Raw genomic sequence first — 125,474 nt, 5'->3', positions numbered from 1 at the left:
ATGACTGAATCGAGTAGTAGACCAGTATACAAGAACCAAGTCACTAAGTTTGAAATGAAAATAAACATGACAATAGCGAAGTCGGACCTTCGTTGAGAATTGAGATAGGTGAGATTCAGTCTCACTTGGATGACTGAATCTATCCAGGAAAAGAGTAGTAGACCAGTACATAAGAACCAAGTCACTAGGTTTTAAATGGACATAAACATGACAATAGGGAAGTCGGACCTTAGTTTGAGATGGGTGAGATTCAGTCTTTCACTTTGATAGCTGAATCTAACCAGGTTTAGTGAGATTCAGTCTTTCACTTGGATAGCTGAATCTAATCAGGTTTAGCAATGAACAGTATACCGGTATATTATGACCCAAGGCTTCTGTATTAAAAAATGAAAAGAAATTTGGCACGAGGGACTAAAGGTTTGCCAGAATTCATCCCTAATAACAGATATTTCATGAAAATTCAAGTCCAAAACTCAAAAACACAATGCTAATTTGCTAACTTAAATGACATTTGCCTGAGATCTGACTGTAGAAACTTTATCGCATAAAAAGGAACACCAAACACAAGAACTGAGTTTCAAAGAAATATATTACATTTATACCACAGTTACGTGTATTCAGCATTAGGGTAATCCAATGAAGAGTACCCAGTACTATTTTATCTTTTATCAATAATTTGGGGTACATAACAAAGACAATATACATAACTAAGTGAGACTAATTGTCATAAAGAATAACTGTACAACTGGAAGGGCTCACCAGAAACTATCATCAACTCCCACTGACGTAGATGGATATGATTGATCTTCTTCTTCCTCCATCTCCAGCTCTGGTTCAAATTCAGGCAGGTCGATATCAGCAAGATTCTTCAAGTCAACTACAGAGAGTTCATTCAGGCACTTCACCACCAAATCTGCAGCACCCAGCTCATACATGGGGTGTTTGCTCGCAACTGCTACACACTTCATACGAGCATCATGTGCAGCTTCTACTGTTGAATTGGAGTTTCCAAACACAATGCACCGTTCTGGTGTGAACTTGAGAAGCTGTGCAGCATATACAAACATTTCAGGGTCTGGTTTCCCCCTATAAACATCTTCTGCAGTTACAATCACATTGAAGAACCCTTCAAACTCAATGGTCCTGATTGCGACCTCAATTGTACCCCTAGAACGAGTAGAGACCAATGCCATTGGTATTTTGTAGTTCATCAGTACATTCACAAACTCTCGTGAACCTGATCTCAACCTATAGATTCCACCTTGCAAGCCTTGATATATCTCCTCCTTTCTTGAAGCCATCCTCCTCAACTGTGCTGGGTCTCTCGACCAACAGAGAACCTCTGATATTGCCTGTTCAATCTTCATGCCTTCTATTCTTCTTAAAATAAAAGTTGGGGGTGGAGACTTTCCTTCTTCTTGAGACAAAGCTAACCATGCTTGCTTCTCAAGATCAGGATTGTCTTCAACAATCACTCCTTCCCATTCAAAGATAGCGCCCAACCATCCACAACCCATTCTCTCCTGACGGAGTAAAGGGTTGTGCAGCGAAGGATCATCCACCTTATTCGGAGGCGGCCAAAGACCTGGTCTCTGCTGCGTACTAGTTTCAACAGAATTATTCAAATTCCTTAGTATTCTATTTCTATCTTCCTCCCTAGAGGAATAGGCTTCTTTCGTCAACTCCATTGCAAGAGCCTTAATCGGAGAAAACGAATACCTATTCATTCCCAACTTCTCACTTCTCCAGGGACACATTTTTGGAGATGAACAAATAACTCCTTTACCTACAAATTCCTTCACTGGAAATCCACAGAAATCAACTGTCCTTCTTCCGTTCGACCCATCCTTGTAAAAAGACGCCCCACACAAGGGACGATGTCCGAGAAGGGACGTAGTCGCAATTGAATCCATCATTTTTTTTTTTTTGTATATGTTCTAAACCCTTTAAAAAGTTCCTTGTCAAATTGAAAGACAGAATAAAAACTGTCCCCCCTAAATTGACCAAAGAAACCAAATTTTCTACCCAACTGAGACACAATCCACACAACCTACAAAAATTAGTTAAGGGAATCCATCTTTATCATAAAAACAACTTTATTGTTGCTTTAATAAACAATTCAATCCAATCCCTCTAAAAATCACAAAACTACACTTTTTATCCAACAAAGTTTATATATATGAACACAAACTTTTAATAACAATATAAAAAAAAAAATGATATTGAATATGTACACATACACGTTATCTGTGATATATAGGAAAAGAGATTAGAGAACCTGGACAAAAGAGAGGTCGAGGAGAAAAATCTAACGGTGGGGAAAGAAGGAACGTTGAATACGGAAATGAGAGAGGAAGACTCTAAAAAATAAGATGAGAAGAAAAAGTGGAGTTTGGCTCTCTTTTTTCTTTGCTTCTTCAACACACAAGTTTTTGTGGTAGTAGGCCGACTATTGCAACCTTATTACTGGGACTGTCGGTGGATTTTTTGCGGACGGAAACATGAGTGACCTAGTGACTTTTTTTTTTTTTTTCTTCGATAATTGTGGTTTTTGGATTCTAATTGTAAGTATGCAAACCATGGTACGTATGGAGGGGTTTTTTTTTTTTTTTTTTTCTAAAGTTTTGAAACTGTAGATCGATAATTAATATGGTTTTTTTGGATTTTAATTGTAATTACATAAAGGAGGCACATCTAATTTAATATAAAAAATAATTATGTTATTTAAATTACATTAGAGAATATTTTTCTAAATTGTTAATAAAAGAAAGGTTATTCTAAATTCAGAAAGAAAAATAGAGAATAATTATATAATTTAAATTACATTAGAGATTGGGTTAAACCCTTTACAATTTAATTTATATTGAGTTTTAAAATTGATTTTCAATTTGCTTACTCGATAGTGAATAGTGGGTTCCTCAAAACCCGACTATCAAGATTATATAATTAGAGATTTGTTTACTTTATATAACGATAAATTAATAAAAATTGAGTGGGTCAGCATTTTTTTTTAACTCTTCGTTGTTTAATTACAACAATATCAAGATTATATATGGATGAACTTAGACTAATGAAACAAGGTACATAAAATAATGAGTTCTGCTGCAATAGGATTTCTTTTATTATTTGAAAGACCCACCTTCTTGCAGAAGAAAAAAAAAAATAAGTAAATTATAAACGATTGAAGATGACGCAGCTAGTGCTTTATTTTGCGATTGGAAGGATATGATTGTTGCTTATGCAAGCGTTGTAGTTTTAGACTTTAGTTATTTGTGTGTGTGTGTGTATGTGTGACAGTGTGAGTGTGCGCTTGCTAAATAAGCACGAAGTGGATTAGTGAAGTCTGTCCCCTAACTCCTAGCTCATGTGAACATTTACTTTCAATATCATCTACACTATTAAATTTTACAGAATTACAGACAACATTTTTTGAGTAAGAAGATCAATGACAGAGCTGCACGGCCACTTAAGAGCAAAACCTGAGGTAAATGGACGATGCAATACTCGCACGCTTTCTTGACTTTAAAGCAAAATATAGAATAATATTGATTAATTTTGCAATGGATAGGGCTCTAGATGCTTGTTGTCATTATTGGTTATTTTCATTATAACAATTATTGTTATGCTTGTACTTTAGGAAACTATCTCCTTTGTTGTTGTAATCCATATATATTGGTTCGGGCTTCCTATCATGTGTGTTTTTCTAAAGAATGAAAGAAAAAGAAATCATATTCATATATGAGTGCTTAATTATTAATATATGAGAAATACTTCATCCAAATAATGTTCAACACTGTAGATCATACCGAGTAACATGGGAATCATTCATTTTCTGCATTTTATGTTGTACAACACTACAACGTACAAGTATGAATTTGTATCCAAGCTAGACATAAAGCTTGCAGTTTTGCTAGTTGTGAACAGGTTCCACATCTGATCAATGTGATTTGCGTGGCACTGTCGCAATTCTTCAAGAAGGACATCAGTAGTTACTTCTGATCTTACAATTCGGCCATAACTTTAATGTAAGGGCCAAACCTATGGGCCAATTGTCATCTGTTAGAATGTGAACATATTCATAGGTTTGAATGAAAACTCAACTTCTAATGAAGGGAAAAAGTTGGAATGAGCTTCTTAATGGCGGCTTACACAGTTTATCACTTATTTTGGAACGCACAGAACCAAATTGACACCGGCTAGTTGACAAGCAGTGAAATCATGAAATGTGCCGTAGTGCACACATGAATGTTGAAAATGGTGGATTGGGTCATCTGCTCTACATATCTTATCGATCTCTTGGTGTATTGATGTCTTGAGTGCATTGTCACCAAATATTAAAACGGGTGTACTTAGAAAAACTTAGTTTATGGTTTTAAAATTTAAAGTCCGCTTTTGGGAAAAAAAACCTAAAACAACTTCAAAATAAAAAAACTGTTTAAAACGGTAAAAAAGTTTAAAAAAGGTATAATACCTTAAAGAAATAGATGAGAAAACCAATAATAAAAAAATAGATCATACCGATAACATGGAGTTTGATTTTTTTTATAAGAGTGAAAAAAAATTTGGCAAGCTAGACATAAAACTTGCAAACCAAAGTGAACAGGTTCCTACATCTGATCAATTTTTTTAATATTGTTATATTCAAGAGGACATCAGTTTTTCTGATCTTACAACAATTTAATAAAGAAAAACCTGGCATATCATCTGTTAAAAACATAAGAATTGAGGCCTAATAAATTTTGGGAAGAGGCCTTAATTTTCATGAAGGAATTTGACACATGTTAGATTCTTAGTTTTATGAAATTTCCGTTGCACACATGGCTTTGGAATGATATAAATCTTAAATTAAGGCCTATTTTAAAGGTGAACTTTGGGATTTTCCAACAAACCATGTTTAAAAACAGTATTTGGAAAAACTTGGCCTGTTTTAAATGGAGCGTTTTGGGAAAAAAACGTAAAAACACGGCCTTTTTAAAATGTATAATACCTAAAAGAAACAGTAAAAACCAATAATAAAGAATACAATAGATAAGGAGTTTGATTTTTTTATAAGAGTGAAAAAAAAGAATATGCACTGAAAATAAAAATAATAATAATACAAATTAAAAAAAATTCAAATACATGAAAGTATTAAACTATCAATTACTCATTTAAATACTAAAAGTTTTAGATTCATTACCAAAACACAATCCTAAATAAACTACTAATTACCAACCATAATTACATAATCAAGTATTACAAATAAGTGAATAACTTTAAAATTTCCAAGTATTAATAGTCCAAAACAAAATAGAATGGTTTCAATAAGTCAATCTAATACCCACTCTTTAAAAAGGTAAACTCCAAAACCCATTTTTCTTCTCAAAAAAAAAAAAAAAAAAAAAAAAAAAAAAACGGGAGATTTTCAAAATCTCGGGTTTTAAACGTTTTTTAAGTTTAAAACATTTAAAATGCGATATTTTGAAAAACCGGATTTTAAACTGGAACAAGACGCCTTGCCAATTTAACGGATTTTAAATCGTGACAATGCTTGAGTGTTCTTGTTGGACCACTATCGCGTCGTTGTTGTGCATCTGGTGGGGCACTTTCCTGTAAAGATGCTAATCCGACACATGTTCCAGTAATGAGCTGAGACTTTTTTGGTGTTGGGTTGATCTTTGGATCTTTGGAGTTGGCGCGGTGGATCTCAATAGTTATGCAATTCAAGATTACATAGTTGCTGCCTTGGTTTTGTTTTTAATTGTGTTTAATTACTTTAATATTTCATGTGTATCTTGGTCTTGATATTTGTTTGTACAACCATTTGTTTGTACAACCATAATATTCTCTATCAACAAAAAACAAATGTTTATCGGAAAACAACAATGCTGAAACCGGCAAGTTTTTTTTGGTTTCTCAGTCCATGCAAGTAAATTATGTACGCATTAGAAGTTACAAAAAGGTCTAAGTCAGAAAATCCAACAAACCACAAAAAGGTCTAAGTCAGAAAATCCAACAAACCGCCCACCCTTTCCAGTGATAAGTCATAACTACACAACGCAGAGAAGAACACATGGCAATTGTTATAAAATAAATTTGATAGTAGATTAGTAGAGACGCTACAGTACAAACAATCTCATATGCAATTCCCGCCTTGACCCATAATCGCAGTGGTTAGAATCGTATTTGGTTAACTAGTATTACCCCCAATACACAGAAAAAACACGGGATCAACTCAATTTGACTTTTGTTTTGTGTGTATTTGGAGGAGACTGGACAAGCTCAACTCCATAGCAAAATGGGTAGCTGCTTAGGGCCCGCTGCCCAAGGACCCCCTAATTCAGCCCAATGCTTTTTTTTAAGCCTATTATTGTTTTTCAGACCCTTATTTAAGTGCTAGATAATGTACATTGGAAACTATGAAATAACGTTAGATAACCATTTGTTTTCCTCGCCTTTCTCCAGCGTTTTCCTCGCGTTCTCCAACCAAAAAACCTCCTCGCATCTATTGACATTCAAACTTTGCTTAAGGCCCCCGATTGTCTTGAGCCTCTCTTGGGAGGGGAGACCCTAATTTCCCATCTAGTAGTAGGAGGGAATTCTAATTAACTCATCTAGTGGGGGTAGGGCATGGGCAATGGGAGGGGCTAAATTGCTACCCCTAAACATTTAAAGTTTTTCGCTTATTAGGGTCGGGCCACCGCCCCCTAAAGTCCCTATATAATGGTCGGGTCGAAATGGTCATAAGTCTAAATTTCAAGTTCCTCGACCCTACCCTAAACCCTCTTTAATAGTTTAGGGCGGGGTCGGGTCAGCCTATATATTTTTTTTTTTATCGCGATCGGGTTTAAAACTCATTTATATTACAAAAAATTTCAAAGATTTGCAAACTCAAAGTCCCACCACTTTGAAATTTGAATAACAACTAATCTAGTAATAATTCTCGATAAGTCCAACAATTTAAAATGCATATCCACAATCTAATAAACCAAGTACATAGAGACTCATATTTATATTTCAAAATTACAGTTAAAATGCACAAGACACATTTTTGAATGAGCTTTTCAATCGACATAAACCGTTATTTCTTGACTCAAATCTCACCAAAATTACATTTAACATTGAAGAACACAAAGACAAATAAGAGTATGGAATGAGTTTTACCGACGTCAACCTATTTTTCATTAAAGCTAGTGCCAAAGTGCTCATTATTGTTCTTGGCTAATTAGGTTACACGAGGAGTTGTGAGGTGTACATGAGTTGTGAGATAGAAACAATTAGGTTTATAAGTTTTATGATATAAGACAAGTTATTAGAAGTACCATACGGTAAGTGATAAATTACAAAAGATGCTGTTATTTTAATTGAAAATATGTAACAAAGAGTTGGATAGTTTTAGTTGTGTATTTTATAGTGAAATTATAACTAGTGGCCCCGTTAGGGCTTAGTTAGTGGTCCGCCTATGTTTCAGAATCTTAGCCCGACCACCGCCTTAAAAGGCATTAAAGGCCGGGGTCGCCTCTAAACTCTGTGAGGGCTTTAGTTGTAAGCGGCTTTATAGGGCTTAGGGTCGGTCGGTCAGGGACGGGTTAGGGTCGTTAGGGCCAAATTCCCACCCCTAGTGGGGGGTGTAATACTAGTTAACCCAATCATATATGAAAGCAATGAAACTACTTGAGCCTCATAGCCTGTCACTGCCCGAATTTCTAAACAATTAAAAAAATGAATATTTGAAATATAAATATCTCAAACATCACTATATTCAATTGTCTAAAAACCCAGGCTATGACGGGGTGGATACTACATATGCCAAAATCGAAAACCCACATCATAAAAGAATCTTAACAACAAAAATAATCTCCAAAAATTCTCTTTATTACTTTATAAAAAAAAGTCTATCTTCCGTCCCAATAAAACATCAAACCACTTTAAGAATAACAGGTCTTCAACATCGTATTTTCATGTCATATGAAAAGAAAACTACATTATTACATACTTCCAAAAGATCGGACCTAATAAAATAAACTCCCTGGACCGCTTCCGTGATCAAATCCAAATCAAACGCCAAGTTATCGCCTTTCCACCTATGTTCCTAAGAACACACCTACGCTACGTTAAAACAAAGCAAAACATGGGTCAAAAAAATATCCAAACAATAACTTTATATTTTCCCATTATTGAATCATTCTCAGCTTGGAAGACAGGTAGTTCCGTCATTTCAACCGGCATAGTTTCTTCCCAAGCCAAACTTCCATTATATTAACTCATTCTAATAACTCGCTTTTAATATCTAAATCATTGAATTAAAACTTACCGATATCCATCACCAGATAAGTGGTAGGACAAGCCCCTCAAGACAAAAAATTTATTAAGTCCTACCCTCCTGCAAAAGAAAGTTAGAACTTCTATATAACATATGTAGATATTATATTAGGTATTCAAAATAAAACCCAAACACTCACATAATCAAATTAATACCACTAACCCGCAAGGCGAATACCTTAGTTCCTCTCTAGGGCAGTTCAAACAATCTGGTCATTCATGGCACATTCAATGAATACCCGGGTCATTCATGGCACATTTAATGAATACCCCTATATAACGTTAACGGGCCATTTATGACACATTCAATAAATGCCCACCTAACATATGACATCATCAGTCATAAAACTCAAATCCAAAATTGAGGCGTGGAGAGTTCTAAAATAGTGCGGTAAATTTGTTTACGCATTATTGAAATTTATTATATATATTCTTTTAGAGAACGGAGGAGTATCTTGATTCATGTATTTGGTTTACGCGTTATTAATTAGATTAATGTCTAAGTGTCATAACGTTGCATATCATAAAAACTGAAATATCACATAGTAGTTAATACACATACACACGTATATATAACGGTCTTAGCCTAAAGCCAAGCATGCTAATAGCCCTAGACCTATCCTAATAACCCAAATCATAATCCGAGTTAAAAGGTCAAATTGGGTCAACTGGTCAAAGTCAACCCTGGTCAAAGTCAAAATCGACCTGCCAAGGGTCAACAGCAGTCAACCAGCCCCAAACTCCTCTAACCCAAAAGCCCAAAGTCAAAGGCCCAAAGTCTAATTGGTTTCGACCCAAGCCAATGTGGTCTGACCCAAGAACAAAATAAAACTTGGCCCAACCCAAACTAATTGATTTCGGCCCAAAGAAAACTAATGTCTCAGCCCAACAACTAAACAAACTAAGGCCCAAAACAAAAATAGATCTCGGCCCAAGCCCTACTAAGGAATAGTGTCATCTTCCTCACCAACTTCTCCCAAGAGCCTCTCTCCACCACCACCAATGATTTCTCCTCCTCCAATTCCATCATATCGGTTTGACTCCTCCCAAAAAAACCTACATGCCGATATCACTCAATTGAAATTTCATCACTCTTCAAAAATGCGTTTTGACGCCATTACTGGACATTCAAGCCTCAACCCCACCCATTAACAGCCCTCACACACACACTACACTACCCCATCACTAACAATCCATTCCAGTACACAACCAAAACCCCAACAATAAGGTTTAAATAATCTAAGCTATCAAGATTTCTCACGGCGCCATTAACGCTCTTACGAGCTCCAAATTTCACCCAATCAATCAAATCAACAAATCCACAATCCATACAATATACCCAACACTTCATAACAATAGGAGTTTAAAAACCACCACAAAACAAAACGTTAAAAACAATGCAGCACAATTTCTGTGGGGCTGACGCCATTAACGCCTCTAAGCTTTGACAGAGCTTCGACAGTTTAAGTTCAGAGTTTCAAAACCACAAACAAAAAGAGTCTAAACGAAACACAAGCCGAAATCTTGCTGTGGGGCTTGCGCCGCCATTAACAACTTGTTTCAAGCTTCGACGCTTTAAGGCACAAGATCACAGCTTCAACAGCTTAAATATCAAATTTCAGAGTTTTCGGTTTTAACAACCCGACGATTTCAACCGAAAAGAAATCGACAAGAATAAGGATTTTATAAACTAAAAATCCATAAAATATCTACTCACCTTTAGCGGCCCGACTATCAACCAAATACCAGAAAAATCTTCCTTTTCTCATTGCCAAGAAATCCCGCTTTTTCAGATAAAACTCTCATTGTTTTTTTTTAAAACTCTACGAGAAAACTCCCCAAAAAACAAAGACAACACTTATCTATTACGCACGGGACTTTTATCCTTAACTGATAGTTATCATCTATCCATTTTATCTATTTTCATTATTATTATTATTTATTATTATTATTATTATTCTTAGAAAAATAAAAGAATAAAAACACGGGGTGTTATATAGCCTATTGAATGCTTATATTAGAATATGTCAATATTAGAATATATTAGAATATGTCATATATGTAAAGTCCCACGTTTCTATAAGTGTGGACATCCATATCTAGTAGTTTCTATTATCATATTTGAAGTTAGTATAAATATGTAACTATGGGTAGAGAACAAGAACAAGAAACTTTAACCCTATTATTCTAACCTCCTCTCTTATCAATTATGTTTCTTTTTGGTTTCTTTCCATATATTAATGTCACAACTCTCCTAGCATCACCACTAATATAGAATTTAACATGGTATCGGAGCGTCAGGTTCAAATCAAAGTTTAGTGGTATGCTAGGAGAGGAATCCCTCACCAAGAAAAAAATCAATCAATTCTTTTTTAGTTTTTCAATATAGTATTCAGCAAGTTTCAATCTTTCTCACAATAAGAAGTTCTTTTATCTCAATTTAAGTTTCAATCTTTCTCTAGATGAAGTTATTGTTCTCACATGTCTATTCACGGTACTATTTACTGATACTGTTCACGGTGCTGTTCATAGTTACTATTCACAGATATTGTTCACGGTGTTGTTCATAATGACTATTCACCGATACTGTTCACGGTACTGTTCATCGTCATGTTCAAGGCACTTTTCAAGATTCTGTTGGTGTTTAAAGTTTGTTTGAAGAATGCTAGGAGAGATCCGAAGTTTAATTTCTCAGTATTGGTTCTTAGTATTGTTTCGCTTCCGCAATATCTCTGTCTTAGTATTGATAAGAGGAGAACAACCTCTCTATATCTCGCAGTCCCTCGTGATTTTTTGCTCCTGGAAGTCGATTGGAAAAATTTCGACACAGTACTCGGAGCGTGCCCGCGCCCTTGTTTACTCTATTTCTGAGCACGCATGCCCTCTTGTTACTGAAAAAAATAAATAAAATCGACCACAAGACTCGAGAGCCCGCGCCTTTGTTTATTCTATTTCGAATTCTCGTTTTTTTAGCCTCCACACATCGTTCCTCCAAGATTTTTGAAGTATCAAGCCTTTGGAAGGTAGTTTACACTTTACACTCTTGTCTAGGATTGGAGGGGTAGTATTGGAGATAGAACATGATCAAGTTGTTTGTTTTAAGTATTATAGGGGCACACGACCTCTATCTCGCGAGGAATTATTCTTTCTATCTTCCTCTGTTTCCTGATCGTTTAGTTCGCAAGTCATCACAAGGGTCCTCTGCGACCAGTTCCAACCTCTACAAGACAAGTATTCTCGTTTTTTTACAAAGTCTGAAGTTGTTCCACGAACTGATGAATTTGAAGTTAGAATTTTTTTTGTGTATTGGAGTATGAAGTATTGTTCTTTGAAGTGGGCATTGGTTGATCTTTTGGTCGGATAACTTCGTCTTTGCTTTGTTATTTGGAGTGGGCATTAGTTGGTTATATAATTTCAAGTTTTTCATTTCGAATTGGTGGGGTGGTCAGTTTATTTATTAAGTTGGTATTTGGTCCTCTCTGTTTCAAGTTCAAGTTGGAATAGACAAGTTTTTGTATGTTTCAACGTAGCCTTGTGTATTCCAACTTGAGGGGGGGAATATGGAGATATGAAGACATTGAGTAGTATATGAGGAAAAGAGAACATGGAGACATGAGGAAGAGTACTCATGGCTCCATATTCCAACATGCCTTGGCGAACTCACTTCATGACAAGGGATATCCAAGGGTGTGCGCCTCCTTTGCATCTCAACAGTATGACATTCCCCACTATTCAGCACTCATGTTTCTAGGTAGCAGTCAAGCCTAAACTGCATGTATGTTTCAAGTAGTAGTCACTTAAAACGCATTATATATGTTCCTGTGTAGCATTTCTTAAACTGCACTCATCAAGATTCGTTTAGCAATCAAGTTATAATCGACTTATCGAGATTCGTAGATCAAGTTATAACCGCACGATGATTCGATCTTCGAGTACCCATAATAGTATTTTGTTGACATTAATTGATATTGATAGTAGCGACCAAGAAGAAGCACATCAAATCAATTAGGTTATTGTTTTCAATTTATATTATGACAGCCATTATAGCGAATGGAGTGAGTAGTAGCCAAGCAGCGCACCACTAAACCGGTGTTATGATTTAAGTCTATGATTATGGTACACCTTCAATATTCAGGTTAGGCCATTGCCTACACCGACAGTTTCACTTCTAGAACGTCTCAACAGCTGTTCGAGTTTTTCAGCTAAAGACAGTTCTATACAAAAGGGGGAGCAGTATTCTTGTATTTTATTTTTGCAATCCAAGTTGTAATTTGCATAGTTTGCATAATTACAATTTGAGGGGAGTATTAGAATATGTCAATATTAGAATATCTATATAATAAAGTAACTTAGTTTTTTTTATGTTATATCGAGAGGTCGGGGAGAAAACAGTTTTGGGAGATCCTACGGTAGACAAATCAGGGGCGTAAAAGTAAATTTATGTTTAAGGAAATTTTAATTTTCTTAAACTCTTACTAATCAATCAATCAAATCAGAAAGAATAACACGATCAGTCTCTCTCCACCAAGCACCTACCCAACAAAACTCTCTCTCTCTCTTTCTCTCTCTCTCAAATTTTAATATTACTTAGGCAAGAGTCACCCTCTCTTCCCAATTTTAATATTACTCTGAGAGTGCGAGTTTCTGTTAATGGAGGTCTTAATTCAAACTTATGTGGTTCAATGAACTTAGAAAGTGTAATTCCTTTATTTGTTACTATTTTTTTGTTTTTGTTTTTGTTATTCACTTTTGATCAATTTGGTGATAAATCTAATTAGATACCATGCGAACAAATAGATTCAAAGCAAATCTATTGTTAATGGACGGGAACAATAATGCAACTGTTGACAATATACCCTTTCACCATGGAAGTGATTTAGATAAGATAACTACTCATGATATGGTATGGGTTTGTACACATACATTTTACTTCGTGCAGAGTGGATTGTTCAGTTAACTATTACTCGAGGTATTAATTTAACATTTTAGTTTGGAATACCTTTAATCCTCAATGTTTTCTTTGATTACCACCTAACAGATGTAGACAACAAAAGTTCGAGGCGAAAATAATGCTTTCAAAGTTTGATTTTTTTGAGGAAGTTATTCAAAGATAAGTTCTCTGACCCTTTTACTTTATAGTTTTCATTTTTTTTTCTACAATTGAGGTGTAAAACACATTGAAGTAGTACCACAATTGAACTTATTAGAAGATCAATGTTTTCAAAATGGCATCCACGCTATGAAGAAAGTTGTGCATTCCCCATTAAACTATTAATCTCCAGGAAAATCGATTTTATCCGAGTGATCATTGGTTTATTTCTCAATACCATGACATGAACATCAATATCAAAATAGCAAAAAACACATTGAAACTAATTAGGAACACCACAAATATAATTTAATAGTATTACTTTTAAGTGGCATGTGTTTGTCGAAGTAATTAGACATGCTATCAATAATAGCATGAGTGAACGAGTCTATGTACACTCTGCTTTTGGATGAACAAATTGTTCTCAATGCATATACTCTGCCAAGATGATTTTCTAAGGCATATTCAGTTAATGGTATCACAATGACACTAACAAGTTCAATTTAAATGTCAAAGAAAACAAAAAAAGAGTAATTATGATGTAAAAATTAAATTTACATATATTCATTTAATTATGACCTAAATGGCGTAGCGGGTTAAATTATAATATTAGAATATGTCCTATATGTAAAGTCTCACGTTTCTATAAGTGTAGACATTTATATCTAGTAGTTTCTATTATCATGTTTTAGATTAGTATAAATATATAACTCTGGGTAGAGAACAAGAACAAGAAACTTTAACCCTATTATTCTAGCCTCCTCTCTTATCAATTTTGTTTCTTTTTTATTTCTCTCAATATATCAATGTCACAACTCTCCTAACATCACCACTAACATAAAATTTAACAGCTCAAAATGAAATTAACAATAACATTGCAGAGACAATAACTGACTGAAGTTCACCAAAGGTCCACTTTTTTTATGGGACTTATTTAGGTAGAGAAATATAAAGAGTGGACCACAGCCGAGAAGAGCCAGACCAGCAATCCATGAAAACCGAAACCGAAATCATTCCAAAACTAATGGAACCCACTTTCGCATACGCTTACGGCTTATCACATTCTATTGCAAGGGAGAGGGACAGCGAAGCAAAGCATTTTCACTTTTCTTCCAAGGACCAATTGGAGCCACATCATAGACTCGTAGAAATATCAGCTAACAGATTAAACTAGAAACTTTGTCAAGTGTGTCGATGAGACTTCAACAATATTCTCCTTCTTCCCTGAGAAAATACATAAACGTAACAATCTATTGTAGTACGTTTTACTACAAACTTAGAGCTTGTACGCATATGAAATTGGTCATATCCTTCATTTTTGTTTAAAAGCTAACTGGTACTGACTGATGGCATGTAAAAGGTTTTCCAAAATTCTCCAACAATAGCAATATCATTGCAACTTCGTATGGCAGTTAAGAATTATATACATAAGCTTCTTAGATCTGACAAATGACATAGTTGATCAGGAAAATGAGGAATCTATTAGGATTCTGTATCCAGTATGCGGTCGTACAGCCATGGCTTGGAAATGGTGAGCATATTCACCTGCAGTTATGTTTGGCCTTAGCTAGAGCCTACATCTTACTGGCACCTCATCAATACACATGGATCGGTGGGTTGTTCATAAATGCAACAGACAGACAAGTGTCGCTGTATCTTAAAAAAAATGTTGTTCAATACAAGTAGATCTTACATAATATATATCGTTGTTAGGGCAAAAACGAATCCAGTGGATCAGCAATGATAAGCAGCGTTCATGGGCTTCCTTTACCTCATTACAAACTCGAATAGTAACGTGGTGAAACTAGGAGTTTATGCCCAAAGTTCCGTTTTCTCTTGTCAGCTAAAATCATGTACTTGGAGTTTATGCCTGCAGTCCCCATTTACTCCCAGTCTAAGATCATCAGCTAAAATCATTTACTCAGTGCCCGTTTTCTTTCTGTATCAAATTGAACAAAAGAAAACAAATTATTGTAGGAGAGATTTTGAAGATATACAATGAAATGATTGCATGATTTCTGCAAGAAAATACACTATAGAGCAATTCATGCAATCGTTATGACTATGAGTGTATTTCTGTAAATCTGGGGATTTTAAGTGTGCACAGATAATTGTATTTTAAGGATTGTTGCAGCCAAGCTAGACAGAAGTTATGGAAGAAGGAAAAGGAAAAGCCTTACATTTTCATCAGGAACGACTCCTTCGTTACCCCATAATAGACTGCTTTACTGCCAGGAAACAAAACAAAATTCCAGCCGAAGTTTGATCCTCCAATGACGTATGACCCTTGAGGCTGGTCATCTTCCAACTTGTCAGAGTTATTTCCACTGAAAGGAAGATCAGGAGATCTATCAGCAGAGCGGTCAGGATGATGACGCTTCACCTGCTTTTCCTCGTGGTGCCTATCTACATGTTCTTGTCCATCCATGTTTTCACTTGACAATGACTGACCTTCAGGGGGTTTCTTAGACATCTCTATAGAGGCTGTTTCCATTGTCATCTGCTTGCAAATATCCATTACAAGCTTCATATCTGCAACAGCAAAAATGCATTACAGCTACCGCTGACATCCCAATTTTCTCATCAAATGGCACATAAAAAAGAAACTTAATAGCATCATATTAGTAAAAGTGTAGAACTGTGTAATACTCATGCATTACCTAATTTCTTTCCCAAGGCTACAAGAGTTTCCTTCGCATGTTGTGTAGAGTCTTCTTCTATCGGTCTTTTTTTTCTCCCCATTTTATGAGTTAAGATATTATAGTGCTGACGGGTTTTGAATTCAGGTCTCTGGATCCAACTCCCACAAACCTTACCACCAAAGCTAGTTGGTGCCTGTCTGTTTGAAGGAGTAAGAAACTTTATACATGGGTAACTATGAATTTTATCACTTACGTATACTGTGTTTCGGTGTCTGTTACTAGTAAATAGTTGGGTTTCCAAGAACTTCAGACACTTCTTTTAATTAAATTTATTAACTTAATCTTTATACGTTTCAGTTTTTTTTCAGTTTAACTTTATCTAGTCGAAAGCGCATTTTTGAGTCAGGAAGAGAGAACAAGATGAATATCAGAGTACCAAGTTAAATGGGCATCAGTGCATCACCATCATGTTACAGACTCACATATCCTTCTTCTTGGTGCAAAAATACACCTGGACCAGATATAAGAACTCTCCAGACATGCTCATTGCCAAAAATATCATTCGGGACGAATCAGTACACTGAGTCTTTACATGCCAAATCTCTGCTGAAATTTGATCCAGTTTGTAAAATCTGATTATCCATGTGCAAGCACCGCAGAGACACACCAGGTATACCACAAGGACCTTGCCATTCACACACTAAAGCTAGAGATTATATAAATATTAAATGTAACAGAGTTTACTCAACATCTTGTGATATTGCACAGATACATGCATCGGATACGGAGGAGAAAGAGCAAACTTTCGGGAATACAAGTATATAACCTTCAACATATCTGTGTTTAAGGGATGCACGGTTTTTAATTTTGACAATATGGTGTGTTCAGGTACATAGGACTCAACAGTTGTAAATATCTTAATGCTTCTTTAGCTGTCACCATTCAGTTTTTCATTTAGCTAGGAAAAGGAATGTGGATCTAAAAAGAAAAATGATGAGAACATATTACACAGAAATGCAAGTAGAGTATAACCCTGTAAGGCATGTTGAAGATCTTACTTTTACGAATTTCATGTGCCGCTTTACTATTCCGAAAATCAGTGGTCCGCAGAACCTTCAAGAGAATAATTTGTTTTAGCTAATCAGTAAAATGAGTCAAGACTCAAGAGGGAGAAAGTCAACCAAATATGCTCACACCAAGTAGAAAAACATTTCACAATCTAAACGTGAACGCCTCTACAGTAAAATTTGTAAACCATACTAACAGGCAGAACAAGTGCAAAAAAGAAGAGGTTTCTTAACCAAAAAAACTCAGTGGACTCTAAATCACAGCAAAACAGTGGCACCTCAGAAGAGTATTTTAATATTTTAGCGGAAACAACAAGAGAGAGAGAGAGAGAGAGAGAGAGAGAGTAGTGCAGATCTTCACTATACGAGCATTCACAATGCAGGGTTGGTAAACCCACTTCCACTAAAGTAGGACTTGGGAGACGTCATCAAATATCACCCTAAATGCACCTTATAGTTAGATTCACCTCCAAAAGACATTCATAATTGGTGGTTATAGTTCGGACGGCATCTAAGATGTGACTAAACCTTGATTTAACTCAGTATACATTTTAGATTATCTGGGAAAAAAAGAAAGAAAAGGAAATGATGGTTACTTCATCTCAGTTGGCACCTTAAATGCCGAGTGAAGCTTAAATTTACGTAGCTTGCCTGTAAGAGCCATCCAGATGGTTTTCACAAGGTGGTTCTACCCACCCCTAAACATACCTTTTCCACAACAGACCTCCCCAGCCGCCTTGCATTCGGATGATATTACTTCTCCTGCGAGGCAATTTCACAAACCCTTCTCCCCAGGTCTAGCTTGCATTGGAATACTCCAATAGATGCTTATGATTGTGGACTTGGCTGTAGCGGTGGCACATATGGTTGTGTCAATGTTGATGGTGTAGAATAAATGAAATGGCATTCACAAACTGGCACCACAAACATGGTTCACAACTGGTTAACATTGTCACCCACTCACCCATGACAGAGAGCTGGTGGAGATAAGCAATAGGGGATACTAAGAAGTCTACTACTCTAACATATGTTCCAAATTGGACTCATGAAAAGTCACATTGAACGGTCTATTACTCCATGGCATATTAGGTTTTCATCTAAAATACCAAAACCTCAATATGCATTGGTGACTAAATCTAAATTGACCTGCACCCCCTTGTCAAATTATCAACTGTAGACTCATAATACAACATTCTACTTAGCTATTAAAAAAGAACAATTCTACATATTTCCAAGTTATATGTTAAAATCTAAACTACCCTCATTTAAAGAAACAGAACACTAGTGTTCATTAACTACACTTTTGAAACAAGTACAAAATCCCAATTCCGTTTTTTGACCCAGTGAGAAATATAACAAAAAAGTGCCACTAAAAAACCAATCTTTTATCTCAGCAGCATAATTATACATACAGACAACAAACAAGACAGCCCAAGAACACCCAAAAGAGTCTAAACAAAGATGAAAACCACATCATTATACAAAAACAAAGATGCCCCATCAATTAAAAAGATAGATATTTCAAGAAAGAATACAAATTTTAAGTACCTCAATGAAATGGGGACGAAGGTCTTTGACAATGGCACGGAGTTTGAAGTAGCAGTTGTCATGAAGGGCGGCAGCGACGACATTATCAGCTTTTCTCTTGTTGTTGTTTTGAGGAAGAGGATGACGAGGTGGAAGAAGTGAAGAAGGAGGGGCTGGGGTTGGGGAGTTGGGAGGTTTTGGGTTGGATTTTGAGGTTTTGGAAGTTGTGGGGTTTTATTTGGTAAAGACTTGTTGGGTTCCTCCATTAGTCGGTTTTGGGCAACAAGTGACTTTAAGACTTCTACTTGATTTACCTGCCCGTACTCCATTTGGCCAAGTGCTTTTATAATGTACAGATGAACTATTCAAGTTGGTAAAATTTTTGGGTGATGACGAAAGAAGAGGTCATGGACTCGAGCCCCACCCTATCAAATAGTTTCTATTAAAATAAAATAAAAGTATTATACAATAATGTGATGACAGCTAGTTTTCACGAATATGTGTTTATGAAGATTAGTTTTGTCATTCAGAAGGGGCTATTGGAGTAATTTATAACGTCCTTGACCTCAAATTCATTTGTTTGATTTATTTTTCATATCAATAAATATATTGGACTAAAAAAATAATAAATACTAAAAAATGAGGCAAGTTTTAAATTTTGCTAAATTTGTCACCTTGTTAGAAATTAAACCGATTTGGAGAGAACACCACACTAACTTAACATGTAGATTGAATCAATAAAAGAGAGAGAGAGAGAATTCTTATTTCTTGAGGTAAAACTAAATGGGAGGAGGTTACCTTTATATACAACTAGGTAACCTCCGTTCTAAGATAAGGGATTAACAGGATAAACAGTAAGATAGAGGATGATCAGGATAAATATCAAGATAGAAGGTTATCAGGATAAATACCAAGATAGAGGATTATCCGGATAACACATATCAATGGTGGGCATCCATATAAGCCCATGGATTTCATAACACTCCCCCTTGGATGTCCACCATTCTTGTGGAAATTATGGTGGATGCATCTTTTGTAGCATTCTTCTGGATGCTCTATAATCATCCAATGACGTTGCCTCATTAAAACCTTGCTAAGGAAAACCCCAAAGTGAAGGGAAAAAGAGTACAACATTACTCATAATCATTGTGACTTGCTTTATACTGCCTCATTAAAACCTTTACTAGGAAAACCCAGTGGGATAAAACCTAGATAAGGGAAAAGAGTACAGTGCATATGTCCTGGGACACATTCTTCAAGATGCTCCCCTATTCTACTACTCCCCGATAAAGACAAGTCTTTATATGGTGTGGTGGTGAACTTCTAGCATGCCGATCCCATATACAAGCTTTTGAAATGTATGCTTCGGTAGTGATTTAGTGAAAAGATCGATTAAAGTTGTCACTTTGAACGAACTTGCTTTCGACCTTAATCTGCTTCTCCTTCCGATGAGTGTAAAAAGAATTTTGGCTGTGTTTTGTCTGTTTCCTTTTATAAATCCTTCTTGAATCAGGGTTATACAAAGCTCATTATCCTCATAAATAATGTTGGGAACACTTGTTATAGAAGGTAATTAACAAGAACTACTGAATATGCCCAATTAATAACCTTAGCCATACACATTCGACTAATTTCATGAAGAGCTAAAATTTCAGAGTGGTCGAGGAAGTTGCCACTAAAGTTTGTTTAGTCTTGATGCCAACAAATAACAACATTACCACTAAGAAATACATACTGTTTGGGAGTGACCCTTCGAGGGTCGGATAGATAACCAAAGACTGCATAGCCAACTAGATCATAGTCATTAGTGGAACCATAAGAATAAAATAGTTTCATACCAATTATTCTATAAAAATATCTCAATATGTGTTTGACATCATTCCAGTGTCTTTTAGTAGGCTCCTAACAAATATCTGAGAAAAGAAATGTCCGTCTAGTGCATTGTGCTAGATACATTAATGCACCAATTGCACTCAAGTATGGTACTTCAGGACCCAAAACTTATTCATTTTCTTCTTTGGGGCGATATGGGTCTTTCTCTATATTCAGTGACCGGACGACCATTGGGGTACTTAATGGATGTGCCTTATCCATATGAAAATATTTCAAAACATTCTCGGTGTAATTAGTCTAGTGGACTAATACACCACTAGAACTTCTCTCAATCTGCAAGCCGAGACAAAGTCTTGTTTCCCCAAGGTCTTTCATCTCAAATTCCTACTTTAGGTATTGAGCAGTTATCTTGAGCTCTTCCGGAGTTCCAATCAAATTTATGTCATTCACATAAGTGGCTAGTATTGCAAATCCATTTAAGGATTTCTTTATGAAGACACATGGGCAAATTTCATTGTTTGCATACCCTTCCTTAGACAAATATTCACTAAGACGATTGTACCACAATCTTCCGGATTGTTTCAAACCATACAATAAATGTCTTAGTTTAATTGAGTACGTACTCCTTGATTTTGCTTCAGGCAAACCAAATCCTTCAGGGATTTTCATGTAAATATATTTGTCTATGTCCCCATACAAGTAGTCAGTCACTACATTCATGAGTATGATTCTTCATAATCAATCCCGTGTTTACCAAAAACCTTGTGCCACAAGACGTGTCTTATATCGAGAAATTTCATTTTTCTCGTTTCGTTTTCGAACAAACACCCATTTGTAACCTACAGGGTTAACACCTTTTGGGGTTTGTACTATAGGTCCAAATACACCACGTTTATTGAAAGAGTTTAATTATGCTTGAATAGCAAATTCCAGATTGGCCAATCTTTCCTTTGTCGACAAAACACGTGGCTCATTTATTTTTCATCATTGTCCTTTGATGTTCCAATAGCTATACCATAGCTAAATATGTCATCTATGACAAGTGCTTTCCTATCCCACAATTCACCTGAACATGCATGGAATATTGAGATCGATCTCTTTATTTTCAGTGCACTGCCTCTTCAGGGGGCAACCATATATAGGCATTTCATTGAATTTTGGATATTTGCACATTTTCATTATTTGTTTATGGAGCTCCACCATTACAATTGTTTGGACAAGATGGTTCCTCGGTTCTCCTCTCACGAGAGCACTCTCTTTGGATCCTATAGGTCTACCACGCTTTTAGCGTCACAGATGGATTCATTTGCCGCCATGTTTGGACACCGTCCAAATGGAACATCAATTATGGCTGGCACATTCATGGTTACTTTTACCATATCATTAAATGCTTAGGCATTTTCTTTGCAACCGCTTGCAAATGTATCATTATCCTTATCTCTTAATGAGGACAGAGGGCGTGATCCAAGTTGCTTCAAACCTTAGAGCAACCATTGCTCTTCTCCCCCTAACGACGGGAATACTATCTCATTAAATTGACAATTATGTAATACAAACTGTCTAAGTGAGCTTTTGGCTTCCAACGTTAGATATGATACACAATGTCTTTCTCATTTATGGGTATAGTCGACCAGACATATATCCATAATACTTTTCTCCATTTATATATCCATACATTTCAACATAAAGCAAAATAAATTTGTAAAGATTGATACTAGTGCATTGTGATAGAATAAATTCAAAATAAGGAAATTCAAAATATTAACGACAATCCTAGCCTAGACTGTCCATGAATAAAACACAATATTAACGGTAAACGTTCCATGAATTGGTAATAAAAATATAATTAACTAAATAAATCATTCCAAAGATGAAAGTTTGCTCATCAAACTTTCCCATTGCATTTGGTAGTATGACCATCTTCTCGTGATCATACCTATCATTCGTGGGATTTCAAAGACCTCGGGTCTTCCTCTATTAGGTACTCATTCTTTAAGTCATGAATATGATGATGTAGGAATATGAGAATTGTGGCCTTTAACATATATGATTTTAGAACTTCAAGTTCTTGAAAACAAAATAGCTATAAAAATGAATTGGGCCTACATAAATGACCACTGTAATGGGCCAAAACTGGACCAATCCTTATGGGTTGGACCTGACCAAGTCGATATAGTCAACCAGACGATTTTAGAACTTCAGGTTTCTAAAAATTGAATCTTTGGAACTTCAGGTTTAAAAAAAAAAAAAAAAAAAAAAAAAAAGATTTTGAAACTGCAGGTTCCTAAAATTTCGACCTTAGAACTTCTGGTTCCTAAAAATTAAATCTTGGAACGTCAGGTTCCTAAAAATAATAGATCTTAGAACTTCAAGTTCCTAAAAAAAAAATAGATTTTAAAACTTCGGGTTCCTAACAATTTAATTCTTAGAACTTCAGGTTCTTAAAAAAAATAGATCTTGGAACTTCGGGTTCCTAATATATCGTAAAACTTTAGGGTCTGCATCATTGTTCAATAGTATACATAAAAAAAAAACAAAATGAAAAGAAAAGAAATTTCCTTAAATTAAAAATCTTAGCATGTAATTCTATGTTTTAATCCATCTCACAATATAAAACAAAGAATTGCATAGATTTGGTAAGGAATCTGATACCTATCCGATTGAAAAATCGGATTACCACGTTCTCTATCCAACGAAATTAGTCCATAAAGAACTGTAAAACTTTAATTAGCTCAGGACGAATTAGGCTTCACGACACATACCGTTGGAAACATCTCCGAGTCAGCTTTCTAATGCAAAAACGGTTCGCAAAATCCGGCGTTTGAGCAGAAAAATTATAGCCGTTTTCGTTGAGAGTGTCTCAATATTCCGAATTTCGAAACTAATGTCATAATCTGGGTTTTATTAACTTAAGGCCCTGAATCAATAAAACATTTGGGCTTTGACCTTTAAAAGTTATTAGGCCCGGCTAACAAAAGAGATGATGTCGTCGTCATCTTCTCCACTAGTACAAACAGACCATAACCTTTTAAAGGAATGATGGAAACTTAAATATTAAGGTGTGGGCACAATGATGTATGAACTTGGTATCATTAATATAAGTTTTGCCTCTATAACACCACTTCCACCACCAATTATTTTAACCAATATCTACTGTGCCTCACTTAATAACACAAGGGATACTTATAAGTGGGAGGCAAGCAATCAAAGAGCATAAGGCAATCATGCATAACAATATGGAAGAAACGGATTACTTATGGAGATGCCAGTTACATAGATTATCATATTTAAAAATGATAAAAACTAAATAAATTCAACTGCAGATGATTTATTTCAGATGTAATAGCTTCAACATTAACACAAGTAACTTTTATCATGCATAGTGTATTAGCAACGATATAAAAGTACTAAAGCACCACATGGACTGAGAATAGGCCGAGAACACTCAATGTCAGGAAGCAAATCATAACGCACCAACAACAAGAATTTCCTAAAAACTCACCTACTTTAATTAGTAATTACGATCTCATTAACCATCCAAAAAGTATGAGACAAATTCACTAAAATCATACAATTAATCAGATCTACAAATGATCAATGGGATCTTTTAGATGCATATATAAGACCCATTCCACCTTCCACAGATAAGTCATCGATCAGCTTATAGGGTAAAGCAAAAACATTTAATTAACCAACAATATTGAACCTGTTATGAAATAGATGGAACAGACATATACCAATACACATGAAACTTGAGACAGTGATACACAGTACACTAATATCTCTTAATAACATACCTTTAATCCAAAGCTAAAGACTATCGTGCTGATAACGTGTTAGAAATTAAACCGATTTGGAGAGAACACCGCACTAACTTAACATGTAGATTGAATCAATAAAAGAGAGAGAGAGAGAGAATTCTTATTTCTTGAGGTAAAACTAAATAGGAGGAGGTTACCTTTATATACAACTAGGTAACCTCCTTTCTAAGATAAGGGATTAACAGGATAAACAGTAAGATAGAGGATGATCAGGATAAATATCAAGATAGAAGGTTATCAGGATAAATACCAAGATAGAGGATTATCAGGATAACACATATTAATGGTGGGCATCCATATAAGCCCATGGATTTCATAACACACCTTATATAGTAATTTTCTATAATTTAAGCGAAGGATTTGAATTTTAAGTTACTAACAAACACCATACTTTGTGCCCTTTGTGTTATAATCATCCATTTTAATAAATTGTGCCTTCTATAACGTTTTAGCATTTCAAAATTGAATTTTTACATTAGAATAACGACTTGCTAAAATACTAATGTGGTACCTACTTGGCAAGGTATACTTAAAGCCCTAAGAGCAAGTCCAATGGGGAGCAACTATAATGGGCTGCTAAAAGGTGTTGTATAGGCCTTTTAGCAGCACCAGCTAAATTTGGCAGCCCAAATTTGAAAAACTAGTCCAGTGAGGACTTTTAGTAGTTGCTAAGTTTAGGATACGTGCGGCAGAGTTTTTGTCATCTGTACGCTAAATTGCAACGGACGGCATAAACTCTGTCGTTTGTCTAGTCCATACATCCCAACGGCTAGAAATGACTAGTTTTTTTTTGAAATTGCAAATTTATAACAACTACTTCACACAGCTCTCTCACCATTTACTCCCAATTTCATACTACTCCAACTACAATAATCATTACTCCAAGTACAACAATGGATCAAAATGAACATGCAACTACATCAAAAGGAAATAAATCTACAAGGTTCGCCAAATTTTCAATTTAAGAAGATGAGGTTCTTTGCAAAGCGTGGATATATGTTAATAAAGATTCAATTGTTGGTGCAGGATAACGAGTCACACACTATTGGGAGAGAATATTATAGAACTTTCGAGAGAAAGTTGGCGAAAACAACAAGAGAAGCAAAGATTCGGTGTCTACTCGATTTGGACACATCCAAAAAATTTGCAGCCGGTGGGTGGAGATTATCTCCTATTCAAGAGGACCGCAGGAAGTGGCACAACGATCTAAGATCGGTTGGTCGAGGCAAAAACAACATATATGTTGGCTCATAACATACACTTTCAATTTGAGCATTATTGGGTCCTCCTCAAGGATAGCCCAAAATGGAACGAATAATTGGAGAGCCAGTCCACAACTACATCGAGGAGACGAACCAACCAACGTCATTCTCGATGTAGATGATGAAGTCGTGTCTTCAACAACCATAACGCCGTTGGCAACTCTTGGTGGCGTTCTAATTAATCCATTTCCTATACAAGTTGGGGATATAAGTAGAGGTAGAAATAGAAGTGGAAATGCAAGTGGAAGTGGAACCAAGAAAAAACGACCACCGGGAACAAGGGGTGAAAAGAAATGATGAAGAAATAATTAGAGAATTACAAGATGATGGAGAAGCATTTGGCACAAATGACAAATGCCGCCCGATAGGGTGAAGATGATGGAACTCAAGAAGTGGAAAGAAAACAACAAGATATTAACACAATATATTTTTGCTCTTGAGCCGGAAGTTGCCGAATACTTCAAGATGATGAAAATAGAGATAATTTGCTAAAGAAGAGAGTGGAATGTTTGGAACTCCAAATGGTGCTTCTAGTGTTGGCGGTGTTTCTAGTAGGGGTGGTGCTTCTACTACTTAGATTAATTTCAATGTTGTTTTAGTTATTTCATTTCCATTGTTGTTGTTAGTTCATTTTTAATATTGTAATTTCAATTTTTAATTTGAATTGTCTTGAAACAACATAAAGTCAAACATAGATAATACTCAAACTACAAACATATAAATACTCATATTACATTCCTTGATCCGCACGAAATTGCCAAAGGTGATTGATGAGGTCAACTCTTAGTTGAACATTAGTTTCTTTGCTCTAAATGTGACAAAGTGTGTTGAGTTTTCTTGCAATTTCCTCATTTTGATTCCCGACAACATGCAATGTGACTGGTGGCTCCCAATCCATGTCAATTTGCTAATCTTCAATATCAATCTCTCGTTCATCATTGACAATCATATTATGTAAAATTATACATGTTTTCATTATCCAATTAATGTCATCTCTACTCCACATTCGCGTCGGCCTTTTGATTATCCCCAATCTAAATGGTCGCCAATACAAAATGGGTTACTATTTAACTTATAAGATTTATCCTAAATGGGTTACATTTGTACAAACAATCCTTCACCCAACAACTCAAATAAAGGCATTTTTGCTAAGATGTAAGAAGCGTGTGTTAAAGATGTGGAGCGTTCATTTGGTGTCTTACAAGGAGCATCACCACGCATAATATTGTCAAAGAGATGAGAACATTGAAGCACGTTGACGTCGTTGTTTGAACCCGCCATACTAAAAAAAGCGTGCCAAATCCACAAGTCTTGATTAGCAACGACTTCCAAAATGATTGTAGGTTTCTTCTTATGTCCTACATGTGTACCATGACATGTCGTAGAACACATTTTTCATTGCCAATGCATACAATCCAAACTTCCAAGCATACCCGGGAAGCCACGATTTTCACCTTGTGCAAGTAGACGTTGAATGTCTTATTCGTTTGGAGCCCTCAAATATTCTTCCTCGAAGACCGCCAACATGGCATCACAAAAATGCCTCAAATTTTTGAAAATGGTGTTCTTTGAGATTTGAACGTATTCATCCCACGCTTCCGCACCACAACCATATGTAAGCAAACGAATGCAAGCAACCGCCTTTTGCATACCCGTCAAACATGACTTTCCAATGTCATCAACCTTGTATGTGAAGTACTTGTCATTGTTGAAAACGACTTTCAAGATTCGAAGAAAGAGATGGCGGTGCATCCTAAATCTCCTACGGAAGATATCAAGGGGATATTTTGGGTATTACACAAAATAATCCATCATAATCCTATTGTGAGCGTCGATTCGATCACGATAAATGTACTTTCTATCGGGGACCGAGCCTTGATGATCATGAGTAGCTTCGTGCATGTCTTGCAACAACGAGAAAATAAGTACGAACATGTTCTCATCGTCATTTATCATGTTCTCATCTTTAAACGAGGAGCTTGATTCAACATAGCGAGAAGAATAAGTCATTTTGAATGTGAGAAGAAAAGTTGCAAAGTTGAGAATGAATGTGAGAAGAAAAGTTGCAAAATTAAGAATAGTAATGTAAAAAGTGTGAGTGAAGGCAAAGTTGAGAAATTTTAGTCTATAAAGTTGATATAATAAATGAGGTTGGTGGTTGAGGATTGATGCTTTTATGACAAGTAAATACATGTGAGTGAAAAATTGATTGAATTTGGCTAAATCTAAATCGGGTTGAGTGTCTGGAAGGTACGGGCGACATAATATTTGCCGTCTGTACATAAATAACCAACAGATGACAGAAACTATGACGTCCATCTCTCCGGAACTTATTATTGCAGCTGCTAGCAAATGTCTTAATTTTGACTGGGTTTTTTACTCTTTCCAAATTTAAGACCCTTTTAACAGTCCCATTGGAATGATATTTTTAGTGGTTGGGGTGCTATATTTGCCTTTAACAACCCATATAGTTTCCCATTGGACTTGCTCTTAAGTTGTTGTGGACCCTTCGGTTTATGTAAAGAGTAATTTGTGTAGATAGAACACGAAAATAAAATTACATGTAGGATAGATGGCAAACAATTTGATGGTGTGATTTATAGAGAAAGATGATGATATTCAACCTACCAGTTGAATATATCGCATATGTTGCTAACGGGCCCTTGTCATTTTGTTTCCAGGCAGCCGGTCTTATAGGCTATAGCCAGTTTGATAAAATGCATATGTTGCAATGGGCCCGCCTGTCATTTTAATTTTGCAGTCCTGCAGGCCTTATGGCCCAATTTGATAATTTGCATTAAGCCTATAATTGACTAGTCTGTTTGAATGCCCAAAGCTGAGTCTAATGGCTTAGACTGCTAAAACAACAAACCACAATAGCACAGTATATGTGGTTAGTGGGATAGTGTTGTTAGACCTAATGTTTTTTTTTTACCCGTGTGGCATAGGTGTGTAGCAAAAGCCCAAAAACAGTCACCCCATCTAGTCTCCACTCATACTGGTGTGTAGGAGAGAAAAAATTTCTTTTGTAACTGTATTCACATTGGCGTGTGGCTTTTTGTTTTTTCACGCCCTCCCCATTTTACCTTTTTTCACATCTCTCTCTCTTTTAACCACCACAGTGATAGATGTGTAGATTTATTTTGAAATTAAATCGAATTCTAGCCGCTACCACAGAGGTATTTTTTTTTTTTTTTATTTCAAATTTTTTTGGCAGCAAAGCATACACTATATCGTTTTGGCATGCACATAGCATATGCTATATCGTTAAAATTGGTTTTATACATTAGATCACAAATTTATACCGATATCCGTATTTTGCCGCACCATTAGTGATTTTATGCACCATTAGATCACATAAAAATTTATGTGATATCTGATGTTTACACGCACTCACGCCTGTGAAGCGCACAATTTATATATATTTTTCTTTTATATTCACACTTGAACAGTTTTTTTCCTTGTTAACAATGTGTAAATATCTTAGTCTTTTGAGGATGACACACGCTTTTCATCGTGGAAACAGGCCATTTGCCCACTACTGGCAATGCAATTCAATTCGCAGTGGAAATTTTATGGTGGCCTGTTTTGAGTCTTTGCCCGTTATCACGTTCCTAATACGGGCTAATAGCATACCCTCGCTTTTGACTAGATTATTTCTAATTGACTATATCATGTCCTCCCTAATGTGGCATTGGCTTAGAAGTTAGAACTAAGAATTTTTTGTTTCTTTACAACGATAGCTAAATCAACCCATTGAACCAACTAAATCTAAATGATGTCTGTGTTCAAATTTATAATGTTATTCCGCATGGAAGTTACATGTCCATAATTCGGTAATTCCCTAAACTAGTCTTCGTTTTAAAATAATATTGAACTGGTCACTGCTTTTCTTTACGCTCTCGTTTTAAAATAATATTGAAAATGCTTCCAATAGTGTATGTTATGTTTTTCCTTTGGTGCATATTTCTAGAACAACCGCATTTCAGGTCATTAAATTGTGTAAAACGCTTTAAGAATAAATGACGGAGAAAATTTCGTTTAATTTACTTTCTAATCCTATGATTCTATACCCTAATTCACATGTGTTTTTATCAGTTCATGAATCCCAATGAGAACTCTAATTGTATGAAAATAAGGCACACTTGGGGAAAAAAGTATGATCGTACCATAGTGGGAGTCAATGAAGTGATGAACAAGTTGATGGCTTGGAAGGTTTGTTTTCTAGAGTTCCTCTTATGCCAAAGAAGTACTTTTGTTTTGGGCTTAGCATGACAGAAATTAAAATTTAAAATAAGAAAATAGCTCACGTTTGGAACGCGTGGGCTTAGAGCCCGGTCTAAACTCTGAATTCCAAACAGAAATCGCGTCTTGTACCACGGTCCATGGTCAAGTGTTCATTAATTCTTTTAACATACCGTACCACTCCATGAACTCTTCACCAACCCCTCAACGCATTTTCCTTCCAAATTCCAATCAGTCTTTCTCAAGAAGGCTTGACGAGATAACCAAACCGATCTTTTTATTTTCTCGAAACGACTATTGTTTTATTGTTTCTTATGGGATCAATCAATAGTTCAATACTTACAATTTAAATTGTCATCACAAAAGGTTTTTCATAAAGGCAGCACCTAATTTATTAAGGGCTGCCCACACTCAAAACAAAACTAAACGTACTTTAAATTTCAAATAGGCACTATTTGAAAATTGAATAGGCACCACTTAAGATTAATAACTGTACATAAAAGAAATTATTTAATTTGGATATGTTTTGATTTTTATGTTATGTTGAATTGAATGTATAAGCATTTTCAAACGTTAATAAATTTATAATTTTAACCATCTTCCATAAAATCGAATGAATGGGTATCTTCAAATGTTTGATAAATTTTAGGGTTTTTTAGACATAACCCCCCTTATTTATAATTGGGAATTAGGTCTATATTTCTATTTTCTTCTAATAAAATAATAATAATAATAATCTAAAACTCCTATGATGAAATACCGAATATGCCCTCAATGACCTTAATACATGAATTAAAACTTTAAACACCCGTTGAGTGCGTTCATCGGTTCATGTTTGTTAAACAGTAGAATAGAAAAACTTGATTTTAAATAGCAAATTGCATACGAAATAAAAATCATTGAGGGCATATTCGGTATTTCTTTATGAGAGTTTTAGATTATTATTTAGATTTTTTATTGAAAGAAAATAAAAAACTTGTACTCAACGGTCAATGAGAGTCAAATATAGTTGACCGGCATCAAGCGTTAAAGTGGAGGGGGGAGGCATATCTAAAGAAAATTAGAGTGGGGATGGGGTCGGCTAAAGCCCTTTTTTATCAAAATGTTTTGTTTTGACTTCAACATTGATAAAGTGGCGAACATTTTTTTTTAATTTAATTCGTAACTTAATACGCGATTAATTTGTTTTCGTGTTGGGGTTGTTCCTCCAAATTTTGATGAATTCTATAATTTAATCATCTTTTGAAACAATAATAAATAAAATAAATCATTATTAGTAATAAATTTTATAAATCTTTCTTGTTTTGATTTTGAATATTGTTAAATTTTGTATAAAAAAATGTATTTTGACTTCAATTATATTAATAAAATTCTTCTTATTCAAAATTCTATGACTTGTTTGTTTTGTGTTTAGTATGTGGTGCCCTTAATAAAGTGAGTGGTGTATATATGACGACTCTAATCAATATATTTATGTTTTTCTTCTCCACTTCTAGGTATTACATTAATATTCTTTCGCATAATTTATCTTGATATTCCTAGAATTTAGTAATCTTGCATTGCCATGCCTAAAACTGTACATTTTGACTTTCTACCTTTAGAAATTTGAGTTGTCCTCTATAGGATAAGATAAAGTTCGACTTGTATTAAATCCAAATTCCTACAAAATCTCCATTTCCCTCTCCTCTCTTCTCAAGGGCCGGATCTATGAGTTGGCTGACTTGGGCTGCAGCCCCCTAACTTTGCTAAAAAACAATAAATATAGTGGTTAAAAAAAAAAAAAAGAAAATAGTAGTGAGAATTAGTACTAGTAGCCCCCTGGAAAATCCTGCATCCGCCCGTCTCTTCTGTTGGACTTAGCTAGACACTCCCGATATATACTCCAATTATTTTACTACGTATACTAGTATACAGTCGAAAATACAACCGAAAATGAATACAAGTATTCTTAAGAAAAACCGTACCGTGTTGTTCGATAATTTAGAACTCCGCTTAGCAGCTTTGCCATCGAGCAAGTGGTCTAGTTTTCCTCGCCACTTCTACAAAGAAATCAAACACACATTACAGTTTCTCCTAACCAAACGACAGTAGTGCATGCCCAACCTCCCTCGATCTAGGGATGGTCATTGAGCTACTCGTGTTGAGTACTAGCTAGGGTGCTCAAGTGTATCTTTCGAGTCGAGCTCAAATTTTGTTCGAGCTTTATTTCGTGCTCAAATTCGACTCATCGAGTATTCAAGTAGCTCAATGAGTCTATATTCCTATTTTTCTAGACTACAAATTTGAATTTGATTATAGGCTTTAGAGTTTGATTTGACTTGTATTATGTATATGCTCGACGTATGTACTTCAACTATAAACTAGAGATAATTGAGCACAAATAGACTCTAAATTTTAGTTCAAAACCAAAATAACTTGCTAAACTCATATAAATAAAATACTAAAATGCAACTACAATTCACTAATATCACAATAGCTACTATCAAATAACTATTTCAAGGTTTGCACATTATAAATACAATCAATATATACTGAATAATTATAATCCAACACAGTGAACACACTAACATAAATAATTATCTCAAATAAGTGTTAACATAACTATGTAACTGCGAGTAGCTTGCGAGCGTCTCGAGTTTTAAAATGTGCTCAAACTCGACTCATATTATTGAATGAGCGAGTTTGAGTTGAGCCGAACTCAAGTTACTCACGAACAGCTCGCCTTGAAAATACCGCCCTACCTGGATTAATAATGACATTAATTTGCTAATTATATTTTGAACAGATAAACCGACCAAATGAACAAGAAACGCATGAAAGAGTTGACAAAAGAAAACAGGGCCTACTAATTCAATAAAGTAAAAAGATCAACGGTCAACAGAAGCTGATCCACTCTGATTAGAACCAAATTCATTTATTTATTTTTAAATCTTGACCACTTTACAGTCAAAACCCAAGATTCTTTGTGCCTTTTGTTTGCCTTTAAATATACCCGACATGCATATCACTTCATCAAGAGAAAATATGGTATTTGTCCAGTTTTTCCAAATTTTCTTCCTAACCATGGGGGTCTTTTTTTTCTTCGTTCTATCGAGTTTTATCTCGTTATGGTGGTTTTCGCCAACTAGAGCTTGTCAAAAAATTAAAAGAAATGGATTTACAGGCCCTCCTCCAACATTTCCTCTAGGGAATATCAGTGACATGAAGAAGATTAGTAAAGTTGCAAATTCTCCATCTGAAAACATGATCATCACCCATGATATTCACTCAATTGTTTTTCCTTACTTTGAAAGGTGGCAAAAGTCATATGGTAAGTTGAGCTTAATTAGTATGTACAAAATTAACACCATTATATCATTTTTCAGGTTGTACGAAGGTAGTCTCAAGAGTTATCTATATTAATCATTTCAAGTGTCTAAATCAATCGTCCTTAATTCCTTAATCTGATGTTGTTAATGTGTCCTTCGGCACTAGAAGGGTCTTGCATGTTAAAAAACCATGGTTTTTGTGATCTCTTAGTTAGCATGGTGGTTTCATGTATAGGCCACTCAAATCATTGCCAAAGTTGCGTTATTGCATGCTTACTTCTCTGTTACATTCATACACTTGTACCGTTTGACTCTTTGTTTTGGTACCTTCATTGGAAAGTTTTTTTTGGGCGTTTTGTAGGAAAGGTGTTTATCTACTGGCTTGGGACAGAGCCGTTTCTATACATTGGAGAACCAGAATTTTTGAAGCAGATGGCTTCTGGAATCATGGGAAAGAGTTGGGGAAAGCCCAATGTTTTCAAACACGACAGAAATCCGATGTTTGGAAAGGGACTAGTGATGCTTGAGAATGAAGATTGGACTCATCATAGGCATGTCATCACTCCTGCTTTTGCTCCCGCCAACTTGAAGGTACATGTTTGAACTCTCTTTTGGTCTCTCTTTTTTTTCTTCTTATACTAGCTTACATACTGGCATACCAGTTAAATTTCATTTTCCCAGAAACGCATGTCTTCGCGGTCAGATAATCGATCGCTCAAATTAACTCAGTTGAATGTAGGGCTGGAAATGGCGACCCGAATCCGAACATATCCGAATCCATTTTAACGGATATGTTTCTATGTTTGTGACTAGAATCTGACCCGAATATCCGAAACCGAATCATTTTAACAAAATTTATATTTTGATGCCTAAAAATTAATTTATATTTTACACTTACATATGAAAATAATTAAAATAGTGTTTTTTTTTGTGTTTTTTAATGAATATGGACATCCAAAATACTATCCGAATCTGGATGGATCCAAATATGGTAAAGAGTTTTGAGTGAGAATCCAACCTGAACCCGCTTCATTTCCAGCCCTAGTTGAATGTTATGGATTATAAGATACATTTCTAGTCCGCTTCATTTCTAGTCCGAATCTTAATAAAATATAAGATGAGATGTTGCTATAAATTATATGAAAGATACATAAGCAGAAGTGCCTACACAAAATAAATTATATGAAAGATATACATAATAATCCCATGACATTAATATTAAAGCTCCCACAAAGTTATTTTTCGAGCTTCCTTAAAATTCCATGTTACCAACCTAAATATGGATTTAAGAAACCAACTTAAAATGGGAATCTAACTCTTATTAAAATAGAAATTCCTTCTTTCGATTTGAAAGGAAAATCCTATAACTTATAATTAAAACAAGAATATTTCTCCTATTAAAACAGGAATCACACATTTAAATTAAGTCAACTTTTATAATATAATCTCTCTCCCAATTAAAAACGGGTTTTTTAAAGAACAATTAAAACGATTTGTTAGGAAATTCAACTAAGACATACGATTTTTTTAAAATTCCACATCATCGCCTATTAAAACGGAAATTCTTTTCCCTATTGAAAAAGATAAGTCTAGCGATTCTAAACTTTTATGATATATCACATTTGTTGCAATGGGTTATAGTTAATTAAGGTAAATAATTAATCACTTCGTCTGTCATCTTCAAATACACTTTTGCCAAAATCATCAGTTCTCCTTTCGCAAGTGTTCTGCACAAAAAAAGTGAGAATTTGTATGGTCAAGGATCAAATAATGAGAGGAAAAAAAAGTTATTGTTTTTTCCTTGATGTACAATTAAGCTGGTTGGTATATGTTTTGTGGCACTTTATATAATTTACTTTTCATGTTCATCATATATTAGTTTATGTATAGTTTTAGTATGTGCTTTTGTTGTTTATTGATATCCCCTTTTGTTATTTCCTTATAGGCTATGATGAGCTTAATGGTGGAATCTACCAATAACATGCTAGACCAATGGAGTAGGCTAATTGCTTCCGGTGAACCAGAAATAGATATTGAAAAAGAAATCATTAGCACCGCGGCTGAGATTATAGCTAAGACAAGCTTTGGCATGGATAGCAAAAATGGAAGGGATGTGTTTGAGAAGTTGAGAGCCATGCAAGTCCTGCTCTTTCAATCCAACCGCTTGGTCGGGGTCCCTTTTAGCAAATTCATGTACCTCAAGAAAACCTTGGAGTCTAGGAGATTAGGAAAAGAGATAGATGAAATACTCTTATCTATAATAACCTCTCGACAGGCGTCCCTTACAAACGAACCTCAAAAAGACTTGTTGGGACTTTTGCTTGCAGAAAAAAATGCGGACAGCGATGTAGGGACGGCAAAGAAGCTTACAACTCATGAGCTTGTAGATGAGTGCAAGACGTTTTTCTTTGCTGGTCATGAGACCACAGCTTTAACAGTCATTTGGACTCTTCTACTTCTTGCTTTGTACCCAGAATGGCAAAGACAATTAAGGGAAGAGATCAAGGAAGTCACAGGAGATGGACCTTTGGACTACAACATGCTTGCTAGACTAAAAAAGGTAATTGTTATACACACTCATACACTACTACTAATTTCGTCAAAGCTTATTAACCTCCATATATATGTTTAATTTGCTTACACTTGGGACTGGACACAGATGGGATGGGTGATGAATGAGGTATTACGATTATACTCGCCAGCACCAAACGCCCAAAGGCAAGCAAAAGAGGATATTCGTGTTGGTGACAAGATCATCCCTTGTGGAACGAACATATGGATCGATGTGGTTGGAATGCACCATGATCCAGTGCTCTGGGGCGACAATGTATATGATTTTAAACCGGAGAGGTTCAAGGACAACTTGCATGGAGGGTGCAACCACAAAATGGGGTTTTTGCCATTTGGATTTGGAGGGAGAATGTGTGTGGGCAGGAACTTGTCCATGATGGAATACAAAACTGTACTAACCCTTATCCTAACTAAATTTTCCTTCTCCGTGTCACCAAACTATAATCATTCCCCTGTTATCATGCTTTCCCTAAGACCATCCCATGGAGTACCTCTCATAGTCCAACATACATAAAGAGCTAGAAGACTTTATGAACTTTATCTAGGTTTACCAGCATTTTTGAACATTTATTGATGCATATGCATCTGTGTATGTTGCAACACAATGTGATATGTAGAAAGGTAGCTTGATGTTAACTATATATTATTATTAAAAAATTAATGTAAGCCTTCGAACTAGGTCTTTTGATGTAACCGGTGTGGATATGTCTATATATTATTATTTTCATTTGTTGACAGATAACTGATAACATGTGGCTTATGGAAGTTGACACTTGATTAACCTTCAGGGGTAGGACAACTGGTCGGACTTGGGTTTGCTTCCCAATGGTCACTATTTCGATTCCCTCAAAGCCACGGGGAAGACCCGGTCGAATTTCTAACCAGGCCCGGGATTTATAGAATTTATTGCAACCCTTTCATATCTTTTGGGCTTCGGTCGATAAATAATCTTTTTCCTATTTTTTTCTTCTTTTAGGATAATTTCCTGCCTTTTGATTTTCATTCAATTCGCAAAATAGAATTAATGTCCCATGTTTTCCAAGTCCACAGTGCTAGTCTACAAAGAAACTTGAGTTCGCTCAAGTCTTAACAGAAGCAGTCATACTAATTTCTTTAATTAACAAAGATAATACAGCAAATGAGGATAATTAGGCGTCTATAGAGAAAGCTTAATTGATAATCAATAAGCTGAAAGCCTGAAACCATTCAAATAGCGCTTGTTTCGACCAAAACAGGCAGACATTATGTGGAGATATGTTGCAGGTATTGTAAAATGCTGATATAGCAACAGCACTAAACATATCATGCAAGGTCGCAAGGAGTAGGTTTCTAAGCCTCTCTTCTCACGAATTAGCAAATAGATCAAGAAAACACAGTGTTCAATGTCTTACCTAGTTCAAAATTTGCTTCGAAGTATGTTTTTTCGTTTGCGTACAGGATCCGGTTCTCGGCTTGGCCTGGCCTGGCCTATTGGTAAGTCAAAGCCCGGCCCATTGATACCTCTAAGCAGATCTTCTTTCACCTAAGGCACTTATTCTGAAGTCTATTGTTTTGGAAAAAGTGTTAAGTGGCTATAATGGACAAGTATGTACGCATTAAGATATTTTTTTTTCCTGAAATCTTAAAACCCGTCCTTCAATATCGATATTTAGCATGGTTTTTTTGAATTCTAATTGTAATTATGTTAGGGAGACATATCTAATTTAATATAAGGAATAATTATGTTATTTAAGTGATATTAGAGAATTTTTTTTTAAAAATTATTAATAAAAGAGAATTTATTCTAAATTCAGAAAAAAAATAGAAAATAATAATATAAAGGGGTTTCTAATTTTTGTGAGAGAGATATTTATAAATTGAGCAAATAGAAGATTTCAATTTACCAACTCAACTAGAGTGGATTCCTCAAAACCTGACTATCATATAGAGATTTGGCAATCCTTTCGTGTCGTGTTGCGACCAATTTTGGCGAAGTTGGCAAAATCTTCTTACCTCTCTCAAGCAAATTTTACCAGGCAAAAATCCAAAGGATTTGCCACATTTGAGATACCCACCAAAATATACAATGACCGACACCCACTATGCCACTATAGTTTTTCTACTATATATGATACTATTTGCCATGAAAAATATCTTTCAGCGGGTACTAGACTAGCTACGAGGCATGGAAAAAAAAAAAAAGGCTCTCTCTATGACTTTAGAGGTACAAATAATACGAGTCTAGGACAAGGTACCATTGTTGCACGCGGCAAAGTAGAAAACATATATCAGTTATAACGACCGTTACTTGCCATCTCTGATCTCGTTTAACGTTAAAATAAAATAGTAATAAAGATGTGAAAAAACAACAGTTAAGTTTTATTAATAAGTAGAACGAAGCTAATAACTCCAGTGAGTGTTAACAACGTTTCCCAAGACATGACTTTAGAAAGAAAACACAGTGACCATCTCTTTCTTTGTCTCTCTTCACCACCGTCTTCATTCATGTGACCTCACTCCATTCTCATACTCAATTCACCCTCCAAGAGTCAAAGGTCAGTCATGCTTTCTCTCTTTCACTCACTCACTCATTCATTGTGCGTGTGTGTCTGTGTTCTGGTCTGGGTTTTTGGGTTTGGATAATTTTGAGGAATAAAGAATGTTTTTTTATTAGGTGGCCTTTTGTTATTTTGCTTAAAAAGTTAGAATGTTGTGAGTCTTTTGTTTTTGGAAAGATCTGAAGAAATGGTGTTAGGGGTACTTGTTTTGTTTTGTTGTCTGGAAATGGGTTTTCTTTGAATGTAGTATATGGGAACATTTGTTTTTGCGTTTTTCTTAATGGGAATGCATTTTGTTTTTGGATATTTTAAGATTCATATCAGTAGAAATGAGCTTTTCTGAGGTTTGGGGTTTGTGCATTATGGACTAAAAATATCCCCTTTTCTTATTTCTCTAGGATTTTCTATGATCATGCAATTTGGGTATGTTTGGAAGGTTTGATGTGTGTTTCTTTTTGAATTTGAGGAGTATATGATTCAATTCTAGAAGTTAGTGCGTTAAGAAATCTGCATGACTGATTGGATAAGGTTTCCGAGATAGCAGTGCCTCTGTACTACTGTTTAGTTGAATGGTTCATTGTTATATATGTATTTGATGAAAATTGTTTAACTGTTAGATCTGTTGCAGAATGTTTAATATATATATATATATACAATGTAAGAGTGCTAGCCAAGTCTTTCAATCCTTAGCCGGTTCAATAATTTAAAACGCACAATTGTTGGTTATTTCTATGAGAAAATAGAAACAAAAATATATATATAGAAAAAGGGCCAACTCTTCTAATAATTGCGCTAGCCATTTCATTGTAGGAGTTGAATTTCATGTAAATCGTAATTTGTATGTTTTCAGTTTATACCGAGTTGTATATCTTTCGTTGTTTGCGCAGAATTTTGATTCCTCTATTATCAACTTTTGCAGCATTGTATACTTTGTCCATGGGTTTGGACACAGAGTCGGATTTTGATAAGTATTGCAAAGTAGTTCGAAATCCAACAATTGGTCACATTTCACGTCGCCATAGTTCCAAAGCTGAACTAAGGGTTGAAAATGGAAAACCCTCAACCAGGAACTACCATTTGAGAAATCTAGGTGATGACTTCACTGAAATCAGCTTTGGTAGATCTCGGAGTTCATCCTGTAAAAGCATGGCGCACATGTCTTCTGCAGTTGCAAGTAATGAAGCATTGAGAAGGGATTTGGTATACCAAGACTCAGAGGAAGTAAGGAAGATGAAGAAAATGGGATCCCTTGAGGAAAGAAGAAAGATAGAGTTGTCTCCTAGTAATGGCACCTCACTGTCATTCCGGATTTTCAATACATCTCTGTTAGACAAAACTTGCCCGCTTGTGGATAAGAGGAGATCAACACTGCTTTCTTTAAATGAAGATTCTCCATCTTCTGATGTTAGCAAGTGTCGTCATCCTACAGATTGCAATGATTTATCCTTCCGTTTTCCCTCCACTCAACCATCTAGTATGGCTAGAAGTATGTCATCCGATGGCTCATTCAACGTTAGTAAGGATTTGAAGGATAGAAAAGACTGCACTTCTGGGAAGTTCACATGTAATCAGACTATTAGTCCCCTAGATGATGGTAATGGCCTTTTGGAAAGCGACACATTCTACTCTTTGCACAAGTCATTATCCGAAAAAGTGGGAATGCAATATTCGCCTCGATGTGCAGAATCTGATAACTCAAAAGACAGCTCGAGAGTTCGATTCAGCCCATTCAGAAAAATGTGGGATCCAATCATGAAGTCAAAGTCTCTGCGAAGTTTACCAGTGTCAAGGGCAGAACTAGGTAAGTCAACAACAGTTGGATCGGAAAATGTGAAGCAGAGCAGGACACTTCGCAAATCTTTACTGAATGATTTCTCAAACACTGCTCATAAGATGGAATCTGATACTGAGTTTGTGAAGAAAGATCACCACAGCAAAGTCGTGACTTCTTCACCTGCTCACCTACACGGGCTTCTTAAATTGGAACTTAAGCATGGGGTACCATATTTTGAGTTCACATTCAAGGACCCAGAAGATGTTCTTTCTGCCAAGACGTGGAGAGCAAATAATGCATTCAACTGGGTATATACTTTTCATTCAATGAAGAGCCGAAGGACAAGCAATAGCTCTGGGTGGGGCACAAGGGAAAGACATAAAGAGTCTTCCATGATTGGCCAGATGCAAGTTTCGTGCTTTCTATTATCAGAAATAAAACATAGTGGAGCTTTTGATAATTCAATGGTGACGGAGTTTGTGTTATACGATATTATGCATGCACGAAGGACTCTGGGAGCACAGAATAGTTCTGATAGCTCGACTAAATCAGTTGAAGCAATCAAGGGTGCCACGGGTGAAAACTTGGTTGTGGAGGGCATTCCTTGTGAACAGAATGATTCATATGATGCAGTGAATGACCAACATCAAACGGGACATGCTTCTGCGACTGATAATTTTGATGTGTCGCCTCATTATCCTTGGGCTCCAGCAGATTTACATCCAAACCTTGAAATTGCAGCCATTGTAATTCAAGTCCCATTTGAGAAGAGAGAAAGTTTAAAAGACAAACAGGTGGATAAGCTGGGTGCGAAAGAGCAGAAAAATTTGTTTGACTTCTCTGCTTTTGATCACAGGAACAATGACAATCCCAGTGGGGTAAGTCGCGCAAACGTAAAAGTAGTAACACCAACTAGAGCACATGGATTGCCGAGCAAGAAATCTGGTGGTATCCCTTCACCAATACTTGAGCGTTGGAGGTCGGGTGGATGTTGTGACTGTGGGGGTTGGGATATGGCCTGCCCCCTTCATGTGTTTGACAATTGTGAAGAAAAGATGAAAGATCGGTACATGGGAAATCAACAACCTATAGAGCTCTTTTTCCAGGTATGCTTCTTGTTAGATGCTGAGGATATGCTTAATGTTTTCAAACTGCACATACATAGACAAACAGTGGACGCTTATCGCATCAAGTTTTCTGACCTATAAAAATGAAAGTTACATATTGTATCTAAATAAGTCTTTTTTTAGAGTCATAATTAGCGGTTATTTCTTGTTTTTGATATGTAAACAGGGAGCTAAAGATAAATTGGCAGCAGTAACTATCAAATCAACTGGCGAAGGGCAGTATTCAGTTGATTTTCATGCTCGGTTGTCCAAATTACAGGCGTTCTCCATTTGTGTTGCTATCTTGCATGGTTGCGAAGCTTCCACTGCAATTGAGCAAGAGAAGAACCCACAAACATTCCATTGCAATTCACTAAAGGTGTTGTTCGATGAGGAAGTGAAATTCTTGATTGGAGCAGCTGCAGATAAAGACAAAAGGTCTCCAATTGCTAGGGCCTAGATTGAAACATAACACTCGATAATGGTGGCTGACTCTGTTGGATAAATCCAGAGTGAGTCAAATACTTTTGTTGGTGCACAGACCTCCAACTAAAAACAGTTGTACGATGCCTGATGCCGCCCCCTCCCTGGCGGTCCCAGATGTTTCCTCGAATAAAGTAAATGGTGCATTGCCAAGTCAAGAGCTTCTGTTGCGGGTGGCAAGAGAATAAATGAGAGCTCGCAATGCAGTTTTTATAGATTAATTTTTTACTTGAAAGACGAAGCAAGACTTCTGATCATAGCACTTGCGCCGATGAAGAGAACAGACTAGCAAGGAAACTTATCAGTTTCGGTATAAAGATTCGTGTTGCTTCAGTTACACATATACAGTGAAATAGGATTATTAGTTGATAGTAGGTAGGGTCATAGGATTAACTGATTATGCTGGGGGCAAGAGAGCTGGACTATAGCCGTGAAGATTTCTGAGGTCTGTGATACAGCAGGACTGGCAGGAGTATCATCTTTTGGAAGCGTTAATTCCAGCATGTGAGATTCAATTCTTTGTACGACTTATTCAACCATAAAGTTTAGAATTAAAGCTATTTGTAAGTCTGTAACATATGTTCATTCTTTAATGCCCAGCGGAGTTCTTTTTTTAGTTGAGAGCAACGGTTCTTCCACGGTTTGGTTGATTCTGACTAGTGGTTATGAACAGAAAGCATTTAAAATGGGGAAGCGATCGGTTTACTCCCATGCATCTACACACTTTGTTACTCTCTTTACCAATCGTTGGATTACAAGATCCCATGGTCAAAAATTTACTGACTTGGCAAACTTATAAAACAGGAACAACTACCAAGTACCAACTATCAAGTAACAACTACCCTTGAGTACAAAAGTTTCAGAATGCCAAAGGACAATTCTCATGACTCCAAACTTTACTTCAATCCCATTAAATTTTATGAACTTTACAGAGTTTGGTACCATGCCCATACGATTCTGCATGATACCCCTTAATTGGTTTATTCACTTTATTGTAAGGAAGTTAGTCATTGTAGAGGAATTAAAAAGGGGGATTCGGGTTTCAGTTTTGCTACTTGAAAATTATTCAAGATGCAAGATTCACATTTATATATATCTTTTAAAAAAATGAAATTGAAAAAGAAAATATCAAAACCCCATCTGTGTATTGAGCTGACATCTATTATGAGTAACCATTCTTCAAAACAGATGAACTCTATAATAAGTTCCTTTAATTCAATTCCACTCTCTCACCATACCAAATTCTTAAAAACATTCCTTTAGTTGTTTTTGTTTACACAAGTACAATGTCAACTTCTGCTATTGATTATTCCCTCTTGTACTCTTGGATTGAACTAGTGATTGCGCTGATTATAAGTAGTTGTGTGGTTCTGTCAAAATTGAATATGAATCCTCTTTTCAAATTTGGTTAATCTCAAATGATGTGGATGCTACAGTCTTTTCATGTTTTCTTTTGTTATTTTTTGATAAACGAATAAACACTAGCAGACATGACAAATTTAGCAGTGATATAACTTGCCACGTAATATATCATTCAGATATATTGAAACATCAAGAAGTACCGACAGGTGAAAAAACCCAAGGTCAACCGGTCATCAAAACTGTTATGACCTAATTTTTCCTCTTTCTTATAGGGTCCTATTACTGACGGACCCCAATTTGTGTTGGGCAGACCCCGAGTTGGGCCGAGTTGGGCCGGGGTCTGCCCATTGTGTTGGGCGCAATTCATAAATCATACACCCCCCAACCAAATACCAATAAACCGGCAAACCGGCAACCCCACAAACCCACGCACACTCGATTTCCATTTCACGATTTCTGCTTCAAACCCTCGATTTCGCGCTCGACCAAAAACCCACAAACACTCAGAATCATCCCTTCTCTTCAAACACTAGAATAGCATCTCTTCAAACACTCGAATAGCATCCCTTCTCTTCAAACACTCGATTTCTAAAGGTAAGATCCTAAAAATGCGATTTTTGTTTGTTTGTTTGTTTGAATCTTTCTCGAATGTGTATACGTTATCTTGTACCTAATTGTTAGTTTCGTGGGATTTCATAATCAGATAATCCAGTTTGTCGATGGGAATAGTAGGGCCTTGATAAAGTTGTTCAATCACTTTGTGAATATATGTTCTCTGCAATGCTCTGTTCCTATGTTATTTTAACTTGAAATTATGAAATTGTGGTGTAACTTATGAAATTATGAGCGATGGTTGTAACTCATGAAATTATGGTGTCTAGCTAGAAATTGCTACGTCTGTTTTTTCGACTTCATTAAGTGATATGTAGTGGGGCTTGGGCTAGTCTTTATAGGTGGCTTTATGAAAGAGCAAAAGTGATTTCAAAACCGTTGTGGTTCTTTGTCATTTGCTATATATATATTAACATTTTTAATGCCCGGAAGAAATGGCTAGCTTATATTTGTTTGTTAGTTTAATCTTTTGTATTTTTAGTTTCTTCCATCATGTTAATGGAAAAAAGATTTTTGCATTTTTAATCTAATTAAAAGCGTTGCTATGGGTTTGTTTGATATTTGTTTGCTTTATAAACATTTAAGTGGGATTGAATTATTAATTGAAGATATTTTGTTTGTTTACTTGATTGGATTTATAAGAGATGAATGATTCAAAATAAATAAATCATTAAATCAAGCAATGAAGTTATGAACTTATTGTCTCTCCTGTTGATATCACTAGATTTTTATTTGAGGCCATATCGACTGAAGTACTGCTTGCTTTCCTTAGCACAGAGAAAGGAAAGAAACTGTTCTAAGTTGTTGGCATCTTTGAAACTATACTACTTATATAGCTCTGTTTCAGGTAACTGTTCTATCTTTCTATTTTTTTTTTTTTTATATATATAATGTTATGTTTGATTCAATTCTTTTGAATTCTAGACACCCATTTTGTACATGCAAATCATAGTAGGGGTGTGACGCTTAACTAAACTAATTAAGGTCCCGACTACCTACCGTCCTACCCTGGTATTGTCAAATGACTGGAATTTTACCAGGTCCCAGTCACTAACCTATTATGCCAATCAAACTTATGTTCAACATCATGTGAAACGAGGTTATGCCAATGATGGTTAGTGGTTCCTAAAGGATTGGAACCTTTTGTGAACATATAAAACTTAGAACCATCATTTACCAGGTCCAATCCTTTAGGAACCTATCATTGACGAATCAATCTTCGTTTCACGCTTGGTTTTCTTAAGTCGGAGCAACCTTTATTTTCACAGGTTTGTTTCTTCCATCTTCAACCAAACATTTCACACTCTCTAAACTTTTCACTAAAACTCCTTAAACACACATCTTAGGTAAATTCTCTCCCCCAATTTCGGTTCCAAACCATTTCTGATTGTAGTTGATAATTGTGATGTAGTACTTTTTTTTTATGTGTATTCTGCAAAAGATTTGAACTTTTGATGATTTATTAATGTTCACTGTAATGTGTATTGTATAAAATGGACTAGTTTATGGTTTAATTCAACCGTTTTACGTTATAGAATTCTTTGTGTTGTTAAATTGGAATAAGGAGAGTTAACTAGCTATCTCATTATATGGCATGGGTTATTTATGATGGAATATTGTAATGAATGTATTCAAGCATTCATTCGAAGAGGCTTACTATTTACGGCACTATATCTTTGGACAATACTATGTGAGTAATTGTAATGTATTACAATACAAACAAACGTCGTCTTGACACGAAGTGTAGTAGCATATGAGTCCACCTGAATTGGTGGATATTGAGTGAAACCTTATCCAACAAAATAGTTCTTGTAGTTACTTGTGTTACTAGCTAGCACGATAGATTATGTTTATTTAAGACTTCAAAGTTAGTAGGGGATGGGACCAAAATGCATGTGTTTACGTAAGTAGAACTCCTAGCATGGAAGAATAATTGACTAAAGTGGATAGTTAAGTGAGAAATGAATAGTTTTATTGAACCACAAGTATTTGTGCTGTTAATGGAATCAAACCTATTGTTTGTGTTCCTTGGTGGTTGATTTACTTTGTTGGTGTTCTGGTTAATAAATTGTTGAAGTGAATTGACATTGAAACTACTTTTTTTTAAAGTAAATAGATGAACTTTTGACAAAAACAAGAGTGAAGGCTAGTGAAATTGGGATTCTAGTAGTTAATAGCAGCCTATTTAAAGTAGGGGATGTAGACTTTGCCAAGAATCTCCTAAAAGTAGGTTCCCTTTGAATTTTTCTTTTTGTTTAAGAATTCCTCTTAATCGTGAAGCCATCATCATGCATGCATGCATGAGAGGGATATTGTTGTCACAATTGTGTTTCCATGCTTGGTGCCGGCTTACCGGCTATATGAAATTATGGAACAAATAAGTATAGTGCCTCCTATTTTTAACTCCTATTTATTTTGTAGCAATGCCTCGAACAAAGAATGTGAATGTGAAGAATGTAGCAAAAAGTGTTTTCACGGGTGCTAAGAAGTTGTTAGGTGGGGGGAGTAGTAGTTCGGGTCGCGAGGAGCCTGAGAAAAAGAGAGAAAGGGCAACAACTACCTCGGCATCAGTCCGTAGAGGGGATCGGAAAGCGGATGATCCCCATGTAGTAAGTGGTGTAGTAGAGTTAGGAAATCAAAAGAGAAGAAAGCAAACAGTTATGAGTGATGTAGATTTAGATGTAGATGTAGATTTAGATTTAGATTTAGATTTAGATGAAAATGAAGATGTAGATGTAGATGATGTAAATATGGATCGTGGGAAGAGTGTAGTTGTAGGTGATGATGAAGAAGATGATAGTGAAGAAGATGACGAAGAGGGTGTTGATGGCGGAGGATGAGGAGGGGGCCGGAGGATGAGGAGGAGGAGGAGGATGATGATGATGGCGAGAAGTCCCCCTGAAGTCCACATACACTGTACCTCCGGTGAATATTGTGAGAAAGTCCAACAATGACTTGGAGTTCGAGAGAGGTGTTTATGGAGGTGGCCCTCGTGTGTCACATCCGTATATGACTATCTGGTGCACGTGGCTCGCGATATTTGGGAGGGCAGGTAATATTATTATATATTGTCTATTAGTATTTAAATTTTGTATTCTGAAACCTTGTGCATACATTAATACTAAGTTTTTGTTGTTTTAAGGCGGGCGAGGTGTGTTGAAGTGTCATGGGCACCTGAACAAGTTGGTACAATGGGATATCGTCGGAGAGTGTTCGGGACCGTTTCTAATTTTCATGTGGAGCTTCAAAGGACCGGCTTATGTGCTCGGTCTTAGGTGTATATAAGCATTAGGATCCCGTGTTGGTCTCTGCGGTTGTGGAGAGGTGGCATCCGAGACCAACCGTTTTCATATGCCGCCGGGGGGTGAGATGACAATCACGTTGGGCGATGTTTCCCAACTCTTAGGAGTTCGATCGAGAGGCAAAGCGGTGGCCAGGGACACCGATTTGACTCGAAGCATAAAAAGACTCCTCCACCAAGGTCTTGGCATACCCATGGACAAGATAGATCTTGGAGATGAAATCCAATAAGTTCACTTCCAAAGTTAGGATGGATTTCTTGATGAAGCAGTTTCTTTGGGAAAGGTGACGGATGAAGATTTTGGGGATGAAAATGGGGTTGTTGTGAAGAAGGCGTCAACCTAAAAAGAGTTGCGATTTGCTGTGAGAGCTTATTTGTTGTTTTTCTTTGGATGTCTTGCCTTCACCGACATCGTCCGAACTATGCGGTTCCGTTTGTTATCCGAGGCCGCTTATGAAATTTGCGAGATCGAGACTACTGGCGTGGGGTGCGACCTTACTTGTCTGAGGGTCTTGGGGCCGCCACAAGTGCCAAGGTGAAGGGTGTTTCAGGCTATTTCACTCTCCTACAGGTATTAGTTTTTTTGTTTTTTTCTTTTCAATGTCAATTTTATATATCTATTACAATATTAACTGGGTGTCTATATTAATCTAGGCATGGATTTATGAGTACTTCCCGGTGTTCAGGCCATTCCCAAACGATGACTATCGGTTGAGCATGTCGCGTACTCATAAATACTCGTTTACCCGGTCTTTTATGCTAGCACAAATGTGCATTGAAGCATACCCGGCGATGATTGATAATATGACTTGTACCGATGTAAAGCATTTTTGTATATAAATAGTTTTATTTATTAATTGATATTATTAGTATGTGGTTAATGATTAATTTCCTCGATCATATGTTATTTGATAGGTTGAATGATATCCCTATCTTTGAAGTCCGAGCTATACGGCGGTAGATGAAATAGCATTTTTCGAGGATTTATATGTTTTCTTGATAATGTCGAAAGCGTTACAATGTTTTGAGGGTTGTCGTCGGTTAGGTCATATGCGGTTTGTACCTTGGATCCCCAAGACCAAAGACCTCGACGAACTAACTTTCCGGACGCTGTGCGATGTGAAATTTAATGTTGTGTCTTCCTATTGGAGTAAATGGCGTAATCACTTGATACAACTTGAACATCGAGGACCCATTCCATCTTATCCATGGGAGTGTGTTAGTAGATACATGAGTTGGTATGAACACAATAGCCATATTCGAATGATAAACCCGATCATCTTAATCTCTACTCCTACGAGTCTTCCATATCATAATCTGGTGAGTTAATACTTTACAACGTTAGTTTTTTTTGTTTTTTATTTTGTTTTGTTTTGTTTTGGTATTTTATAAATGTAAATGTATATACTAATGTAGTTTTTCGTTTTAATTTTGACAGCACCCCGTCGTTGATGAAATTTCTCGTTTGCTCAATCAAGGCCGCAATTGGGTGGGATCAAGGATTCAGACGATGCACGAACGAGTTCATGGAGGCATACAATTTGACCCGTGCAAGTTCATTGGCCGGACGATATCGTTAAGGAGCATTGGATTTAGCAATGTTGAGTTTGGTTAGTTTAGGGTTTAGTGTGTTGAGCATTGGCAGTCTTGTTGGAAGTCTTGTTGGAGTCTGGGGTGGAAATGTGTTATAGAGCTTGAGAGATTGAGTGTCTTTCTTGAGTCTGGAAATGTGTTATAGAGTCTAGGGTTTATTGTGTTGTTATCACGATTGACTAACCATTTTATGAAGTTTTAATTATGTTATTGTTATGTTTACTTATGCTTTTGTAACAAAGATGCTTATAGAGAAAAATCAAGTGATAACATTTTATTGTTCTTTGAAACTTCGAGAGATTTTTGTGGGATATGTGGAATACTTGTTGAATCTAAGTTTTGTAATCTAAGTTTCATATTATTTTGACTTAGCGAGGTTTTGTTAGTCCGTTTACAGAGATTACCAGATATGACATTTATTGTGTTGAGTCCTCCGTCTTTGTTATTGTCAAATTTTTGGAATATCTTCTTCACTTTCTCCACTCTCATTTCTCTTATGCCATGTATAAAACATTGATCAATTGCCAAAACACGAAACAACATGCAACATCTAAACTTGGAAAAAAAAAATGACTTGCTGTTTTTTTGCCTCTTGGACGGTGTGGCCACACCGTCCAAGAGGCAAAAAAACAGCAAGTCATTTTTTTTTTCCAAGTTTTAGTTTCAAACGACATGGCCACACCGTCCAAATGCCAAAAAAACAGCAAGTCATATTTTTCCAAGTTTTAGTTTCAAAACGGTGTGGCTACACCGTCCAAATGCCAAAAAGCGAGAATTTTTTTTGCCAAGTTCAAATCTCAAACTACATGGCCACACCGTTTGGACTTAGTCTCAAGCGGTGTGGCCAATATGTCGCTTTTAGACTAATTACAAAACGACATGGCCACACCGTCCAAATGCCAAAAACAGCAAGTCATATTTTTTTCAAGTTTTAGTTTCAACGACATGGCCACACCGTTTGAGACTAAGTCCAAACGGTGTGGCTACACCGTCCAAATGCCAAAAAAACAGAAATTTTTTTTTGCCAAAAGTCATTTTTTTGAAAATCAAACAAACATACATACATCCATACAATTAATTCGACAAAAAAATACCATCAAATTTAAGAAAATTGTATCAAAAACAAAATTACAATTCCAACCACATGAACATTAATTACATAGACTTATTCCTAGTCAACATCTATTATTGGTATTTCGGCCCCATCATTAGTGTGCTCGTCTTCCAATACTAAATTGGGAATGTTCAATGCCGTAAATTGCGCTTGTCTTGCTTGTAATGCAGTATCCCAACTATCTGCAATTAAGTGTTGAGCTCTACGCCATCTTCGCATCGGTTTTGGAACCGGACAATCATCAACAAGTTCAACATGGACAAAATGACATCCCTGTACGTAAGCGGTACCCAACACTTTCTTTACTCTCTCAGGATTTACTTGGGTTCTCAGTGGCAAAATAAGATGGCAGTACATACTTCCTAAATGTACGAGGACGACATTAAATCTCGAAGCAAATAGATATCCAGCAAAGGGCATGCTCATCCACTTACGAGGGGGTGCCCAACCGCATTCATGGGAAATTGTAGGTTTCACGTACCTAATATCAATCTTTGTGAGTGTACAATGTATGCGATTATAGGGGAGGTTGTCATTAAGTTCTTGTAACAACTCATTTCTCATCCACGACCACTCTTCCTGACTTCTTCCTAATGCAATGCACATTGCTCTATACCCGCAATTGCCATCACCCACAGGGTCATCCACTTTAACAATATATTTGAATTGTGCGGTTCTTTTGGAATGTCCAAAACCGTAATGTCTCGGCTCCCTCGGGATGCCAATGTCTAACTTTTGAGGTGATTTTTTTTAAGAGAGTTATTCCGTGGTGTGGTTGTTTTAGGTGGTAAAGGTGATTTTTGAGAAGAGTTATTCCGTGGTGTGGTTTTTTTTGTGGCAAAGGTGGTTTTGAGAGAGACTTCTCTGCAGGTGGGTTTGGAGTAGCTTGGAATTTATGAGAAGGCTTGGAATTTGGCGTACATTCCGATTGTTGCGGCGAGACCCACTCTTCATGCTCACGTTGGGAATGTTCAAAACCGGATGAATCTCGTTTTGAAGAGTTCTCATCCTCGGTTAAAGCTTTCTCTTGCAGCTACCCTTAGGCCGACCTTTGGTTTTAATCATGAGGTGGTTCTAGCCATGTAGTTTACGCACGGCAATCTCCATAAGTTTTCTAACCATAACCCTCTGCTTTTCTTGCGAAAGCCATTTCATACCTTTTTCATAAACATATCCATCGAAGGTCTACAATCGGGACCAACACCCACCGACACACTTGGAAAAATAGACAGAGTTTTCCAAAAGGGATCGATAGCACTCAAAGATATGGAACGTTCTTGCTTTTGAAGTTCAATGATTTCGTGAGCACATGACAATCCATGACTGGTGTGCAAATAACACCCACACATGAACTCAGAGTCTTTAGCAGCACAACTTACACGGGTATCTAGTTCTTCATAAAGCAAGTCCAAATATTTTCTTGAGACCAGGTTTCTGAGTTCACGAAATAAAGGAATCCGGTGGTGGTGCTGGGTTACAATCAGACTCTTCTCGAACGTACCTCTAATCTCAGACAGCTGGATCTCTAAAATCGGGTGGATCAAGTAAAACATACTTAGAAAATCATGTCTGTTTGTGTTTCCTAGAACACGCGTTTCACGAAAGCATGAGACCGCCGACTCTATTGGTCGTTGTACTCCCAAAGTGAATGTGTTGATCGTCAACAACATACTGAATCGATCCTTGTAAAGGCAACCAAGTCTCTTGCGGATAACTAACAAAATTGGAGTACTCAACCCTATAATGTTTTTCCAAAGCAGCAATTCTACGGTTGAAGATATCCTCGATCCCTCGATTTCACTACATGTTCCACGAACCGGCCTTTATCTACTAGTTACGTGGTGGGAAAAAATCATTGCATTTCTGAAGGGCGCATAGAGATATGCCATCTACGAGATGCTTGTGCGCGTCGAAAACACAATATCAGCAGCACCCATCAAGGCCAAGTCCCTCGTCGGACCACGATCCGCGGATGGCCTTTCTTCACCCAACAAAATCGTTAAACCGACGCAAAGCCCACTCATAGTCTATCGCTGTTTTGATGGAGCAACACTTGACAGACCGTGAAAGACTTCGGGTTGAAGTCACCCCCACAAAGCTGCACAAAAGGCCACCGATACTTATTGGTTTTGTAGGTCGCGTCTATGATGAAAACTTTTGGAAAAGTCCGAGCCATTTTAACACCGTCGGATGGGCCCATAACAATCCGTTATCTCATCCGTATTCATATCCTCTCTCACCTCCTCGAAATAATGGTTTTCTGCGCTAACAACTCACGCAATCTGCATTTCGCGGCGACCGTTCATATCCAATGTCCTCACCTTGTGCCTGACATTGTAGACTTGAAATATGCTAGATAGGTTATCGAAACCTATGTCGATGGACTTCAAAACTTCTTTAGGCTTAACTCCATTTTGAGTCATCTCGACAAGAACTTCGAATTGTGGAACGGTCGGTCGAGTAGCAAATGCATGTCCTTCAAGGGTGTTAAGCTAATGGATGGTTGTGAACACCATTAAGAACGACAATTTTCCAACTATCGGCGATCTTGCCGCTACCGGAAAATACATCTTAACTTAAATGGACATCCACGTTTCATGGTTCCCGTATTTCTCTTATTAACTTTCTCGCTTTTTGTGTGAACGATACACGCCGAACTCTCGTATTCTAAATCCAAATTTTGGTACTTTCGGTTCCGTTAGCATTCTCACGACTTCCCAATTACCACAACCACATTACATTGTTTTCCCCGCGGTTGCCCAACCAATTACGTCACTACGTGTATGAAATACCTAAAGATATGAAAGAAAACAACAATCAATAAACTAATATAATTTCATTTAGAAAATAAAAACAAGTGAAAACAATGCCTACTATGTACCTCTTCCGTAGTAAATATTTCTGTTGTATCCATTGAAAGCGGTTGAACATCATCCACGTCATTCGAGTTTTCAGAGTTCTCGAAACGCACCGAAGGATCCTAAATAAAGAACAGTTGTTAATTGATGTTTGGCTTAAGTACCAAATGCCACAAACGACATGGCCATGTCCGGCCATGTCGTTTGAGATTTGAACTTGGAAAAAAGACTTGTCTGTTTTTTTGCCATTTGAACGGTGTGGCCACACCGTTTGGACTTAGTCTTAAACGACATGGCCACACCGTTTGTACTTAGTCTTGAACGGTGTGGCCATGTCGTTTAAGACTAAGTCCAAACGGTGTGGCCACTCCGTTCAAATGGCAAAAAAACAGACAAGTCTTTTTTCCAAGTTCAAATATCAAACGACATGGCCACACCGTTTGGGACCTAGTCAAAACGGTGTGGCCATGTCGTTTGTGACTAACTTCAAACGTTGTGGCCACACCGTTCAAGTCGCAAAAAAACAGATAAATTGTTTTTTCCAAATTCAAATCCCAAACGACATGGCCACATCATTTTGGACACAGTCCAGACGGTGTGACGAGACCGTTTGGTGTGAAATACAAACGACCTAGCCGCGTCGTTTAATTACTACATGCATAATTATTACATGTATAATTATTACATGCATAATTATTACATGTATAATCACTGTACACGTCAATAATTCCTACATGCATAATTATTACATGTATAATCACTGTACACATTAATAATTCCTACATGCAAAATTATTACATGCATAATTACTACATGCATAATTATTACATGTATAATCACTGTACACATCAATAATTTCTACATGCATAATTATTACATGTATAATTACTACATTCATAATTACGTTTAATTTAGATTTACCTTATTCTTATTAAATGCATCATCATCCATTCCTCTATTTTCTTCACTTTGAACTTGTTCTACATTCTCTTTTTGAATGGGGTCACTTGGAACTTGTTCTATATTTTCTTCTTGAATGGGGTCATGATGCATTACATTTTCTTCGTCATCTTCATGTTCTAAAATGGGGTTGGGCTCTTCCATTAGTGTTTAGTGTTAGGGTTTAAGGGTTTAAGGGTTTAAAGGTTTATGGTTTTTTATGGTGGAAGAGAAGAGAATAAAAGAGAAGGGCTGAAAAGGTTGCAACAAGTCAAATTCACTTTGGTTTGGGGTCTGCCCAACACAAAACAACTTTTGGGACCAATGGCACATTTGTAATAAGTGTTTTAGTTTTTGGGGTCTGCCCAACACAATATGGGGTCCGGCAGTAACAAGTACCTTCTTATATCAGTTCTCTTCCTACTAATCAATTTCTGCTTCTATTAGGTTTTCTCTTCTCTTTTATACTCGGTCCTCCGCTCTCGACACCTGACCCTTGATCTTGCTTTCGTCCATCTACTCTTGCTCCTCCCACGTGTCCTCTATTACGTGGCATATATGTCCACTACCTAGCCAATTATTCGATATCCTCCGCTCTATAGTTTCTGCATACTCTTCCTCTTTGGACATGTATCACCATAACAGTTGCCCCCTATTGGAACTGTGAACTACAAGTCCGCCGGTGCCAAAACCTCCTCCCTTATGGTCTATCAATATCAATATAACATAACACAATAGGTACTAAGTGGTGGTGTGGATTAAATCTTGCAAAAGCAACATGATGGCTGAGATTTCCTACGTTGCCTCAAGATTTGTATTGCTTTAAAGAAATTTAATAAGAAATTAAACACGTAAAAAAGAATTCAATAAGAGTTTGTTTAATTAGGAATTGATGTTCTACAAAATAGGAGTCCATTTAATTAGGACTGAAAACCTGAAATAATTTTAAAAAAAAAACTCCTCAAATATGTTAATACCTTGCCTCTTTTTTATGCAAAAAAAAAAACAAAACTCCTCAAATAACGTGTTAAAGCCTTGCCTTTTGTTTATGCAACTGTACATAGTAATAACTTGAGCCAATTCATGCCATTTAATATCATACACTATAATTATATATTAACTAAAATCATTCAGTACCAAAAAGAAACTTCATCTACCTTATTTTTCCATTAAAAAAAATTAAATATATGTTATTTTATTTCTATTACTACCAAGTGAAAATTTTAATTTTAAAGTTGAACTACAAACATATTTGATATTACAGTAGTTAAATGTATTTCAACCAAGCAGGGTATGAAATGGATTCAAATGACATGAAACATAGTCACAAACAACAACTAAATATATATGCACGTATATTAAGCATATAGGGTGGCAAGGAGCATAAACATCGAGTCATGTGAACATTAATGTTAGGATAATATAAGAACATGTAAGTATAATAACGTTAGGGTGACAAGGAGTTAATACTTAAAAGAACATAAGTTGGAAATTAACTCTTTGCCTAATTCTATTGATCGTGGTTAGTTGAGTTTCAATGTTTGGGTAAAGTAAAATAAAGATGTATACTTATCCAAAAAAAAATGTTCCTCATCTATAATTTCATATACCTTAATAATTAAGTGCAATTAGGAGAACAATTATTTTTAAAAGGTTCGTGACGAACATTACATGAACATATTACAGTAGCCTTCAAAATCAATACAATCAGAACATATTTAGCCCAAAAGTGATTTGTTACAACATACCACTAGTTTGCATTAGGCAATGCAGCCATAAACAAATCATAAGAAGACTCCAAATCAAAATGGAGCAAGGCGCTTGCTGATCAGTCAACTCATCCGCAACTCCCATTCTCGATAACTTTCCAATCCATTCCTCCATCTTATTCCTCCCCTCAAATTCCACAGGCAATATACTCAACTTATTAAGCGAAGCAAGTAAATCCGCTAATACCGGATGAACTTGATCCACCGCAATCATTTCCAACTTCAACGTATCCATGGCCGTAATAAATCAGATGGAGTCTCTTGTCCGTCTCGCGCAATTGACTCTGGAGACATATACAAGTCCACTCATGCCAAAAAAAAATTTCTCCCCAACCTTGTTAGTTCAAAATCAACAATCTTTATATCCGAACCAGAACAAACAAGGATGTTTTGCAACTTACTGTCAAGATGAAAGTATTTATTTTCTCATGGATATACCGTAGACCCTCAAATAACTTGATTCCACGCGGCATCGCCAATGTCTAACACGTATGAGATCCTTGTTTCCGTTGGTTAAACCCTTGTCCCCCTAGGGTTTTGGAGCCATCTTCTTTCTTTCTTTAAGTTTCCTTGTCTCTCTTCATTCCCTTTACTTTCTTCCACTCTTTCTCAAATGATGTCTTCCCCGTTCGCATTCCCAGGTGAGTTTTACTTTCTCTTCTCTTTATTCTTTTCTTTTACCAATTCCTTTTGCTCTCTTCACTTTGTCTCCGGCGCTCCGCAAGTTTCGGTGTGCTACTCGTTATTCTCTATCTCCATAGACGTTTTGAATAAGAGTCAAGAAGATCTTATGAAAATTGAACATTTTCGCATAGAAGATGTAAGACAGATATTGGGCATTCTACAAAAACATTTTGTAATTGCTTTACCTAAGAATAACTAGAATAACTTTTAAATCCATTGAAATGGTTTCATCTTTTTTTATAAAGAATTTTTTTAGTTTTTAATCTTCAGCACCGATCCGTATATTCATAACTAGCTTGTAGGCCCGTACATACGCACCGGCTCTTTTGAAAACATTTAGATTTTTTTTTTCTAACCCGTTGATTACCGTTTTAGTCGATAACCCGTTTTAATTTTTTAACAAATTGTTTTAAATGAAGTTTTAATTAAGTTTTAAAAACCCGTTTTTTCAATTGGAAAAGAAATTTTGTTTTAATAGGAGAAGAATTCCCGTTATAATAAGAGAGGAATTCCCGTTATAAAAAAAAAATCTCGTTTTTTAAATAGGAGAGAAATTTCCGTTTTAATAGGAGATGACGTGGAATTTTAATAGAGCTCGAAAAATATCCCTTGTGGGAGCTTTAATATTAAGACTAGAAAGTAGACCCGCATATCATTTGCTCTTTTAAAAACTTCTTCAACAATCATAACTATATATATATATATATATATATATATATATATATATATATATATATATATATATATATATATATATATATATAAATCTTTTAACAAATTGTGAATCATGTTTTTAAAATTAAGCTAACCCGTTTTAATTTCCTAACAAATTGTTTTAATCAAGTCTTAAAAACCCGTTTTAATTTCTCGACAAATTGTTTTAATTAAATTTTAAAAACCTATTTTTTAATTGGGGGAGAGATCGATCTCGTTTTAATAGGAGAATGATTATCGTTTTAATTAGAAGTGCTAGATTTTTTTTTTCCAATAGTAAATGAATTCTCATTATAATAGGAGTAGGATTCTCATTTTAATTAGAAGTGCTAGAATTTCTCTTTAAAATAAGAGAGAAATTCCCGTTTTAATAGGAGTTGATGACGTGGAATTTTAAGAGAGCTAGAAAAATACCCCTTGTGGGAGCTTTAATATTAATATATAGATAGATCCATAATTAAAGGGAATAGATGTAAAGTGAATCTTCTCTAGATAACATACGTTGTGGTATTTTATTTCAGGGCGGAATCAATTTGAAAAAGACCTAAAGTTAGAAATTTATCAGGTAATATTGCTCGGCGGAACGGGTTTTGGAATTTATTAACATTCTCCAAAAAGAGTACTGTTATTCTGTTAATAATCCTACTGGTACTGAACCATTAAAAAACCCCAATAACTTATTGGGTAATATTTCTAAAGGAGTAGCAAATGGATTTACATACATTGTTATAGGCTTTCTTATCAAAGTATATCCATGTTACAAACTCATGACTATAGAAATTAATTCGAATTGTGAAATACTGTGTGAGAAATTTAGATGTCATGTTACACGTTCCCACATTGCAAAAATTAAAAAGTTTGGTCTTTAATTTGACCAAAAATAAAGTTTAGTCTCTATATTGTCAAAACTTATAAAGTTCGATACCCTTTTTAGTCGGTTTTTGTAAAATCATTGTTATAGCTCAAAGTTCAAATCGTCCCGAGTCTCAACTCAAGTAGATTGAGAGTGGTATAGGTTTTCTCTTAATCAAAGGTTTTCTCAACTGTCATTAGACATTAGAGTGTAAAATTACCTTTTATAATTGGACATAAAGGCCGCCTCTACCGCTATTTTTATTCGTTCAAAGTAGATACGGAAAACTGGCCGAATTGATGATCCGGCTTTAAGGTTTCGTTGATAATTCATCATCAGTAATCAGATAATATCAACTTAACAAAACAGCTCGCTTTCCTGACTCGCGGCTGGGATTCACTTTGAGAGAGTATAAATCAAGGGCTACCATTCCGCCATGTGGATTAGGATATGGATTAGGAATTAATTAAAGGCATTAATTGTGAAAACCCTTTATAGTGCAAACCCTTTCGCTACTTCTCCCCCCTTAATTATGGAAGCCGAATAGAGATAGAAATTAATTTGAATGTTAATTAGAAAGCGTAATCTGTGGCAATAAACGGCAGAAACCTTTAGTGTACTATGCTTAGCTTCTCCTTTCGTTCTCTCTTCCCCTCCCAAATAGTGTGCGCCTCCTTTGTCTCTCTTTCATCGTCCGCAATTAGAGATATCAATCAAATAATCCATTATACGTAGCCATTACTGCAGGTACATCATGCAATGTGTAAGGAATTGATAAAATTAGTTGGTAAAATCTCACAAATAGTCCTGTCCCATTGAATCACTCAACCGAGAGGGAATAGAGGCTTTGTGCTCTTTAAGCTTAGCTCGGACTCGAGAAAAGCAAAGCTAATTATTCAACATTGCACCGAGTCTAGCAAGCTTTACTTGGTATGCATTATAAACTTAAAAGTTATTTATATTGCATTCTCTGTCTTAAATGTGAAAACATCCTATTAATAATTTTTCGGTTGATTTCTTGGTTACGTGTTATTAGCAATATAAGAAACTACAAGATATGGAATGGATATAATGCAATGTGGCAAGAAATAAAAAATTACATACTGGCTGCTTGAAAGCATAGAGCATGAATATATGTATGGACTGTGGAATGCAATTTGATCTTGCGATAAGAATTGTTTCGATTTATCTCTCTCAATGTGAGAGATATATATAGCTTGAAGAAGTCCGGGAAATGAAAGAGGCCTGGAAACCGGTTCTTTAAGAGTATTGGTTTGGGTTTCAAGACTCCTAGAGAAGCTATTGAAGGTATTCATAAGTTAGTTGATGCCAATCATAATCCAGGTGTTACTCTAACATTTTGATGTTCTTTGAAAGTTGAAATTTATTGGTATGAATAGGGAAATTTGCAACTTTTCGATGTTCAATTTCAGTTGTAAATTACCGAGTTTAGAAGATCATTCACGGATGCAATTAGAGGTAAACTAAAACATTCAACATCTGATTGAGTTGTTATGTAGATTAAATTTTACCTTCATCTTATCCGTTTTGTTTGAGTTTTCTAGAGGTAAACTAACTATTGTTCGTTTTCTAGAAAATTGCCAGTTTCATGTTTTCAAACGTTTAGTTTGTTAGCGCTGTTGGTAACTGTTTATTTGGTGAGGTGTGCCAGTGATAGTTCAACCAGACACTCTACCATCGCGTTTTACTTGAACTATAAAATCCTTCTCTAATTTGAACGACGAGTGCAATTATTCTCAAGTTTTTACAGCTGGTGGTTATCCATGGTAAGCTTATATATCGATCACTTTTCCAGTACAGTAGAGTAGATATATATGTTGTATATAATATAATTTACCACTTCTTTTTTTTTTAAAAATCTTGATCATTGTGTGTTTTTGGATAGGCGAGTGCTGGTTTATCCAAGTGGATCATTTTTTGTCAGTGTTCCTAGATGTTGCAAATTCATATGGTCAGCCTGATGGTTGGAGTAGATATGCTGGGTTTAGTTTCTCAGTTGTTCATCAAATGAATGATCGGTGAAGCGTGCGAAGAGCTTTGAATATTTCTGTATGTGTGCTTTTTGTATAACTTATTTCAGTTTAGGATAAGATATAGCATGTCTATGTTTTGTAAATTGAATCTTACTCTTCATGCAGAGACACAACACCAATTTAGTGCAAAACATCCTGATTGGGGATTTTGGAATTTTATTCCTCTCAGTGAGCCAAGGGACCCTGACAGAGGGTTTCTTCTTGATGATACTTTAATTGAGGAGGTCTAAAGTCTCCATTAGAGCACCCTATGAAGTAGCATTGGTAAGTAATACATAGGAATTTTTTTCATTTGTATGCACCGTTTTAAGTTTCTTACTTTTTCCTTTTTGATTGGTGGATTTGTGATAGGATGTTTTCCCTTTTCGACCGCTTAACGGTTTGGTTGTTACCTTGAGCGTTGATTTTTGATAAACATGTGATTCAACTCCCACCCCCACCCCCACCGTAAAAAAAAGGATATACCCGTGAACATATGTTCATGAATTATGCACTTAACTCCAATCACTCAGCTCTGAAGTGAGTTATAGTAATTTAAAAGCGGGGTTGGCCTATTTGAAATGTGTTTCTCTACAAAATAGTATGATAATTTGTCTCAGGTTTTCCACTTGGTCAAATTTTTATTGCGAATAGGTTTACTCTTATGTCATAATGTTTTTAAGTTTGATTCTTCTGGAAGCTCATCCTATTTTATGACCTTGGTATCCATTGACCTTGCCTAAATTTTTTTTTGACTGAAGTTGCATTTAAGAATTAAATTGCGGTGGATATGGTGGATATGCATGGTCGATTGTTCTTTGACCATCATGTTCATTTGTTCCGAGCTGTTATAATTTGGTAAAAATCGGAGTAATATTTTATTTTTTACGTACCGGCATACACAGTCTTACTTAATTATTAAAAATATTTCATTTTACCCCTTTAAATAATGATATTGACCTCATAGGTAATGTCTTTGTTTTGAAATTTGAAACCTATTGTATTGTTCTATGCTTGATAGCTGTGTGCACACGCTCCTTTTGTAGCCATAAATGAAGCAATTTGGTTTAAGCTTCGTTTCATAGCATTGGAGGCCTATTGGCTACTTACGTTTTCTACGTTGTGTACACAAGCTTTGTATGTATAAGTGATTGTACTAATCCAATTGTTTACTTATGCCAAGAGTAGATTTCTTGACTAACTCAATTAATTTTATGTAATCAATCTTTATCAAGGTAGAAACCTTTTCATTCTTAGTCAAGGCATAGCTTCTCCTGAACTAATCTAAACTCTCTTCCCATATGTTCATTTGTTTCATTTTTTGTAGTTGCGGACGCAAGAACTCTAGACCCAAGTGTAGTCTCCCCCTCATCTCTCATGCTCTCTAAATTAAACTCTCTCACGTAGCTCTCCCGCAGTCTTTCACTATCAAATCCGAAATCGTGTTTTAGTTTATGACTGTAAGTGTTAAAAGTTCTTCTCTGTCATGAATTTATCAATGTCATCTGAAAATTAATTAAATTCTTAATTGTGAAGATAAATGAGCAAACCCGGTCGTTCTGCCTCTCCTCCTATTATAAATCAATCATTTCTATTTTCTTTTTGTTGTTGGAATGCGAAACAATGGCAACTAGACACCGATTTTAATAGAAGGCCGGTTTGCAAGCTCACTATTAAGGTTAGTTCATCTGTTATATTTGAAGAATTTACACAATTTTTTTGTTTCTGACTCAAATAGAGGTTCCACTTCGAATGCAATTTTAGATATTTGAGTTGACCAATCGAGTGGGGAGTAACTGCAGTTTTCAATTTTCATTTTCAGATAAAATGCATACACTTTGGAAACTCAATGCTATCGCGACTTTCGCCGATTCGATGGGATCCATTTCTAAAGGTACAATGCTATATATCTTCCAGTTTCTTCTTGCTCTTCTTTGTACTGAAATATAAATTCTGACTTATCTTGGTTGTTGTTCTCAATAGAATATCAAACCATACATATTTTTTGTTTTAAGAGATGCCAGAGAAGGTTAAGTGCCTTCATATATTTACCCAATAGTATTATTTTTATTTTTCAATATTAACCATGTAATTGTCTTTGTAATATGTGTTTGTGGTTCGAATAATTCATTGACTTCGAGGAAAGGAGGAAAGGTTATCCATTGCTTTCACCGCAATGTGTGGTGTTTGTGTGGTAGTGCGATAGGTCTAATTTCTTTTCTTTTTCTTTTTTTCTAATAAATGCGGGTTCCGATGGCAGCGACAATCAAAAGTTTTGATGTACAAGTCAATCCTAAAATGATTGGTGAGATACTCATTGAATGCATACATGCATTGTACTTACTAATACAAATGACGTGAATTGGATAAGTAGAAATAACGCTAGAATATTTAGCTCATGCGATATCAGATTTCTTTTAATACTTTATTCATCAATTTTTATTTTATTTTTTCGTTTGCAAATTTGTGTATTGTGTGAACATGATATATTATGGGTCAGCTTAAGTTTGTTGCAACTTCTTCTTTTGTCTTGAAATGTTATAACTAGAAGATTTATTAGGGTATGCTCAACAAGGATTAGAGAGTCCCATGGCATAATAGTTTTCATCTAGGAGATCGAGCTTTATTTGAACCAACAAAAGGGTTGATATAGGATTTCCCATTGTTCTAACTTTAGGAAGTTGCCACAGTAGTTAAATGGAAATAAGGAAAAAAACATAAAAGAGCAAAAGGATGTAGTAATTCACTGCGCTAGAGTGCGAGGACATGTTCGAGTTTAAAGGGTGAATGAATCTCAGGTTTGCTATTATGTTCTATTATTGGTGATCAAATACAGTTTTCTTAATGCATCCCCGACTCACGTGATTTTTCCTTCTTACAGGTGGGTAGGAGACTCTACAAGCAAGCAAGCAACAACAAGTTCGAGCTAAGATTGTTATTGGACATTAAGTATGTGTACAAAATCTTTTCCAATATTGTGCCTAAAAACTAAAGGATACATTTTCTTCCCCTCTCATAAAAACTCATTTTACGTGTTGTCAAGCTATCATTAAGTATGTACTATCTACTTCTCTCATTTGCAGTCGAATGTAGAAATTCATGGGGTCAAGGATGCACAAGAAAATTCGAACTCAAATGGTGCCTAAAATTGAGGTACATGCTTCTTTTTATGGGGAATGTTCGTGTATTGCAATGATATCACGTCTTAATATTTATATTGAGCTAAACAAAGATAAAATTGGAAGTAGTATGGTGTAAATTGTGACAGACTCTTTTGGCCTTAATATAGAGTACTAAAATATTTACTAGGAATTATTCGATTCGGGTTCGGAAAGGCAACGGCTAACTGTCTTGAATTCAGATATTTGAAAAGGTGAATGCTCAGGAATTATTTGATTCGGGTTCGGAAAGGCGACGACTAACTGTCTTGAATTCAGATATTTGAAAAAGTGAATGCTCATTATGTTAATTTCCGAGAATCGCGTGTTTTGTGATTTAAATATCGATATAAATTTGATGATATAGTCTTTAGGGAGTCAGCATGTAGAAACAGCTTGAAACTATTATTAGTTGTTATAGTTAGTGTTATTTTCTTTGTAAGGTGAGATCAGAGTTTGCCCACCATTCAATTGTATTTCAGGGCATTTTTTTCCTTAATGATATTTGTAAACCTCAAATGTGTTCATATTTGAGCTTTTGGATCTTGATGTGTATTTGTCCATTTTCAAGGGGATGGTTGCAGTGGAATCTTAGTTACCACATTGTAGGTCATGTGATCATTTATTTGTAGGTTGGGTAATTTTTCTGTTAGAGTTTATTCCTTGGACGACCTTTCTGAACCTTTGATGATTTTAGCTATAAAAGAATAGGCTTCCCTGTTGCACGCTTAATATGAGGTCATGAAGATTAATATGTAGGTTGCATCTCTTCTTAAAGTGTTTCTCTATACACCTTTGGTTTGAACTGATGAATGACGTCCTTACCATTTATCGAAATGGACTTGATGCATCTAATAACGTGGAAGGCTGAATTATAGGAAGGGTTATAGTCAGATGTGGTGGCTAACGTGTTAAGTTATGAGTAGTGCAATTGGATTAGAATTAACATAAGACATGTTTGTTATATAAATTTACTAGCTTCACAAAGACTAGAAGCATGATTTCCTTTATTTTGTTTCTTTCATCATTGAATTAAAAAGATTACTCACTTCATTGTACAACTACTTCATGCAAATACAGTTGTTCAATATATTTACCATTTTTATACATGTATATGAAAATAACGCTTTGCCGCTATTTCATCCTACTGCCACTAAACCTTTACTTATCACTTTCTCAGCAGATGCTACTCAGCCAAAGCACCATACTATGGCACGATTTCAAGCATCGAGTCTTACCACATCACTTTGGGAGAGGCAGCCAGCGTCCATGCATGTATTTATATGTAATTATTTATGTTTTTAGACCGACCAATTCAGAACATGCTATGTGCGCCGAGCAACAAATTCTGGAGATTGAGGAGGTATTGAGCATAAGTGATCAGTTCAGATGAAATTAGTAGGGTGAGATGTTAGTAAAAACGACGATGATTTCCCTTGAATGTCAGAGAGATCAACTTAAACATCCAAAATATTGACGAGGAAATGGTGGTAAAAGAGATTTTGAGACATTGGAACCATAGTTTGTTGTTGTGGTTGTTTTGGCTCTACATGACTACACTCATACAAGAACTGTAAAGGATCTGATGGTATCTGGAAGCGGCTATAAACTAATGGCAGCGGTGAAGTCAAAAGGCCAGTTGGGCTTTGTGAGCGAGATGTCTTAATGTAAATAAGAAGATTACTTATATTTATTTTTTTAGTTCATTGAAAGTTAACCATTAAAAGTACCCAAAAAAAGTGTAGATGAGATTTTCTTTTTCTTTGGAACTTAGACAACGTGGAAGGGAATTTGATAGATGTGTTTGCATTCTTCAAAGCCTAACAAGGTGTATGGAAGCAGTCGCTACAAGTACTTTAGAGTCCCATAGCAAGAAACACGTCTTTTTTGTCACCTCAAGAAACCGAAGAGCTAAATTTGATTGTTATCCTTGGTTCAATCTTGGGTTGTTTGTAATAATCGAGTCCGGATATCTAAACTCGACTATACATTTGATGGATCAACCGCAATAAATTTTGTGCGGCTTTTATAACTGACCATATGTGATAAGTGGAAACGTGGTACCTAGCAAAGAAAAAAAAGTGCCAAGGTGGCTTACTTCTAATTACTTTGTGCTGCAAAAAAAAAAAAAAAAAGCAACCTATACAATTTTTCCTATTTGAAATATTGAAATATTATATGTTATTTACCTATTTGTAAATGCTTTTGCTGAATTATTGATAAATTTTGTAAAAGTAAATTAATCCACATCATTTAGTAAGTGTTGTTTTTTAGTGCATTACATTTTCCAAGTTGCCTACATTATAAATTTTATTTTCCATTACAAATATTGCATGTGTAATTTTATGTGACACGCTAAAAAAATGACCCGTATTAACACCAACTTAGTCAACCCTTTAACTAATTACCATACGTATGCTAACCTTACTCGAAACGCACATTTACAATTATATTATATATAACACAGATCACAACATCTATATTATTGCAAATTATAATAGAACATCATATTAACTATATGAAATCCGTGCCGTAGGCACGGGCAGCCGCAGGCACGGATTCCATAAAGAAGCATCATCGACAATGTTATTTAAAATTCCACATGCATTTACTATTTATTGTGATGGAAAAAAAAATTGATAATCGCAAGATGTTCATGTTTTCGTATATGCAAATATGCAATTCATCTCTTCAAGAACTGGTTGTAAGTGTTGGACACGACAATGATAAATATCAAATATTATTCAACCATTTTTTGAACCATGTGATTAGCAATTTAGTATTGATTTTTAGGAAAAAAGAAATGTCATTGTGACCAAACTATTTAACAATTACTATCACTATGTTTACACATTAACTATAAATCAATTACTATGACGACAATTTGATACAATTTCATTCAAAAAGTGACGATTAAAAACTTTATACAATGCTGCTCAAAAGTAGGGCACAATGTGATTATACCATGATACCAATCAAGTTAGCATCATGGCATATGCAGACTATCCTAACACCTCCATGACCTGGGTTACCTAGAACTTTGATTTCAATTTGTTAAGGCGGACGCCGTGAAAGTTCCATTGTTCTTTGAAGCATCCCAATTCCACATGTTATACCAACACCATTCAAAGATTCACGTTCCGATGTTGAGCTCTGCAAATCTCCTATCATAAGCTTACCTATGATTCACACATCGTTTATTACTATCACTCCGAGCTTAGCTTGAACATAAACTGTCTTAAAAAACTGATAAGTTGCTAACTTACCAAATGTGCACCAAGAGGTGAAGAACTTTTGCAAACAAAAAAAACCATGAGGTTTTCCAGCTAAGCAGGCCTATTTGTATGAAGAATTCCAAGTTTTGGTCGCAGCTGGAATCTCTTGTACATTATAATTTATTAGTCCTCAGGATGCTGATTAAAAAGTCATTAAAGCATTAAAGCATTATAATTGAAAAAAAGAGAATACCCAAGACAGTACACAAAAGAAATTCATTATAATTGAAAAAAAGATAATACCCAAGACAACACAGAATTTTAATTTTTCAAAAATTGTAATTTCATTAATGCAACACTAATAATGTCTGTTATACAGAAAACCCACTAAGGATGGTGTTTAATATTGACCGTTCAACTATAAAAAGTCCAAATAATGGTAAGATAATACACAGAGATAGTCAAGGCTGATGAAGCAGTTCCTATATACCTTCAAATACTTCAAAGTTCAAACAGTTGCAATTGAAAGACTCACAAATCGGCTATATGGATGGTCCTTAGCCACATCACACAGACTCACAAATGGGTGATTAATTTTTTTGGAGAATATACCAACTGACATACAGTAGGTGGGATCGAGGATTGAATCGAATAGCGAATAAATCATCATCTCGAGATCAAAACTCCCTAAAGTAAATGGTAAAATAGAAAAGATAGTAGAGTAGTCATGAAGAATATAATTACCTGGGATTTGGTATTGCACATGCTGTGATTGGTGAGCCACATAAAACTATGATCATTTCAAGAAGCAGCATAACCAATACTAAAAGAAGCAATGTGTTACATACGGTAACCATAATATTCAAAGCCACACCCTATGATTCCATAAAAATAAACAAATGAATGATAAAAACATGACAATATTGCATCATTCCCTGTCCATGTTCAATACCACCTCACTTGCCAAATAAGTTCTGAAAAATACCTAAGAGAAAAGAAATTAAGCAAGGAAAATTAACATTTAAGGATTCTAAAGCATTTTATTATCTTGACAAATCTCTACTTTCAATTTCATGTTTTACTTGCGGTCTTGATGGATGAACTTGCATAACCAATCAACATTATTTTCAATTTTTATGATTTATCACCCTAGGTCTGCAGGATAAATAAATTGATAAAAGAGCCAAGTCCAACAAACTTATCCCTATATGAACAACCCAAATTATACACCTTCACGACAATATTTACCTTCAAAACTCCTCCACAATATTTTCCTATTATTTTTCTTTGTCTCTCCCTCAGTTTTTTTTGTCGGTCCTCTTCTATTTATCAATAGAAAAGTTATTTAGAGAGTTAAAAAAAATGCAACATGGATCTGTCAATCACAAACATATTTAAAAAAAAATTAAAACATCATATATGTCACTATGAATATACATTTATTATTAAGTAACGGCAATTTCCATCCGTTTAGCCATTGGATTTGAGCAAAGAAAAGTGTAGCGTGTTCAGCTCTTTCTGAAGGTAAGTGTAGTACCACACAAATAACAATCAGAAATGAACTCTGCAAGAAAACAATTCATACCCTATATAGATTACTGTAGTCTCTTTCTTATCTCTTGTAAGTAACCATATCTTCATCCTGGTTGGGCAAGTTTGTGTACGCAGTTGGGAACCTAAATTTCAATTTCAAGTCAGAAAGCCAATCGTGATAGAAGTCAGAAGTGCAAGACTCATCCCTATCTGTAGTTTGTCTTCAACTGCAGTTCAGTCAACGGCGGACCTAAGGTTCAAGTTGATAGATAGAGGTCAGTTATTTGGTTATTTTGATTTTTTTTTTCATTTTTATATTCAAATGGAAGAGGCAGTAGCTATTTTCTTTAAAAAGTCATAAATGCCCAGCTGAAAGTAGCTATTTTCTTAAACATTCAGCTAGAAGAAAGGACACTGAAGTATACAAACTTATTCAATATGCAAACGCAACTGCTATAATAAGATAACCAACCCCAAGGATATAGTTCTTTAAACCCAAACCATAACAATTTGCCAAAAGATGTAAAGGAAAATTTGATCCAAGAAGGAAAAAGAAAAAGCAAAATACCGCGAGACAATAAACCACAAAAGTTATATAGTCAAAAAAAAACTAACCATTAAAAAAAATACTTGGCAAATGCATCACAATCAATCCTGGACATTCGTTATATTAACTCATTAAATTTGTGATACAAAAAAAATAATATATCTTAGGTAAAAGACCAATGCTCTAGACAGTTGGTCATTGAATAAGATTTGTTCCTTAGCTCTAAACTTATAACTAATTAGGTGTATCAAATTAAAGTAGTAAATCAAGAAGAAAAAAATCAGTGAAACATACGTCTTCATGTGAATCAAAAGATCCCCTTCTGTGTTTCAGATAAGTAGTTCGGCCAAAACATGATAAATAGAGACTTACGAATAGAATATAAATTCGAGCTATTCTCTACCAACAGATGGGTGCAATGACAATTTCCCAATAGATGTTCTTGTAGGAGCAAAATTAGAACAAATTTCACAACACATGCTGGAAAAAAAATGTTTGAGAAAAAGCACCAAGCCAATAATAAAAAAAAATTGCTTACACAATTGAACTGCCGACAACCCTACCTTTGTCTCTTTCCTTATCGGTTCATGATCAATACTCGAAGTTTGCCAAAGGAGTCCCTAAAGAAACAAAGAAGCAAATTAGGAGCGTAAAAAATCCTAATACATTGTTAAAAATCCTAGACTCTAGGGTTTTCGGCACGGATTCCATAAAGAAGCATCATTGATAATGTGATTTAAAATTCCACATGCAGTTACTATTTATTATGATGGAAAAAAAAATTAAAAGTAGGCAGCTCAATGAAAAGTCTAATTAGTGTGCTAAAAAAAATTATTCAATGATGTAGATTAGTTTACTTTGATAATTTTTGTGCCAAATTAATGGAAAACATTTTGAAGTAGGATATAATGAGAACATTTCAAAAAGGAAATGCACGATACAAAATTATTGGAAAACGTAATAATTACAAAATTATTCTTGTAGGAATTGTGGTAAGAGACTATCAAGGGTTTTAACTTCGTGATGTACAACAACTTAATCTATATCGCCTATACAGTTTGAATATAATTCAGTAGCCACCTTTTTTCAGGGTTTTCTCCAATTGTGGGTTTTGGTTTTAGGTGTGCCTTGTAGATGTAGTCATAAAGATATAGAAAAACTTTTGGTTACCGGAAACATAAAAATTAACTTGATTAGATAAGATCAATGAGTTTAACGTAATCAATAAGTGAATTAAATAAAATCCTGAGATCGTGAGAGAGGAGGAAGTAAGGTAGGGAAATACATACCTTTAATTTATTCCTGTTGTTTCGACCAAATATGATCAAAACACTAAGTGATGACGAAAGAGACGAAGAACGTAGAAAAGTAGTTAGAAAAGTGATGGTGATCGGGAGAATGATGAAACTGTATCTTGCGGTTGCCTACATATCCAAATTATCGATGGGATCAAGTCTCAAGAACGTAGTTCTGTATGAAAAATAGTTTGGTATTTATATAGGTAGAGTAGAAACTCCTTGTAGCTCAAGTATTCTTGTAGCTTAAGTAATTGTGATTGAATATAACTCTTAACTGATAATTATCTCTTTGATAATAAACGAATCTGGACATAAATTAACGTACATTAGTGGCAAGCCATATGGCTAAGGTTCAGCCTTAGACACATGAGTTAATGGGCCTGTACATTGATCCATGGTATTGCAAATTGGGTTTTATTCCTGTACGTCGATTAAATGAATAAAATAGAGACCCCTACTAATGGACGTTTGCCACGTAGGTGGGGGTCGAACATCGCCCTCTTTGGCATTCGAACAAAGTTCATATGGCAAAGAAGAGAAGAAAAATCAAGGAAAAAACGGAATAAGAAAAGAGTGAGCGGAATGTATAACAAAATGTCGTGTGAACGTAAACGATAGGAAAATGGGCAGTCGGGAAAAATTCGTGAATTATCGGGAACGAAATAATGTCAAACTAACGTATACGGGACGCAATGTAGTTAAATAAAAGATGGCTGAAAATGCACAGAAAAAATAAAAGATGCACAGAAAAAAAAATTACAAACAAAATTGATTGCCGTTGATTTCGACGACGCATGCCAGCGGAATAGCGATATTAGGATTAGACCGTTGAAATTAAACGTAGGGGTAGTTTAGTAATAATAGAAATAAAAGGAAGTTAAATACTAATTGGACTCAAAAGTTTGGGAGTAGATAAGAATGTGGAGTAGATAAGAATGTGGTCGTGGGTTTGATCCCCACAGACGGCGTCAATTATGTTTCGACCAAATATGATCAAAATACTAAATTATGACGAAAGAGACGAAGAACGTAGAAAAGTACTTAGAAAAGTGATGGTGATTGGGAGAATGATGAGACTGTACCTTGCGGTTGCTTACGTACCCAAATTATCGATGGGATCAAGTCTCAAGAACATAGTTCTGTATGAAAAATAGTTTGGTATTTATATAGATAGAGTAGAGACTCCTTGTATCTCAAGTATTCTTGTAGCTTAAGTAATTGTGATTGAATATAACTCTCAACTGATAATTATTTCTTTGATAAGAAACGAATCTAGACATAAATTAACGTACATTAGTGGCAAGTCATGTGGCTATCGTTCAACCTTAGACACATGAGTTAATAGGCCTGTACATTGATCCATGGTATTGCAAATTGGGCTTTAGCTCTGTCGATTAAATGAATAAAATAGAGACTCCTATTAATGGACAATTGCCACGTAGGTGGGGGTCGAAACACCTATCGATAGAAAAGGCCAAAAATTTATTCTTGAGAGTATTTGAAAAAGAACTTAACAAAAAACATTAGTTTCACACAAATGTATTTGATCCTAGCTATTGACTTAATATTTCAAAAGTTAACTAATTAAGATACACTAAAAAAGCCCAAAACCCCCTAACGGTATAGTCACATTGAACAATAGGGAACTCAGGTCTGAGTGAAATTCCAAACTGATACGGATATGGGACATTCTCTAAGGCGTGCGTAGTAATTGCAAGGTAAAGGAAAGAATTGGAAAGACAAAACAGTTTCAAACCAAGATAGCTTATAGTTCTAATGTGGGTACATTCAATGAAATTGCAAACTCCTAGAAGCTAGACTAAAGATACAAAATATCGAAATTGTATGCCTGCGAAATTGCTTATGTCATGATGGTCGTGCTACCTAATCTGTATACAACATGATGAGAATATGTACGTAGTTGAATCTTAAACTCCAGCTATTACTTCAAGTATGTAGCATGAAAATCTTTTAAAATCTTAAGTGCAGAAATAGATATAGAAAAGCTTTTGGATATAGGAAACATAGAAATTGACTTGATTAGATAAGATCAATGACTTGATTAGTTAAATGAAATCCCTAGACCGTAGAGAGAGGAAGAAGTAAGGTAGGGTAAAGTAGGAAAATACATACATTTTATTCGTGTCGACGGAGATCGAAGGCCGAAAGTTTATTCGTGAGAGTATTTGAAAAAGAACTTAACAAAAAACATCAATTTCACACAAATGTATTTGATCCTTCCTATTGACTTGATATTTCAAAAGTTAACTAATTAAGATACACTAAAAATGCACATATCGAAATTTATTCAGTGTAATTATTTAATGCCAAATAAGCTAGTCATGGCCGTTCCTTGTAACAATTTTGCTTCCTCATGCATTTTATGAAAATTGTGTTAATTGTCTTCACTCCAAAAAAAATTAGTATTACAGAATTTATTCAAACAAAACTTAAAGTTCCTTGTAACATTTTTTTTTCCTGATAAACACCACTCCATGCCTCACATCCAAAGTATCATGAGTTTGTAGCCTTTTCATATATTTGACTTCCCTGAAAAAGTCTAAATGTTGAAATCCATATCCCACAACACATAAAACCAAATTCCACATCCTTGAGACACCGACCAAAAAAGAAAATAAATGTGAGTTTTATAGAACGTGGTCCAGTATAATCTATATAGCAATACTATCATCTTGGTGTATATGGGTAGTTAAAAAGAGCAGTAGATTGGGATGCAATAACTGAAATGATTGGTAAAGTGTATTAATGGAATTTAAAAAAATTAAAATAATAATAATAATAATAAATTGTCTCAGGGAGACTAAAACATGTATTCATATTTAACAGTTGAAGGACCACTTTCCAATTTTGTCATCCTTTACAATATGAGCATAAGACTACAATGAAAAGGATAAGTAAAATTTGTGACTCTTTTATAGTAATAGTCTTATGTCACGAAGAGGATAAAGGAGAATGTATTCAGGCAGTACCATAAGCTCCTATGCCATAATGATTTCTAACAGAGTTGGAATAAATCCGCGCCTTATTAAATCCTGAGTACTTGCAAACCCGCATTGTTACTGCAATTGCTTTAAACTCTTGAAACAGTACAACCTGCCTCGTTCAGCCACCTGTAACATGAACTATTATCCCAAGTACTTGCAACCCCGCATTGTTACTACAATTGCTTTAAGCTCTTGAAATAGTACAACCTTCCTCGTACAGCCATCTGCAATGTGAACTATTATCAGTTCTCCATTGCCATTTCTTGCATATGGCTTTGGTTATCTGCAATCAACATATAGTTGCCTTGTACTAATGTTCCCATGTTGTTACTAAATAGGTTTGTATGCTACTAAATTGTATAGGTATTCTTATACCGTTCATCTAATGTCTAGCAGCAGTAGAATTAATCACATAACTCAATGGTGAAAACATTTGGTGTTGACTTCATTCTACATATTGAAAAAGAACTAATACGAAAGTAAAGAATTTAATTACCTTGACCAAGTCAGTTTTAAAAGAGACCAAGATAGAGATCTTAATATCTGATATACCTTCGCCCTCCTTTATTAGTGATGTATGTCACTAATATGTATGTTTTGCATTGATTTGCCAAAGTTAAATGGCAACATTCATTTTTTAAGTCCTTATTACCTATGACATAAAAAATTTAACTTGTACTCACTAATGTGGTCATCATCAGCATTCTTTTATTTATTTTTTGATCAGTTGAAATTCCACTAATAAAATACAATAGGTTTACCACTCCCTGGCTCCTAGTCCACACTCCACATACATAAAATTTTGGCACCTTCTCTAATTGCCAACTTTGTAGTAGTAAGTCTAAAAAAAACAAAAAAAAAAAAAAAAAAACTCAAGTCCACAATAGTATTTCTAGTACCAAAAGTTTTTACCACGTACTCCATTCGCATGTTATTGTATTTCTACTATGTTGTCTTCAATGCAATCTCTGTTGCATCCTTGCATGTTCCTTGACCTGCCCTTGCACCAAGTTTGTTGTCTAACACAGAAGCCCATCCTCACTACAATAGCTCACCATGAGATAGCAAAAATTGAGTTTGTAAATGACTCGAAAAGCACAAAAAAAAATCTAACTCATCCAAAAGAGTATGCTCCATTTTTAGGACCTGCTCCTCCCAACAGGCCCTAAAAAGGCAAGATATACATTAGTTCCTTTATCCCACCCTGGAGAATAAAGCAAATTCTTAACCAAAGACATAATACAAAGGGTGTAGATGTAAGTGAAACTGTGAGAGTAACACATGAGCTGATGTACTTGACTGGAGTTGGCAATCTTTAGAGCACAAATCCATTCTCTGTTAAACAAACATACACCATCCAACCTGAGTCGATGAATCCACTTCAATGCAAGTAGCAATAATCATATTATAGAATACCAATAAAACAAAAATTCAACATAGTTTTGTTCACGAAAACCTGAAAAACAATATATAGGCATTGCTATATTGAAAGGTGGGGAACACTGGCGGATGGGTTACAATTTAAGACTCTAATTGTCAATATGACAACCTATTGTGGGGATAATGGGAAGCTGTGCTGGTCACTCTAAGTGGTGACCTGAAAAAATAGGTAAAGGAGTGAATGTACAGACCTTTTGCTTTCTGACAGAGATTGTTTATCCGCGAGAGTATTCTAAATGGCTCGAGATGGAGAGATTGGAGTTGAGAGTAAACCTCAGCTACTACTTAGCATCCTCTAAACTTATCCATAGACCTCAATTGTCACCGAGCATCCTCCAAACATAGCTATACAATTGTGTTTGCAACTGCTGCATCTAGTATAAATGTTCTGGGTTTATAATGTGCCAATGCAATCTAACTATGTTTCATGAAGAACTACCAAAAATGCAATCTGTCTTGGGAACATAGCGGGTGGTACGAAATCTGACCTCCATATTGTACAGTGTTTCCTGTAATGCAACCAATTGATTATACATGTTAAAGAAGAACACACTAAATTTAACTTAATGCATGCAAATGTTATCATACCTAATCTCATATGATATAATAATACATTTAAGTTATAAGAACGGAAAAATTGAATATAAGCACAAAATTACAGTTTATTATCTATATCATATTCATAGCAAGGACTTGTTTCCACTAAAGCCTGTTAGGTATGAGTAAAAAAAATTGCTACAATAAGACATCAATTTCAAATCTACAATGCAATCTCCAAGAGCTTACTCAACCAAACCTTGAGAAAATACACCCCGAAGGCTCAGTTGAATACAACTTGGTACTCAACTATTGCCTTGTAATAACCGTTGCGAGAAACAAAAACAATCCCAAAAGGTTTCACCATAACGTTCCAATATTACGTTTTTTTCCTATATAGGAGACATTACCAATCCATAGATTTGTATAGCCACTTTATGTGTAGCTCAAATACCATGTAAACCATGTCAATGACAACAACATGAGTCTTCATATTAGTTAAGAATGAATCAACTTTTATTAAATGTACCAATGCCAAAGACATTTCTTCCACTACAATGAAGCGAGTATCCAAATTCGCTCACTTTTTCAATGAGATTAATGGAAAGTAAAATATATGCATTGTCACACATGCGTCTAACTTTGCATTCAAATAGTCTGATGAAAAGCGCATTAGTCATGGTGACGTAAGTTACATTTCTTTCATGCTAGAAAAAAATCTTTAGATTTTGTGGCAAAAAAAGACTGGGACAAACAATCTCAAGGTGAACAGAACATCATATCACAGCCAAAGAAAAAGCAAGTCAGAGCCTACAAAAAAAATTAAGTAACTATTTGACTAAATGAGTCACTCACTTAAACTGGTAATTGAATTCTTATATGGAGGGACTTTTTGTCTGTCCAAACGACAATAGAACAAAGAGTAGGGAAGAGACAACACATACATAAGCAAAGTAAGATAGTTTGGTCCAAGCTAAATATCACTTCCACCAAGCCAAAACAAAATCTGGAAAAACAGAGAGCGAAATAGAAAGTACTTTCGTGTAATTCTTGCAAGTCTTGCAGGTTACACACATTGTGGGTCTTTCCCCCTTTTCAATTCCATGAAGGTAGTAGAAGGCAAAGAAATGAAACTATAAAATTATTTACTAATATATAGTAAGTTAAAAGGAAGTTACCTGCGTGTAGATAGGTTATTTTTGCCTCAAACAGGTGCAATGAGCTGAAGTTCGATCATTTTCCTTGTAATGTAGTGTTGCGCAAAACAAAATTGAAATAACTGAAAATAAGAATGATATAGGAATAAGTAAAACATATATTGCTACTATCTTAATAAAAATGGTAACAAAAGAAAGCAAGAACCACGGACTCTATGATAATAACGTGTCACTTGGATGACTTGGTAAACAATCTTTGAAAATAACCAAAGAACAAAAGAAAAAAAGCAAATTGCACAGACATATTAGTTACCAAGAGATAGAGAATCCAACCTCCTTTCAACTATGAACTATCCCAACACACGTTGCATAGTTCTAGGTAGAAAACATGTACTTGGATTTGATAGGGTTAGCTAACTTACCGTAAGAACTGGTCTTTCTTTAAACAATAAATTCTCACTATTCATAACACTCTTTAAGCTACCTATCTCATTAATGCTTGAAGAAACAATAAGCGAACACATGTTATTGGGTATAGTAGTTCCATCAGTGCCCCAAAGATATATGCCTATGTACAAATAATTATACTAAATAATATTACAAAGTACTAATTAGGAAAGATCCAACACAACTTACACTTCAATATAGCTAAAAAAGCAAGGTACGAGAGAAGGACAGTCTTGATTTAAGATGAACAAGTATTGGAACGGTTCTAACAACAGTTCTACATAGATAACTAGATTGGTGCACAACGCATAAGCAACTGACTGACTAACTGACTGCTATTTTGGATTTATTCTTGGTTTGGAACAAGTTCCTTTGCTCTATAGGTGAAAATGATCCCAGGAAGACCATTATGGTTTTATGGCCTAAAACCTTTTGAGTTATGGTCTTAGTCTTGATGTTTCGGGTAAAGGTGGGAGAAGAATCTCATTATTTTCCGACAAGAATGGATTGAATAGACGAACTTCAAAACTTTTTTTCGCAAACTGTAACTATCCATCCAAGGCAGGAACCAGGGCAGAATCTATTGTGGAGAAGTTGTATGCAGGAGTTGAATACCCTTTTCTCCCTGAGACAGTAGAAACTGCGTGTGGTTATCGTGGTTTAGCTCAATAGCAAGCATGAGCAGAGGAACTCTTGGCGAATGACAGTGCAGGATATCAGTATATATAGTCCTCCATGACCAACAAACTGCACCAAACCGTATAAAATCCTTCTGCAAACTCAGCTTCTCTGCAAATATAGATACAATATGATCTGGAAAATCTAACCAATCAACCTGATGTCTATCAGAAGGATTAGGGATATAGGGAAAGATACTAATCTGTCTTCTATCCTTCTTTTTGTCTTCTAATAAGTAACATACTGGCGTTTTGCTTTTTTGCTGAATATCTGAATAATTCATTTTCCTTCTGAAAATTGGAATATGCTACATTTCTTGGAAGAGAGAAAGAAAGAACTATTTTTCCATTACACAGAAATAGAAACAGAAATAATCATATTTCCTTGGCTATGTTTTCTCATGAAAGTCACTGTGCTCTATCTAAAATATCCATAAACAACAAGAGTTTCTCCAGATATATCCGAGTGCAACCTGTCTAGTTGAAGCACTTTCTGTTTCAAATTCTCTAATGTTAATCTATCATTGCTTTCATCCCAAAATGGCAATACCTCTACTACTACTTTCTGCAACAAGCCATTCTCGAGACCCTCCTTGAGAAGCTCTTTTAAATCTCCTCGTCCACCATGCAAGTCCAACAAAACACTGCACAAACCCCTTTTCCCGCAATAATCCAATATCGTGTTCAAATGCATCTGATCCAAGACCACAGTTTCAATTCCCCGTTGAGCTATCTCTGGATCCAGTACAGTGTTTTTGTCCGCAAAAATTATCACCTGAGAAGCTTCATCGGCAAGACGAGGGAGCTGTACAGTTGAATTTGGAGAGTTTGCTACTATAATCTGCAGCGGCTGTTTGGCCAGCGGTTCTTGGGAGGTTGGAAAGGAGGACTTCCCAGTTATTGAGGCGCTAGAATATATGATACCGTCATATTCCTGTAGCAATTGCGAGTAATATCCACCAGACTCTTTGACTCCTTCACCGAGCAGGTCTGAAATTCGTCCATTGACTGAGAGTGAATATCTACAATCAATAAATATATCCTCAGTTTTTCAAACGCGAGATGAGCATTTGAATACACAGACGTCTTATTACAAATTTAGTAAGAACTACGGCCAGATACATTAAGCCCAATAACATAAGCAAAAATGAGTTTTAACCAAAGAGACGTGCATGTTTCAGGGAGGGGACATTACTACACTTCAATGTCATGAATCATGTTCATACGCTGCTCAAAAATTTCCTTTGATTTCCAAAATCTTCTAATTTATAGAGAACAAAAGTGTAGAAATGCAAACCCCAAAAATTAAAAACTTCATTTTTTCCAGATCTGATTTACTGTTAAATACAGATGTTAAAGCATAAAGCTAACAGGTAATACAATCAATTGATGGGCCATGTAAGGAAGTCAGTCGAAAACACTGGATTGAACACCTGAAAAGTGAAAAGCTTACCTCAAAGTAAGAAAGGGCTTCCCTGTAAGCATTCTATGGATATATGCCTCATTTAGCTTCTTGCACAATTCTTCCTCCACACCAACTGTCACATCAATACCGGACTTTTTGAGTCTTTCAACCCCCTTTGAAGCAACAATTGGATTTGGATCCACCATACCAACCACCACCCGTCTCACTTTTGCGCGAATTAATGCTTCAGTGCAGGGTGGGGTTCGCCCATAATGGTTGCATGGCTCTAAGCTCACATATGCAGTGGCATTCTCAGCCAAATCCCCAGCATCTCTTAAAGCGAAAACCTGCAAATTTTATCTTCTGCCTCAACTATTTCAGCAGCAGTTACACAAATCAAGAATCCAAATTTTCTATTCTTCTTTTCAACCTTTTTCATAATGTACAAGAGCAGTTCTAAACTCATTTGAAGTTAAAAAAAAACATGATTCCAACAATTATGTACAACACTGATGTAGATTACCAAAAAATCCCACACCGACATATTGCGGTGATGGTGCGAAGGACGCACTACACAGTAGGTGAACTGTCACGTTCCCTGTACGAGGTACATCATTTAATCAGGCATGCTCTATGAAGTGATGAGTGACTGGTCTCTCTTTTAAAGTTCTTGTTACAGGCCTACAACGATTTCAGTCCTGCCCTTTGGTGCAGCTGAAAAGTAACATTGCTGGAACCATCAGGTTATTCTTAAATGGGTGGGTATCACGAAAATATGTAGCCATATTATTCTAGTTCACACCACACATATCCTTCACCCACAGATACAGCCTCAATGTTTGATTAGATTTCCTGTCAAAACTATCAAAGAGTTTTCTGTTTTAGGGTTAATTTTTGTAAACTAATTAACTTTGTATTTGACCACTCTTAGTTACCACTGTTCTCACCTCTCTGCCCAACACCGTTGTGTCAAACCTATGTAACAAAAATACTGGTGCTCGTGTTAGTTTGTTTCTGTGTTGTAATCCAGTACCACTACATCGTTTCCAATTCAATTACTGGTCATACACAAGATCACAAGACAATGGAGTGTCCAGGTTGCAGTCTATTACCCTCAAAAATATTCTTCCACAGAGATAAGTTACTGTTGAGATCTACCCTGTTTTTCTTTCTTAGCATTGCACTTAAAACTTTTAAGAACTGGTTGTTTGAAGATGCAACGCTAGGAGCTTGGTTACTACATTGTGCCAAATCAGTATTAGTTAAAACCAGATATTTGTAAGAACTAGGAAGCTATTAATCTGAATATCAGAAAACACATGCACACAAAAGGTCGAGTTCATGTCGTTGCTGCCTAGTGTCTACAACCATACTGCAGTGCACTAAAGAGTAATATAACAAATGCAGTATAAAACCTCAATTTCATGTACCAGATCCTACACAATTGTGTACCAAATGCCAATACATCGGTATCGTTCACTAGTACACTAATTACAATGTTGTTTACATGAATCATCAATCATGGGCCTAATGTGCCTACCCACTCTGTTAAATCAGAGTAAAAATCAAAGCAGATAACCCACGAGCCCCAACAACAAAAATATATAGTTGAATGCCAAGGTGAACAAGTTAGAAACCATAGCATGAAACTAACTACAATTATACTTTAGTAGTAGAATGCAAGCAAAACATAAACTTTAGAACAATATGCAAGTCTAATAAATCATACCTCAGCATGAGGTTGGCCAGCCTTCGGATGAAAGCCTTGACCAACAATAGAACCATCCTTAACAATGACACAACCCACCATAGGATTGGGAGTCGTACACCCAATAGCCTTGTTTGCAATCTCAACACATCTTCTCATGTAAAAAGCATCGTCCTCACATTTGACACCAAATAAACTAATCTGGTTTCTCATAATAACGGTAGATTTATTAGACACCCTTTTGCGAGAATTGCAAAACCCAATATGGGTTTTTGTATTCGGGTTAGATTTAGGATGTGGGTGTGGCTGGAGTGATGTTGGAGTGAAGAAACGATGTTTTTTGGAGTTGAGTTGTAAAAATGGTGGAGAAGAGTCGAGTGTTCCAAGATTCATCTTCAGATAATTGGAATAGGGTTTTAGAACATAAAAATAACTTTATCTACTTTAACTCGCCCAATAATAATAGAAACGAACTAAAAGAACCGAAATTTCCCTCAAAATCCCAACAAAGTTATTACTCAAATCAGCAAATTAAGCTTATCATAAAATAAATCAATAAACATCCTTTTATAGTGATGGATTACAAGGATGTGAATACTCCAGACCAAGTGACTTATAAATAATAATCGAGCACATTTTGTTTACTCAAATTCACATGCCTAGACTTAATACAGATACAGATGCCTATACTGGACACTTAATATAGATATCGTGACGACACTTAGATTACTCCTAATTTCATCCAAGTCAGCCTGATCACTAATGCTTGAGAAAGAATATCTCCGAACTTACTAAGGACTTAGAGCATTTGCAATGCAGGTGATAGTTTTCACCCCCTCTATCACCGCCACCTCCTCACTTTTCACCCCTCTATCACCAACCCGGTGATAAACAAGAAAGCCGCAAATTGAAAACTTAAAAATATCTCGGACGGGGATGTTGGATTCCGTCTGACATAAAAATTGAAAAAACATTGGACGGAAATGAAACATCCCGTCTGAAATTTAAAAAATCGAAAAAAAACGAAAAAAATCATGCGAGAATAATCTAACATCCCGTCCAAAAAAAAAAACCATTTTTTAAAAAAAAACATACGAATTCAACATCCCGTCCGAAGTTAACAAGTCGATGATAAACTTCGGTGGAAGGTTTCACTTTGTTTTGAACTTCGGAAAACTATCACCGAAGTTTATCACCCAAAGATTGCAAAGACTTTTAGAGGAAAGTAGGTGATAGTTATCACTTCCCCCCCTCTATCACCTGCATTGCAAATGCTCTTAAGAAGAGAATGATGAGAACAATATAGAATACTAAGAGTATGGATGTAAACACACATACTTGAATTATTAACTCAAACTTAATTGATATACAAATGAGAGACCACCCCTATTTATAGGCCTAAAGGGATGGAATGAATGGAGTAGATTACAACATTTGTCCACATCCAAAAACTACCTATGAATATCTAGACACTCTAAATATTTCTCTACCATCTAGGCATCTCCTAGAAATATCCATACAAGATATCTATGTACAATATAGATTGTTGCCTATCTAAATATCTAGGGGGGAATCTTCGAGATATATATTGAACCATGCATATTAGGCCATTAGTGGAACTCTCTTGGTTTGGGCCCTTAGGCCTTGTTTTGAGGGAGAATGTGACTTGGGCTTTACTTTAGTCCGTGATGCATTCTCCCCCACCTAAGCTCTCAACGTCCTCGTCGAGTCTTCCTCCTTGTACTTGCGGAATCTGCTCCTCGAACTGCCATAGTAGCTCGACGCGTTCCCAACTTGACTCAGCATGTTCTTCCATTTCACCAAGTACTCAATGCATGGTGAAAAACCCTTCTTTGAAAACTTAAACTTAATTGACCTTAGTCACCGAGAGACCACCCCTATTTATGGGCCTAAAGCGGAGGAAAGAATGGAGTAACTTGAGAAGCTCGTGTTTGAGAAAGCACCTTGAGAGCTACCTATATAATATATAAATAATACACATATTTGTAAAACAAAGTAGTAAAAAAAATATTCAAACAAAGTAAAGCTTAGATATTCAAAATGAAAAGAAATATAGTTACAAAATAGAAAAAAAAATATAAACATATGAAATTTCTTAGTCCAGATTACTACTACCAACTCATTATCTTTAGTTTTTTTCGAGATTTTTTAATATAGAATATCCAACTCTACTCTTTTCTCTCCTTCCTCTCTTTGTTTGCCAAGAACACAGTGCCAGAAGTCATGTAAACCAGTGAACACACACACGTCAAGCTTGATTTTTTTTATCATCTCGACTCAAATACTACTCTTTTCAATTGAAACTTCTTGTAGATAGACCTAAAATAAGTTCTAAGGTAGTTCTCAATTTTTTTTGTTGAAGGAAAGATTTTCGTTGAGATTTTGGAGAGCCCGGTTGCAAAAATTGAGAACGCGGTTTTAAAAATCTCAGCGGGGTTTTATGAGGGATTGGCACTTAAACCGCGAGAGGGAGGTTTTAGAGCGGTAGTAACTTCACACGGTCTGTGCGAGTAAGGCCATGACGTAGTGTACATGCCCAAAACCACAGTGTAATGGGTTCGGGTTTATATAAAACCAAACCAAGTCCAAATTAAAAACAAGGCCCTCCACCGGATTCTCAATTTGGGCTCCTAATATTGACGACTGGGCTCTTCTAGAACATTGGCTATGCACATTCAGAACTCGCACACACTTGGACCACATGTTCTAGTACAATATATATCGAAGATTCCGCTACTATCTAGTGCCAAAACTTTCAAGATATTGGTATATATCCGATGAAATTTAAGCCAATTCCGGTCTGAAGTATGTCAAATTATGCGATACTGATACAGTTATCTACCTGACCACCATTCAATATGACTCAGGAATTCTCTGAAGTTGCATTATGAATGAACCTCTTCAATTAACAAGAAATAAAGTTGTCAAAATTGCTAAAGAAATCAGAAATGTAGGCAGATACTCAAAATCAATGAATAATGATATATCTAATTTCACTACTGATCATTTGATCCAAATAGTTTCAGCATTCAATAATTGAAGAACAGCACAACTGCATCATCACCTTTGACTCAGCGTCGTGATAAGAATACCACATTTGCTAACACACTTTCTCAAAACCTTGTAGTTCTTGATACTATACTGATTGATCTTCAGTTGCTATAACGTGCTCCCCTTACATGGTCCAAACATGGTTTAAGTTCAGATCAGAAGGGAACTTTTTGTGTCCCCAAGAACATCCAAAATGGTATCTGATGTTTAGGAAAATTGAAAGATCTTATATTCAAAGTTCAATCACTTCTACAAATCTGTCAATCCATATAATTGCTCTGTGAACTCATCTCTGTTATAAGTTGTGGCATGCACTGTCACAAGGATATGGGCAATCAACCACCTTTGTCACATTCCTCTCAAAGTACCAATCTCCAACTGCCTCTGCAATTGTCTGAAAGCAATCGGATTGTTAGTAACAGAATGAGAGTATAAATTTACATGTATAAAGCACCTGATAAGTGGTCAAGCTCAAATACAATAAATCTAAGTTGAGAAAATTTTCCTGAAACTTACACCCTCATATGATGTAAACTCTATAATGTGCTAATTACTTCAAGTACCTTATTGTGCACTCTAGGGGAATCGGGTGCAAACCAAGTGTCCTGTGATTCACTTTGGCAATGAGCAAAGCACGAATTTATATACATTCCTCCTTTTTTTGAAAATTCATAGAAGAATGTCAAAGCTCTAAGCATTGCATGTCTGAAATCTGCAGGAATAAAAGAATTTCAGGACAACTGAGGTGGAGTAAGCAATAATCAAACTCAACATACTTTTAGCATCCCCCAACTTCTTTTGATATTGTCGGATCAAGACTGTGAGGGCATATATAAAATTTCAGTGATTACTAGCAGATACTGGATCAAATCTTACTTGAAACCATAGATTTACCAGGGTGAAAACTTAGCAATTAAAAAACTGATTCAACTGACAACTTCATAATACAAATGGAGTTTCACCTTTCCGCAATTTTTGGGGACAAATTATAAGGCTTAAATACAAGTATATAACTGCAATCTGTTCAAATGGGCAAGGGAGCAACCTTGTAATATATTCATTTGATATGGAGTACATTCTGACATCTTAAGCTTGCAATGATTCCAGTGTCCATGTAAGTCTGTAGAAGGTGGCACTAGATGATGATGAAACTGTCAGCAAAAAATCCTCGTCATTTTTTTATGGTGGGTTAGGATTAAAAAGCACTCACTATTCACTAATGTAGTTCCTCAACTCAATGAAAGCAGAGTGCCCTTACTTGGTACACATCGTATGCTGTGTTTAAGATGAAATAGGGTGTGGTGATGTATGGTAATACATATTGAGGGAAGAAACACTGCATGAGAACATAAAATAATTAGAACCACAACTAAAGCTGTAAGGCAGAAGAAGGCCACAATTCATAGGAATATAATCACGTAAAGTCCATACTTGATGTGGATAGTAGCGAGAACTTGTACAATTTTTATCAAGGTAATTTCCAATGCCCTGTAAGACAGAAGCCAAATAGATGAATACTAGAAAAATAAAATAGAAACATGGAAATCATATTGGGATAGTTTAATGTGCTAAGATACACAGATAATTCTTTTAGTAAAGTCAGAATAAACTATTCACATTCTTTGCTACTAAATTCATAGTTATATGGTAAGACCAAAATTATGTTATCAGAATGTGCATATAGTTCCACAAGTAGTCCAGATTCTTCTCCAGGGTATATTCGATGATTTACCATTGTATTGCAACTAAAACCAATGATAGAATCTAAATCTGAAAGGACTTATAGAATCTGAAACCTGTAGATTAATTAGACTTTCGTAAAATGTCCTAGCGGTGTGGTTCAAAGCTACATCTCTTCTGAAAAAATCAATAAGAAAACATGTGTTAGTATCAGTAAGCACAAGGTTGAGACTACAAGATTAACAAAAAACAAGTATTTATATCTGTATGCCAGTGTTGTCAAGGGAATGGAAATTACACGTCAAGAAAGAACCCTGCGTCACTCAAGCATTTGACACTGGCTGTCTCTGGTAAAAGCCTGGTGAAATTATCACAGTGAAAAAATGTTGCCAAACCTCCCGCAGAGCAACCTGAGAGCAAAGCCTAGAAAAGACGTGTGCGTGAAATTCAAACATGTAAGAAGAAAGTGCCCTATATTTTGTGTTAAGAAACATCGAATCTTATATATTTGAATTTCCAGTTCTATACTTGCTCACAAATATGTATGCAAAACTAGAAGGGATACACTGGTAACATTTTCAACTGCCTAGTATTCAACTTCCGGAACTAAGAATATGTTTTGGTTTAAGATTTTATAGTTTCGTATAATAAGACAACAAAGGGATAAAGGAATATGAGTTTTACATTATCAACATTGTCCAGACCCTTGTGGAGAAGATCCTCAATAATGGCTCGCCAAATTCTTTGCCCCCTAAAGTATAATCGTGCCGTCTGTCCATCAAAAAGAAAAGAAGGTACACATTATTGTTGTCTAACACTCAACAGACAGCCAGTTAACAAAAATTCAGCTGGCAGTTTCAGTGATTGTTTCGAGCTAATTGCAATATCAAATTGATGCTTATTACTACAAGGCGGAAAAGGGAAAATAAGTGGTAGAATTCAATGGATATATATCCCTAAAATAAAAATTAAGTCAATCATGTAGCCCATTTTCAATTGCATGAATGCTATCATAGTTTCGTGGCATGGGCAAAAGTAGGCTTACTTTATTGTAAAACATAGCATTCCCAGCAAAAGAACCTCCATCGCAGTACCGAAGCTTCACTTTATTCCAATTGTAAAAATCTGGCCAACACACACGTCCCTATATATTAATTTACTCCCCCTGAGTAATTATACTTGGGTTATTCAAGAAAATTTCCAAAGAACAAGCAAATACTATTGTATATTACCAAAAAAACAACTTAAACGGCCCATTGGCAACCCAGATAAAAGCCCACGGGCCCATACAAGAGACCCGATAGGTAACGATATAACTAGGGCTGGGAATGGTGCGGATTTTGACCCGAATCCGACCCGATCCAAACCCATTTCAACGGGTTTGGACCTTAATAATGACTAATGAGTCCGAATTAGAAAATGGGTCGGATATGAATTATCCATTTTTAATTCGGATTCAAATATAGTTTTACTCTAAACGGTTCGGATCTTCCTAGATCCAAATCCAAAATATAAAATTTTGTTAATATATCTTCCAAATAATAATAGGTCTCTCTTGTTTGTAGGCACGTGGGTAATTGAGAGCTTGTGGTTCGCAATTCGGGTCGGGTCGGGTCAGATCCGATTATCCCATTTACATAAATGGTTCGGATATGGTATGCCATGTTGGATCCATTCGGATCATGGATCTGGATCTGGTTTTGTATTGAAAAAATGGATCTGGGCATGGATATAGTCTGATCCGACCCGAATCCGCCCCATTTCCAGCCCTAGCTATAACCAGCCACTTGGTGAGTTGGATATCTGCTAGATAACTACAATAGTGGAGGCGTGAGCGGAGGTGGAGAAGAGAAAGGAAGAGATGGGTTTGTGGTGGAGAGAAAGAGAGTTGGGTTTGGTTGAAAAGAAAGAGGGAGAGTGATGGAAAAATTGTTTGAAAATTAAAACAGACATAAACCAATCAAAATACTTTTTGGACGACATATCCCTGGAGACGCAGAACATTCGCTCCCCCCTCACTTTATTATTTGGAATTTGGAAAGCAATTTTCTAACCAGAAAATTCACAAGGTGAAGCGAGAAAGATTGAAATTTCTTGATCTACAACATGACTTGTCATTGTGTGAAACAATACCAACTGTGACCATGCGGATGTTGTCGTGTCTCATGGCCGTCGGCACACCCAGAGAAGACAAAACTCTATTATATTTCTTAACACTTCTGATTATAATCGCTGGCCATTTTTCCATATATTCTAATTTCTACATTCAAAAGATGACTATAATGCCCCCGAAAGACTTTGTAATATAATATTATATTGTACGAAATGAGGTGAGATTCAGGGGCAATACAGTATAGAATTATATGGCAAAGTCGCAAGTGACCAGACCAGAACCTGATTGATTCTGCCTGTCGTTTTTGTCACCCGACCACGTGAAAAAAGTCCAAAAATCCACCAAGCACCTTTTCTTATAGCTGATTATACTAGTGTGTTTATATTGGTTTTTCTAATGGGAAATGAGCATCTTGATCAAATTCGAAAAGTGCAAAACATTCCAAAGTGTTGAGGATTTAATTAACTTATCACAATGAGTGTATTGATGTCTAAAGCTGAAAACCAACACACATCAAATCGTCTTGGATTTATTTAATTGTTTATTAAACACTATTCAAAATATTACCTAATTTTGGTATAATATTTGACAGACCTGGATTTAGAGCGTCATCATTGTTATAAAATATTACCTTCATTTTGGCATAATATTTGACATACCTGGATTTAGAGAGGCATTGTTACTTAGAATTCCAGAAAAAACTTCCAACTTGTTCATGTATTTAGTTGATCCATGACGAGTTGTTGCTCTCTCAAAACACGACTTTACATCATTGCACCACCCACCTCCCTACTCACATTCAACAAAACAAATTATGATGGAATTGTATAATAATTACAATAATTAACTTCATATAGGTCAAGCCACCTTTGCTTTCAAGCATACAACGCTACAACTTACAACATCACACAATAAGTGTGCATGATAACGGACCCACTAACTCTCAAACAAATCCACAACGAAATTATTATGTCAAGATAAGACTACATGTGCATTGTGCACACTACCTTAACCGAACCTAACAACACATTCTAACGTATGCACTTTTCGACTACTTCAATAAATTGATGATTACCAATGCATGCTACTTTGCTAGCTAGATTGCTAGACGGAATGAAGAGCCACAAGCCTACACATCTATGGCGTCAATTAGTTACCTCAATACATATATAGTTCATGATAAAGAAATTGGGCTAGAGAGTCTCATTTAAAAAAAAAAAACAACTCTAAAGCCCTATCCATAATTTTTTTGGGTTTTAATACCCCCTATATTGTTTTTATTCGCCATAAGTGTTTTTATAAAAATCTTTTTAGAATCTAAGCTTTTGACTCGAGACCAAGTGCCACTACACGTTATTTTTAATATAAATTATTCTCTTTTTACCCTTCAAAATAACTACTTGTAGAGATAAGATAACTACCGGAATAAAGATTGAATAAGATAACTATTTTTAGATAAGATAACTACTTAAACAAAAAGAGTAGATTTTGGGTTTGAATAGAATTTAGCAAAAAGTACCGTATTGCTCCAAAAGTTAAATTTGACACTATCATCCTGAATGTGGGCGTTATAAACTTATACATTTCAAAAATGCAGATGCACCATGTTATAAATTATATATTTTAAAATACTGATGCACCACATTATAAATTATACATTTTAAAATGCATACACACACGATTTTAAAATGCAGATACAAAAATTTTGATTATTTATTTTGTGGGTTTGATTAACTACTATTAAATGAAACGGGTTGGTTTAGAGTTTAATGTTTATAAATTTAGGATATAGGGATTAGAGTTTAGTGTCTTAAGGTTTAGGCTTTAGGCTTAGGGTCTAGTTTATAGGGGTTAGGGTTTAGTGTCTTAAGGTTTAGGGTTTAGGCTTAGAGTCTAGTTTATAAAGATTTTGGGTTTAGTGTCTAGTGGTTTGGAGTTTAGACTTAAGGACTAGTGTCAAATGCCTCCACAAAATATTGGGGGCATAATATTTTTAGTTTTTTCATTACCGAAAAGCTAGTGTGCGCAGGGTGTACTCAGCGTATAGCATCTGGGCCACTCATATAGACACAAGTACTTAGTGTATTCTTGATAAAGAAGTATTGTCCAAGGGCTCTCATTCCTATCATACACTCCGATGCACCCTAGATGTCATCTTTTTTCATTATAAAAATGTGAAGGCAGGAGAGTTATAAGTGAATTTTTGTGTGAAATTCAATTTTTGTTTTGTATCCCACTATGTTCTTGGGTAGATAGTCGGTTATGTTTGTTTCCAAGTGAGGATATTTTCGTCTATTCTTGATAAAGTTGGATAACAGGTGGTTAGTTCCATATTCTGGTCAAATTGGAGTATTAAATTCTAAACAAATTTAAGAGGAGTCTTAGAACTACTAAATATTTATAACTAACTCCTCTAAACTAATTTTCTGGTTCATGATAACCCAATTAGGCGTGACCAACTTGAGCGCGACCAGAACAGGGTACTACTGTACGAGACAATATACGTTTGGGACAAGATCGAGTATTGGACACAGGGAACATGGGACCTAAAACTGTAGCAAAAGACAAAGGTTCCAGTTTCTGTGCATGCCACTTTTGCACATGGGGAGTTGGGGACATTGCCATAGATTCACTTTTGTTTCGATGAAACATTGTCATGGATTCACAGAGTCGCAGTGTTTGTACAAGAAGATTGAGGGGGGGAAATGGAAATATCTAATGTTATTAGTTCTTACTTGAAAAAGGAAGAGAGAGAAAGGGGAAAAGTTAAGGTCGTACCTCGAACTGTAAAAGCCAGTTTCGTGCTCCATGGCCAAAACCTCTGTCTAGATGATAGGCAGGCAGGCTTCCGTCCAAACAAACTGGAAAACAAACAATGACTCAGAAAGCAATAACAAAGTAGAAAGAAACAACCGTAATAAAATTTATTTACTAAAATTAATATTATCCATTAAAAATAACTCACCCGCTCCTATAGCATTGGAAACAAGAGTCATCTCCACAAAGTTTTTCTCTTGCGCATATACACTCCATATCGTCGTTGAGCACGTTAGCAATACGAAACCAATGGCGAAAACAATATCCATTCTTACTGCACAAAGATTTCTCTTCTCTGTTAAATTTCACAATAAAAAGGCTACTCCCTGTTTGGTTAGCTCTTTAACTTATATAAATAATAAGTTTGTTCTTGGGAGATGGCCATTTCACGGATATAAGTTCATAAGCTTTAAATGCCCGTGAAAGAGAGTGACCTCTAATTCTGGAAATAACCAGACTCAGGCTCTCAGCATTCAAAACTAAGTAACTAACCAAAACGGGCTAGGAAATAGTTAACACTTTCCTTTCTTACGAAAAATAACACGTGTGATTGTCTGAGATATTTCAGTTCGTGAATGCAAACAAGAGAGAAGTTGCAACAAATTTGAAGGAAACAAATATGAATTGTTAGAGAATGAGAATTGTAAGAGAAGTGGAGAACACTGAACTTGCAAGAAAATGAAAATGGGATTCCTTGAGTGTCTATGAAGAAAGAGAGGAAGGGAAAGAAATGGAGATAAGTTAAGGTGGCGGGCTTGTGGGCCTCGTGAAAGATGGAAATTAGGCGGTTGTTGAATTTTTAGCAAGTTGGAGTGTTGGAAATCTTGTGAAATAATTTTTAAGTGGTCCAAGGAATGGTGGCCCATTGCTTTGCACTAATCCAGAATCATGATCTAGTGTTGTGATAACCAAAGTTCAAAATCTAAACATACATCGGGAAACTATCGATAAACCATATTTGCATATCACAATCAAAGGAATACTTTAAAACACGAGAATGGCAGAACCATTTTTCTAATATTTTGTGAAATAATATACTGCAATGCATTTTATCAAAAAAAATATTTTCCGATAAAAAACATTTTTATCCAATTAGGTTGTTGTAAGTTTGTAACGGGTGTCCGGACCAGTTTACACGCACCTCAACTAATCTCGGGGCCTAGTTGAAAATTTGATCGGATACTGCCTCGCTAGTGGCCTTGAGGGAAATCAAACTAGTGACCATTGGGGAGCAAATCCAAGGGCGGACCAGTTGTGTTACCCCTTCCAAGGTTATGCTCAATCTATTGATTGGTTCATAAATTCATAATGAACACCTTCTATTGATTCGGAAAGTAAAACAATTCTTCTGTGCCAAGAATCTGAAGATGCCCAAAACAAATCTAGTCAATCCAATATTGGGAAAACGATATCAATCGATCTCCACTAAGATAGCTTGCACTTTGGACAATCTACTATTCTTTTTTCGATGAACAAACTGATTATATTAATCAAAAGATGGATTACATACAACAACACAAGAAAAAATAGATGAAAACAATACAAGAGAACCACAACAAGTAATTGAACATCCATAAAATCTTGAACCGAACTCCACCTCGAATCGAGCGCCTAACACCGGCAAAGAACTCCACATTGGAAACCCCACCACCACTTTCTCCAAATCACCTACAACCGTATTCAACCAAAACCATGTTGGATCTCCCAAAGAAAATACTCAAGAGCCTTCAAATCACAAGCAATATTACACTCCACGACACAAAGCGCCAGATTAGCAATCCCATAAAAGAATGCCCCACCAAGAGCCCTACAAAGGGTCGGTGGCGACCATATCACTACCCAAACCAAAGAATCCGAGGAGGGAATAGATAATGGGAGAGAGCCTTGGTCTCACCAAGTAAGATATATAGCCAAACCAGAGAAAAGAGAGAGAGAATTTGAACCCATGGCTTTGCTACTCATAGTGAGCTACTAGATCCAAAGGAACCAGCTTGAAGCAATAAGCACCTGAAAAATATAACCAGAAACCTAGATCTAACTTATTTAAGGTCTTCAAAGAAGAAACAATCTGCAAAATTGGGAAAGAAGGCTTCTCCAAAGGAGAAAACCAAAACCCCATAGCCAGATCCAATGAAGTGCACGACCTGTGATGTCGATCATCCTATGTGTTGCAAGAACACTTAAAGGAGCGATTTTTTTTTTCTTTTTTTTCTTCATTGCAGCTGGGGTGGGAAGAGATAGAAGCTACCAGGGAAGGTGAGAAGAGAAAGAGATTTGATAAGGAGAGATACTGGTTTTCCCCGCAGGAGAGGGTTTCTCTACTCTCTCTATTGAGAGAGATCGAGAGCGGCAGCCATGAAAGACTTTTTCTGAGCGGACAATCTACTATTCCAATCTAAAAATCTACACTTTCACTACAATTAAACAATTATAACCTAAATTATGAAATTAACTATCACAAACAAGCAATAACAATATAAAGTAACTTACTACAATAAGATACAAGATGTAACAAATTAACTATCACAAACAAACAATAACAATGTAAAGTAACTTACCGCAATGAGACACAAGATGTAACGTGCGCACGCTTTCTTCTCTTCACACGAACGATACCTGTTTTGCCAATCTTCCTCATGTGAGGGATAAAACCCAACACATTGGTTAGTAGGTGTCCAAAGCCGAATCCCATATATTATCAAAGGGAGAACAAAGCCCAAGTCTATTATTGTCTTGTTTTGGTCACGGTTTTTGGCGTCAATCCGCACAATTTTCAGCTTGTCAAAGTTTGGTGAAAATACAACAGTACAGCCTACAAGGGAGGCAGCGGCAATTGGCAACCAAGTTTCAATCACTGAGGGAGGAGGAGGTATGTGATTAGATTTTATGTTAGTTAGGTTACGTAGTTACATTGCGCCCATATGCTGCAACAAATTCATTTACTCATACATGGACAAAGGTGTTAGAACTGTTGCTGCTGATGATAGCGTTGATTGGTTAGACCTTCCCGATCACATCCTATTAGTAACTAGTTGATACCCGTGCCAGTCGGCACTCAAGATACATTGCGTTTAAATAACTCTTCAAAAGACTATCTCCATGTAGCAATGGATCAATGGTATAACCATTTCTAGTAGTTTTATATTTCATAATCATTTCATGCGTCTCACTTGATACTAACTTGATATTGATATGGAAGTCCTAGAACAACTTCATATGATTGCACACTATTGTCCTCCCGTATGGATAAATGCGCCACATAACACATAACAATGACTATACGAACTTCCTAACGTGTTGTTGAAAACTTTTAGCAATTTAACTTGGTACATGAAAGCAAACCACATAAATATGATTTTTTCAGACTTAGTACCTTTAGCATTTTGTTTACAAAAGGGCTAGTTCTCAAAAGGAAAATATCCCAATTCTTAATTTTGACAATGGATTTCGCACTTGAAGGATTTCCGGGACTCAATTTCAATGAAATAGTGGATCCTATCAAGCTTGGATCGCATGGTTGTTATGGTTTTTTCACTAAATCATATGTATATTGAGTAGGGTTTCTTTCGGTTTTAAGCTCCAATAAAACTAATTAATTTTCTCCCTTATGGTCGATTTTAGTATAGGGAGTGTTGTATTCTGTTAAGTGGTTAACAGTTCGACACATTTTTGTGCAATTGCATTGTCCAGTAGTTGCATTTGTTGTATGATAAAGTGAGGATATATAGTAAGTATGTGTCAAATAAATTTACAAATATAATTTTTTTCCTAAAATGCATTATGAGCATTGTCGTTCGCTTTAATGCACCTTCCAGTTATAAGGTATTGGTAGCTCAAGATTAAAGCAGGAGCCAAATTGTGGCGCATAGGTCTTGTGAACATACAATCTAGTCCATCAGGTTGATATTAATCATGTCTTTTAGAATGTCACGTAGGCTTAGACCAGTTTCCATCTCATGCAAGCCTACTATATCCAAACCTGACTAGGTATCTAATATCTACATTAGACGATAACACTACACTTTTGAGTTGCAATCAGAAGAAACCTGACAACAAAAGGAAACTCTAGTTTTAGACCTCAATTTAGGTTTCACTTGAAACTTGACAACAATAGGAAAAATTATAGTAATATACAAATATGTAATGAGGTTTTCAAATGTAGCTTCCATGAACATTTCATTTGCTTATATTCATTGTACACGATCTCTACTACACCTTCAAACAAAACCTCATCTCCAATCAATTACGTACAAATTTCAATCAATCAAACCTTGTGAATTAAAACAAACATAACTGAATTCTTATTGAAGTTAAAAAATAATGCGATTCAAAATGGAATTCAAAAGAGTAAACTTACTTGGAAATATTGAGATGGTATGGTTATGCAAAACCTTAAAATTAAGAATTAACAGATGGGCTCTACTACCAAAACTATAATTTCGTGTCTTTCCTATTCATAAAGAAAATGAAACTAAATGCAACAAAAACAGGCGCCATAGACACATCTTGATCATCCCCTTTACTTCTTCTTGGCAAAGATCTTCACTTTGGTCAAGAAAACAGGAAAAGACATAAGAATTATGCCAAAGGTGAAATAGGGAGTCTTGTACAACCACATATTTGAAATTACAATAACTCCATAGCTCCTTAGCCCTGCTCTTCCTCTCCTTCAATTGCGTTCTTGACTTCTCCACCTTCGTATCCAACCCATTTTGTGAATCAAAAGTATACGTGGCCCCAAGTCAAATAACTTTAACAAAATTCTAAATTTTCTGCATATTACATGTGAGCCTCCCACGCCTTATTTAGTTCAACCTCAATCACAAACCAAAAATAAAATGAGGCTTCACATCCTCTTTAACATACCTAACCCAGTAACGTCATTCCCAAACCAAAACTACAACAAATGTGATTTATGCGATAGAAATGTGTGCATAACATATATCCATAGAACATATATTGGCACAATTCTAGTTCTACACAAAAAATTCACCTTAGAGCAGTTGTCCTTAAAAAAAAAGCAAAAAAAATAAAATTGTCTCGAACATATAATTAATGGAACCGCATCTCAAACAATTTGTCATAAGTCATAACACACACATGAGCAATTTACTTCTATATAAAAAATTATCTGTTCAAGTAAACCAATACTTACTTCTTCAACATGTTGAGCATCACCAAGCATGCAGACCTTCATCTTACGCCGAGGGATATGGGGAAGCTTACAGAACCACCGAAACGCTTGTCTTTCTCGTGGGTTATAGTTCTTCAAATTCAATCAAGTTCATCTGTTTCCACAAATTTTCATTTTTTTTTCCTTTAAACACGATCTGGGTGATACATTCTCTCAATACATCACTCTCAAGCTTACTGAAAAGGTAGAAAAGAAAACATTCAATGACATCAATCACTTGGGATAAAACTCAATATAATCAACACAATATATTCAACACCAATAATATAAATCAACTTATGTTAGCTTGGGATAAAATACAATATATTCAACACCAATGATCTGAAGAAGACTATAAATCAACTTACACAAATAATAAAAGTGATGTTTCATCATAAATTTTAATGGAAATCTCAGCAAAATAAAATTTGGACTGCAATCTCCCAACTCGTGGTTAAATCACATAAAGCTTAAAGCTTATAAGATCAGTGAGTCCTAGGTGTGGCAGGACTCGACTATTTCTTCACTATTATTAAAGGGTGTGGCAAACAACAAGCATTCCTCCTAGAATCATGGGGATTCCCATAAGACCGACCGACGAAAAACAAATTCAATCTTCGTGCTTTTTGAATGAAACAATCAACTTATTTTTATACTAAAAAACTTTCCAAACTTATTAGTCCATAACCATATCATACATACACAGAGATCCCCAATCTCACTTAAAATTATATAATTTAACATATAGCTCAATAAGGAAGGAAAACCATTCCAATGAATTAACTTTACCAAGAATGGCTTAAATAATGCGTTTTTCAACAGCAAGCACAACACCTTCTTCAAACCAATTGCAATGGAACCCAACTACACAAAAGACACATACAAATCATAATTTGACACAACCCCATTTCTTAAACAATGAAAATAAAGTGCGTTATATATACCTTGATTGCTTCAATTGCATATTCAACTTGAAACAATTTGAATCTGACCAAGGTTAAAATCAAAATTAAAATAATGGTTTCAAGTGCTTTTCTTTTGATTTTCGAGAGAGATGAGATTATATGGTTTAATTTTCAAGAGATGAGATTTGGGGCAGCGTCAATTTGGGAAGAACTGATGATTTAAAAATGTTTCTTTAGAAGTGACGAAGGTTAAGGTTTTTAGGAAAGGTAATTGGTTGAGCTGGTAGAGTTAATTCCCAAAAAAAATAAAAATATAAAAATCGCGATACGGTGAGTTGAACCCGCGACCTGACGTGAACAAAAACCCAATAACACCAAGTGGGAGTTGTTATCGTCATCGATTGAACTGATGAGAATGTAAAATCGGAAGATTTGTGTTTCTTCGGAGATCAATTGATATGGTGAGTCGAACTCGTGACCTGATGGAAACAAATCCCATAAAAACCAAGTAGGAGTTGTTCCTGTCAGTGTCCCGATTCTAACAATTAAAATTAGCGCACATATCGACTGTTAGATCATGCTAGAAATGATCTGGACCATCCTTTATTATAATTTTGTCTTATAGCGGGAAAAAAAAACCCTATCTTATTAGATAGATTGCTGAAAAATTAACCCCACAAAAGATTCATACATTTCGATCGCGGTTTATAAGCCCATTACAAACCTGTATACAATTTTGTGCTCCAATCGCCGCGTGCCCCAAGAGTTCCTCTACTCATGCTTGGCAGTTGCCACTAAGTTCAATTTGAATGGCATAACCACATTCTACATTTATAGGGAAAAAAAAAATTACATTTTAATATTAATGGTGACGAAATTTATCTTTGCAATAGCTCTTATGACCTATCAACTAGTCTTCCATGTCAATATTATTTTTTCTCCGAAAAACTAGTGTGCGCAGGGTGTGCCCATGTCAGCCATTTATATATTAGGTGTGTATTGCAACAAAGAAGTACTCATCAATCGACTCTCATTCCCAAGCACACATACATACATCGTGATTAGGGGGTGTAATGGTGGCGGGTGGGTCAACCGCTGGTCAAATAGTGATGGGGCGGGGCGGGGGTTAGGGGATACAAATCCAATGGTCTCCGGCGGGCGGGTTGAAGTTGAAGTGTCATGTCTTAGTACCATCACCCGCCCATTGGGTAAGTTCCGGGTCATCATTTTAACCCAATTTCACTAAAAAAAAACTTTAATCTATAATTCTCTAATAATATATTTCCAATTCACAACATAGAGAAAAAATGGAATCAATCAATAAAAATAAACAAAAATAAAAAAAAACTTTATTTGTAAATTTGAAACTTAAAAAAATTGATTATTTTCCATATTAATGATAAAATTTAGATGGGAGCAATATCTCTTATGACCAATAAAATATAAACTAAAATAATTCAAAATGAATCAACTTATCCAAAATTCAAAAGTTGAATTTGAATTTCTAATTTTTCCCAATATTCAAACTTGAATATGTGAAATTGATATTGAACTCATAAGTTTGTATTCATATCTGTGCCCTACAAAAAGTTAAAAGAAATTATAAACAAAATACAAAAATATTAGAGTTAGAGTCTTGAAATTATGCGGGTCCAACGGGGGTTGGTCAACGGCTTTTGACACGGTCTTGGGTTGCATTGTCGGGTTTGAACATAGAACCTACACTCCAACCCGACCGCATAAAACGATCATTCCTGGCACTATTTTCGGTCATCGTTTGATGCACCCTAGGATGATGGGTCATTTTTTTACACTCCTAATCGTGATGCATCCTAGATGCCCTCATTTTTTCTCGGTTTCTTGTCTGCGAAATTTCAATTCACAAAGTCTACACCACAAAAAGACGTGGATCTATACCGCGATTTTAGTAATTGACATAAAATCCTTGAGAAAGTAGCGCATTGTTGGAGGACATTTTCGTCATAAAACTTTGGTATTGCGTACGGGGTAAAGTAAACGCGTAAACCCTAAAATAATTCGTGTAAAACAGACAACCGAAAACTCTTCTTCCCTCTGGTTCGTGTAAACCCTAATTCAGGTAAATTCGTTAATTTGAGTCACATGTTTAATTCATTCTCTTGTACATTTCTGATAATTTAATTAAATTCGCTCGTAAATAGGAATTCGCAATAGCTATGTAGTTTTATTAGTTGAATACAATCAGTCATATTACATGTTTATATTTTTTGGAATGGTGTAAACGTTGACAGCCATGATTTTTTGTGTGGGGACAGTGAACAATGATTAGAAAGAAAGACCCATTTTGGGAGTATGGCGAAAATATGAAGGGACGGTTTCAATGTAAATTCTGTCAAAAGGATTTTCCAGGGGGAATAGCAAGACTTAAGTCTCATTTATCTCGACTACGGGGGCGTGATGTTGCAATTTGTCATAGTGTACCTGAAGATGTCCGTGTTTTAGCTCTCCAAGATATTCGTAGTCAGGAAGAGTACCTTAATAAGAGGAGGCGATTATCGACTTTCATGATTGCTGAAGAAAATGGAGTTAAGCTTACAGTTACTCCTACTGCGCTTCCAATTAGTCCTACTACTTCAAGTCCATATTCTTCACCGAGACTACATCAAACAGAGCTGCTTGCAGTATGCAGTAAGGAAGACAAAGAAGCAGAGGAAAAAATTGTTAAAGACAAAGAACCAGGGGACAAAATGGTTAAAGATAATGAATCAGTAGACAAAATGGTTGCTCAAGCGTTCATGATGAATGGCATCGCCGCTAATGTTGTTAAGTCACCATCATTTATTTCAATGATCAAGGCTATTGCGGAATACGGTTCTGGCTACTCATTACCTAGCTGTGCAACTCTTTCTACGAAATTGTTACGAGATGTTAGGAAAGAGGTCAATGAGTATGTTTCTGCAATTAAAGCGTCTTGGTCTCTTACAGGATGTACTTTGATGTCAGACACCTGGACTGATTCAGAAAATCATTCATTCATTACTTTGATTGCTTACTCTCCGAAAGGTGCAGTATTCTTAAAATCATTTGAAAGTACCGATAGTACAATTGCAGGAGATTTCCTTGAAGATATCCTCTTGTCTATTGTAGACGAAATTGGGTCAGAAAACGTGGTGCAGATAATTGTAAACAAGGTTTCGTGTGGAGAGTATGCGATGGATTTAGTGGCAGAAAATTACCCTCACATCTACAGAACAAAATGCGCTTCTCATGGATTTCAACAAATGCTAGAGGATATATACGAAAATGTTGAGTGGATACAAAGTGCTTTTGACGATGCAAAATCGATAGTTGACTACCTGTACAAGTACCCTCTGGTTTTGAAGTCAATGCAGGTTCATAAACCTGACAAGGAGCTAAAAAGGCCTTGTGAGACCACCTGTGCTTCTTATTTTGTGATGCTTCAGTCTCTCATAGATTTTGAAGACTGTTTACGTACAATTGTTGTATCACCTGAATGGAGTGTCATGAATGAAAGTAAGACTCCAAGGGGAAATACCATTGTTCAATTGATTCAGAGCTTAGACTTTTGGAATCGAGGAAAGGAGGTAATAGCTTCCTTGGAGCCTCTTATTTCAGTACTTCATTTAGTTGATGGCGAGGGGTCAACTGCAGGGTATTTGTATGAGGCAATGGAACGGGTTAGGGTGGAATTCAAGCAACGTTGTAGTAATGATGAATCAAAGTCCTTGAAGCTATTGAAAATATTTGATTCAAGAAGGGGAGATATTGTCCATAAGATACATGCAGCTGCCTCATTTCTTAATCCGTCCTTGATGTATGATGGGAAGATCAAATATGAGCAGCCTGATATAAGAGATGGCATGAACTATGTTGTGGAACACATGGTTTGTTCTAGTGAAATGGATGATTTCATCTCGCAGTTGTTGCTATACAATGGAAAGAGTTCAAAGTTGTTTAACACTCTTTCTGTGTTAATGATGAAAAAGGCCCATCCTCGTAAGAATCTATACAACTTCATTTCTCTCTCTCTCTCTCTCTTTTTTCTTCAACGTTTATCAACACAAGTTCACTTTTATCGTTTCTTGTAGGTGTATGGTGGGAATATAATGGCAGTGAAGTTCCTTTATTACGAAAAGTAGCTATTCGTATTTTAAGCCAACCTTGTAGTTCCTCCTTATGTGGGAGAAAGTGGAGTGCATATGAAGTAGCGCGGACGATGAAGGCAAACAACTCTCCGGAAAGTACTTTTGAGGAAATTGTATACACAAGGATGAATATGATGATGATGGCGAGTTATAGGGACCTTGAAATGCAAGATAAGTTTGGAATTAATCTTGAGAAGCAAGGAGAACATCCTGACGACATACATAATAGGTTGCAGGAAGTCCAAGAGCATTATTCACATCAATGGTGACGCATTAACGCTCGATGAAGTGTCTGATCTCGAATCTTCACCTTAGATTGTATTCTAGATGGCATAGTTAAATTTATGGGAAGAACTTAGAATAATAAACTGTTTTATTTGTCTGATTTAGATTATGATCATCATGTATCTTGGTTTGAATTTCAATTGTTGTATGCTTTAGTGAGCTTCGGTTATTATAATTGGTAAAAAAAAGTTTCAAATTTAGTGATATGAAAATTGCTCCCGTGATACAGCTCAAATTTAATTGTATATATGGTTGTCGTTGTCTTTAAAAAAAAATTTAATGTTTCAAAATTGTTTGGAGAGTTTGTGTAATTTTGTTAAATGTAATCTCCAGTGATACAGCTTGATTCAGGAAAGAATGTGACCATGAATTGTATTCCACTGGACATTAAAAATAACTCAGAACTTTTGAAATTTCAAACACTTTACTGATATTCTTGAAATGTTTATGAAATTTAACGAAATTTCTTTCATTGGGCGGAAAGTTTCTTAAAAACGACTTTTCAAGTGATCCTCTCAAGGCAAGTCCTCAAAAACCATCCTCACATTTTTAAACAATATAAAAATCCAACAATTACTCACAAATTCACACTTGTTCCAGCTCGTTTCTTTTATCAATTCAAAATTTTACCCCATCAAATTCCACTCATCTAAATCAAAGTTTCATTACTTTTACCATAATTTCGCATTGGTAATCCGATTTAATCAAGTTTTATTGCTTATGCTTCAATCTTTATGTTACAATATAGAAGAGTTGCTTCTATCTCGGACTAGAAGAAGATTTTTAAGTAAGTTGTTACTCTTTCTTGTTGTTTTTTTTCGAAATGTGTATTGTTTCTAACTTGGGTATTGCTTAGAATGTTAATTGAGTCTCATTTTCTTATAAAGTTTATTTTTTTGACAGGTTTATTGGATATTTTAGGTGAAATTCTGCACTGAATTTGAATTCTGTGCAGAATAATACAGAGAATGGAGTCACTATGGAAGCTTGTTTATCTGTTGGAACCTGCCCCACTTGCTCTAATGCTTACTGCCATTGCTGTAACCTTTTTTTCGGCATTTCGGGCACTGAGTCACGGTAAAGAAATGGAGAGAAACCGTGATTTTTCTGAGTCTTCTATAACATTAGATGGTTCACAAGCATTGATGATTCCCCTTTTGAGTTCATGTAGTTTGCTTTTGATGTTCTATTTGTTTTCGTCGTTATCGCAAGTTCTCACTGCATTCACAACTGCAGCTTCAGTTTTTTCCCTCTTCTTTTGTTTCTCGCCGTTTGTGTCTTATTTCAACAGTAAGATTGGGTTGGTGGATCCGTTTATGTCGAGATGTTGTTCAATGTCATTTACTCGAAACCAAGGGTTACTTTTATTGGTCTGTGTTGGGATTGTTGGGGCTTGGCTTGTTTCTGGACATTGGGTGTTGAATAATTTGTTGGGAATTTCGATTTGTATCGCATTTGTGAGCCATGTGCGCCTTCCCAACATCAAAATATGTGCGCTGCTGTTGTGTTGTTTGTTCTTCTACGATATATTCTGGGTTTACTTTTCGGAGAGGCTGTTTGGAACTAATGTTATGGTCGCGGTCGCTACACAGAAAGCCTCTAATCCGGTTCACATAGTGGCCAACAGTTTGAATCTTCCAGGGTTACAGTTGATAACAAGGAAGATTGAGTTGCCAGTGAAAATTGTGTTTCCAAGAAATTTATTCAGTGAAAATGTTCCTGGGAGTAATAATACAGATTTCATGATGCTTGGTCTTGGTGACATGGTATGATGCTGTCTTTTTGTTGTTGAATTATACTACAATCCCTACCAAGCTTGCTATACAAACAGTAGCAAGTTGAATTCTGTATTGCTATACAATCCCTACTCATGCAATCAGTATTGCGCTGTTGATTAAAACCTGAAAAACAATAATCGGTATTTACATTTTTGTCACAGCAATTGATATTCTCAAATTTATATTCTGTCTGGTGAACTTTATTAGATTGATTGCTATCATGCATCATGCATGTTTCTAATATTCTTAATTGCAACCTAGACACGCATTAGAAAACACTATCGTGTAGTTATGCAGTCTCCACTTAAATGGAGTATTGGAAGCATTGATGCAAAAATCCCCCCTTTTGGTATGCTTATTGGAAACATTGTGCGTAAAAGAGTGGATAAGGTCTTAGGGAAAATTCGGAAGTGATGACTAAGAATAGTGTTCTGGCTTTGGGAAGGTGAAACGCAGAAACGATCAATTCATAGGCAGAACTGAATTAGGAAAGAAAGAAGGAAAGGAAAGTGTACCCTTGTTCTTGTCTGATCAGGACTATCTAGGTTCTGTCAGCTATGCTCAGGTGACTAAGCGGTAAGCACGTGGTAGTTAGTCGGTTAGGGGGCAGCGGGAATGTTCCCTACCCGACTTTCTATCAAGTGGTCCCTGCTACCCATGTAGTGTATCTGTTGATGCGTGTTACCATGTGGTGCCCTTCTTGAGGTAGTAGGGCGCTTGGGTGGCGTCTAGACACGTGGTTTGGCATTTTGTGGCCTTCCAGACCACTTCCTTAGTCAAGACCCCCCGAATTTACTGATTTAGCCATCGTGAGCTTTCGGAGGCGTGTTTTCTAAAGCGGGAGTCACTTTTCAGTATCTTGATTGTGAAAATTGCTTTTTATAGGTTTCAGTACAAGTACAATTTTGATCTACAAGGATTTCGATAAGTTACTTTCAGACTGACACATCTACTATTACAATGAGGCCCATAAGAGCCAATATTGCAGCTCATTCAGTATATCGTTTTCTTTATTACTTGATAGTGTCTGTCTGTAGCTTTAATAAAAGGAGGTTCTGTGTGCCTCTGGAGGAATAAGAAGTTTTGGTGCAAATACTTAATTCATGTTGATTAGTACAACAACTGTGGCATGAAAATCCTTACACTATTGACCAGCAAGTTGATTTTTTCCTTCCCTATGTATGACATGATTCTGGCACGTAGAAGTTACTGTGCTTAATGATTGTGAGAGTTTTCTTAACTTTCGAAATAAACTGTCTAATTAAATCAGCCTACATACTAATGAACTCCAGGAATAAGTACTCCACCTGAGATAGAATGTCCATATATAGGTGTAAAATTTGAGGAACACTTGCCGCTTCAAAAGGTTTATATGATCCACACTAGTCTTTGTGAGCCCTACATCAGCATAACATGGATTGTGATGTTGTCAGATTGGGCTCCAAATGATGTGGATATTAATAACATAAGAATTATGTGAAGATGCTTGCTTCGAACACATGTTTCAGGAAATATATGTATCGTATGGCAGGCTTTGCTTAAACATATTTTGCATGTATTGTCTCTGTGTAGTTCTTAAGGTCAGGAAATTAAACAGTTAAGCTTTCTATTTTGTTGATTTTACAGGCTATTCCTGGCATGCTTCTGGCTTTTGTTCTCTGTTTTGATCATCGACGCAGCAGGGAGTCAGTTAGTCCCTTTGATTTGTCTTCGTTAAGAGGGCAAACATACATATGGTACGCACTTCCTGGATATGCGATTGGACTAGTAGTTGCTTTGGCAACTGGGACCTTGACTCATGCACCACAACCTGCCCTACTATTTCTGGTATGTCTTTTTTACTATCATGTCTAAACTTCTATCTTTGATCATGCATTAGTTATTTGATAACCTCAGAAGTAATCTTTAAAAAATTTGTGAACACAAATCCTATTATACGGACCTTTTTTTATAATAGCCTTGATGTGTATATGATAGTGTATGTTTTAGCTTTCTGGTAAAATTTATTGATCTTCAACATGAATAGGTACGGTCCAGACACAAAAGGATTTCTGCTTTACTAGATCCAGATATAGAAAAAAGTTTTCATGTTCCATTTTTTATTTAATTTTTTTTTATTGAGGCAACAATTAACATTTGAAAACAAGTATAGGTTAAGAAAAGGTAGAAGCAAGAGAAAAATAAAAGCGAATGAAAGCACAAGTACGAATACAATGTTAATACTTAATACTTCAAACCTGATGGACTCCGACCCAAAGATAAAGGTGCTTATAGGGAATACCTTAAACCTCCACCCATAACTTAGATCACAGCCTAAATTGATATAATTGCTTCTTTGGCAATACCCCTTTGCAGAAGAGTATAAAATTCTTTTTTTTGCATACAACTATTTTAAAGTGAAGAAACTGAGTTATATTACTTATATAAGGTAGGACCAGGTAACTGGATACCAAAATATATGCCACGACATTTTTTTAAGAATATGATGGGATATCTTAGTGAGTTTGGTTCTTTATCTGTTGGTCTTGATCACACACCTGAAACTAATTATCTTACCGATGGCCTGTCCTTGTTAGATTGTTCCCCAAAAAAAAGTTTTTATTTTCGTAAATCAATGATCTCCAAGCGTTAATTCATTTTCCTGATTTCTTTTTTTTAATCAGTAAAAATTGAGAAACTTACCACACCACCGGCAACTGAAAACTGAACTCTTTTTCTCTGCCTACATGGTCAGTGATTAGAAATCATTAGTTTTTCACTTTTTTGTTGTTTTGGTGCATGGCTTCACCCAAAAGATGATCACAGTACTCCAGTTATGCTTGATATGGCAGCTTTAAGGCAATCTCAAGCAAAAGTTGTTAGTATTCTCAGTTATTTTTGGACCAAAAGAACATCTGCTAGCTGCCTAGCTGCGATTAATTTTCAACAGATGGGTGACTTCTTTGGTGTGAACTTTACCTATTTATAAAATTCTTATCGAGCTCTTGTGATTTTGTGATGACAGGTGCCCTCAACACTAGGACCCATAATCTTCGTTTCATGGATCAGAAAGGAACTCATGCAGCTGTGGGAAGGAACTGGGCAAATCCCCAATGACAAGGATCGTGAAGTGGAGGTTTGACTTCCCAGAAACAGCAACTATAAATGCACAGCCAACCTTCAACTAGTGTAAAGTCCTATAGCGTTGATCAGTCGTTGTTAGAAAGTGGATAAAAATAAGCATTTCAATGTTTATTAATTGTTGATGTACTTGGTTTCGATGCCTGTTGGCGAACACTTTCCATTTGCACTTCGTGTTTTCCCTGTTCTCTGATGGGTATCGGCTTTCTATCATCATTTCTGGAGGGGTATTTGAAGGGCTTTATTGCTTTGAGAAAATTACCTTGAACATGATTGTAGGTCACTGATGCGTTCGTCAGCAACTTGTATGTATTACTTTTGGCTATCTGAATCTTGATTCCTAATTGCCAACATGTTCTTCTATTAGAGAAGTTTGGACGGCAAGTTTGAAGAAGTTGTCTCGTGTAGAATGTGTTTCTGCGTAGGCATGAACTTTACTTGGGTGTGCCTCTGAGGATGGGGGATGGATGAGTTGCCAAACATTAAGATTCAATTGCTATCAGGTCACAAGTATTTCTTTGGCAATGTGGGTAAAGTCATTCCTTAAGGTGATTTGGTTAGAGATACTTGGATTTATTAAACTTTGGGGACCTGAATATCACCAATTGATATTGACTGGCTGTATCTCTTTCCATTTAGCCAAATTTTATCTTTATCATCTACAACAAATAGGAGCCCAGGTCATCTTTGTTGAATTATCGTTTCATGATCTTTAGAAACAAGGCTCGTCATCAAAATAATTTGATATAAACAATTAAATATAAGAGTACTTTTGTTGTAGAATACTTAAGTTGTTTCTACTTGCACTATGGTACAGTTCGTCAAGAAACAAAAAAATAAAACGCCGCTGCCGGGGATCGAACCCGGGTCACCCGCGTGACAGGCGGGAATACTCACCACTATACTACAACGACTTTATGTTGAGATGTTTCCCCATAAAACATTAATAATAAAAACACTCTAAATCAGCTACCAAGAGTCCAGAATGTTTACTTACTGTCCATATAGGCACACGAGACTGAACGCCATTTTGCAAAAACTTGGTAACAATGAATTATGAACTTCAGGCTTTTAATCCAGTGTTGGTGTAACCATTCCGATTTTGTTTCACACCGTAAGGCAAAGCTGCACCATGTTCTGAGCAAAAGTCTAGTTCAGGCCAAGTGTAGGTGTGAATGTGTACTACATCATCTACACATGCTGCTCACCTCTCATTCTCACAACTTGTTCCATTCGTCCTTAACACTTCAACGTACCTTGTTCAATAGCTAAGCTCAAGTGCTTTAACTATGCGTTCCAACATGCATATCCAGTTATAATATCACACTGGCAGCTAATTGGCGCATTGGCGCATTGGTGATTTTGATTAATCATGCATAGTGTAAAACAAGCATTATATTGACCACAGCACGTATCAAAAATGTAAAAACACAAAACATCACTTTTCCTTTTCGTTCTTTGTTGGTACAAACGCCAGAAAAATTAGACATGATTATCTACCTACTGCTCCTATACATACATGAAACAGAACCATAATCACGCAAAATATGTTACATGCTATATTATGAAATCCAGTCCTCTTAACTCTTCAACCTTTCAGGTTTTGGACATCTAGTCCATCTTCACACAACCAACTTCTCTTCATGCAATGCAGGCACTGCGACATCTCCCCTCATTACATTACTGTAATGCTCACCTACTTGTGCCCCAGCCTGTGCAAACAACTCAACTACAGCAGGCAACTTCCCATAGTACCTCTTCAACTGGTCCAAAACAGGGTTACTACCATTTGCGTCTTGAACATGCCACACATAAACTGGAGGGACCAAATCATCAAACGTAGCCTCCTGCCAAGCATGTTGACCATCTCTCATCTGGTGTTTAAAAGCTTGGCATTGCCTTACTCTATGACCCTTTGGACCCACTTGAACCTCCGGACAATATCCACATGTTTGGACAGCGTATTTCTGGATAAGTTTTAAGGTTCCGGATCGCATTTTCTCCCATGCTTTCATGCCTTGTACAGCTACTCCTACACAGATTCCACATGATTAGTATCAATTTACACAACCTAACAAGTGTAGTGCTATAGCAACAAAAAAATTCTCAAATCCAGTTGCGACCTCACCTAAAAAAGTATGTTCCCACAACAGTTTTGTCACATAAAAACGAATACCATTCAATCTACCCATAATATAAAAGCAGGTGTAGGAACTCATTTTTTGGCTAATCATTCATCTACAAAAAACTGGCTCCGAACAAGTATTATAAATCAAGCAGTTGAAGTTTGAAATTAAGCTACTTGTTCTCCTATCAATGTATACATATAAGCTACTTTGTGGAGAAAAAGTGCGCTTCGCAAAATTATAATGTGTAATGAGACTGTACATATTTACTTCTATTATCAAATATTAGCAACGAAATTTCAATGGAAAAAACCTTGCAAATCATCCAAAGGCAAATCAAGAGACTTGTTCTCCCTCCCCGGCTTCTCATGCTTCTCCCAAAATCCAAATTCGTTGATGTCGTTGCCAGAGGAATCAAATTGAGGAAACCTTTTTTCAAAATCCTTAATCTTCCCAGCGACAATGTAAACGGGAATGGTGCGTCTCCTAGTTGGGTACTCTGGGATATCTAACCCCGCTTGCACGCACAGCTCAACTATTGCTGGAATACGATCAACCTCTAGGCATTCCCCATGCGATACAGCTCTCCCCACCCTATCATAAAGATGAAACGATTCCACCAAAGGAAGAACATGTTCCACACTCGCTTTTTCCCACCTATGTTCTTTTCTAGAGGGGTTACCAGGAACAATGCATGATTTGATCTTATTAGGCCGTAATCCGACATGCACTTCTCCACATAATCTGCAAAATAAGAACTACCTAATTAAGGAAATTCCTTCAAGACTAAAACAAACAAAAACCATGTTCCTTTTCTTCTTACTTACCCGCATGTATAGACAGGGATGCTCTTCATGACTTTGGAAACACAGGTGAACAACATGCTTCTTGCATTATAAACATCATGAGCAACCGGAATCAATTTCTCAACCAACAACCCGTTTTCCGGAGGTTTAGGAACAGTCTCACGTACTTCCTGCCTAATTTTCTTCTCCAATCTTGCTCTCCGCTTGAGTACATTGATACCCGTTACCAGTGGTTTCCTTTCAGACTTTTTAAGCTTCTTTGGCAACTCTACACATTTTGACGCATCGGATAATGCAGATGAAAATGAAACTTGAGGACACCAACCTTTCCATATACCCCCAAACTTCACAACAATACTTTGTATAACTACGTCCCGAGAGCTTACAACCTTACCAATCCTCCTTGATAACATTTTTTCTACTACTTGGGTGTGTGCTAAACCCAATTACACTGAAACACATTGAAAGAATATGATGGGATTTAATAAAAGCTGAACTACATCATACTTTAATGCAAACAAAAGCTTGTATAGATTTGCATGAAAATTTCACTACTTTAAAAAAAATGAAACAGACCCATGTCCATATTTAACTTAACAACAGAAGTATGTAACACAACTTACTTCATTGAGGCATCCAATCAAACAATTGTACAACACTAGATAATAGTCATGGAGACCCGTCTATTATTTGAGGTTTCTAACGCCCATATGGGCTTCTCACCAATCCTGACTAATCTACGTCCAATTTCAAGTTGACCGATGTGTTTATTTTTTAATGATTGAATTTGATTTTCTTTTAGGATGAACTAGTGTTACCCCCACTAGATGAGCCAATTAGGATTTTCCCACTAGATGGGAAATTAGGATCTCCCCCCTAAACACATGGTCAATTTGGTTTGACCGTTAACTTTCAAGTCAAACAACTGAAAATAACATAAATGCCCCCACCTAATTAAAATTGAATATTTTCTTTTTGAAAACAATGAGAGTATTTGTGTAATTTTCAATTGTTTGACTTGAAATTTAATTTTGTTTAGGGAGGAGACTCTAATTTCCCATATATTCCTAATTGGCTCATCTAAGTCAAACCAAAAGTTTAGTATTCTATTTCTAAGTATGTTTCTACTGATCATTTACCACTAAGTATGCAATTAAACTCTAATGATCAAAAGTAATAAAAAGAAAAGGACAAAAAGATCATGGGAATTGCCTGAGAGAGAGTTCAAGAACACCAAATCGTTTAGCTTGAGAGTCATCGGAACATCCCAAGACAGCTAAAATTCCACACATGATGATAGATGATATGATCTTTGTTTTTTTACACACGTACACTAATTGGCTCGTCTAGTTGGGGGGTGGGTGGGTGGTATACTGACCTCGTGCACTTTTTTGGTTGTTTGATCAATTGATTTCGCTGAATATGGATTGAACTCATTTCAATGAATCCTTGCTCTTTTGTGTTTTAAGCAAAAGTAATTTTCTTTGTCAATAGTTGGAGGAATAATTTTAAAGCTTTCGATTATAGGCTTATAGCTATATATTTTTGTTTGAGCCTGGCTATCCCAGGGATATCCTCATAAGTACGCCGTAGGATACTAACACATCTTGAGAAAAAAGACCATGCCCTAAAAAATAAAAAATTAACCTAGAGAAAAGTCAAAAAAAAAAAAAAAAAAAAAAAAAAAACAAAACTCTAAGAGAATAACCTTTCACCACTTTTCCTAACATCTTCTTTTCACCTACTTTTTCTTGAAATCTCAACGAATAGAAAAAAAACAAATGTAAGGGTCTTATTATTATTTGAGTATAAAATATTTGCTTCTTTTTTGTATAATACAATTTTAGGCTTATTATTATTTTTTTCTCATGACATTGTCGTTGGGTCTATGTATATTTGAATGAACTTGATAATGGTGGGTTTTAATGTTATACCATTGTGTATGTGTAGCTTTTCAAGTGGCATGGAAGACATTATGGATGAAGTTACAACTGATGGAGTTGAGGAAATATATACTGAGGGTGCCATCAATGATAATTTTTAATAAAATATTGCAGTGAACAACAATGATACAAACAATTTTGAGAATGTAAATTTGCATTGTCCATATTGTCCATGTGTTGGGATGGAATTTGATTCTCATAATGATGCTTATGAATTTTACAACCGTTACGCTGGTCAAGTTGGATTTAGTGTTCGAAATACATGGACGGGTTGTAACGGTTGTAAAAGAGTCAGGTTGTAAGGAATTTGATTCTCAATTCAGGGCTGGTTGTAAGGCAATGATTGCTATCCAGAGAAGAAAAAGAGATGCATGGATCGTTTCTCAGTTTGTTGAAGTGCATAACCACTCTACAATAACTCTAAGCAAGAGATACATGCTAAAATCTCAACGAAAGATGGATCCTACCCAACAGAAAATTGTCAATGACATGCGTGGAGTGGGAATAGAAAATTGGTAATGACATGTGGAGTGGAGTGGGAATCCGAACAAATTTGATGGTTGACTTCATGGCTAGTGAAGCTAGAGGAATTAGAAACCTTGGCTTCATAAGAAAGGATGCAAGTAACTATTTGTCTTCAAATCGACAAAAGGAGCTCGCAAATGGAGATGCACATACTTTATTAGATCTTCTGCAACATCAACAGTCAGTGAATCCATCATTTTACTACTCAATACAACTTGATTTAGAAGGTTGTATGACAAACTTTTTCTGGACAGATGCTAGGTCAAGGATGGACTACCATTTCTTCGATGATGTTGTTTTTTTTTATCCTACATATGGGATAAATAAGTATGATATGTCATTTGTACCGATAGCAGGGATCAACCACCATGCTCAAACAATATTAATTGTTTGGGTAATGAAGTCATGGATGATGGCAATGAATGACAAGCAACCAAAGGTAATTTTAACCCGGATGAATGGCAATTGAATGGCTATCGAAGGTAAGTTTAACCCGACCAAATCGACATAGGTTTTGTTTGTGGCATATATGGAAAAATGTCATGTCACACTTGGGTAATGAAATAAATGCACATGAAAATTTTGCTCATGACTTTCAAAAATGTATGTACGGATATGAGGCAGTTTAAGAATTTGAAGCTAAATGGAATGAGATGCTTGTAAATTACAATTTGAAAGAGAACAAGTGGCTAAACAAATTGTATGAGAAACGAGAAAAATGGGCGTCGGTTTATATTAGAGACACTTTTATGGAGGAATGTTAACCACCCAATGAAGTGAAAGTATAAATTCTTACTTTGATAAGTATCTTAAGAAAGGTATGTCCCTTTGTGAGTTTGTAAAACAATATCAAAGAGCTGTGGTCGATAGATGAGAGGATGAAAACAGAGAAGATTATAAAACCAATTATCAAAAGCCTGTTTTGAGAGTTTTTATGAAAATTGAGAAACAAGGAGCTATACTTTACACAAGATCATCTTTTAAAAAATTTCAAGAACAGTTATTTGAAGGCCTATCCTACCGCCATAGAAAAGTCGAGGAGAATGAAATTAGATATGTATACAATGTGTGGATGGAAGGACATGAGCATGTAACACACATCGTCACATTTGAACCTTCTACCCAAATCGCCAAGTGTAGCTGTCGATTGTTTGATTTTGTAGGTTTTTTGTGTAGGCACATTTTGAAGATATTTGTGGTTGAAGATGGTTAGAGCCTTCAAGAACAGTACGTACTAAGAGATGGATGAAAGAAGCAAAGTTTGGTTCTGTGGTTTATAGTGAAGATGAAAGCATTCAACATGACTTTGAAGATAACTCTACAAGTCGATATTGTACAATATGTCGAGAGGGGGTAAATATTGCTTCGAAGGCTTCTCCTTGTGGTGAAGTATACAATGTGGCAATCAAAGGTATGGAAAGAACTTTAAGAGAAGTGGAAGATGATTTGAAAAACATGGCATTAAATTCTGATCAGGTGCATGGCGAAAGAAGTGGAAGTGAACGTAAGGGTGAAACAAGTGCAACATGTGCTCCTTTAGGTATTCAGAAGTCATTGCTTGATCCTCCAGTTAGTAGGCGTAGAGGGAGACCATCTGGTAAAAGAATAGAGTCATGGGCTGATAAAGGACCAGTGAGGAAGAATAATGACAATCTGAACAAGCCAACTGTTTCGACCCCCACCTACGTGGCAAACGTCCATTAGTAGGGGTCTTCAATTTTATTCGTTTAATAGACAGGGCTAAAGCCCAATTTGCAATATCATGGATTGATGTACATGCCCATTAACTTATGTGTCTAAGGCTAAACCTTAGCCATATGGTTTGTCACTAACGTACATTAATTTATGTCTAGATTCGTTTCTTATCAAAGAGATAATTATCAGTTGAGAGTTATATTAAATTACAATTACTTGAGCTACAAGGAGTCTCTATTTTACACATATAAATACCAAATTATTTATCATATATAAATCACATCGATAATTTGGGTACGTAGGCAACCGCAATATACAATCTCATCATTCTCCCAATCACCATCACTTTTCTAACTACGTTTATACGTTCTTCATCTCTTTCGTCACCACTTAATGTTTTGATCATATTTAGTCGAAACACCAACTACTCGACAACAGAAGCCCGATAATACACTATTCCCGTGCTTTAATGCAAGTTTAACCATTATTTTCACGTTAACTGCGAAAACCTACAAAAATACAAAAATATAATTATTTCATGATTATTAAACACATAATTAACCAAATTATACTATGTCTCTACGGGGTTTAATATTATAGTTTTTGGTGCTTATCACTTTATAAGTTAATCGGAGAGGTAAATTGTTTGATGGTCATTTCTAGTAGTAAACAGAAAGGAGGCTAGTCCACCCTTTATTGGCATGCATGATGTCATCCAAACAAGGAGTAAATTTTATAGTTTTATTTGGTTGAACCCCATAGAAAACCATTGGTGCCAAATAATACATTAAGGCATGGCGTGAACATATTTGTCTGGATATATACTCTTATCTCCATGTCCTAGTATAGTTTTAAGAATTGAAGCATCTCTACCGGTATCAGTTAGACTTTGTAAGTTTGATTGTTGATCTTTGTTGGGTTAACTAGTGATTGATTACGTCTTCCTTTCTTTCAATATTCAATTTTGAAATTAAAACTATTCATTTATTAACTTGATTTTTGTGTTTTTGCTTTTACAATTATTCAATCATCCATTATTCAGTTCTATCAATTTGTTCTTATTTTTCTTTCTTCGGCTTGTTTTGGTCTTTTTGCAGGTAACATAGATTGAATTTCAACTTCCTAGTCACGCCATACAATTGTTTTCCCATTGGAAAATTTCACTAGGAAGTCACACCTCAACCTAGTTACTCTCTATTCCAAATAACTTCTCTTAGATATCACACCAAGGAAATCACTTATCCAAGACTTTGGTAGTTATCACAACAAACTTCAATAGAGCAATAAAAGCTACTACTCAATTCACAAGCAATCAATAGCAAACAATAAGTATGAAAGTAAATGCAAAGAGACACAGAGATTTAAGGTGGTTCGATAAATGTTACATACATCCACATAAGAGCCAAGTTTTCTTTATAGTAAATATTAGAGAGTTTACAAGAGTTAACTAGAATCAAGAACAAGCAACCCCACTCAAACCCTAGCTCAATAGAGCTCCCACAAGCTCCCACAATTCCCATGAAAATGAATCTCTCAAAGTTGTCTCAACCCTAACCATAAGTTTATTTATATATGTGGGGAGAAAATTTCGTGAGAACATGAATTTGGTTATTGAAATTTTGACAAACTGTCAAAATTTCATAATATTTCGTTAAGACGAAATTCGGTTGGTTCACCTGGGCATATAAACTTTTTAAGGTTGGTCACATAAGACCGACTTCGAAACAGGAAGGAAGAAATGTGCATGGATCTCGGTTGGTTCTCTTGGGCTGTCCATACTTCTTAAAGTTGGTCAAATCAGGCTGAATTCTATGCAAGAAAGAAAAAACTACACAAAGGTGGGACAGTGCTTGTTAGAATATCTTGTGTATTTCTAAATACTAGTGTGTGTGTGCAAAGTGGAGGAGATGAACAAATGGTGTTCTCTCCACTTTAGTGCATAGTAGATAGTCCCATATTAGTTATCCACCACATCGGGTAGGGTTCGGGCCTGGGCGTGGGCTTACTGTTGTGGGTAGTGGTTTGACCAATAGCCTAAACTTGTTTTGCCTTTTTCTTGAAACAAAGAAGTTTCAAGTGTTCTATTAGGAGTTGGTCTCTCTTTCTCCTAACCTCTATAAATGGGACTGTGAGTCCATAGAGAGAAGTGACTTGATCGAACTCAACTCGAGAAAACGTAAAAACTCAAACCAGTCCTTTTCTTCTTCTCTTCTTCCTGTCAGCCGCCAGAGAGAGTTATATTGTTGTTCTAGAGGGTAGTCTGTTCTAGTGCAAAGTCAGGCTGCTGTTAACCATTGAATCCTGTGAGGAAGACGCCACTATTGCCTTTCTGCACCATTGGAAGGGGCGTAATCTTTCCTTAAGAACTTCTAATCTGGCGCCTTGGTTATTCTCGCCATCTTCTGTCCTTGTTTCTTCATTGCTACTGTTCCTTCTGTTCTACTTTAGTTGCTGTGTTCATACAACTATTCTAACAATCTTAAGGAAAGAGTTTTGTAGTAGAACAAAGGAGAGTGCTTTAATACGACAATCAAAAGATAAGTCTTTTACTTTGAGTTATTGTTTGTGTTATTGGGTTATGACTTTAGAAATTTTCTAATAATTTCGTTTTTGGTAGGGAAACCAATTAAAGATTGAATATTTATTGATCTTTTGTGGTTTATCAAACCCTATATGGTTGTAGACCTTTCTCCTACATTTGTGGGAGTCAAATATGAGATTTCTATCAAGAAAAAACGTCAAAGTTCGTTTTTTGACAGCTGCGTCACTCGTTACAGAAACTGCTATAACTTTCAGCTCAGAGCTCGGTTTTGCAATCCGCTTCTTGTGTTGGATAGCTGATTCAAAGAGATTTTCAATGGTATAAGGCTTGATACCCAATTCGTCCTGAGCTGGTTCAGAATTATAGTTCTTTTGAACTATTTTTTCTAGAAGGAGGAAAATATGGTAATCCGATTTTTCAATCGGTTAGGTATCGTATTCTTTCACTCTTTGCAATTCTTTTGGTTTGATTATATGGTGATATTCTTGCCTTGAGTTGCATGCTAGCTTTTCTTAAGAGGGAAATCCTTAAGCTTAAACTTCTTTAATAACCTAGTCAACAAATTATACGTGTTTATCACTAAGATATTAATTGGTTTGACTAGAAGTAGTTTGATATTATTTTCTTTGTACATATGTAGATGGTCTAAGAGAGACCTTAAGATATTTAATATCAATAGTAATTTGATAAATGTAAAATGGATAGTCTTACCTACGAAATAAAGCGATAAAACTTCAGAACGTAAGTAAAACTAAAACTAAACTTATGAGCCTATGTTTATCAAAGATTCTACTCTCAATCCTATGAGATATAGTGGAGTAAAGAGCATTCGCTCCACTCCTAGTCCTTCCGCATGTTTGTGTTCTCACGTAAGTATTCTTCTTAAAGTCTAATGAGAGATTTACTTAAAAGGCAACTAGACTACGATGCAACTACCCACGAAATGCAACTAGTCGACGATAGGAATAACTAAGGGAATGCTACGTTGATTCGATGATAAGGAGTTAGAGGGGGATTGATTCCATCTTAACTCAACTTAATCCACTAGCGACGAGTCGTCGTAATCCGAATTGAACTGCTACGCAGAACAATCGGTTCTTCCTAATCCCTAATTACACATGACATTTCTACCAATTAATAACTAGCATGTGAACGATTAAACCCATTCTCATGGTGAACTAAACGTTCTAGAGTGGAAAGGAAATTACGACGAATCTACGTTAATCGGAATCAAGCTTTCATCAAGGTTTCTCAACCCCCTCTAATGGAGGTTTAGCCGAGAATCATTCCGCAATCATTTCCATTTAGATTAAAACTAAACATAATATAAAGCATTGAAATTTACTTAATTAAACAATAATGAAATCTAATTTAATGACTAAAATGCAATAAGGACAGGAATTTAAATTAGATCTAGAAATGGAAATGACAAAAATTGAGGTTGATAGAAATACTACTTTATTGATCTAATCAAAATGAAGAACAAGATTCAAAGGTTTAATCTAATACAATAATTGGATTTTTAAACTACACTTAATCAAAAACAATTAAATAAAACTAGATCTAGAAGCTATTTTAATGGCTACTTTTTACTCTAACCTATCTTTATTTTTTAACCTAAAAAATCTACCATTAACAAAGAGCTAAGCTTTTGTTTTTATATGTTTTCAGATCCAAAAATCGTGCATGGGCTTGGAGCCATGTTTTGGGCCAGAGAATCAGGCCCAAAACCCAATTCTTTCAGTCCAAAAAGGCCTCTTCAGTTAGATTCGGCTTCAACAGACTTTTCGTCCACTTCTGCTCCTCTGATTGGGTCAAGGCTTGGACCATTGCAAATCTCTTTCCGAGCCGGTCGTTTTGACATAAGGTAGGCCCAATTCGGTGTCCTGAATCCAAAGATATGGCATTCGAAGTTCTCACGACTTTTTGTCCCTTTATCTCGCTAAAGTGGCACATTTCTCGCACATAATGGACTTTGAAGCCCGAAATGCATAAAAACACGTAATCAGTATTAACTCTTACTTATTATTCACATAATTGGTCTAACAGTATGATTATTAAGGGGTTAAAACTACAGTTTTGGGCTCTTATCATAATTATAATGTATTCAATGCATAATTGCTTACCTCTATTGAGTGTATGTGTTGTTAAACGATGATTATAATTGTACTATTGTGAAAATACATGTTAGATGAAGTAACTTGTAGCTTATATCCAATATAGCATATGTTAAAGTTGTATAGCATGCTAGTTTTGGATATTAATCATTGTGGATTTACTTTAAACTTGATAATAGTTTATTGGTAAATTTTTCTAGTTGAAGACATTAATGGGTTGAGCCATTAGATGTTGTGGTAGTACTTGAGGTCTTGTTGATAGGGTATCCTATCTTGTTTGAGCTCATGTAAAAAGAGGAGGTGAAGTCCTCAGTTGTTTTGCATATTCAATTGGCTAGATTTGCTTAAATATCGATATACTTTTGTTGTGAGGGTACAGCTTAAAGTTTATTTTTTTTCCGAACCTATGATATGATATTAACTATGTTTGGCATGAATGCATTATTTAACATAGGCATGAAGTTTAACCATGTCATATATTATTAAGTAATGAGCATCGTTGTCTATGAGAGGAAACAATATGAGAAACAATCATATCCTCCTAAACCTAATTTAGTCAAGGAGATGTAAGGTTATGGATTGTCTTCTTAGACAATATCCTCCAGTGACTATTTTAGACAAGGAGATGTAACGCTTGTAGATTATTTTATTATGCATTATCCTCCTATGACTATGGATAAATAGCCAAGGTGATGTACAAGTGCGTGAATTATCTCCCTATGACAGTTGGAATATTGAATGATGAAAAGAAGGATGATAATGATATTATCTCGGGTAAAACCCTTTTCATCTAATTCTTCTATTCTTTAAGATTCATTAGAATCTTTTGTGGATTTGCTTTCATATAGATAACATGAACATAATATGACTATGTTTAATATGATCCAGAATCATGTAGACTTGAGTAAAGTATATTCTTGTCATAAGAGTGCATTTTATTGTTGTTGTTTCTTTTAGTGTTTGTAGAGGTATAATGTGTTTTGCATGTAAGTTTGATTAGGTTGAGTAACTATTGAACTGGGGGGGTGGTGACCCATATGCATAACAATTGTTTTACCATAGTTCATCTCACAAGATAATTGGAAAGACATTGAACTACAAAGTATGGAAAGGTCTTGGGCTTATCCAAAAATGCTTCAAAATGTGGGGTGTCTTGCCAAGGCTATTGTGAATGAATCTAAAAAAGAAGTCTTTTTGAGACCTAGAATTATCTAGTAGATGTTCATTGGTGAAACTCATAATAGTGATGTTTGTTTTCAGTTGTCATGAGTGATAACAATTTTGTAGATACCACACTATTATTGAATGTCTTATATGCTAAGTTTATTTGAGGTTGTGCTTTCCGAGAAATTGGCATAGAGTGGTTGAATGTTCATAATGAACTACATAAGATAATCCCATTATTTCGCACAAGAAATTTGGAAGACTATCAATGAGTATTTCCACCATTCACGGTGATGATGTTTATATGTTTCTTGAGGAAGATTCATTAACCTATAAGGAAGTTGTCTCCTTTTATGAGAAGTGTCCTTTTAAAGGATACAACTCCTCTAAACCGGACTCTTGATTTATCAGGGGATCTATAGGTTGAATTGATCTTCAAGAGAAAACTAAAACGTGATAGTTGTATTGCAAAATACAATGCTAATAATAATAGCCAAGGGGTTTCAATCGAGACAAGATTTATACTATTTTGAAACCTTGCTCATATAACTAGAATTTCTTCTACGTAATTCTAAAGACTCTAGTTGAGTAGTTGTCTTGGAACTACAATACCAAGTAGTACCGTGATGAGTCAAGGTATACAATTTAGTTAAATCTTTGTATGAGTTGATTCAAGCCTATAAATGGCATGAGCAATTCAACAACATATTAGTGTCATATGGATGTCAAAGTACCGTTGTTGATAAAAAAAATGTGTACTTTCTTTAGAGCAAAGCAAGACATATGTGTTAATCTCTCTTTGTTTAGATGATTTAATATCATGAGTGCTAGCATTGAGAATGTGTATGAAACAGAGAAATTCCTATTTGAAACACATCATAAACCATCATTGAAAATGATAGTTTATTATGTTGTTAAACTCATTTCTATAACTGCTATATTCAGTTGTCAAGATGTTGACGTTTGAATATGGTTGAGGCCACAACGCATCCTTAAACCGCACCGCCGGATGGTATAGGGGAATTTCGGGCACTACAGAATTGAATGACTGGTGAATATTGGAATTAAAACTCATGTTGGTCTCATTATATTGTAATAGCACTTTGTAGAAATATTTTTCATTGAAAAGTATGGGTATTATAATAGTAAACATGTGTTAACACCTTTTGTGGCAAATATCCATCTTATGAAAAATAATCTCCTTGTGTTTTCTCATACTAAATATGTCAATATCATTGGTAGCCAATTGTACTTGATAGATAATGTGTGTGAGACATGACATTGCCTACATTAATGGCATACTGAGCTAATAACCCATTGTGTCCTTATAAGAAACTTTGATGTATATTGTCAGATTATCCAAGTACTATAGCAGAGCCATTGATTATGAACTGATATTTAGTAGATTTCCATCATTGTTAGAAGGGTAATATGTTATAAACCGATCCAAGAATGTTTATGTGTTTACCTTTGGTGGAAATTGAGTGTCTTGATATCATCCAAGCTAATCGCCTTTAGAAAAAGCATGTGATGATGCCGAAAGTGGGTTAGCAATCTCTTGGCAAATCTTCCCATTGGCTCTAAACAAAATTCTGATGTGTATATGCTTTGCAACCGCCTCATTGCAATAGCTAAGACATGTTATCTTATGTGCAATGGGAAAAGAATACATGTAAGTTGAGATATAACTTAATCAAGCAGCTTGCTAGAGATTATGTTAGGTTGGACTTAGTTTGGCCACATGTCTAACCGCACCACTTCTTTGGAGGCAAGTGGTTATATCGTCGAGGGGATGGGACTTTTGCCTTAGATAGGGCTTACATCGACGGCAACCCCACCTATGTGATTGGAGATCCCATGAATTAGGTTCAAAGGGAAAACAAGTCACCTCGTCGCTCTGGTATGCTATTGTCTTTTTTTGAGACGTCCCACCCTATAACTAGATATCATTTTTTGTATACTTTGTATAACTTGAATTGCAATGAGAAAGGATGAGTTATTTTACTCTTATTGGAATCCATAGTCCATTTTGTTATAATGAGATAGTGTATTTTAACTGCAATGTACACTTGATGGATATCCACCTACGTGAATGTAGAACTGGGTCGGTTCTTATGAGTATTCAGGCAAGTACTCTAGAGCATTCATGGAACACAAAGCAAGTATGAGGGCCAAAAGCGTAACAATCGCTAACATGCATATAATGAAAGAGCAATGTGGGTGCATATCCTTTATTTTACTACAAGGGAATGTTGGTTCAAAGAATTTTTAATCCACCACTTTCACGTATTATAAGACATGTTACCCTATGACTGGTTCAAGCCCAGAAAGCACCAAAGATCTTATGCATTGTTTTTCGATTCTCTCTCGGCATTTCGTTAACCCATTTCTTTTGTAATATCCTATTCCAAAATAGTGGGGACTATTAGTATTTTGAAATAGTGGGGATTGTTGGAATCTCTTGTGTATTTCTAAATACTAGTGTGTGTGTGCAAAGTGGAGGAGATGAACAAATGGTGTTCTCTCCACTTTAGTGCATAGTAGATAGTCCCACATTGGTTATCCACCACATCGGGTGGTTTCGGCCCGGGCGTGGCTTACATTGTGGGTAGTGGTTTGACCAATAGCCTAAACTTGTTTTGCCTTTTTTCTTGAGCATCAAGTTTCAGTGTTCTATTAGGAGTTGGTCTCTTTTCTCCTAACCTCTATAAATAGGATCGTGAGTCCATAGAGAGAAGTGACTTGATCGAAACTCAACTCGTGAAACGTAAAACTCAAACCAAATTCCTTTTCTTCTTCTCTTCTTCCCCGTCCACCGCCAGAGAGTTATATTGTTATTCTAGAGGGTAGTCCTGCTCTAGTGCAAAGTCGTCATTGTTAACCATTGAATCCTCGTGAGGAAGACACCACTATTGCCTTTCTCAAGACCATTGGAAGGGGCTTAAATCTTTCCTTTAAGACAGCCTAATACGCCTTTGGTTATTCTCGCCATCGCCGTCCTTGTTTCTTCATTGCTATCGCTCCTTCTGTTTCTACTTTAGTTGCCGTGGTTCATACAACTATTCTAAAATAAAGGTGACGGCTGTCCAAGAGTGAAAAAACCAGCTTAATCTAGCCAACCATGTTTCACAATGTTAGTTCCTCGCTGCTATCACCGGAGCAAAGCTCGACGGTTCCACAAACCCAACAGTTTTAGCCTGGTGGTAATCTTCATAGATATATGATCTAGCATGGCGATGCTTAAAAGTGGTGCACAAGTTTTAAGACTTTAGATGTTAATACTTAATAGTGCAGTTTATGAATTTCAGAAGTTGTTCTATGACCATCTGATTAACTTAGTCTTGTATACAAATGAGTTTTTTTATCTGGTAGAAAGAGTGACAACTCCAAATGAAGATTCTGAATTGAAGTTGAGTTATTTTGATCCTCATTACTTTGTACTTTTATAGATCCTCTACGTGGTCTGCCTCCACATGGTTGTTTACGCTTCCTGTATCAAATTGATTGCTGGATTTATAGCTAAAGCCTAATTATATATGTTGATCCTTCTCCTCAGTTCCATATTGTAGTTCTGAGAACAAACAAACATTTGAATGCAAACATCAAAATCCTATTTACAGTTTTGGATTTGCATTTCACCTTATTATTTACAAGTGAATCCACTGCAGATACTATTTGCAGCTCTCGTAAACTTTTTGCACAAGTAACTACGAACTAGTTAGCAAATGTGCACATCCTATCTGGTGTCATATATACTTCCTTAGTTCCATATATTATTTGCCCTTCACACGTTTTTGTCCATGCCAATTATGTTCAAGGTGAATCTAAGCGTCTGTCTATTAGTTACGTCGCAAAGTAAGAAAACAGCTAACGAATCTTTGCTCTTGGGCATCTCTTCTCACAAAATTTTGTTAACCTCGCGTACAGTTGTGGGAAACAGAGCAATCTGGTACCAATGATGAAACACACGCTCACCTTTCTAATTTGTATCAATTTCATCATCTCTAGTAAGGTTCTGAGACAGAGTCTTTCAAAAGAACAATTGAAGCGTGAATTTTATAAATTATGATAATGATCCTACAAACGAAAATATAGATAACATCAAATGGCTATGAATAAAAATAAAACTAACTAGAACAACAAAGATACTAAAATTGTTGCAGTACATTCCACTGTTTCAAAGATTTTTGCTATACATTACAAGAATCCGGATCAATTGTTTATCGAATGTCAAGTTTAATCAGATCAGTTGGCTAGTCTGAGGACCGAGAATAGTAAGCACGCTTGATTGGGATCCCAGACCAGTCCGATTTCGCCTCCTTTTCGCAAGCACCTCCTACTCACAAAGCTCACCTTCCAATTACTTTTCAGGATATAGCTACCACTCTTCTGACTTTTCTTGAAAATCAAATGGTGTGCAGACTGATGATATTCATCAACATCTTTAATGACAATAGCTGTTCCTTCCCATTGTCAACGTCTCTCTTCTGTTCTTCATTCAAGTAAGGCAGAATATGATCCAAAACTACATACTTCTTCAGTAGAAGCTTCCACACAGACTGTCGGTATCACTCTGTGTTAGAGTCTTCTTGATAGTGAACAAAATTGAGCCAACAGTTGCTACATCTAGTGGATCGTCTACTGCATCAACTACAACAATTTGGTTATTTGCAACATCACCTATTTCACTTTGGTTTCTCTGTTCTTCCCCTGCATTAGTAACCACAGTTTTCTGCCTTTTCCTTTCACTGCCTTCAAGTTCTTGTACTACTTCTTGAATTCCTTTCCGTTTCACATGTTTATTTTCATTGCCATTGAAGGATTCTTTTCTTTCAGCAACGAGAGACAAGCACCAATCAGTTGTCTTTTCAGTGTTGTTGTTGTTGTCTTCTGCGCTTATAAAAGCCCCAAACAAGAAGAAACCCTTTGGACCAATAGAACCAGTCACTTCTTCTTCTTTCTCGATTGAATGTGGTAGAATATTTGACCCATTACAAGAACTGAAAAACTCTTGGGTTACTGTTGATGAATATGGTGTTTGGGAACGAAAACGAGATGTGATCATAATTATAATAATAGATAATAACAAAGAAAACTAAACAAAGTCACAAACCCTAGGAGAGATGAACAAAAAACAGAGAGAACAGAGACCAAGTCACAAAAACTCGAGAACTGAAGAAAAAACGGAGACAAATAGAAGCAAGTGTGAGAGAAATAAAATTCACAGCGCTGGTATTCTTATATATAAGGAAAGTAAACAAGTTCTAATTTAGAAAGGAAACCAGTTCTATCTCGAATTGTAGTAACTCTTTCTAATTTTTGTTATAGAAACTTGGGTGCAAAGCAAGCTGGACGGACAGCTGGGCTTTTAAGACTTTGTAATTTATTCGTAATAGAACTGGGCAGTGAGTTTATAGGGAAGCCCTCTTCTCCTTATACGTAAGTCAGCGAGTTTAATTATTAGTTCTATTCTATAAGATGGAAAGCATAAAAATGTACGTTGGGAGAGTAAGAGAAGTGCAGTAAGAATGGGATCATTCCTCAGTTGCTTTCTGATAGCTTGTTTGACATACTGAGTAGACTCCCTTGCAAGTCTTATTGAGATTTAACTGTGTAGCTAAGCATTGGTATTCTCTGATCAAAGAGAAAACCTTCACTCACTTTCACTTCCAACGAGAAATTAGATCATTTGGGATGTATTTGTTAGAAAAAATGAATTTATACAAATCTATTAAAATATGAATGAGTAGTTTGTCTCCCAAGTTACCCCATTTGAGATGAAATGGGTTTTTTCTTGAAACAGTACGTAATGTGAGAAAAACCTTTTCAAAATGATGCACTTGTTCGAAATAGTGCATTATGCCGAAAAGATCGACGACCTTTTCGAAATGCTGTGACCGGTTCAAACAAAGATCATCATCTTTGAAAAAGGTGTGAACTTTTGAAATAGGCACTGGTTCGAAACAGTGATTTATACCAAAATGGTGTGTCTTTTCGAAACATGTGACTTTTCAAAGAGTTGCTTACTTTTTCCCAAGAGTCACTGTGTTGTTTGTAAGAGGCACCACTCACCTATAAATAGTAGATAAATTTGGTGAGAAAAACACACCAGATCACACAGAGTTCTGATCTTTCTCTTCTCCTCCTGTTCTTAGTCAAATACAATGTTGTGTTCGCTGAGACTATAGAATTAAAGTGTTAGCTTTCTATAGAAGGAAATCCGTTCTATCTTTGGAGACAATTTCCCATAAACCTTCAAGCACCATGAGGGGGAAAATCTGTCTTAAAGACATAGTGAATCTTCACTAGGCTCGGATTTAATCGTTGGTAAATTAAGTTCATTAGTTGAACTAAAAATGTTTCTTTGTTTGTTCATCCATATTAAATGTTTGTTCATATCAATTTGATTTTCTTGTTTACTTAACAATAAGTATATTTTTGGAATAAGTTTTCTACAGTATTCAATTTCACTTCCAACTTAACCTTGGTAGTTGTTACCTACGCGAGTTTGGAGGTGACATGTATGTAGTAGAACCAGTAACGTCTGGAAACTCCTTGCGGTTGTGGGCGTTAAGGATCTATGAAAACCATTTGTGGATCAGTCATTGCATCCTTAAACCCTTTGATAAAGACATACGGTGTTGGATTGCACTAGCCATTAGTAACGGTGGAATTTTGATAGCAAACTGTCAGGGTTACCACTTAGGCTGTTATAATGAACAGGGTCAGGTGTTCAAGACAATACAGGTCCTCAGGCTACCGTCAGACTTGGACAAACTTCAGAGTACTGGAGAGAGCCTGATTAGTTTAACAACTTTGTGACTTGTGAGTTCAGAATATTCTTGTTCTGTCTTATTGTCTGTTAATTTCTTTTAGCCGGAATAAAGTTTTCTGCACTGATCTACATTTGAATTGTATACAGAAGGTCGACCAATACACTTGAATCATACTAAATAAAGATTTAAAATGTACATCAATATGTCATTTACTCTTTGTTAGGCCTAATGAAGTGTTTGGGCCAATCTCATCGTCTATACATCAAGTTGAGTCCTCTTCAAGTGTAGGTACTACGTCTCTAGTCTCTAATCTCGTCTCATTCAGATGGCCACGAGATTCCTTGACATTTTACATACTTGTAGTCATTTTCATTTGACAAACAGATGTATTACATGACATGTAATGTTTTCTTTCAACTCCATAAAGGGTAAACCATAATGACGTTCATGAAATATAGTTAAAATGTAGTACCAATGTAAAATATTTTGAGTTTGGTGCAGCAGACCTTTACAAAAACTGGACATATGAGGCTGTTTGCAAATACATCTGACATAGGGAGACTGGCCTAAAAATTTATATGCAACTATTATTTTCAAGGGTTAGTTAGGGATACCCCGAGTTGCAAGATCCAACGGCTACGAGATGAAGTTTTTGTTTTTGTGTTTTTGTGTTTTTTGTTTTTTGTTTTTGTTTTGTTTTGTTTTGTTTTTTTTTTTTTTTTTTTTCTTGAAAAAACATTGTTGTTGGATCTTGCAACTAGGACCTGGGGGTATCCCTAATCCCTAATATTTTGAAAATGGAGGTATCCCTTACTAACTCTATATTCAATTATAAGATGACACAGTTACAGCAATCCTCATCAAGTTTCTTATTTTGGAAACTCTCTTGTATGGTTTCTAGCTCTGTAATAATTTCTTTAAATGATGGTCTAGACTCAGATTCTTGTGCCAAAGATCGACGGAGGAGTCTCAGTGTGAAGAAGAAACCAGCAAGATTAGGCTTAAAATACCAACACTAAGCAAAGGCTGCAAGTAATTTCTTTAAAACTAAAACCACAAATTGACACTAAAGAAAAAGCTAGTTTTGTGGAAGATACTGTGATTAAAAGTTTAAAACCAGCTGAAGTTAACTGCAAAAGATTTTGTTATTTTTTTATTTTTTTTTAA

At 35.8% G+C, this 125,474-nt stretch overlaps 9 protein-coding genes, 3 long non-coding RNA genes and 1 other non-coding gene across 25 annotated transcripts; 6 read left to right on the top strand and 7 right to left on the bottom strand.

The window, feature by feature from the left end:
* Positions 1 to 571: 571 nt before the first annotated feature.
* On the bottom strand, positions 572 to 2,497 carry LOC147513609 (Haloacid dehalogenase-like hydrolase (HAD) superfamily protein). The gene has a single exon (XM_086596761.1). The coding sequence runs from the start codon at positions 1,914 to 1,916 to the stop codon at positions 756 to 758; it is 1,161 nt and encodes a 386-aa protein (XP_086452887.1). The 5' UTR covers positions 1,917 to 2,497; the 3' UTR covers positions 572 to 755.
* Positions 2,498 to 14,848: 12,351 nt separating this feature from the next.
* LOC147513608 (uncharacterized) lies at positions 14,849 to 18,957 on the bottom strand. Of its 3 annotated transcripts, none has more exons than XM_086596758.1 (6): positions 18,648 to 18,946; positions 17,808 to 18,013; positions 17,091 to 17,145; positions 16,051 to 16,225; positions 15,571 to 15,922; positions 14,849 to 15,329 (listed from the first exon to the last, which is right to left on the bottom strand). In XM_086596758.1, the coding sequence occupies exons 2-6, from the start codon at positions 17,840 to 17,842 to the stop codon at positions 15,308 to 15,310; spliced, it is 639 nt and encodes a 212-aa protein (XP_086452884.1). In that variant the 5' UTR covers positions 17,843 to 18,013; positions 18,648 to 18,946; the 3' UTR covers positions 14,849 to 15,307. The 3 variants fall into 3 exon arrangements, with proteins under 3 accessions (XP_086452884.1, XP_086452885.1, XP_086452883.1); XM_086596759.1 differs by having other exon boundaries at positions 17,808 to 17,945; XM_086596757.1 differs by lacking the exon at positions 17,808 to 18,013 and having other exon boundaries at positions 18,648 to 18,957.
* A 13,847-nt stretch (positions 18,958 to 32,804) lies between these two features.
* Positions 32,805 to 36,412, top strand: CYP715A1 (cytochrome P450, family 715, subfamily A, polypeptide 1). The gene is made up of 4 exons (XM_086599547.1): positions 32,805 to 33,097; positions 33,457 to 33,686; positions 35,041 to 35,655; positions 35,755 to 36,412. Exons 1-4 carry the CDS (start codon positions 32,812 to 32,814, stop codon positions 36,178 to 36,180), a joined length of 1,557 nt encoding a protein of 518 aa, XP_086455673.1. The 5' UTR covers positions 32,805 to 32,811; the 3' UTR covers positions 36,181 to 36,412.
* A 1,552-nt stretch (positions 36,413 to 37,964) lies between these two features.
* LOC147513606 (bromo-adjacent domain protein, putative (DUF3527)) lies at positions 37,965 to 42,182 on the top strand. Its single transcript, XM_086596756.1, has 3 exons — positions 37,965 to 38,200; positions 39,123 to 41,083; positions 41,271 to 42,182. Exons 2-3 carry the CDS (start codon positions 39,140 to 39,142, stop codon positions 41,541 to 41,543), a joined length of 2,217 nt encoding a protein of 738 aa, XP_086452882.1. The 5' UTR covers positions 37,965 to 38,200; positions 39,123 to 39,139; the 3' UTR covers positions 41,544 to 42,182.
* Positions 42,183 to 58,496: 16,314 nt separating this feature from the next.
* On the top strand, positions 58,497 to 60,850 carry LOC147513605 (uncharacterized). The gene is made up of 4 exons (XR_015217396.1): positions 58,497 to 59,152; positions 59,272 to 59,435; positions 59,525 to 59,683; positions 60,726 to 60,850. It is a non-coding gene; the product is annotated as an uncharacterized LOC147513605 (long non-coding RNA).
* Positions 60,851 to 62,262: 1,412 nt separating this feature from the next.
* Positions 62,263 to 64,274, top strand: LOC147513604 (uncharacterized). The gene is made up of 3 exons (XR_015217395.1): positions 62,263 to 62,347; positions 62,482 to 62,551; positions 63,737 to 64,274. It is a non-coding gene; the product is annotated as an uncharacterized LOC147513604 (long non-coding RNA).
* A 7,799-nt stretch (positions 64,275 to 72,073) lies between these two features.
* On the bottom strand, positions 72,074 to 75,920 carry LOC147513603 (uncharacterized). 3 transcript variants are annotated; one of them, XR_015215549.1, is made up of 3 exons: positions 75,310 to 75,919; positions 73,067 to 74,103; positions 72,074 to 72,378 (listed from the first exon to the last, which is right to left on the bottom strand). It is a non-coding gene; the product is annotated as an uncharacterized LOC147513603 (long non-coding RNA). The 3 variants fall into 3 exon arrangements; XR_015215550.1 differs by having other exon boundaries at positions 72,090 to 72,378; positions 73,074 to 74,103; positions 75,310 to 75,920; XR_015215551.1 differs by lacking the exon at positions 72,074 to 72,378 and having other exon boundaries at positions 73,212 to 73,489; positions 73,786 to 74,103; positions 75,310 to 75,910.
* An 854-nt stretch (positions 75,921 to 76,774) lies between these two features.
* On the bottom strand, positions 76,775 to 80,323 carry PYRD (Cytidine/deoxycytidylate deaminase family protein). The gene is made up of 3 exons (XM_086596749.1): positions 79,547 to 80,323; positions 77,866 to 78,164; positions 76,775 to 77,434 (listed from the first exon to the last, which is right to left on the bottom strand). Exons 1-3 carry the CDS (start codon positions 79,916 to 79,918, stop codon positions 76,831 to 76,833), a joined length of 1,275 nt encoding a protein of 424 aa, XP_086452875.1. The 5' UTR covers positions 79,919 to 80,323; the 3' UTR covers positions 76,775 to 76,830.
* A 2,185-nt stretch (positions 80,324 to 82,508) lies between these two features.
* LOC147513601 (Pectinacetylesterase family protein) lies at positions 82,509 to 89,951 on the bottom strand. Of its 4 annotated transcripts, none has more exons than XR_015215548.1 (12): positions 89,356 to 89,951; positions 89,169 to 89,251; positions 87,050 to 87,179; positions 85,323 to 85,402; positions 84,962 to 85,048; positions 84,576 to 84,700; positions 84,394 to 84,454; positions 84,029 to 84,085; positions 83,856 to 83,933; positions 83,643 to 83,732; positions 83,161 to 83,309; positions 82,509 to 82,991 (listed from the first exon to the last, which is right to left on the bottom strand). XR_015215548.1 is itself a non-coding variant. In XM_086596750.1 (12 exons), exons 1-12 carry the CDS (start codon positions 89,474 to 89,476, stop codon positions 82,893 to 82,895), a joined length of 1,176 nt encoding a protein of 391 aa, XP_086452876.1. In that variant the 5' UTR covers positions 89,477 to 89,938; the 3' UTR covers positions 82,509 to 82,892. The 4 variants fall into 4 exon arrangements, 3 of the variants coding, with proteins under 3 accessions (XP_086452876.1, XP_086452877.1, XP_086452878.1); XM_086596750.1 differs by having other exon boundaries at positions 83,643 to 83,748; positions 89,356 to 89,938; XM_086596751.1 differs by lacking the exon at positions 87,050 to 87,179 and having other exon boundaries at positions 83,643 to 83,748; positions 89,356 to 89,936.
* A 7,173-nt stretch (positions 89,952 to 97,124) lies between these two features.
* LOC147513600 (uncharacterized) lies at positions 97,125 to 99,917 on the top strand. Of its 2 annotated transcripts, XM_086596746.1 has the most exons (3): positions 97,125 to 97,383; positions 97,580 to 99,281; positions 99,374 to 99,917. In XM_086596746.1, the coding sequence occupies exons 2-3, from the start codon at positions 97,586 to 97,588 to the stop codon at positions 99,697 to 99,699; spliced, it is 2,022 nt and encodes a 673-aa protein (XP_086452872.1). In that variant the 5' UTR covers positions 97,125 to 97,383; positions 97,580 to 97,585; the 3' UTR covers positions 99,700 to 99,917. The 2 variants fall into 2 exon arrangements, with proteins under 2 accessions (XP_086452872.1, XP_086452873.1); XM_086596747.1 differs by lacking the exon at positions 97,125 to 97,383 and having other exon boundaries at positions 97,453 to 99,281.
* A 272-nt stretch (positions 99,918 to 100,189) lies between these two features.
* SPPL1 (SIGNAL PEPTIDE PEPTIDASE-LIKE 1) lies at positions 100,190 to 105,056 on the top strand. 3 transcript variants are annotated; one of them, XM_086596743.1, is made up of 4 exons: positions 100,190 to 100,502; positions 100,619 to 101,481; positions 103,120 to 103,320; positions 104,498 to 105,056. In XM_086596743.1, the coding sequence occupies exons 2-4, from the start codon at positions 100,684 to 100,686 to the stop codon at positions 104,612 to 104,614; spliced, it is 1,116 nt and encodes a 371-aa protein (XP_086452869.1). In that variant the 5' UTR covers positions 100,190 to 100,502; positions 100,619 to 100,683; the 3' UTR covers positions 104,615 to 105,056. The 3 variants fall into 3 exon arrangements, with proteins under 3 accessions (XP_086452869.1, XP_086452870.1, XP_086452871.1); XM_086596744.1 differs by having other exon boundaries at positions 100,233 to 100,502; positions 100,637 to 101,481; XM_086596745.1 differs by having other exon boundaries at positions 100,280 to 100,405.
* A 399-nt stretch (positions 105,057 to 105,455) lies between these two features.
* Positions 105,456 to 105,527, bottom strand: TRNAD-GUC (transfer RNA aspartic acid (anticodon GUC)). The gene has a single exon. It is a non-coding gene; the product is annotated as a tRNA-Asp (tRNA).
* Positions 105,528 to 105,993: 466 nt separating this feature from the next.
* Positions 105,994 to 108,887, bottom strand: LOC147513597 (APO protein 3, mitochondrial-like). 3 transcript variants are annotated; one of them, XM_086596740.1, is made up of 4 exons: positions 108,758 to 108,887; positions 107,567 to 107,996; positions 107,053 to 107,483; positions 105,994 to 106,645 (listed from the first exon to the last, which is right to left on the bottom strand). In XM_086596740.1, the coding sequence occupies exons 2-4, from the start codon at positions 107,956 to 107,958 to the stop codon at positions 106,236 to 106,238; spliced, it is 1,233 nt and encodes a 410-aa protein (XP_086452866.1). In that variant the 5' UTR covers positions 107,959 to 107,996; positions 108,758 to 108,887; the 3' UTR covers positions 105,994 to 106,235. The 3 variants fall into 3 exon arrangements, with proteins under 3 accessions (XP_086452866.1, XP_086452865.1, XP_086452867.1); XM_086596739.1 differs by lacking the exon at positions 108,758 to 108,887 and adding an exon at positions 108,169 to 108,379; XM_086596741.1 differs by lacking the exon at positions 108,758 to 108,887 and adding an exon at positions 108,169 to 108,301 and having other exon boundaries at positions 105,994 to 106,639.
* Between the last annotated feature and the right edge of the window lie 16,587 nt (positions 108,888 to 125,474).

Source organism: Coptis chinensis, chromosome 3 (genome assembly GCF_015680905.1).
Source record: "Coptis chinensis isolate HL-2020 chromosome 3, ASM1568090v1, whole genome shotgun sequence".
NCBI classification, from domain to species: Eukaryota; Viridiplantae; Streptophyta; class Magnoliopsida; order Ranunculales; family Ranunculaceae; genus Coptis; species Coptis chinensis.
The sequence above is the reverse complement of the archived record's forward strand: the minus strand, read 5'-3'. Positions and strand labels throughout refer to the sequence as shown.

Coding starts and splice junctions, on each gene's coding strand:
- LOC147513609 (XM_086596761.1), bottom strand. CDS start 1,916: ATGATGGATTCAATTGCGACTACGTCCCTTCTCGGACATCGTCCCTTG.
- LOC147513608 (XM_086596757.1), bottom strand. CDS start 18,955: ATGGAGTACGGGCAGGTAAATCAAGTAGAAGTCTTAAAGTCACTTGTT. Junction 16,226..17,090: donor GGCACATGAAATTCGTAAAA/GTAAGATCTTCA, acceptor TCAAACAGACAG/GCACCAACTAGCTTTGGTGG. Junction 15,923..16,050: donor AGCCTTGGGAAAGAAATTAG/GTAATGCATGAG, acceptor TTGCTGTTGCAG/ATATGAAGCTTGTAATGGAT.
- CYP715A1 (XM_086599547.1), top strand. CDS start 32,812: ATGGTATTTGTCCAGTTTTTCCAAATTTTCTTCCTAACCATGGGGGTC. Junction 33,098..33,456: donor AAGGTGGCAAAAGTCATATG/GTAAGTTGAGCT, acceptor GGCGTTTTGTAG/GAAAGGTGTTTATCTACTGG. Junction 35,656..35,754: donor TGCTTGCTAGACTAAAAAAG/GTAATTGTTATA, acceptor GACTGGACACAG/ATGGGATGGGTGATGAATGA.
- LOC147513606 (XM_086596756.1), top strand. CDS start 39,140: ATGGGTTTGGACACAGAGTCGGATTTTGATAAGTATTGCAAAGTAGTT. Junction 41,084..41,270: donor CTATAGAGCTCTTTTTCCAG/GTATGCTTCTTG, acceptor ATATGTAAACAG/GGAGCTAAAGATAAATTGGC.
- PYRD (XM_086596749.1), bottom strand. CDS start 79,918: ATGAATCTTGGAACACTCGACTCTTCTCCACCATTTTTACAACTCAAC. Junction 78,165..79,546: donor CTGGCCAACCTCATGCTGAG/GTATGATTTATT, acceptor TAAAATTTGCAG/GTTTTCGCTTTAAGAGATGC. Junction 77,435..77,865: donor AAGCCCTTTCTTACTTTGAG/GTAAGCTTTTCA, acceptor TATTGATTGTAG/ATATTCACTCTCAGTCAATG.
- LOC147513601 (XM_086596750.1), bottom strand. CDS start 89,476: ATGGATATTGTTTTCGCCATTGGTTTCGTATTGCTAACGTGCTCAACG. Junction 89,252..89,355: donor TTCCAATGCTATAGGAGCGG/GTGAGTTATTTT, acceptor TTTGTTTTCCAG/TTTGTTTGGACGGAAGCCTG. Junction 82,992..83,160: donor CCCCTAGAGTGCACAATAAG/GTACTTGAAGTA, acceptor GATTGCTTTCAG/ACAATTGCAGAGGCAGTTGG.
- LOC147513600 (XM_086596746.1), top strand. CDS start 97,586: ATGATTAGAAAGAAAGACCCATTTTGGGAGTATGGCGAAAATATGAAG. Junction 99,282..99,373: donor GATGAAAAAGGCCCATCCTC/GTAAGAATCTAT, acceptor CGTTTCTTGTAG/GTGTATGGTGGGAATATAAT.
- SPPL1 (XM_086596743.1), top strand. CDS start 100,684: ATGGAGTCACTATGGAAGCTTGTTTATCTGTTGGAACCTGCCCCACTT. Junction 101,482..103,119: donor TGCTTGGTCTTGGTGACATG/GTATGATGCTGT, acceptor TTGATTTTACAG/GCTATTCCTGGCATGCTTCT. Junction 103,321..104,497: donor AACCTGCCCTACTATTTCTG/GTATGTCTTTTT, acceptor TTGTGATGACAG/GTGCCCTCAACACTAGGACC.
- LOC147513597 (XM_086596740.1), bottom strand. CDS start 107,958: ATGTTATCAAGGAGGATTGGTAAGGTTGTAAGCTCTCGGGACGTAGTT. Junction 107,484..107,566: donor ATCCCTGTCTATACATGCGG/GTAAGTAAGAAG, acceptor CTTATTTTGCAG/ATTATGTGGAGAAGTGCATG. Junction 106,646..107,052: donor GCCTTTGGATGATTTGCAAG/GTTTTTTCCATT, acceptor GAATCTGTGTAG/GAGTAGCTGTACAAGGCATG.